The 144,179-nt window shown below is 36.0% G+C and overlaps 2 protein-coding genes and 1 pseudogene across 3 annotated transcripts; 2 read left to right on the top strand and 1 right to left on the bottom strand.

Annotated features, from left to right (window-relative positions):
* The first annotated feature begins 28,130 nt into the window (after positions 1 to 28,130).
* On the top strand, positions 28,131 to 109,980 carry ABCB5 (ATP binding cassette subfamily B member 5). Its single transcript, XM_016159521.2, has 27 exons — positions 28,131 to 28,183; positions 30,183 to 30,240; positions 31,782 to 31,932; positions 34,576 to 34,630; positions 38,584 to 38,775; positions 38,858 to 39,029; positions 43,937 to 44,061; positions 44,158 to 44,335; positions 45,588 to 45,701; positions 46,004 to 46,114; positions 48,228 to 48,353; positions 49,635 to 49,838; positions 55,899 to 56,069; positions 69,381 to 69,542; positions 72,599 to 72,739; positions 74,667 to 74,810; positions 75,731 to 75,835; positions 76,027 to 76,104; positions 80,064 to 80,147; positions 88,431 to 88,634; positions 91,746 to 91,846; positions 92,704 to 92,844; positions 99,267 to 99,423; positions 100,897 to 101,094; positions 103,004 to 103,210; positions 108,466 to 108,612; positions 109,739 to 109,980. The coding sequence occupies exons 1-27, from the start codon at positions 28,131 to 28,133 to the stop codon at positions 109,934 to 109,936; spliced, it is 3,777 nt and encodes a 1,258-aa protein (XP_016015007.1). The 3' UTR covers positions 109,937 to 109,980.
* On the top strand, positions 89,119 to 89,237 carry LOC118611066 (annotated as a pseudogene).
* Positions 109,981 to 132,129: 22,149 nt separating the features above from the next.
* Positions 132,130 to 134,741, bottom strand: SP8 (Sp8 transcription factor). 2 transcript variants are annotated; one of them, XM_016159523.2, is made up of 3 exons: positions 134,634 to 134,741; positions 133,794 to 133,890; positions 132,130 to 133,638 (listed from the first exon to the last, which is right to left on the bottom strand). In XM_016159523.2, exon 3 carries the CDS (start codon positions 133,603 to 133,605, stop codon positions 132,133 to 132,135), a length of 1,473 nt encoding a protein of 490 aa, XP_016015009.2. In that variant the 5' UTR covers positions 133,606 to 133,638; positions 133,794 to 133,890; positions 134,634 to 134,741; the 3' UTR covers positions 132,130 to 132,132. The 2 variants fall into 2 exon arrangements, with proteins under 2 accessions (XP_016015009.2, XP_016015008.2); XM_016159522.2 differs by lacking the exon at positions 133,794 to 133,890.
* Positions 134,742 to 144,179: the final 9,438 nt, after the last annotated feature.

The following is a 144,179-nucleotide window of genomic DNA, read 5'->3' on the forward strand; positions in this document are numbered from 1 at the left end:
CTAGTAATAGAGTCTATAGCTACAAGAGCAGAACAAGTAATAATTATACTTTGTACAAATAAATAATAAAAAATAGACAGTAGTTAAGCCTGTAGATTTTATTCACTTTTTATAGTTACAGACATTATTCTAAGAGGTTTTAAAAAGGTAATTTATTAACCCTCCCCAAAGGATTAATCACAGAATTATCACAGGCTATAAAATATTCTGTGAGTTAGATACCAATATTATCTCTTTTTATAAATGAGAGCAGTAAAACAGAGAAAGTTAATAAACTTATCCCAACTGACAGAGTAGGCAGTGACAAAAGCAGGTTTGGAACCAATCAATCTACTCCTTGAATTTGTTCTATGCACTGCTCCCTTTCTAATAAACATTTACTATTTTTATTGATTAAAAAATTATGAGATTCACAGTCTATTAGAACTTATATCTACAAATTTTGACACAAGCAAATTGAGCTTGTTAGAAATAGCTATAAAAAACTCACAATGCAAAAGCTAAAATTAGTGCAATATCAACAAAACAATTATGAATTAATAATTCTTTGGATTCTACACCAAAAAAGTTAAATAGAGCAAAAATTATTTCTGAAAAATAAAATGAAAATGAAAACACTATGACAAAAGGATGCTACACAAAATAGTTACCAAAGAGTAACACGGATTTACGGACTTTGTTCTTTTATGCCAGGTGGGATGAGCAAAGTAAAGTTTGGTAGAAGATGACAACCACATGTCAATCATTTCAGTCATGTCAGTGGTTTGAAGTTGAAAAATTTATTTTTCATTCATGGTACATGTCTATCACGTTTTGGCAGGGGTTTCTGCACCCACTGTCCTCTCTTGGGACTTGCGCCATCTGGACTGCCACTGGTTGAAGTGACAAGCATCACTGCTCCTATTTCATTAGCCCCAGCAAGTTACGTGGCCATGCCTACCTTAAAGCAGGTGAGGAAATGCATTCCTCTGCATGCTCAGAAATAGCGGGGAACCATTTAGTGAACAGTTTTCAAACAAGATTATCAGCACACGGCTCCCAGATAAATACACTAAATTGGTGCTCAGATTACAAGGAAGATGGAACAGTAGGAAACGTCTAAAAGGACAGGCAACCAACATTTTCTGCCACCCTTGATGCTGAAAATGATCTAAACATGATGACAGCAGCCAACATTCATTGAGAATTCACAAAATGCTGGGCACTGTGCTTTTTATTCATATCTCATTTAATCCCTAAATCCCACAAGGAAAGTGATTTTTGTCTATTTTACAGAGAAAAAAAAAAAAACCCTGAAGGATAGAGAAGTAAAATACCTTTCTGGGCCTTCGAGCTTATAACTGTTGGAGCTAGAACAAGAACCTAAACAACCTGATAAATACCCCCTCTTAGACCTGCTCCCCTATTCTGCTTCCCCCATTGTGCTTCTCTTCTGAATTATACAAGATTCAGAGTTTAGAGAACTTTATCTCTGGATATTGCAGGCTTTGCAACTATATTCATCAGTGGATCTGGAGTGCAAAATAGATTTGACCCTGGTGGTTCAGCTTTAACTGAAACAGACAACTTCCACAAAATTTTCTCATAAAGTCTGTTGCCAAGACTGTTGAGAACAGCATGTGCTTTTCCAGATTACAGTGATAAGAAGGTTGATGTTGCTGAGAGCCACGAGTAAGTCTTAAGGAAACAGCACATCTCCAAGAAAGAACTATTTCCACTGGCCTCCACAAAAGCCTGTACATTAGTTTCTTGTGGAGGAGCTGGCTGAGACTACTGGGAAACCACACTGAAAAGATTCATGCTGTTGGAAGGGCTGTCAACAGGAAATGGTCAACAGACTGTCCCACATCCACTGACTGAACTTGCAGAGGAGTCCTGCTGCAAGAGTCTGAACATCGCCATGCTATCCATTCGCTTGAAGACTAAAAAAACCCTTCTGTTCTAAAGAAAAAGAGGAGACTGCCTAAATTCTATCAAATTGGGTAATTTGGGAATTTACACCAATCATAACTCCAAAAATATAACTCTTACAGTGTCTTGTGTCCACTGAGCTGTAAATCTCTTCAACAAGTGTTTATTGTCATGGGCTGATAGGTGTTGATGCAATGGCCTCTAGCCATTGACGCCACCACGCATGTGTGCCCGCGAACATGCACGCACAAACACTCCATGTCTTCCTTTCTTGCTCTAGGTTCCTTCGAGTCCACTGGATCTTTCTTAACAATTTGCCCTCCCATTGGATCCTTTCTCTCACCTTTGGGATACAAGGGACTCTGTGAGAAAGTCCTCAGAACTATTAGCTCACTCTTCATCATGCCATGGTTGGTCTGTTATTCCAGCCCCACAATAACCAAGGAACTTTTAACCGGCTCCAATCTCCTCTGGCTACGCCTTGGAACCCTGGGATATTATGCAGCAATTCCTTTCTGCCTGGGAAGTGGGAGTAAGGGGATACAGGGCAGGATCTGGGTCTCTCTCATTAACTTTTACATCACCGTACATTCTGATGATATTGGCATAATGTCCCTGCCTATTACCTTCAGGACTTTGGATTCTGATATCCAAAGCCAAGGTTTTGAACTTTAAAGTGCCTTATCTGCCTCAAGCACTTGGCTTTTAGGAATTTAAAAATTCTTAAAATTTGTTTCTGCTATAAGTTTCAAAATCATTCATCAGTCCAACTGATGTGTCCCTTCTAAGCTATATCTTTCCTCATAGTGTATTAAGAAAATTATATTGTTGGGAAAGGTAATAGGCTCCAAGGTGCTCAGTGGAGGAACAGGAAAGTGGAATCAGAAACTGTGACTAATGTATCACAAAATATTATTTGTTGGGTATGCTTCCTGGAATTCTGGGTGTGTCCTCCTATTTTGAGGTTACTGTGATAATTTTAACAGCTACATTCATACAGCATTTACTATGTGCCAGCACCTTGATAACTTTATCCTCTAATCCTCACAAGACACTATGAGGTAGATCTTTTATCTCTCTTCACAGATAAGGAAAGGGAGTCTTTGATATATTTATTAACTTGGCTAAGTCCATACAGGTAGTAGATGGTGGAACCAGGCACTATGTTAGTTCCCAAGTGTACAGAGATTAATGATACAAAGATAAATAATATAAAGATGAATGCACGAAGTGGTATAGAATCCAACAGTCCCCTACCTTTTTGGCACGAGGAATCGGTGCTTGATGAGAATCCGATGATCTGAGGTGGAGCTGAGGCAGCCATGCTAGCGCTGGGGAGCGGCTGCAAAAACAGAAGCAGCTTTACAAACTTGCCCACCACTCACCTCCTGCTATGCGGCCCGGTTCCTAACAAGCCATGGACCCATATCAGTCCACAGCCCGAGAGATGGGGACCTCTGGTATAGACATCAGACACTTAAATGGATCCTGATAGCCCACATGGCTAGGGCTGGTATTAAGGTTTACAGAAATAGGAAGGACAGCTGATTTGAGATTATGGAAGACCTCCGAGAGATTAACACCTGAGTTGATTCAAGAAGGAAAAGCAGAAAAGTGAAACAAGTGAAAGGAATGGAAAGAAAAGAAAGGGTATGTCAGGCCAAGAAATAGAATCAACAAAAGCATAGAGGCAAGCTGAAATAGAATGATTTGCTCCCAGTTTAGGACTGTTTCTGCAATTATCTACTGTTGTGTAACAAGCTCCCTGAAAACATAAGTATCTTATAATAGCAGTTATTTTGCTTATTAACCTGCAGTTTGGACAGAGCTTTGTGAAGGCACCTCATCTTGGCTCTTCTTGGCACCATCTGGGAGAGCTCAAAGGCTGAGGCTAGAATCAACCAAAGGCTCACTTGTGAGTTGATAATGACAGTAGGCTGAGACTTAAGCTGGCTTTGTGGACTAAAAAACCCACTTCTGGTCTGTCCCTGTGGCTTGAATCTCCTCACAAGATGGTTGCTGGGCTACAAAGGTGAGCATCCTAAGAAAGAGTAAACCAGGTGAAAGACATATCACATTTTTTGACCTAGCCTTGGAAGTCATGCAACCTTCATTGTCTTTGTCAAGACAGTCACAAAACACCACCCGACTTCAAAGAAAAAAGACCTCAACCCTTCAGGGGGTATGGCAAGGTTTAAAAAGAGCATGTGGAACTGCAAATAGGGTTGTGATCACTTTTTAAATATGGTGTGACACTGCTAAACATGAAAAAACAATATAAAATGCAGATAGCCATCTCCTATAACAATGCTCTTTCCTATCAGCTCCATGAGATCACTGACTGACTCATTGTTTAAGAGGGAGTTACCGGCATAAGGCCAAGAAAAGAATTTGTCATTCACAAGGCTTCAGCATGACTTACCAGGACACAGGAAAATCCTGTCATCATTGCACAAAATACTTGTGTTAACAAGTATTGTGGCAAACAACGGATTCATGAACTGTCTGCAACAAAGACTTAGCTAAAAATTGTGTCGAAAGGCTTGAATTTGATTCTTTCAACTGAAAGCCCATTTCAAGCTATTTGTCCCAGGCTGCTATAGATGCCCCTATTTCTTTACACAGTAATCTATAAGTCCTGACCAAGAATATCTAATGATTTTGCTGAGTCATTTCAGGAAAGGTCTTACTATTTGTAGAAATACCCTCAGAATGGGTTGAACACTTTTAGTTTCATTTCACTGGGTACAACAATCATAGGCCCCATTCCAGTTAATGTTAACAGACTGTAAGACACTGACGTTTCTATATCCTACAAGGTCCAGAATGCAAGTGGCTCAATAGTGCGTGTCATGCTAATAAAATGTAAAGTTGCTTTTCTCAGGCAACTTGGAATGAAGCTAAAAAGATTAAAACCCTCTTATCTAGAGGAATTTAACTGAATTTTCAGCTTCTTAACCACTTCCCCACTATCCCCACCCTATGGGATCATAAGGAACAGTAGAGAAGCAATGATTTTAGTTTACTGTCTCTCATAGTGATGAAAGTAGAAATAATGGTGAGCAATTGCAGAGAGAGAGACCCTATTACCAAGCAGGAGGGACAGAGGTTAGTCAAATAGACACACAAATATGGGATATAACTGAGAAGGGATAAATGCTATAAAGGAAAGCACCTGATCCTATGAAAGCATATTATAAAGAAACTGACATATACATGGGGAAGACTTCCCTGAGGAAGTGACAGTTGAGCTGAAGGTGAAGAATGAATACAAGTTAACCCTGGAGTCAGGGGCCAGAGGGGCTAAAGGATGGAGAGTTCTATACAGAGAGAACAAAATGAGCAGGAGACCTCACAGGGCAGAGCATAGTGAATTCAAGGAAGTAAAAGGACAGACGGCACAGCACACAGAATACCTGGAAGTGTGGGACCCGGTGAGGCTGGAGGGCCTTCGTCCTCAGAACAATCAGAAACCATTGACAAGTTTTAAGCCTCTAGGTTTTTAATTAAGTACATTAACCAGAAGCAAACCAAGCAAGTGTACAGCAGTCCTTTTTGCGTTAACCCTACATGTTTTCTGCCATAGCTTCGTCCTCGGCCACTACAGCCTCGCCCACTCTGTTCAACAATACGGTTGACCCTCCAACAAGACAGGGGTGCGCGGCGCCAACTGCCCACGCTGGGGAAAATCCGCACAGAGTGTTAAGTCAGCCCCACACATCCACAGGTTCCCAACCATCCACCCGAAACACAGCGCACATTCTCCTTACCGGCAACTCCCCTCCCAGGTGCTTCGCCCTCCACACCGCTGCGCGGAAACCAAACTCCCGCCAGGCTGCGCGCGCCCAGGCAGCGGCGGCGGGAAAACAGGCGCCGGAAATGACGACGCGCCGCAGGAGACCCGGATCTTGAGGTCACAAATCTCTCTAAGAAACGAACCACGCTTTCGATGAGGACGTTATTATGGGCCTCTGTAACCTCGGGGTCGTCGTCTTTTTTGTCTTCTCCACAGTCTTGGTCCTTGGCAGCACCTTTGTGCCTTATCTGCCTGATAACAGGATGCAGGACTGGGCCTCCCAGGAAGCTGAGAGGCTTGTGAGGTACCGAGAGGCCAACGGCCCCCCGAAAACCAGCCACTTCGACGCCGGCAGGATCCTGCCACCAGATGGAAGATGAGGACTGACCGGCCAAAGGTGGCTCAGGAAGGGCCACCTTCGCCACCCACTGCCCGCCGTTCTGCTCTCACCTCAGAGCACTTAATAAAGGGACAGAAAGTCTGAAAGTTTTTATTTATTTCTTTTTTTTTTTTTTTAATGCTGTCAGGACTTTATTAGGCAGAGGATGGGCAAAAGAGAAAATCCCAGAAACAGTCGCTTACCTGAAGTAGGACAACTGGAACAGAAGAGACTACTTGGAAACGTGCTTCCACTGAGGTGAAAGCATATTTTTGTATTTTTACTTTTTAAAGGGGAGCTGAATGGCTGAACCTCTGAGCGCAAATCCAGGTTATTTTTAAATTGGTCATCTAGAGGAAAGCAAGTCTATGGAGGCAAGACCAGACCAGAAGCAGAAACCGACACTCCTGCTCTACACGAAGACAAACAGGTGCCAGTTTTATGTTGGGGAAGAGGTGAATATCTCTGCTATTTCCAGATCAAGATTTGGTAGGAAGGGAATATGACAGGTGACAAATAAAACCAGTTTCTTAAAAAGAGTAGGATAATGCAATTACACAGGGAAGAAAATGCAAATAATGGTTTACGAGGGAGCAAAATAAGTTGTGGTTCATCACAACTTATTAGTATCTGACCCCAGTACCCAGTTAATCTTAACGAAATTTTTGTCACATCATTCTTGCTCAAAAAATTTTTGAGGCAAATTCAGAAGGAAGGGTAAGTTCCAATGCTCCTCTATGTTATATCTGTCTCCTCCATAACCAACCCCCACTCTTCCTTAAAGAAATCTTCCATTTTGTTCGAAGTCTGTATTTACATCCACTTCCATGCTTGTGCTCATGTCATTCCTCCTCAGAATGATGTTGCTCTCATCCTAACTTGGCCATTTCTTATTCCATTATGACATCACCAAAGTCCCACATCAGTGGAAACTTCCACTCCAATTTACAATTATTTCTCTATATCTCCTGTTACCTCTACCCTTCATATTTACAACTATTCACAAATGAATGCATGCTTTCATGATATTCTGAAATTATTCACATAGGTTTGTCTTATTTCTTGCAAGGAAAACACAAGTTCCTTTGTCAGGAGACACGTGTTTTACCGCTTTTATATTCACAGCTCTTAGTTAAGGGTAAACTTCAGGGTAGCCTTCAACAGACTGCACTTGAGTTCACCTGAGACTGGGCAGTTCTATTTCATGAGCAACAGTGTCATCTAGTGGTTCAAAGGTTGCATGCCTTCTGACTTTAACAGTTGGAAAAGTCATTCACAAGGAGAACGTTGCAAATTATTTAATGAATCCAAATTATTCCCATCAATTATGCTTGCTTTTGAGGGTATTTCAAATGTATATTTATGTACTCTGCCTTCCCAATCCCTTCCCCACCCTTCTGTGGTCCAACGGCCCACAAACTGCTGGTAAAGGGTCCCCGCATGTGCTCCTTGCAAACCACAACTTCCCTTTCCCTTAGAAAGATTACCAGACGCTTTCATGGCGATTATGCGATTTTTAATTTCTTGTTTCCTGTTAAGATAGAGGTTTGTATGCATAAATATTTATTTTGGAAATAAAATATGTAATTAAGGAAGAAACTTGAGATGATAAATTTGATAGCCAGAGTAGAAACTCATTTCAAAGCCAAGTGGGAGAAAGGCAGTGTGGTATAGAGGAAAACTGTGGACTTTGGGGTAAGATGCCAGTTCTTCCCATTTAAGTCACGTAGTAGTTGTGACAGAGTAGCATCCCTAGGACTACATTTCCTTATCTCAAACAATGAGGATGACACATACCTTGCCAGACTGCTTTGGAGAGGATTGCATAGAATCATGTACAATAAAATCCTGGCCCAGGGTAGGTAGTCAACAAATGGTAGCTATTATCATTTACATTTCCTGAGAATAATTGTCATGTTTCCAGTTGAAAAAACAAATGCTGGTTTTCAATTTGGGATTTTCATTACTTAACTTTGATCCTGATTAAAATTACCTCATCTGTCCTGGTTTCAAATGCTTAAGCTGCAAAATAATGAGTTTGGGAAAACTATTTTAAATCTCTGAAAATGAAATAGGAATTGTAATCTACCGTAGACATCAAAAATTTTAATAGTAATGAAGAGTTTAGAAGAACTGGAGCAGACATATTATCATTATATAGAGAACTTGAGAAATGACCCCTTTAACTCAAGTTATAAATTGTGAAGATAATTTGGATCTGTGGAGTGAGAAAAAAGCGCTAAGAACACGTAAACAAATATATCACAAGAAAATACTGTGAAGTACTGATTTGTGTGGCCCTCCAGTGGGCAGAATGTGAATCACAATTACTCTTTTAAAATGTATGTGTATATATTGTATTAGAATATATACGTCATCTGAGTCTTCCAAGTTTTATCTGAACACTAAGGTAAAACGAGAGTTCGTTTCATAAGTTGACTTTTTTTACCTGTTATTTGGAACTTGGCAAAGTTTTTCCATGTAATGAATGTTATATATTATGATTTATTTCCCAGTAAGTCCCAGAAATTCATGCCACAGTTAGGCCTCGACTGTATAACCCCACAAACAGGACTAACCCAGATAGCAACAATGGACAGTAATGTTTTTTTGGGAATGTCAAAGAACATCAGAATTTGCAGCTTGGAAGACACTGAGATCTCTATTCTAAATTCCAGTGGAGTATACCAAAAACACCTCCCAGTTTTGGCCCTAGCAATGGAAGCCAGTAATCCCCTTACCCACTTGGGATAGATGTAGTTGTCTTCTTTTCTATTGAGTGTTATTTTTTTTAAAGCAAGGCATGGGCGTACATGGGTTCTAATTCTCACTCTTTCATCTGTTATAAGAGAGGGAGTAGGGACTGGGGGTTAGTCATTCCCAAATCACAGAGGGGTTAGAAAAAGGCCTGTTTTGTGCTCACATTAACAATCTTTGCAGGATGGCTGCAGCTCTGTTCCAATTCTTCATTCTGCGATCCAGGCCGAAGTAACAGCCACTAACAGGGACATATTAGTCTGATGGCAGCAGGGAAAAAAAATAAATTGAACTATGAGATGACAAAATCTAAGCTCAGGATTGCAGTAAAGTTCAAATAAAACTATGAATGTGTGTGTGTGAGTGTGTTATATCCTTTACCAGGAATTCTGTCCAATAGGTCTCACGTGCAACCCTGGTGTCTATATTTTTTAAATGCTCCAGGGAGACTTGAAGTGGCATAATTCTAGTTCCTGAGTCTGGCTGTGCCTTAAGCTAGCAAAACCCCAAAACTCTGTGTTTCATTTACTTATTTACCTTTGGATTTCTGTCACTTTTAACCTAAAGCATTCTAACTGATACTCTCCCCTGAGGCATAGTCAATTGTGGTGGTGGTGGTAGTGGTGGTGGTAGTGTTGTTGTTGTTGTTGTTGTTGTTGTTTAATATGTAAAATTTGAATAATAAGCAAGTACATAACCTTGTTCAGACTACTAGTGCTAAAACAATTCATGCCGTAACACTGCGGCCCCTCATTTTGAGGCCTTTCAGAAAGTCACCTACAGAGTTTCCGTGGCACAGACTTCTAAGAAACATAAAATCTGTAATAGATGTTTTAGGAAGGTAAAAGGAAAACTACCTTTCTCATCAGATGAAGACATTTGGAAAATGGGAAAATGCTGTGCTCAAAAGAGCCTGCCTTCTAAGCATTCCCTGACTTCTCCCTCCTGTCCTTTTTGTCCATATTCTGATCCCTTCTACTCCATAGCTAGGCCCTATACCCAGCTTCACTTTTCTCAGAGATTCTTCAGACAGAATTAGCTCTGTATGGGAAAATATCCCTGGCATGAAGAAACCACTGGAATCTTAGCTAAGCCCCACCTCCATGTCTATAGAGGGTAGATGCAGCAGTTCAGATTTACAAGTTTTCTCAGGTCTCCTCCATCCCTGATATTCAAATGTTAGTTGTTCCAAGGAAGAAAACCAGTTATTACTTCTCTTTGGCCACACACAGAATTTCAGAATAGAAGGACCTGAATGCCAAATGTTGCTGTAGAGTTTTTTTTTCCTTGCTCAAAATTTAAAATGTCATTGTAGAAGTCTATTAACAATTAAAGCTATTGTTTTAAAAAATAATAATAATACCCTTTCACAGCTTGAGATGTGATAAAATGGTAACACATGATCTTAGAATAGAGTTAATATATAAGAAATTACCCCCTCATACATGCTACAAGTACATCTGATGTACGAATTCAAGAATCTGTCCTGTTTTATAGTAACAACACGAGAACTTCCCCTGTATTCATCATATTTTCTGTCTTTTGTATTTTATGATGCTTTGACAACTTGGGACCTTGCTGACCCTGGAGGGACTTCCCCTCCCAGGGTTGGCTAATTCCCAGAGATGGCAGACAATTCATCCTGGAGTACTCCTTCAAAGTCAGTCAATCCAGAGCCCATATCTTCCACCATCTCCTTTATTAGGCTATCACATGCTGAGCAAGCCACTATCCCCTCCACCACCCTAATTATTCCAATGTCAGATATCAGACAACTAGACAGTCCCTACATGCCAAGTCCACTGAAATCATTCAAACTAGCCAATTCTAAGACTGTTTATCCTGCTTTGCTATGCCTTTCCTATAAAAATTACAATAAAAGCTCTTGCACACAGTTTCCCCTGCTTCCTCTGCCTCCTGACCAACCCTGGTGTTTCCGTGTGACCTGTCTAAAGTGACATATTTCATGTTTCTAGGGATCTGTGAGAACATATTTCTTCTTTCATGACAGTCATATCCATGTGTATATTTCTTACCATACCTGGCTAAAACAAGTTCTGGATACATTTTAAAACTTTGGCAATCTTAACTATTTGGTAAAATAGCTTGTAGAGAAATGTATTATTAAACCAATATTTTTGACAATATTCAGAGATTTCCTTGAGATAAATTTTTCTTTTTAAGACTTTAGGAGAGGGGAAAATTCAACTCCATTGAGACTATTTTGTAATGAATCACTTCCATATTTTTTAGAAAAAAGTAATAATCAAAGTCCATAAAGTTGGATTCCATATTTTTTAGAAAAAAGTAATAATCAAAGTCCATAAAGTTGGATTCGTAACCTACAGATGTTTCTATAATCTGTTTTTGATATGAATAAAATACTGTGAGTCATCAAAGGGGAAAGTAATTTTCCCTATTGTGGATTAGAAATGATTTCAGAAACCATTATAAAACTCAAAGGAGAAGGCATTGCTTCTAACAACTTGCCAAATTGTTCATTTAGATCTGGTGGTTTAATCTTGCAATTTATTTGCAGAAGGAGCTATTAACAAGCAAGAGCCCCCACATGTGACTAGCTGGTGTTTCCTTGCCTGGAGGAAATTAATCTTGTGACCATTTATACCTTTTCTTTTAGTTGATGTTTAAATGAGAATGTAATTGATGGCCTGTTGGTGGACAAAATACATTTATGAATGCCTGGCTGGGAGATTTTATACACCAGAGCCACATTAGTGTAACCTTTTATAATTCATATTATGAAATAAAAACATCATTGTCCCTGATAAGTTATTTTTCCTCCATGTAAAAGAGGAACTTTAAAATGCTTCTGTGCGTGAAAACAATCAGGTAGAGCCAGAGTGCCCATTTAAACAATAAATCTCAAATTCTAATTTGAATAAAATCACTTGTAGTGCTTATTAACAATGCATATACATGGGTCATACTTTCCAGAGATTCTGACTCAGTAGTCTAAGGAGAGGCTCAGGAATCTGCATTTTTATTAAGCAACCTACATCCTGACGCAGGTATTCCAAGAATCACAATTTAATAAATGGAAAGAAACCATTGGCCTGCTTTTCCTGTTCCTAAAGACTTACTGGTGAGCCATGTGTACAATCAGCTAGCAGCTTTTGGGTTTTAAAGTATCTCCTAGTAGCAGCTTCTCTAAAAGTTGAGCAGATAATATTCATTTCATATATACATAATATACATTTATTTCTAGATAAAGATATCTAGATGTAGATTTCTTGTTAATCCCCTCATTGCAGGTACAGACATAAATAGGTAAAAAAAATCCAGCTCAGTCACTGATTGACTATTTTAGAACAAGTTAAACACTTTGAATTTCAGTTTCCTCACATTTGCAATGGAATTACAAGGCCATTTAACGGATTTATGGTGAGGATTGAAGGGACAGTTATATATAATGTTTTTAGCTCTATACCTAGCAAAGATAAGAGGTCAGTTAGTAGGTATTATTAAATGATATGGGTGGAGGCAGTGCATTCCATTGATGCCTTCCTTATATTTTTAAAGAAATTGCTGTATAGTTTCCAGCGTTCTTTCACACACATCATTTCATTTTATCACACAATGTGCATGTGAGGTAAAAGGTACAGGATATTTTTCAGTTTACAAACAAGTTTCGAACTCAATATGCCGCCATGAACATTTGCTCACAGACTCAGTGAGGGGAAAAAGTGAGCCCCAAAGCAAGTGAGAGGATAGGAGTTTCTTTTGCCTTTTGAGCCAAGGAATTAGTGTGCCCGGGAATCCTCCTGTAAACTTCAGATCTCCTGGTAACTTTCAAATTCATAGAATGGCAGTGTAGCACAGTGGCTAAAAGTACAGTTTTTGGAGTAGACAGATTTAGCTCTGCCACCTTAATGGGTGTGTCAACTTGACAATGTTATTTAAGTCTTCTAAGCCTCAATTGCTTCTTATAAAGCTGGAGCTAATAAAGCAATAATTAAGTTTATTTACATAATAGTAATAATATCTAATACTTACTGATGCTTCCATGAAATACGTTTCATAGCATATAGCAGAATACTGCTCAGACTAGATTTAGTATATAAGAAACCACCCTTCTTCACAAGCTGTAAGTACTGCTAATATATGGGAGCTATCATTACTATTGCTAACTTAAATAGCGAAGCAATAAAATTTTTTCCTAATGTGAAGAGATAGCTAATGGACAAATGATTAGTCACCATTATAATTGCTTACTTTATTAGGAAACAGAATAAACATGAAGAGACCACATAGCCAGGCCCAGATCACAAAATGACTCCATGGCAGGGTCAAGTTTCTGCCTTGTCCAAGACCTTGTCTTTTCTCCAGAGAGTACTGTAATCTTTTCATTTCATTTAAAAGAAAGACTTCCATGAGGGGAATTCCCTTGTAGGATTCCATGGTTTTATCCCAAATGCTCTTGGGTCTGGAAAATTACTTTGTATTCTATGTTTAATATTCTGAATTTCTGTTAAAGATGGAATTTTTGCTGAACTAAAGACCCACACAGTTCTTACAGGTTCCAATTTGGAATCAATCCTAAATCTTTTGTGGCTTTGAGTTAGTCTTGGCAGAACAGTTTCAGAGTAGGAGGATGTTTAATGTGTTTCTTTAAAGAGTTACTTTAAAGTGTTCGTTTATCCTCAAACCAAAGTAAACTGACCACTCTATTCCCATGGATTTTAGAAGAACGGGAGTTAGATTCAGGGGAAATGTGGTAAGGAAACTACTGAGAATTTGGTTGATAATGTGGGCCATAAAGCAGAAGCAAGACCATGGCGTCGCTGAAAGAAACTTTCTCACAAAAACTTTTTTTAAAGCTTTTTACTATGTTATGTTTCCATGAGAGTAGAAATGTTTTGAAGAATATTTACATATACATATACTTTGTACCAATGTCAAAATTTGAGTGATAAAATTGATATTTTGCTGAATATCAAATCATAAAATAACCTCCAGTATGAAAGAATCACTCTAAAATTTTTACTGAAAGTGGTAATGAAAATTTTAAAGTATAACATGACAATGAAGAACCATAATTGACCAAACACTGTCAGCTGCTAATAGCACCTACAAGTCACTACAGAGCACATTTGTCTTACTAAATAGACATTTATTTGAGATAAGTGAAAGAAAAAATATTTTCTTACAATAGTTTTTTCTCTACTCCATAGTTTTTATACTCTTTATTATGTCTGAAAATTGTGCGATTTTGAACTTTTCATCCTCAGGACTGACATTCTGCTTTTAATCCTTTCTCATAAGTTGTAAAGAATTCTAAATGAGACTTTTTCTAAAAAGAACCTGTGTCTCAAATATATTTTAAAAGTTAAGTATGCCTTATAAATGGTGACATTGTTTAGTATTATGATAGGTGTTAGTATTCAAAAATTCTATGAAGATTAAAATTATACCACTTTATTTCTATTGTACTTTTTCTAATCATGTAGTAATTATTTTTAATAATCTTCCTAAATTCATGTAGTTTCTTCTCTTCTGTTAACACTCAATCAAATTTCTTATTTTGTTAACTATTTAATCTTTATTGGGATATAATTGACATATAACATTGTGTAAGTTTAATGTATGCACATGTTGGTTTGATACCTTTACATATTGCAATTAGTTTACCACTGTGGCCTTAGCTAACACTTTCATCACACGATATAATTATAATTTCATTTTGTGGTATGAACATTTAAATTAGTCTTTTAGCAACTTTGGAATATGGAATACAGTATTGAGTATAATCATTTTAGATCTCCAGAGCTTATTCATCTTCTAACTGCAAGTTTGTACCCTTTGACCAACATCTCTCAAATTCCTCCCTCTTCCCAGTTCCAACCACTCTACTCTCATTTCTATGAAATCAGCTTTTTTTTGATTCCTTATATCGGTGAGATCATACAGTATTTGTCTTTCTCTATCTAACTTCTAACTTATCACACTTAGTATTATGCCCTCAACATGTATCCATGTTCTTACAAATGTCAAGATTTCCTTCTTTTTCGTGGCTGAATAATATTCCATTTTGCACATATACCACATCTTTATCCATTTTTTCACAGATGGATGCTTAGATGTTTCCATATCTTGGCTATTGTGAGTAATGCTGCAATAAACATGGGAGTGCAGATGTCTTTTTGACGTACTATTTTAATTTCCTTTGGATATATACCCAGAAGTGGAATTGTGGGATCATATGGTGATGTGATATGATAATACCTCATAGATATTGTGGGTTTGGTTCCAGACCACTGCAGCAAAGCAAATATTGCAATAAAGTGAGTCACAAAAATTTTTGATTTCCCAATGCATATAAAAGTTATGTTTACACTGTAGTCTGTGAAACAGTGTACATATCTTAATTAAAATTATCTTATTGCTAAAAAATGCTAGCCATCATCTGAGCCTTCAGCAAGTCATAAACTTTTTGCTGATAGAGGGTCTTGCCTCAATGTTGATGTGAATGCAGTATCTTCAAAGCACAATAAAGCTAAATGCAGTAAGATGAAGTCTGCCTGTATTTTGAGGGAGCTTCATACTATTTTCCATAGTGGCTGAGCCAATTTATGTTCCCACCCTTGTTTTGTTCCTGATCTTAGAGGAAAAGCTTTCAAACTTTGACCATTGAGCATGATGTTAGATGTGGACTTAACATATATGGATTTGTTATATTGAGGTACATTCCCTCTATACCCACTTTGTTGAGAGTTGAGTTTTTAACATGAAAGATGTTGAATTTTATTGTGTTTTTTTTCCGCATCTATTGAGCTATCATATCTTTTATCATTCATTCTGTTAATGTGATGTATTTATTGATTTGCATATGTTGAACCATCCTTGCTTCCCAGGAATGGATCCCACTTGATCATGGTGTATGATCCTTTTAGCAAGCTGTTGAATTTGGTTTGCTAATATTTTGTTGAGAATTTTTGCATCTATATTCAAAAGGAACATTGGCCTATAGTTTTCTTATATTATCCTCATCTAGCTTTGTTATCACAGTAATGCCAGCCCAAAAAATGAGTTCGAGAGTATTCCCTCTGCTTTAACTTTTGAAATAGTTTGAGAAGGATTTGGTGTTAATTATTCTTCAAGTGTTTGTTAGAATTTACGGGGAAACCATCTGGTTCTGGGCTTTTTTGGTGAGATGGAAGGAATGGAAGCTTTTTGACTACTGGTTCAATCTTCTTATTTATTACTGGCCTGTTCAGATTTTTTATTTCTTCATGACTTAATCTTGGTAGGTTGTATTTTTTCTCAGAATTTATTCATTTCTTTTAGGTTATCTAGTTTGTTGGTCTGTTTGTAGCAGTCTCTTAGGATCTTTTTATTTCTGTGGTATCAATTATAATAGCTCCTCTTTTATTTCTGATTTTATATTTTTGAAGCTTTTCTTAAGTTAGCTAATGGCTTTTCAATTTTGTTTATATTTTCCAAAGACCAGCTCTTAGTTCGTTTTTTGTTTTTTATCATTCTTGTCTCAACTTTATTTGCATTCTGATCTATGTTGTTTCCTTCCTTCTACTAACTTTGCCCTTGGTTTGTTCTTCTTTTTCTAGTTCCTTGAGGTGTATAGTTAAGTTATTTATTTGATATGTTTCTTTTTCTTAATGTTTTTCTTATTGCTGTATACTTTTCTCTTAGAGCTGTTTTTGCTATATCATAAATTTTAGTGTGTTATGTTTCCATTTTTATTTATTTTAAGATACTTTTTGATTTCTTCTAGATCCATTGGTTGTTTAGGGGTGTGTTGTTTAATTTTCACACATATGTGAATTTTCCAGTTTTCCTCCATTTTTGATTTCTTGTTTCATACCATGTGGTCAAAAAAGACACTTGTCATTTCATCTTCTTAAATTTGATAAGACTTGTTTTGTGACTTAACATGATCTGACCTCAAGAATGTTCCATTTGCACTTAAGAAGAATGTGTATTCTGTTGCATATGTGTGGAATGTTATGTATGTGTGTTATGTCCTTTTCATCTAAAATCCTAGTCTAGTGATTCCTTATCAATTTTCTGTCTGGATGATCTATTCATTGTTGAAAGAAGGGTATTGAATTACCCTACTACTATTGTATTGTAATCTGTTTCTCCCTTTAAGTATTAGTATTTGCTTAATATATTTAGGTGCTCCAACACTGGGTGCAAAAATATTTTTAATTATTATGTTCTCTTGATGAATCAACACCTTTATCATTGTATAATGACCTTTTCTGTCTCTTACTGCAGTTTTTAAGTCTGTTTTCTCTGACATAAATATAATTTCTCCTGTTCTCTTTTGATTTCTATTTGCGTGGAGAATCCCTTTTTTCATCCCTTCACTTTTAAGCCTATGTGTGTTCATAAAGGTGAACTGAATCTCTTGTAGGCAGCATATAATTGGGTCCTTTTTAAAAATCCATTTGGCCACTCTATGCCTTTTGATTGGAGAATTTAATCCATTTACATTTTAGTAATTATTGATAGGTGAAGATTTACTAATGCCATCTGATTAATTGTTTTCTGGCTGTCCTGTAGTTCCTTCGTTCCTTTCTTACTGTCTTCCTTTGTGAATTAATGACTTTCTGTACTGATATGCTTCAACTTCCTTCTATGTATCTTTTGTAATCTACTGTAGACTTTTGTGGTTACCATGAGGCTTACAGAAAACATCTTACAGATATGAGTCTATTTTAAGTTGATAAGAACTTAACTTCAACCACATACAAAAACTCTACTCTTTTACTCCTCTCCTCAGTATTTTATGTTTTAGTAGACATTACTTAGTTTTAATAGACATTAAAACATAAAATTTACCTTTTTGTTATATATTTAACTAATAACTATAGCTATAGTTACTTTTAATACTTTTGTTCTTTAACCTTTAGCCTATAGTTACGTGATTAACCTAAGATCATATTATAGTATTAGAGTATTCCGAATTTGACTTTATATTTACTTTTATCAGTGTATTTTATATTTTCATGTTACTAATTAGCATCTTTTCATTTCAACTTTAAGAACTCTCATCAGTATTTCTTATAACGCAGGTCTAGGAGTGATGAGTTCCCTCAGCTTTTGTTTGGGAAACTCTATCTCTCCTTAATTTCTGAAATACACCTTTACCAGGTTAAGTATTCATGGTTGGCAGGTTTTGTTTTGTTTTGTTTTGGTTTGGTTTTGGTTTTGGTTTTGTTTCTTTGTTTGTTTGTTTGCTTTGAGCATTTTGAATATATCATCGCACTCTCTCTTGGCTTACAATATTTCTGCTGAGAAATCCACTGATAACCTTATGAAGGTTCCTTTGTATGTGGGGACTTTATTTTTGAATTGCTACTTTTAAAATTCTCTCATTGTCTTTGATTTTAGACCATTTTATTATAATGTCTAAGAGCAGATTACTTTGGTTAGAAATTGTTTGGAGAACTATGAGCTTCATGAACTTAGGTTTTCAAATCTCTCCCCACATTTGGGGAGTTCTCAGTCATTATTTCTTTAAATAAGCTTTCTGCCCCATTCTCTCACTTTTCTTTCTAGGACTTCAATTATATACAGATTTTTTTCTCTTACTAGTGTCTCATAGTTCATGTAGGCTTTCTTTAGTCTTTGTCATTACTTTTTCCTTTGTTCTCTTCTGACTGGTAATTTCAAATGACCTGTCTTCTACTTTATAGATTCTTTTTTCTGCTTAATCCTGTGGGCTCTTGATGCTTTCTATTGCATTTTTAATTTTATTTATTTTTCTCTTCAGCTCCAGAATTTTTGTTTGGTTCTTCTTTATAATTTCTGTCTCTATTATACTTCTCATTTTTGTGGATGTATTATTTTCCCGATTTTGCTGAATTGTCTTTCTGTTTTCTAGCAGCTTGCTGAGCTTTCTTAAAACAACAATTTTCAATTCTTTGTTAGGCAAATTACAGCTCTCCATTTTTTAGGGATCAGTTACTCATAAGGTATTGTGTTCCTTTGGTGGTGTCATGTTTCTTTCATTTTTCATGTTTCTTGAAATCTTGCAATGTTGTCTTTACATTGAAGAAGTAGACATCTCCTACAGTCTTAACTCACTGGCTTAGAGAAAGCAATACCTTTTATCAACCCTGTTAGCGAGTTTGAGGCATCCTCAGATCTTTTCTATACATATGTTGCTCCACATTTCTTGCTCCCTCTTGGAGGGAAATTCTTAAGATGACTTTCTCTTGATCTTGTAAAACCAGACCATGTGCTGACAGCTTTTTATTTCCTTCCTTTCCCTACAGCAGTACTCAGTTTTAGGTGCTTTCTCCCAATCACAGAGTCAGATCAGCTTTCTACTATGTGCATGTTCACTAGCTATCTACAAATACTTGCCTCCATTGCCCTCAGAAGTACACACAGGGAGACAACCACAGAGTGGGGGTAATTGAGGCATGAAGAATTTTGAAGGTGTCCACACACCAATTGGGGGGATCTGCAGGCAAGGCATTCCCAAAAGCTCATGAGTGGGCCTTTTGATTTAGTCTACCATGGATTAATAAATCTGCATCCTGTTGATATATTCTATTCCAAACCCTGGCCGGTGTCCTCCCAGTTACACAGCCCTCTAGTCACACAGCATAACTCAGTATTATGGTTGGGGTGAGAAAGAAATAGATACCTTTACCAGTTTCCCATCCAGCTGGAAAAGTGAAACTGTTCTTACCCTCTTCAGTTCATCCAAATTAGAATTTTTTGCTACAAGTATGCTAAAACTTCTTTGCTAGACTCCTGGACTTCCATAAGCACAAGGCATTGTTATCTCTGAGTGATTTCTGAATCATTATATTCTTTGTGGAAGATGGTAGAAAACTATTATGTCACCATTTTGATGTCTGTGTAACTCTGACTGCTTTTTTTTTCCTAGTGATGATACACTCACATTTTGTGATTGTTATGACTCATTTGTCCTGAAGAGACAAAATGAAGCGAGTAGTTAGATAATTCAAAAATGAAAACTAGTCATGATTGAGGTATAGTCACTGCTTAGTGCTATACTGTAAGGAGTAAATGGCTTGCCCAAAATTATATATGTCATATAAGTGGGGAATGCAGAATTTGAGTCTAGGCAGTTTGACTCTAAGAACTATGCTTTCCAATATGATAGCCATTAATCATACATGGCTGCTTATATTTAAATTAATTAAATATACAAAACTAGAAATTTACTTCCCTCACTAGCCACATGGCAAGTGTTCAATAGCTACACATGCTTGGTAGCTACCACAGTACAGAGAATATCTCCATGTCCAGAAAGTTCTATTGGATAGTACTGCTCTGGAAGCAAAACTCTTGGCCTATATATTATATCACTTCACCTGTGCTTTGGTATAACATTGTTAGATTATTAAAGCAAATTTATTCTCAAAGTTTTAATTATTCCTTCTGTGTAGGTGACCATTGCAAGTATATCTCTAGGTTGGCAAGTTTCCCAATTATCAGTGCCACATTACCATCTGTATGCCAGATATGTTCCCTTGGATATTCTAATATCAACTCAAACTTGTATTTTTAAAATGAATGTCACCATTTCTCTAAAACTAATTTTCCCAACTTCCCCATTTTCATTTTTGCTACTCTTTTAAAAATTTTAGTTTCTGAAGTTTATTCATTGAACTTTTATATTTTTATTTCTTCTTTCTTGTCCTCTGTATCTACATCCTGTCAACCTTCCCTTAGAAACATCTCTCGAAAATGACTTTCTTGTTGCTATCTAACCAGACTATAATGTGTATACCCGAATCTTATTTTTCTCCAAGTCCTTCTAGTCTACTCATGACATCAGTTTAATCGTACCAAATACCAATGGCCCTGTCTCCCTCATTCTGAGAAAACTACATAGTTTTGATAAAAAAAAAAAAAAAAAATTGGATCAATACCTCCTATAATCTTATCTACTTTATCTCTTCATTTCTGCATGAACTGTTCGTTCTAACCAGGCTGATCTTATTCCTCTCTATTGTGAGATAATCGCTTTTTCATTACTGAAATTTTGTTCTCCACTTATTGACATCTTAACCATCCTCCAAAGACTAACCTCAGGGCCCTCTTCATATGTGGGGTGAAACAATTTTAGGTCATAATGTTCTTTTCAGATGCTACAGTGGTCACTCTATGTACTATTCATCACCTAACTTCCTGTCTTTCCAGGTCTATTACTCAGGGCTCTTCAGAGAAATAGATACATGTACCCTATTGTATTTATTTATGCTATATTTATATGTCTATAGCGATATAGATATGAGAAAGAGAATATAAGTAGTTAGGTAGAAATTTTAATTGATTTTAGGGAATTTGCTCACATGAGCACAGTGGTTGGCAAGACCAAAATCCTCATGCCAGGCTAGAAGATTAGAAATTCTAACAAAAATGATGTCTTGAGTCTGAAGGCAGTCTGGAGGCAGAATTTTTTTTTCTTTTCATAGGACCTCAGTCTTTTATGACCTTTAACTAATTTAAGAGTTTTGCCTATATTATAAAGAATAATCTGCCTTATTTAAAATCTACTGATTTAAATGTTAATCACATTTAAAAAATACCTTCAGAACAACATATAAACTGGTTTTAATCAAACAACAAGGTGTCATTGCCTAGCCAAATTGATACATAAAATTAGCACATTAAATATATATATATTTTAGAGCTCTTATGTATAATACTCAACTCTGCTAGGCATAGAGAGAGGAAGGAAACAGCATTTGAGGAAATGCACTACTTGTAAATGTTAATATTAGAGGGTATGAAAACAGTTGGCACTTATGAAGAGTATAAACCAGTCATCCATTTCAGAAAGAATAGCTTTATGGGGGAGACAAAAAATTTTTGTGAAGCTCATTCGTACTCAACAATAATCTTCCTACTACTAGTTTGTTACTTTTGGAGCTTCTATAAAATTTATATCTTCATCTAATCAAAAATGCCATGATTTCCATCCAACCTACCTATTCTAGCTATGCATCACATTACTCTTACCAACCATGTTCCAAGATTAAGTGCCACTCAGAAAATTTCTTCCCACATGGTAGTTTGTCATATGACTTACCATATTGGCCCATGAACTCAGAAAAAAAACATTAAGTAATTGCCCTTAAAGTATTTCTAATTTTATATTTATTTTTATCCTCTATAGCATTTGCTATGATAACCTTTTCATAGTTATCAATCAATAAGTATTGGCTGACTGACAGCTTCTATTTAGGACATATAAGATGTTCAGACTTCCTTTCTCACATTATCTACTTATTACTGGATATTACTACCTGATTATCTCACCAGTATCTCACATTTGACATGTTTCAAACCAAACATACCTTTCTTCCAAAACACTGAATGATTTGGAGAAATGAGGGGCTTGCCATCATGGCCAACTTATATCTTCCCATATAATGATGACCTCCTCACTGTCCCGTGATTTTCTTTCATCTTGGGTCTCTTTGTCTCAATGCACTTTTTCTCTCCACCATGTAAATCATACTCTCTCTGCCTTGGATACTCTCCTTGATCTTTATATATCAACCTTTTTGTAATTCAGCTTTCACCTTAAACAGTACCTTCTAGAAGAGGTTTTCCATGACTGGGCAGGATAACTACCACATTATTCTTATCACATTGCCCTGGTTTAGTTCTATGTCTAAAATGTACCACTATCTCATTTTTCTTATTTATGTATAACTTTTGTTAAAACTGTGACTCTCCCTAAAATAGAATATAAGCTCCATGACAGCAGAGATTCTAGGCTATTCAATGCTTAGAACACCACTTGGCAAAATATATACTTAAAGAATGAAAAAATAAAAATCATTTAAGCTTGTTAAAAATGTAGATTTACCAGTACATTATCTTAGCTTCTCATTCAATACATGGGGCATAAGGTCTAGGAATCTAATTTTTTTAACATGCACTTGAGATTCTGATGCCAAGAGGTCTTTTGATCATATTTTAAAACCATGTTTGACAGTGTTAGCATTACACTATATTTTTATGTTCCAGTAAAACTTTATTTAGAGATAATGGAATTTGAATTACATATTTTTTCTTATGTCACAAAATAGTCTTTTCATATTTTCGAACTATTTCAAAATGTGAAAACCTTACTTAGCTCATGGGCCGGATAAAAACAATGGGTCAGACCTAGCTTTGGGCTATTACATTGTATTTTGAACTTTATTTTTATATTATTAAATTTAGCAGAAAGAAAAATAAAACTTCCTCTAGAGAAATAGTGCCTTCTATTTTGCTAAGACTTTATGCTAGTTGCTATAGTGTTGTGTTTCTCAAATTTGAAATACATACAAACCACCTAGAGAATCTTGTTAAAGTGCATATTTTATTCAGTAGTTCTAGGGTCGTATCCAAAAGTCTGCATTTCTAGAGTAGATCTTTAAAAAGCATGATCTAGTACAGCCACTATGGAAAACAGTATGGAATTTCCTCAAAATATTTTTTAAAAGACCTACCATATCATCCAGCAATTCTTTGTATAAGTGGGTATATGAAGAAAATGAAATCACTATCTTGAAAGTGTATCTATACCCCATGTTCATTGTAGCATTATTTGTAAAAGCCAAGACATGGAAACAATATGAGTGTTCATCAATGGATGACTGAATAAAGAAAATGTAGTATACAGCCATGTGCCTCTTAACATAGGGATATGATCTGAGAAATGTGTTGTTAGGTGATTTTGTCATCGTGTGAACATTATATGGAGTGTATTAAATAAACATAGGTGGAATAGCATAGGCTATATGGTGCACACCTTGGTTACACGGTATAACCTATTGCTCCTAGGCTACAAACCTGCAACATGTTACTGTACAAAACAACACAAGATTAAATCAAGCACAAAAGAAAATGATGCAATCAAGATATGTAGTGAACACAAGATGTATAAGGCTGCTGCTGGCATAACACGTCATACTGATTTACAACAAAGATTTGTACAAGTAGAAAGAGTACACTCTAAAATAATGATTAAAAAGTATAGTATAGCAAATACATAAATCACTTACCTAGTCATTTATTATCATCAAATATTATGTACTGTACACAATTGTATGTGCTATGCTTTTATGCAACGGACAGCACAGTTGTTTTGTCTACACCAGCATCAACACAAACATGTAAATGATGCATTACCCTATAAATTATAACAGCTATGACATCACTAGGTGATAGGAATTTTTTAGCTTCATTATAATCTTATGGGACCACCATTGTATATGTGGTCCATCAATGACCAAAATGTCATTATGTGACATGTGTCTGTATATATACAATGGAGTATTTTTCTGCCATAAAAAGAAGGAAATCCTGCCATTCATGATAACATGGATGAACCTAAAAGGCGTTATGCTAAGTGAAATAAGTCAGACAAAAGCAAATATCACATGATCTCATTTATATGTAGAATCTTAAAAAAAATTGCTTTTCTACATATTAGCAATGATCAGAAAGGAAAATTAAGAAAACAATTAATTTATGATATCAAAAATAGTAAAATGTTTGGGAATAAACTTAATCAAGGAGATAAATGATTTGTACATTGAAAACTATAAAACATTACTGTGCAACATGAAAGAGGACACAAATAAGTAAAAAGACATCATATGTCCATAGACTGGAAAATTTAATATTATTTAAGATGACAATATTACTGAAAGTAATCTATAGATTCAACACAATCTTCATCAAAATCCTAGTGACATTTTTTGCATAAATAGGAAAACCCATCCTAAAATTAATATGGAATCTCAAGGGACCTCAAATAGCAAAAACAATCTTAAAAAATAACAAATTTGGAAGGCTCACACTTCCTGGTTTATAAGTATATTATAAACCTACAGTTATCAAAACAGTGTGTTACTAGAATAAAATATACCTATTAGCCAATCAAATAGAACAGAAATCTCAGAAATAAACCCTCACATATATGATGAAATGATATGCAACAAAAATGCAAAGATCATTCACTGGGGAGAAGACAGTCTTTTCAACAAATGATGCTGACAAAACTGGATGTCCACATATGAAAGAATGAAGTCAGACCCTTTCTCTTACATTATATAAAAGCATTAACTCAAAATGTATCAAAGACCTAAATATAAGTGCTAAAGCTGTCAAACTTTTAGAAGAAAAATAGGGGAAAACATTATGACTTTGAATTTAGCATTGATCTCAGCTGTGACACAAAAAGCCCAGGCAACGAAAGAAAAAAATAGATAAATTCAACTTCATTGAAATTCAAAACTTTTGTACATCAAAGAACACTATCAAGAGACTGAAAAAGACAACCCACTGAATGGGAAAAAATATTTGCAAATTCTATATCTAATAAGGGTTTAATATCCAGAATATATAAAGAACTTCTAAAAGTCTACTATTTAAAAAAATGAAAAAAGAGCAACTGACTTGAATAGACATTTCTGCAAAAAAGACATACAAATGGCTGATAAATACACTAAAAGATATTCAGTATCACTAGTCATTAGGGAAATGCAAATTAAGAGGATAAGGAGATACTGCTTCACACCTATTAGAATTAATGTTATCATTAAACCAGAAAATAAGTGTTGGTGAGTATGTGGAGAAATTGGAACCCTTATGAATTGCTGGTGAAAATCTGAAATGGTATAGCCACTGCGAAAAAAAGTATGGCAGTTCCTCGAAAAGTTAAAAATGATCCAAAATTTCCAGTTCAGGGTATATATATGCAAAATATTTTAAAACAAAGACTCATATTCTTGTACTCCAATGTTCATAGCAGCAGTAGTCAAAATTTCCAAAAAGTGGAAACAATACAAATGTCCATCAGCAGATGAATGAAATGTGTTAATATACACAGTGGAATAGTATTAGCCTTAAAAAAAAATAATGAAATTCTGATACATGCTACATCATGAATGAAACTTGAAAACATTATGATAAGTGAAGTAAGCCTGACCCCTAAAAGGACAAATATTGTTGGATTCTACTTACCTAGGTTATCTAGAATAGGCAAATGCGTAGAGACAAAGTAGAATGGTGGTTACCAGGGACTGGGGAGAGGAGGGAATGGGAAGTTACTGTTTAATGGGTACTAAGTTTCCGTTTGGAATGATAAAAAAGTTATGTACTGGCGATGGTTACACAACATTGTGTATACACTTAATGCCACCAAATTGTAACTTAAACATGGCTAAAATGTTAAATTTTTGTTATATATATTTTTCCACAATTCAAAAAAAATTAGTTCTGCATTTTTAACAAGGTGCCAAGTATTGCTGACGCTGCTGATCTTGGGACTATACTGAATACAAGGCTGTAACATAGAGAAAAAAATAAGGCACATGAGTTCTTCAGGAGAGGGGAACATATCTTTTTATTTTTATAAACCAGGAGTTGACTCATTGTATAAACTCAGTACTTTTTTCAATGAATTCATAAAGGAATAAAGAAATATAATCTAATAGGGTAACTAGGGATTGTAATATAAAGCAGAATATGTATGTCAATGAACATAATACAAATGTGAGCAAAGAGCAAAAGGAGGTGATTATTTTCAGAGAGGGAGGTGAGTATTTTCAGAGAGCAACAATGAGGTAATAGAATGAATACCTTGCATATAGTATTACTCAATGGTTATTTGTTGTGCAGATATGTTGTTGATGTATTAAAAAGATTTAGTTATAATTACTAATTCAGCTAACTAAAAATATGGGACTAGACAATAGAAAACTGACTATATAAACACTAAATATCTTTAAAAGGAGTGTTTATTTGGCTCAATGAATTTTCTTTGCTCACCTTGTTTTTTAAGTGCAGTATGACATGAAGAACACAGTGTGCTTTAACTGGAAATTCATCATCATTGTAATCAGATATTACAGCGTGATCAGAAAATAAGCTTGGTAAAGCACAGTTATGAAATTGCAATCAGTTATTTGTTGAGAAGAGAAACCACACATGATTTCGATGTAAATGAACAGATCATGCACTTATCAAGGTGAGCCTCAATTTTTTATTTCTTTTTATGAATTTTATTATATAATTATTAATTTCTATAAAGTCCAAATGATTGATAGAGCCTATTTTATTACTTTTCTTATGTATAATGTCAAAAAACTGGAAATGGTATTAAGTCAGTATAGCAATTGCAAAGATTTCCTATGTGGAGTTATGACCCTTAATTCCTGAGAAAGAGAAAAAGGAAGAATATACCAACGTACTCATTTCATGCCTTATTTCCCAGGCACCAAAAACCTATGCATTAGGATTCATTTCTTCTTGGAGAAGCTTACTATTTCAAAGCATATCATTTTGTTTTGTTGTTTTGTTTTGTTTCAGATGTTCAGGTAGTATTTAATTAATTCATAATTCTACTCAAGTCTAAATCCATATTCTTTATAATTATCTTACTATAAATAGTAGATTATGTGGTCTACCAAATAAGATTGGGTCAAAATATCTCTATATTTGCAGTGAAATGAGAATTTATGTAAATAACTGTGACCCTAAGACAGGCTAAGATTCTGAAGTGTTATCCGAAGGAAAACTGCATTATACTTAATATAATTTTAATGCTGAGCGGGTTTTCAAAATATTCTAATTTTTTGATAACTATTAATTTATATATGGTAGAAGCTATAACTTGCTTATGTTTGGTGAACTAAGAAGCCCTACTCTATCAAACTTCTGGCTAACAGAAACTACTGCCTTAATTTTTTTTACAGAGGAAACTAAGCATGGGATAGTTTAAGGGTTTTATCAATTATAATTAAACCAGTGACAGAGTAGAAATAACATTCAATGTCCTAAAGAACCATGCATTGGCATGGAATCTGGCTTTCCTTCTTTTATTTCATTTCCAGAATTTTCATTAGCTCAAATGTAGGCCTAGCATGAAACAAAGAAGTTATAAATTCAGTGGTAAAATCTGAACAGGTGAGCAACCTACCCAGAAACTTCAATTGCAGTGCAGGGTAAGGAGACAGGATGAAATTCTGAAGTATAATTTTTCAGAACCTATTAGGGATGTAAAGAATGATTTTTGTCAGTTCCAGTCAAGATAGCAGGGTAACTTTTTTTCACTCAGCATAATTATTTTGAGATTACTTTTGTGTAAGCTACCTGTGCCTCTATGCCTCATTTATAGCGTTCTCCAAGTGCATAATACAGTTAAATCAAGCAAAAAAAATAAAGAATAATTTATATTAACTAAGTGATAAAAATTTACATAGTCTTGATATAGTTGTCAATATTTTGTTTCAGAAGAATTAAATTGTAAATAAGATGGCAAATTCTGAAAGAACTGAAGAGATGCAAGCAAATTTTCAGAGAAATGGGTAAGCCTTGCTTAAATTCTACAAAAAGTGTTCTGCAGCTTCAAATATAGCTTATCCTTTTCACAGCTGTAGTAAAAAGTTCATAATTTTTTTCCAAAAATAATAATGCTATTTTCATTTTGCCAGACTCACTTCACCATAATTAGTATTACAACTGGTTTAATAATCATTTTAGGAAGCATAATAGTTACAGGATTTATTGGCTTGTATTTCCAGTATCTCCTCTTCCAATTTTCTTGTAGCTTATCAGTATATAGAGGAAAAATACCTGAATATTTTCATTTCAATTCTCTGTGGATCCTTCATTCCACATGGTACATTTAACAACAACAACAAAAATGGATTCTAATTATTTTTTTTACTGAATGGATGTCTGTGTGTGTATGTATATTATAAAAATTTCCCAAACTTACAATTCATTAATTTAGAGATTAAAAATGGAAGTGGTTTAAAATCTATTTTATTTCCACTTTTACCATAATAATTGTGTTATATTTCAATATATAAACTATGAAATTTAAGCAGACCACTGTAGATCCTTTGGTTCATTAATGCAAGGCTGCAGTAGCCAGAAGGGGAGCTCCCACCATACCGGCCTATGTACTTTTCTTCACTTTCAATTCTGGTGGAGAAGAGACTTTTAAAAGACTACCCGATCCCTCCTTCCCAGTACATAAGTAAATTATTAACCTCAGGTGGAATAAAATTAAGTGACATGTCATTTATCAAAGTTATGGAACAATATGTTAAAAAGCTGGAGAGAAGAGTCAAAATCCTTCTATGATATCTTTTTTAGAAAACTTAATCTGATCCTCTCCAGTCTTCTGTTAATGTTTAAGAATCATGTGTGTATTTCATTATCAGATTTCCCTGAAAGAAATAGACAAAATTTACACTTTTCATTTGGACCTCCTTAAAATGAGAGCTACAAAATAAAATTTTTAGAGGGAGACAAAATTCATATACATTTGTTTAACATGCACTTAATAAAACTCCTTTCACTTAAAGCTCACAATTGCTCTTGGGCAATTGTTACAAAGGGTTAAAAATTCTAATCTATTAGGATGACTACTATTAAAAAAACAGTAAAATGAAACAGAAAATAAGTATTGGTGAGGATGTGGAGAAACTCCTTGTGCATTGTTAGCAGGAATGTAAAATGGTGCAGCTGCTATGGAAAACAATATGATGATTCCTTAAGGTGTTAAAAATAGACTTATCATGTGATCCAGAAATTTCACTCTTGGTTATATACCCCACAAAAAAATGAAATCAGGGATTGAAGAGATATTTGTACACCTATATACATAGCAGTGGTTTTCACAATAGCCAAAAAGCGGAAGCAAACCAAGTGTTTATTGATTGAAGAATGGATGAATGGATTAAAAAAAAAAATGTGGTATATACATACAATTTAATAATACCCTTAAAAAGGAGGAAAATTCTGATGTTTGCTACAGTGTGGATGAACCCTAAAGGTTTTATGCTAAGTGAAATAAGCACATCAGAAAAAGATAAAATAGAATAGGATTCTACACCTAGAATAATCAGATTCATAGAGACAACAAATAGAATGGTAATTGCCAGAGGCTGACAGAGTTCAGTTTTTTAAGATTCATGTTATTCTATGGATGGCTGGTGGAGATGGTAGCACAACAATATGAATGTACTTAATCCCATGGAACAGTACACTTAAAATAGTTAAGATGGTAAATTCTGTGTGAGGTGTATTTTACTACAATAACAAAATAAGTTCTACTCCTGAAGTATATCTTCAGTTTTTACTTTAACTAATGTGGGTAGTCAGTAGCAACTTACTTTCCCTGGGTTATACTAAAAATTTGTATTGTCTATCCTTAAGTTTGTTTTTAAAATTTCATTGTTGGTATGAATTTGCTACCAAGCGTAAAATTTGATACTTCAGTACAATTATAATTATATAAATGTTGCAAATTATATTCACATTGAAACCTTTCTGTTTTAAACATTTATTTTCCAGAGTACTGCAAGAACATCTACCCAAAGTAAGAAACCAAGTTGTTGGACCTATTGAGATAGTAAGTGAAATCTTTTAGAATGAATGTGTACCAGAAAATTTTAAGGAATTGTCAGTAGTGCATAGAATGATTTTTTGTTTGGTAGCTTATGTCTATTGGCAGGGGGAGATAATTTTTTAAAAAATAATTCAGCAGCATGTTATTTCCAACAGGGAAAAATATATAGTCAACCCCATAGTTCTACAGTAAGAGATGAGGGGAAAAAAACAATATGCATACAATGATCCCAGTTTTGGGAGGAAAAAAAAATATCCCTGCATGTGATGCATAAATACTATCAAAGGTTATTTCTGAGTGGTGGGGAATTATGAGTCACTTATAAATTCCATATTTTCCAATGATAACACATTAAAGTAAGTTGCTTTTATTATTTTTAAGATGCTATAAATCCTTTTAAATAAAAACAATTATCTAAATATTTTGTAAAGCCTGTGCACCAGAAAGCACACTTCTTTGGGATTTATGTGCAAGAAATATTTTCAGTAATGTGTTCCCAAAACCTACTCTTAATCTCTAAGTCAGCCTGGCTGTCAACATCACTAGAAATACACATAAAACAGTACTCGTTTTTTCAAAAGTCAAAGTTTTTAAAAAACTAGGAAGTAGCAAGACATGAGAACTTTTATTGAGAAGATAACACATTACTCTGGGGGAAGGTGGAGGAGCAGATACCCTTTTATCTATAGTACTGAGTGTGATCCTATGGCAGAGACTCAATAAATATTAGCTATTGTGTGAATGAATGGAAAAACATTAAATTTTTTCAGTCTCCACTTATAAAGTATCTACTAGTTCCTTTTGCTGTTATTCAAATCTAATTTCATTTCAATACCCTGATATTTTTATCTTGGCTTCTCTCAGTAAAATAAATAATCCACATTTTCAAGTTCATGTTTTAGTTTTAAAGAAGTGCTGTAGGGACCTACTATAGAATAGAAGATAAAGCATTCAGTATTTGACTTTCAGTTATTTTTTTCTTATTCTAACCAGTCTTACAAATTATTAAAGAATATTTTTATTACAGACTCTAATTTATAGAATAGATGTTATCTTGGGTAGAAAAATATCTGAGGAACTTAAAATAAAAATGAAAAATATAATTTATTACATTTGGTGAACTAATTTTTACTAGATATTTATTGTTCACTGCACTTAGTTTTATCATTGCTATGATGTTGATTAGTCTAGGGAATTAAGATACCATCATTGCAGTCTTTTGAAATATCTTAATTTATTCCAGAATCAACCAGATGGAAGGAAGTTTCTGATTCATACTCACATCTCACCTGACTTATGTCACAGATCTACAATTTCTGTTGATTTTGCTACTTTATATTTTTCAACAACTTCTTCAAAATACATTGCTCCTTAGAATTGGAACTTTTTTTTCCTTTATTTAAATTCTTGTCCATGACTTACACATTTATTTAGTCTCTTAATTTATAAAATAACATTGACTTGATGGCAAAAACTGTAGGTTGGTTTTTTGTTTTTCATTTTTTACAGCTATAATGTGACCACGTTTTATTTGCTTTCCTCAGTTCCGCTTTGCTGATGGACTGGACATTACACTCATGATCCTAGGGTTACTGGCATCACTGGTAAATGGAGCCTGTCTTCCTGTAATGTCACTGATTTTAGGAGAAATGAGTGATAATCTCATTAGTGGATGTCTAGTCAAAACCAACACAAGTGAGTACAATATTTACTTTTCTATATTGCTGGAGATTCAAAAGTGTTAAATAAAAAAATAGTAAACTCATAATACAGATTATCGTATCGTTAAACAATATCTATATAATATGTATGAGTTTAGTAATGGTTCTCTATTACTAGGGGCTAAAGAAAAATCTATATTCTCAGCATTTTTCAAAAAAACAAAACCAACAGGTGTGTGTGTGTGTGTGTGTGTGTGTGTGTGTGTGTGTAGATATATAGAGAGAGACAGAGAGATTGTGATTGATCTATTTTAAGGAATTGGCTCATGCAATAATGGAAACTGGCAAGTCCAAAATTGGTAGGGTGGTCCTGCAGGCTGGAGATTCAGGAAAGAACCGATGTAGTTCACATCCAATGGCCATCTGCTCATGGTATATAAAAAGGTTGAGACCTAGTATACCTCAGCTTCTCTCTCTAGGAATTCAAATAATTTTCTGTCAGAAGTGATGATTATATCAGGATTTAATCAAAGATTTGGGCCAATCCAGGCCATTTATCTGTAATTCACCCTTTAAGAAGAATTCAAGAATGTCTAAATCTTTCAGATAGCTATAGGGTTTCATTAATAGTATATAGACATGCATGGCATTGTAGAACATAATGCAGCAAAGAAACTGGAAAGAACATGCAAAAAGTTACAGTACTAGAGACAAATATCCTCAATAAAGATAGAGATATCTAGCAGTCAGGTGTACAAAAGAAGCGTTTTTGTACTTCTCACAGTTATAGATGCCCTTCGTGTTTTGTTACCTTTGTAGTATCCTATATCAGGGTCATGTCCTTCACAGTGACATTGTTTAGATGTAAATTCCAGCAATTCTTCTATGTATTAACAGTAAATATCCACGGTCTTTTTTTATCCAGTGGATATTATAAATATTAATAATTCCATGTTTACATGGAATTAAACATATAAATTACATGTTTCCCTGAATTACACAGTAGAAAGCATCCTTATAGTTGTTTATTATAATGAGGATAAATGTCTCATTAAAACCTGTCTTGAGACCTGAGCCTAGCTTTATCCAATATACCTCCCTCTGTGTCCTATTTGACTTTAAATACTAATTTATACCCTTTTAACCTTTCAATGCTGGCACAAAAAAGTGTCCCAATCTTGTTTAAATTGAACTAAGCCATTGCTTCCACCTCTGTGTCCTTGCATGTGATGATCTCTGTCAACACGGTTACTAATTTTTCGATATTTTAATGATAGAGGCTAAATTAAGGATGTCATTCTGTTTGTTAAATGGAGCTGCCAAGTCACTGAGCAAATATTTATTGATTGCCAACTATGTCTCTCTCCAAATGAATGAGTGAAAGAAAGGAGAGAGAAGGAAGAGAGCATTCTAAGGCAGTATTCCTTCTGTTAGATCTACTCTATAATTGATTGTCTTACCAGATTTAGATAGGCTGAACCAAACATATCTAATTGCTGTTGCTTCAAATTTTAATTTTTGTTTAAGGCTTCTTCTGGTGTGTTTTTTTCTTAGTCTCGTTGTGGAGTAGACCATCAACCTTCTAACAATGATTTTCTGAAAGATAATGGAGGATTATTTGCTCCTACAAATTAAAATATGAATATAGCTGCTATTGATCAAGTGCCCATTTTTGTGCCAACATTGAAGTTTTACATATGCTATCTCTATCAATATAATCTCTGAAATGAGATTATTCCATTTTTATGTGATTCTAGTTACCACTTTTAGAAACAATGTTTATTTTCTTTATTATTTCAGTTCATCTCTTTAAAGCTTTTTAGTAGGTTTTGCTACTTCTACTTTGTCAATTCTGAAATTTGAAATAAACTGCTTTAAAATTTTTCCTGCCATGTTCCATAAATGGAATAAGGAAAAAATTATTTTTTTGCATATAAATAAAGATCATAGACATTATCATATGCGATGCTGTTGTGGTGAAAAGTCATGATGTTTACAATTCATTTTAAATGTTATTATAGAGGTTTTTAGAAAGAAAATTACTATAACTGTTTTGTACTGTTGGTGAAATCACAACCTTGTTATACTAATTAACGTATGATATACTTTTTACCAGAAGATATATAGAAAACTTTACATAGAAAACTTGTAACCCGAGGATTATTTTAAATATTATTTTATTATGTTCTTATCCTTATTATACTCAACATATTTCAGTGAAGTTCCTTTAAGTTTTTCCTATGACTACTGTTTCTAGATCCTTTACATTTGTTCTTACTCCTCTTGGCCTTTCTAAATCATTCCTTGGAGTATCTCAAACTTTAGTCAATACTTATAAGGAAAAAACTGAATTATAAATGCATCATCTCAATAGGAAAGAAGAGTTCTATTATTATTAATTACAGAATTTTTGCCTGAGATCAGAGATGTCCTAAAGAATTCTTTCCAGGTGTGAGCTACATGATTAATATGTTGAATGAGTGTTCCTTGAGACCAGAGATCATTATTTCAAATTTTAAGTTAAAGAATAGACAATAAGGTGAACATAAACCTATGTGTAGGCATTAACTTTATTTTCTTGAGAATGTACTATATTTGGTTTGGAGAGCTATGTATGAAAACCGTATGGCCAATTCTAAATTATTTGTCTTTATAATTTAAAAAACTTTTTTTACAGCAAATTATCGTAACTGTACTCAGTCTCAAGAAAAGCTGAATGAAGATGTGATTCTGTAAGTCCAAATGAAATGTTAATGTTATGTTTATTGAATGCTCCTTTAGTCGATACTTATAAGGAAAAAACTGAAATATTTGATAATATTACATATAAGTGATTAAAGCAAATATGTCCTCTTCTTTTGTCAGGTATATAAGATATACATATTACATAATTTTTTCTTCTATTTAAAAGGTACAGAGAGTGATATGCTTTAAATTGTATTTGATAAAATTCTCATCAATAGAAAAGTAGTTTTGAGATTTGCATTTTTATACCAGTTTTGCCTTCTAGAACTGAAGATACCATATCCTAGGAGCTAAAAGATTTGTTTATTCTTTTTTCTTTTTTTCAAATTATTTTCCTTAAAAATCTTATAGAAAAATGCCATTCAATGGACTTTAAAAAACAAAGATGTGTGCAACGAATTGTAAAATAATAATAAAATAGTAAAGAAGTTTAATTGACTAATTTTGGAGAAAAATTATTCAGACTAGTATAGTTGTATTCAGACTAAAAATTGTAAATTCTGAAATAAATAAAACATGAAGACATTCTGTTTTAGTTATTTTATGTATTAGCCAGCATGCTTTCCTATCACATACACTGACTTAGAGAGATGTTACTTTCCTGAGTACATTCACCGGATTTCACTAGTGTCTCACTAAAACTATGGGATTCTTTGCTATATACCTAAGTGATTTCTAATTTTCCTCCTGTACAATGTGAATGGTGCTCCCTTGAGTTATGCTCTGCTATAGCCTCAACTTTCTTTGAAGGGGAAAAAAACTTTTTAGCAACTTCTACATAAAATATCTTTATATTAGGTCTTTTGAAAATTCCTGACTAGAATCCAGAATATTGCCTTCTACTGAATTCTATTCTAACAATATTAAAGCAGGGTTCTGATGTATAATTATGAAGTATGAGTTTCTCACAAAAAGTTTGGAACTTTTAAATATAGGGGCATCCATTTAAAGAACAAATAATAAAAAGGAGAGTAAGCTGAAAAGATATGTCTGTGTAGAGTTATTAAGAGGCTACTAAAATTATTTTTTTTAATTTCTTATTTATAATGTAGTATTTCTTATACTCTTGTTTCTCAAACCAGTGTTCTGTTTTGGAATTATTTGAGATACATAATGAAAAAAGGTTTCATGGTCAGATTGGTTTGGAATATGCTGTATATGACAGCCTCCTCTTAAACACAGATAGAACAAATAAGCATAGTAAATGTTCCATTTAATTTATATTTTCCAAGCCTATTTGGCTATGGAACCTAATTTTTTTCCCCTAACACCTAGTAACATTCTAATGTTAGGTGAACTAATGTTTCGATGAACACATATCTTGGAATTATTGCTTTATGTAACTTTTTTGATTAGGATAATAATCATCTATAATCATCAGGAACTGAAGAAGTGTATTCTACCTAACTCATTTTCCAAAGACAGTGACTCATAGCTTTATATAAGTTTGATGTTTTAATGTTAGGTCTCTTCCTTTGTTTTATTTATCAGACAGTTATTCTGAAAATAATTGAATTTTTCTTGTTGAATCAGATTATAATGGCTAAATAGTCCCAAGATTGTTGCTGGTGAATATGATATCTCCTCTTTTACTGTCAAGAGTTAATTAATTCTATATGAACTTTAAGCAACTCATTCCCTCCTTTTTGCTACTTCTAACATGTCTACTATAATCTACTTGAAAATGAAGGGCAAACTTGATGACCAAATCTATATTAGATTTAGTTCAACCGAACTTGGTGTAAAATCCATCATAATAGTCACTTAACCATGATAGAAATTTAGTTCTCTCACACATAAAATGTGAAAGTAGGCTGCCTAAGAATGAAATATGACTCAAAAATACATAAGGGACTTGAGATCTTTCTGTCTTTCTGCTAGCCTTATGACCACATCTGCTTTAGCTGGGCATATTGCCACTGCAAACAAAATGGAGGTTCTCTTATTTAGGAAGAAGATAAGGTCAGATATTGGGTGATAGAGTAGATAGATGGCAATTTCTGCTACATCATTTTGTAGCCTAGAATAATTCTAAGATTGTATACAGTGGAACTGGCAAATGTTAATAGGTGATACATTTTAAAAGGATGGGGTGTGCATTGTTGATTGGTCTGAAATATTCTGTGTTGAAGAAAATTAAACTACTGCTTTGCTTTTGGATTTTTTTAATATTTTCTTTTGTATTATCAAGTTCGTTGGCGGGGATGGTGCTAGGTATGCAGTGTTTCTCAAACCCCTTTGAGAACCCTTTTTCCTTTGAAATATTGCTAGAGTGATTCACACCATAAGCTCAGAATTCAGATCAGAGGTACAGGATTTGGATGGTGGACTCTGCCACTTTCTATCTATAGAAATCGTTGGGTGCCTTCTGTAAGCTTCAGTTTCTTCATCTGTGAAAAAGTGGTGTTGATACTTTCTTGTGATTCAGTGACATTCAGATATGTAAATTGCCTGAAATAATATTTAACAAAGTAAATGTTCAATAAATGGCACCTTTCAAGATTAAATCAATCTTAATTTGCATATGGTTTTGCATTAGAAGGCCTAGACTTTGAAGGTAGTTTCCTTTTTGCTGCAAAATAAAGCCTGGATTCTGGGCCTACTAGAATTTCTTCTTCTGGGTCCCAGGTAGTTTAGAAATCTGATTAGTAGATAAATAAGGAGTTAATAAGTATGGTTCTTCCATGTGGAATAAATTGAGTATATTTTAAGAAGTGAATCAGTACTTCTATGAAATTGTTTTTAATTATTTTTCTGATTAAATAGTTAATATTTTAATTGTAGAAAGTGTGAACAGATAAAAATGCACAAAGAAAATTAAATTACTTATTATACTACCAATAAAGGATAATATATATTAATTTTGTTTATATTATTATAGCCTTTCTACATATATATGTATACATATATAATTTTAATGTAATTGGAATTACACTGCTGTTCATGGTGTTTTTAATAGCTTTAGTGAGGCATAATTATCATAAATTCAATGATTTTTTGTAAATTTACAATTACGCAATCATCACCACAATCTATTTTTAGAACTCTTCCATCACGCTACAAAGATCCCTTCTTTGCATGTAATCAATTCCCATTTCTACCCTGAGCCTGGGGCAACTACTTATCTGCTTTCTATCTCTAAAGATTTACGTTTTCTGGACATTGCTTATGTATAAAAACATGTAATATGTAGAGGTTTTACACCTGGCTTCTTTTATTTACCATAATGTTTTTAGGTTTATTGATGCAACACGTATCAGTAGTTTATTCCTTTTTATTGGTTATTAGTAACCCATTGTAGTGATATATAATACTTTGTTTATCTGTTCACCAGTTATTGGACATTTGGATTATTTTTTGTGTTTGTTTTTTGTTTTTTTGTTTTTTGGCAATTTAAAAATAATGCTTCCATGAACATTGATATGTAAGTCTTTGTGTGGATATCTGTTTTTATTTCTCTTAGGTAGGTTACTCAGGAATGGAATTGCTGGGTCATATTCTAAGTTTATGCTTATCTTTCTAAGAAACTTCCAAAGTTTTCCAAAGTGGCTAGCTACATTATTTCACTTTCCCACCAACAATGTATAAGGGTTCCAGTTTTTCTACAACTTTGTCAACAGGTGTTATTGTTATTGCAACATTTTAGCTCTCACACTTAGGTCTGTGATCCATTTTGAGTTTAAGTTTATTTTTGTGCTAATAATGTATGAGAAACCTTACTAGGGAAATCTAGATTTTTACATTCAATGTACTTCACTTTTTCTGATAGAAGTTTATTTTTAGTAATTTTATAGTTTCTAGCACAAATTCTCTCAGTTAAATATTGATAGGTTTTAGTAAGGGGGGATCTGTTTTGTTTTGTTTTGTTTTGTGGGTTTTGGTAACATGAGAAAAAAGTTGCTCATTAGCCTCACTAACATTTCGAATAATATTTTTTCAGGTTGACTCTCTATTATGTTGGAGTAGGAGTTGCTGCCCTGGTTTTTGGCTACATGCAGATTTCTTTTTGGGTTATGACTGCAGCACGACAAACCAAGGAAATTCGAAAACAGTTTTTTCATTCAATTTTGGCACAAGACATCAGCTGGTTTGATGGCTGTGACATCGGTGAACTTAACACTCGCATGACTGAGTAAGAGGATAGGTGTGTAGTATCAGAACTTTGTTTTTATATGACATATAAGTGACTTACCTGCATTTATTTACCGTTTCAGTGACATCAACAAAATCAATGATGGTATTGGAGATAAGATTGCTCTGTTCTTTCAAAACATGTCTACGTTTTCCATTGGCCTGGCGATTGGTTTGGTGAAGGGCTGGAAACTCACCCTGGTGACTCTGTCTACATGTCCTCTTATAATTGCTTCTGCAGCCATGTTTTCTACGGTAGGCAAGATGGCTAATACAGTGTTTACTGGAAGCAAGAATGTGAACTTTGTGTTTCACTGAGCCAAAAAGGCATTTCTTTTCAGTTTCTGTGTCCCAAAATAGAAAGGGACATTATACACACTCCACAAGAACTTTTGATTTTGTTCACCGTTAATCACCTTTCTATCTTCAAGTTATTAAGCTATGGTGAGGTTGGGTTTAGTATCTTACGACATTAAAAATATTCCACTTTGAGCTTTTGGGCAAGATGGCAGAGTAGGTAAATGCTGTGCTCCCCTTCTCCTATGACTACCTCAAAATTACAACTACAGAACAATCATCATTGAGAATCACCTAAAGTCTAGCTAAACTGCAGTCCTATAACTAAGGATATACAGAAGAAGCCATGTCAAGACCAGTAGGAGGGGCAGAGATATGGAAGAGGCTGGTCTCACTTGTGGCAGTAAAACCTGGAGGGATATCTTATCTGCAGAGGTCCCTCCTGAGGAGCAAGGGGTCCCAGCCACACACCAGGCTTCCCATTCCAGGGTTCCACCTAAGCTTGACACTAGTGGTAGTTGGCCTCTGCTCACAGCTGAGCCTTCCAGGCACCTTTAAGCTCAGCACAAGTAGCAGCCATCTGAAGATCACTTTATAGCTCATACCAAGTGGCCTTGGGCAGGGCACAGGCAGCAATTGACTTTGGACTGTACCAGAGCCCATCTAAAGAGGCCCCAGAACAGACACATTCAGTGACCAGCTTCACACCACACCAGAGCACCACTTAACCATCTCCACAAATGACACACCCCAAAAGAGCAGGCTCAGCAGGTACCAGGGCCCCACTAAAGCAACTGCTGCTTTGTAGAGTTAGCCCCTGCACAATAGATCCCCCACTGTAATCACAGCCAGTCCTCACAGCCAATTAGCCTGAGAGTCAATCCTTCCCACTGACATTCAAACACAATCAAGGCTAAACTACAATGGAGGAGTGCACACAAAATCCATACAGGGGACATACCTGGAGCATCCGGTTTAGGTGACCAGGGAGACTGCGCCACTGAGTCCCACAGGACATTTACTACATAAGGCCATTCTACTAAGAAATGGAGATATAGAAGCTCTACCTAATACATAGAAACAAACACAGGGGATAGCAAAAATGAGGAGACAAAGAAATGTCCCAAAAGAGACGATAAAGAACAAAGCTCCAGAAAAAGAACTAAATAAAATAGTGACAATCTACCAGATGCAAAGTTCAAAACACTAGTTATAAAGATACTCAGTGATCTCAGTGAGAACTTCAATAAAGAGATAGGAAACATAAAAAAAGAACTAGTCAGAAATGAAGAATACAATAACTGAAATGAAGAATACATTAGAGGGAATCAACTTTAGATTAGATGAAGCACAGGATCGAATCAGAAATTTGGAAGATAAGATAGCAGATAAGATAGCTTAAGGCACCTCTGGGACAATATCAAGTGTACCAACATTGGCATCATAGGGGTAACAGGAGAAGAGAGAGATCAAGAAATCGAAAACCTGTTTGAAGAAATAATGATTGGAAAACTTCCCTAACCTAGTGAAGGACATAGACATACAACCTCAGGAAGCACAGAGAGTCCCAAACAAGATGAACCCAAAGAGGCCCACACCAAGACTCATAATGGTTAAAATGTCAAAGGTTAAAGACAAAGAGAGAATCTCAAAAGCAGCAAGAGAAAAGCAGTTAGTTACCTAAAAGGACGCTTGCATAAGACTGTCAGATGATTTCTCAACAGAAACTATGCATGCCAGAAGGGATCGGCCTACATATTTAAAGTGATGAAAAGCAACGATCTACAACCAAGATTACTCTATCCAGCAAAGCTATCATTCATAATCAAAGGATGGATAAAGAGCTTCCCAGACAAGAAAACGCTACAGTTCATCAACACCAAACCAGTTACAAGACATGTTAAAGGGACTTTTTAAAGAAGAATAAAAATGAAAAAAAAAAAGATTAAAAATCTGAATAATGAAATGGCAATAATATCTATCAACGGTTACTTTACATGTGAATGAATTAAATGCTCCAGCAAAAGACATAGGGTAGCTGAATGGATAAGAAAACAAGACCCTTGCATATGGCACCTACAAGAGACTCACTTCAGATTGCAAGACACACACAGACTAAAAGTAAAGGGATGGAAAAAAGATATCTCACAAAAATGGAAACAAAATAAAGCTGGGGTAGCAATACATACACCAGACAAAATAGACTTTAAAACAAAGACTATACAAAAAGACAAAGAAAAACCCAGTTATCCCTCTTCTGGGTATTCATCTGAAGCCCAAAACACTAATTTTAAAAGACATATGCATCTATATGTTCATTGCAGCATCATTTATAATAGCTGAGATATGGAAGCAACCTAAATGTCCATCAATAGATGAATAAATAAAGAAGTGGTACATATATACAATGGACTATTACTCAACCACAAAAAAAAGAATGAATTCTTGCTATCTGCAACGATATGGATGGACTTAGAGAGTATTATTCTAAGTGAAATAAGACAGAAATACAAATACCATATGATTTCACTTATATATGGAATCTAAGAAACAAAATAAATGAACAAACGAAATAGAAACAAACATACATACAGAGAATATTTCGATGGTTGCCAGATGACATAGGGGTTGGCAGGATGGGTGAAAATGAAGAAGGGATTAAGATGTACAAATTGGTAGTTACAAAACAGTCATGGGGAAGTAAAGTATAGCATAGAGAGTATAGCCAATAATATTATAATAACTATATATGATGTCAGATGGGTACTGGCTGTATCAAGGTGATCACATTGTAAGTTATATAAATGTCTAATCACTATATAGTACAACTGAAATTAATACAATATTTTATGTTAACTGTTATTAAAAAATACAAATTATTTTTTAAAAAGATTAAAAAGCATTCCTCTTCACTTAGTAGGCTAATGCAACTTCAAATGATTGCATGGGTAAGGTATTATGCATGGATACATTGGATGCTGAAAGTGTCTATGTATTCTAAATTCCCAGATAAATGTATTGCAATTCATTTCACTAAAACAGATGAGAAAATCCTAAAATAGTAAATACTTAAATACTTTTATGTTAGCCATTTAAAGTTTATATGTTTTAATGAGTCTGAATTACAATTAAAATGTTTGCTAATGTCTATTTTTATGTACTATGTAAATGTGTTTCAATTTTTTAAACAAATATGTGCATTTTAAATTATATTTTTACCACTATTATACTGAGAGTATACCACAATAGTAATCTGTTTTCAGCCTGATTTGAAACCAACCTCGTGAAGTCTAAAAATAACTAATATATCCTTAATATCTCTCTCCAAATCAAGTCTTCGGCAATTCTACCAACGCACATTCCATCTCCTTGATTGGAGGCACAGTGTATTCTTGAAGGATGTATGGAGTTTTTAATTTTGCAAAGCTAATTGTTCTTTATGAAAATAAACCATAAAATTCACAGAGTTTGTTTTCTAGCAATATACAAGGTCAACCAAACAAGAATTTTGAGCAAGAAAAATATTTTGTGGTTAAAAAATTCTCTAATAGGCTTGGGTGTTTAGACAACAAATTTATATAGTGTGACTCCTAGTGTTGATCTTATAACGCTTGTCAAAATCTTCATCCCCAGCTTATTTTCAGTGAAGACCTCCTCAATAGGAAGATTACCCATAGTATACTACTAAGATCAGAGCCTGAACTTAACTGCCCTAAAAAGGAACAACATTGGGAATCTAAGTTCTGCTCTTGTATTAAATGACTGTAGAGGAAGCAAGTAAAGGTCACAGTATCCAAATGACTAAAGAAGCCAGGATGTTTTCTGGCTTCCTTCAATTTAACTTACTCCGGCAAACATTTATTAAATACGCACTTCGTATAAGACTTTTTGCTAGGTGCTGCTTCCCTTTCAGTGATGTATTATAGAAATGGTTATCTCAAAATTAATTCAGAAAATGAGTATTACCCAGCTTATGCTACCTTCTGTTGTTAACAACTGTCTGAACATATCTTAAGTAAAATCAGATCCAATTACATGGAATGTATTTTGAAAGTGAATAGATTTGTTATGTTAGTAAGCAATAGTTATAGACACACAGCTCAGAAGACAATTTTCCTCCTGTTCTCTTTCATTGAACTGCTGTGCTAATCACTAAATTAAATCTTTTTACTAATTAAAAGAGTGCTACGTGCATGTGTAGTAGAGAAAAGGCACATTCTGATTTAAAATTTTTGAGAAATCAGGTAAACCTGCCTAATATCACCAAGAGTTATATTCTCCTCTCTCTCTGGAATCTTACCTTTGTGTTTGGAGATATAGCATTTATGAGGCCAGCTGCATTATGTAGTAATTGCTTCAGGGATCACACCCCAGACAAATTCAGGATCATTTCTCTCTTCCTGCCACAGCCCTGTGACCAATATCCACTGGAAGCCTTGCTTTTTACATAATAACAAACAAATCAAGTTAAATCAGACTTTCTAATTTCCAGAGTTCACCCCAAATTAACTGTGTCCTAATCAAGCCTTTCCCAAATTATATCAATATAGATACCCATCTTCTAAGTTTTTAAAGAATGCAGAGAAACAAACTTGAAGCTCTAGGAGTAGAATGCAAAATAGAGATTTAGAGGCTATGATATATTAGGTTAAGCTCTTTCAATGCTGGGAGACTCTAAGATGCCTATTAATATCTCTGCCCATTGGCTTCTCGTTTGCAAACAGACAAGTTTAAATTAAGTGATAGTAAATACTTTTTCGATAACAAAATTATATTGCTCTAGATTCTAACTGAATTAAATTCTCTGTACATTACTACTACCCCAGGTTCACTCTTAGCTTAACTGTGGTCATGGTTTATTATAGATAGTTATCTCATTGACCAGTAAGGAATTAAAAGCCTATTCCAAAGCTGGAGCTGTTGCAGAAGAAGTCCTGTCATCAATACGAACAGTCGTAGCCTTTGGGGCCCAGGAGAAAGAAATCCAAAGGTCTGTTTCTTATGACTATATGCTTGGGTTTTTTGTTGTTGTTTTGTTTTGTTTTGTTTTCCCAGAGTCTATTGCATTATGTTTTGTCTTTTTAAGGTATACACAGAATCTAAAATATGCAAAGGATGTTGGCATAAAAAAAGCTATAGCTTCAAAACTCTCCCTTGGTGCCGTGTACTTCTTTATGAATGGAACCTATGGACTTGCTTTTTGGTATGGAACCTCCTTGATTCTTCATGGAGAACCTGGTTATACCATCGGAACTGTTCTTGCTGTAAGTCTTGTTTGAGAACAAAGGTAACTGGCCTAGATAATCTTTTCTTACTTAGAATTTAGTAAAAATTTCTCCTTGAATGACATTGAATATTCAGAGATGAATGATTTTAATAAATATTTGTTTCTTTCAAATGATTTGTATACACCTTTAAATTATAGTGAGTGGCAAGATATATTTCTCCAAATTAATTTTCCACTGGGAAACAGACTTTTCTTAATCCAGGAGTCAAAAAGGCCAGTCTTTTTTGAGACTTTTTCCTTTCAGTCTTTGTATGATAAAGTAGCACTCTACATTCACCTTGCTAAATGTCTTCCTTCTGGAAATATTCTATAGATTAGACTCTCCTGATCTTCTTCTGTCCTTTCAGCATATAGTAATGTTTAAAAAAGACTATATAAGCTCTATCCAGGATCACAATTTAGAGTTTTTTAAACTCTTAGAGATTATGCATTAAATTTAAATGTATTCAATTATCCTCCCAAGTTTCAACGATAAATAGATCAATTCAGGATTTAGAACCATTTGTCTTGCTAAACTGAATTGATCTGGACTATATACTTCGATTCTTCTTTGGTCCTCCAATTTTATGCAGATTTCTTTTCTCTTAACTGAAGTCATCTTTTGAATTTGAGACTTTCATAGTTAAGACTTTAAGCTATTCATTTATTTCATATAAATGAAATTTGGGAATTGGCACATCCTTGTGACTTTGGACAAATGACTTGCTAAACCTGTTTCCTCAAGTAGGGGAAACAGCACCTAGCTTGTGAGGTTCTTTCCTTATTTGTTTTTTTACAGAGCCATGTCTGTCTTAAAATGGGTGTCCAGTAATATAAGAATTCAGAAAATTTCGGACTGAAATAGTACAATGTCTCTAAGTTAGTGAAATTTAATACATCCTTCCCTTTAAAGCTCTAAGGATAGACCAGGAAGGAGAAAGTAACTCACCTCCTCACTCAGCCAGGTTTATGTACGCCAGCACTCCTCAGTAAGACAGTTTTCCTTCATAGACTTCCGAGAAGGCGATAATGACAGAAGTATGGGACAATCAAAAGCTGTTGTGCAATAAGAAAAGGCCAAGTATACTTGGATTAACTTGTGTTTCCTTTATATTTGGCAGCAGCTTTTATTGTCTCCTACCTAATTTTTCTAATATCTCTATAAGTCTCAACCAAGTATACACTTCATTCTGTCGTCTCTCTCATATAACTGAGAAGGAATAACTATTATTATGTTTTTGTTCCTGCAGGTTTTCTTCAGTGTAATCCACAGTAGTTATTGCATTGGAACAGCAGCCCCTAACTTTGAAACCTTCACTATAGCCCGAGGAGCTGCTTTTAATATTTTCCAGGTTATTGATAAGGTAAGGTTTTCTAATTGCTTTGAAAGATAAGTAACACTACTGCAAGGAAACCAAAAAACGGGCACACTCGTTTCACTAAAACCAAAAGATGGGCAAAATCTACATTGGGCAATTGGCTATGTAAAGAAAGATTGTTAATTCTTCTATAAGGATATTGTTTCATTAAAACCTTCATGTTTAAATCAACGCACTCTCAAGCAAAAAGGGAAACTTGTAAAAGAAAACCATCTTAAAACTGTTTTCAGGATATAGTGTCAGCTTAGTCCCCTGAAGATTTATAATGTTCTCTTTGTTTTTCCAAGAAACCCGCTATAGATAACTTTTCAACAGCAGGATATAAACCGGAATGCATAGAAGGAACTGTGGAATTTAAAAATGTTTCTTTTAGTTATCCATCGAGACCATCAATTAAGGTAGGCTAGTTTAATTATAGCATTATACAATTTTCTGATATTATTTTCTACTGGCCTAAGCTATCCTATGAGATACTTAGGATCATTTTGACCAAGATTTTGCTACTTTGCTCATAGACTTGAGGGGTAGCAAGAGAGAAAGAGGGGAGGAAAGGGGAGGAGGGGAGGGGAGGAAAGGAAGGAGCAGTAACGGACAAATAACTGTGGAACAGCTAGCGCATTTTGCAGCCTCTTTTCTATATCCAACTAACTAAAATGTTTTCTGTTCCCTGGAATTCCTTCCCTCTGGGTTTGGGAGCACACCAAGATGTCTTGGATTGATGGTGCCACCTATTGGTGGTTCCTGGATGTTACCTAACTGAAGGCAAATCATTTTAAACCTAGTTTCTAACTTGAGAGAATTAGGCACATGTGCTTTCGTTTCTCCCTTTCCTAGGGCTTACACTGCACTGGCATTTGTTCCTCAGATACTTCCTCTTTCACTTTTACACACACATGTGCACACACACACACAAACACGCATGCATGCATACGCAAGACAAAGTTTATCCTCTTCCCTCTGTCATTCAACCTTTGACAAGTTCTTGTGAAAATGTATGTCTCTTCTATTGTTTTCTTCCTTTCATTTTATTGTGTATTTATCCAAAAGAGTAGTTAAAGATTGTAAAAAGTAATCACCAATAAATACCTGTTTCATAGAAAAAGGAGCACATAATTTTAAGTGAAATTGATAAAATTGCTAATGTTAATAACTTCTAATGCCTTTTAAAATATCTAAATGCCCCCTGCATAATTTGCATCAAAAAAAGATCCACCTACTCCTACTTTCATATTTTTTCTAAATCTTTGATTGAAATTCTGTTTTCAAAGCTCTTGATTTTTTTTCAAATTTCTTGTTATTTAATTACCATCCTTGCAATAGGATTGTCTTCTACCATTTTTCTTAACATAGAGTATTTCAACTCCATTTTGCAACCACACTTGGGTTGGCTTCCTGGAAACTTAAGCACCAGTTGTGCTATTATTTTGCATAGTAAAGTGCTCTCTGGATTTTAAACAACTATTTTTTAAATAAACTTTTGAAACATAGCCCTTTTTGTTAAGCCGAAGAATGAATAATTTTTAAAAAGAAGTCCACCACCCACTTTAAATAAACAAAGCACAAATTTTTCTCAGGAAAGAACAGAAATCACTCTAGAGTAAAAATGCAGGTGGGAGAGGAGGTATTCCCACTGGGGGTCCCCGATTTCTCACCTCCTTTAGAGACTTTTCCTCTGCTTGGCCCTTTGAAGCTTTTATGCTTAGCTATTTAAAGAGTCCCGTTTCTTTACAAAAGGAGAGATCAAAGTGAGAGAATCCAAGGAAAGATTCCCATACTTGGAGCTGAATACATACAAATGCAAGCAAAGATAGGTGAGAGTTTCTCATCAGGATTGTTATTGTCATTTTGGGAGGGTAATTATTTGTGAGGTTTCTTTCACATTGCGGTTCCCTGGGACACTAAATGCCAGTAGCAACCTCCAGTTTGAAATGCCTCCATGGGATCCACAGCTAGAAGAGGGAGAGTTTCTATTGGTGGAATCCCATTAATAGGAGTTCTTAAGGGGTTTTATTTATTTATTTTTTTTTACTTTTTATTTTGTTTATTCGTTTGTTTGCTTGTTTGTTTTTATGGTGACATTGGAGTTTTGACCATTGTTTTACTTTGGAATATAATTTACAACAATGTTAAATATACCCTAAGAAAGAATTTCCTTAAATAAGTCACAAAGATACAAGGCAAGATTTCATCAGTTGTTGCAAATTAAAAGGTAGTTGTGAAATTCATATAAGTATTTCAACTGAAAATATAAACAGTTTGCTGTGGCTCGTTAATATTCAATGAGTACTCTTAATTTTGATTTCCTCTTTATATAGAGAGACGAGAGATTCTTTTATGATTATTTTTTTAAATTATGTAGGTTATTGTTATACATGTAACAAGATTTAAATTTGTTTTTAGGTACCACAGAAGAATTTATTTTATGTTAATTACATTAAATTTCTGAAAATATGTCAATCATATTCTCACTTATCCTAGTTTTATGGAATTTCTTCACATACATTCCAATAGATTCTGAAAGGTCTGAATCTCAAAATTAAGTCTGGAGAGACAGTAGCCTTGGTTGGCCCCAATGGCAGTGGGAAGAGTACAGCAGTCCAACTTCTGCAGAGGTTATATGATCCTGACGACGGCTTTGTAAGTGCACCTAGCAAAATTATGCACAGTCTACACAATGAGGCTTGGAAATGCCACCTACTACAAAGATCTTACAGTTATGTCAGCTGTTAATTTTTAACAGTGGAGCTGGGAAACTTTATTGTTTTCTTTCCTGTATATTCATCCATTCAACAAATATTTATTGAGCACCTACTATGTACCAGGCACTGTTTTAGGTGCTGGGCATATATTGGTGAACAAAGCATAAAAACCTCTGCCTTCATCAAGTTTACATTCTAATAAGTATAGACAGACAAATGGAATAAGTAAGTTATATAGCAAATTAGAAGGTATTAAACGCTGTGGAGAAAAATAATAGTAATTTGTAGTATCCAGAACTTCCCAAGAATTTCAGTTTCTCAAAACATCCCAGAAGAATGATATCTATAGAGAATACACTCTCTCATTTTTTTTTTTCTGTCATCCATAATGGTGCACTTAACTTTCTCACCCTTGTATAGGGCATAGAGAATGAAACTATGATCATTACAAAAAGCATAATTCTTAATGATTCTCTTCAAACTTTCAATTGTTTTTGTTAAAAGAAAACTTACACTCCTATAGAATGTTTTTACTTAAATCTGATTTCTTATGTCTACATTTAGAGTATCCTAGACTCATATATCCATGCTAATATTGAACAAATAAATTTTTGGATAACCATTCCATATATAAAACAGTTGCATAGAATACCCATGCCCATACAGAATACCAGAGTTGGTGAGACTCTGAGTTATAATTATCAAACATTTGCTTCTTTATTGGAATATGTTGGGGTAATGGGTAATGGCACTATCTGTGGAGAAGCCAGGAACTATTTAATATTATATATAGCAATGAGTAGAAGACACTCTTGCCTTTTGCTGGGGAGTGGGGGTTGAAGAGAAGTACAGAAGAATATTTACTAGAATCAATGCAGAGATCACAGCCTTAACAAAACTAAAGTTTGTTACGTGTGTCTATGTGGTAACATTTGTGGCTTCTAGGGTATATCTATAATACCTGATTTGTGAGTCTTAGAGAAAAGATATTTAGGTGATGTGACAAGATCTTAACCCAATTTTTTTGAGATTTTGTTGGTTCTCATCTACTAGAAAAGTATCAACAATATAAATGCTATAAACATTCTATCAAAGTATAGTCAGTCTTTGATTCCTGAAATACCCTGCTTCTCAGCTTATGTTTTGGACTAGTAGAAAAGACTCTAAACCCAATGCAATGAAAGACATCGTAATGTGATTCATTCCTATGGATTGGCAGATCACAGTGGATGGGAACGACATCAGAACTTTAAATGTGCAGCATTATCGAGAACATATTGGAGTAGTCAGCCAAGAGCCTGTTTTGTTTGGAACTACCATTAATAACAATATTAAATATGGACGAGAAGGTGTGACCAATGAAGAGATTGAGAAAGCAGCAAAGGAAGCAAATGCTTATGATTTTATAATGGAGTTTCCCAATGTAAGTACACTGTGTGGCCTATGTCTTAGCTAAGAGCTAAAGCACTACAGTATTCTAAAATAAAGTAACAAAACAGTAACTTCTACAGAGTAGGGGGTGTGATTAATTTGGGGGTTATTCTTGATGAAACATCCATAAATGAGAAAGCATGGTAACAACCAAAAGAAGAAATGCATCATTGTAAGGTAAGTTTTAAAAATCATACTTAGTTCTAATTGGTTCTCATTGTAAACAGAAAAGAAAAAAAATGATGGATATGTTAAAATATAACAAAGATTATATGAGACAAATCATCTGTCCAAGCTGGGAAATATCTGCAAAAATGTTGATTTGCAAGGCCATCTTGTGGCTAAGAGTGGAAATGTCACACAGGATATTCAGATTGGTTGTGTGGTAAGGCAAAAGGAAAAGTAGGATCGTTTTTAGAAGCTCACAGAGCTAATATTGGACAAGAAGTGTACAATCATACTTGGAAAGGGATATAATAAACTAAAATTCTTGGTAGTAGAACACATCTGATCCTAATGGGTATTTAGAATTAATAGCTGTAAAACCATTTATTTACATGTCTCAAAGATTTGTTCATCAGTATCACCTGAAATTGTTGTGAGAGCACTCTGAAAAATGAAAAAATGAGATTTGAAATTAAAAGATAAAATTTCACTATTCCAAAAGTCAGCACTAACAAAAATGCTTATTTTAATGGATATATTTTAAAACCCCACTTCTTGGGTCATAGTAATTTTGTTGTTTCTTCTATTTTGTTTTTAAAAAAAAAAAAAAAACTTTGGTTATGCTAGTAATTACCTCCTATCCCCATTATTTAGGGTCATAATTAGGACAGAAAAATCATTAAAGGCTTGAGGTCATTCTTTGCATTATGGTTTGGGAAAACACAGACTCTTTCTTTGACGTTTTGACACTTATCATGACTTCCTTTCCTCAAAACACCAATGATACTCAGTTTCCCGCTGGAATTAGGGAGCTTGCTGGTGCCTCTTAAATTATGCATTGTGAGCTACTACTTGCTTTTACTAAAAGTCCAATATTTACGCAAATAGGTTCCTTGCTATAAATAAAATAGTGAAATCCTAAAGGTATGATCCAAAGAACAAATTAAAGATATTGGTTTATCATTACCACACCATTTTTTTATAAGCTGTAAAACAAAATCTATGAGGTCATTAATTTAGAAGGGGAAAAAGTTTCCTAGATCTTTCGCTTTGCTTGGTTTTGTTTTATATACAGGGCATGAAGTTGATTTGAGATGTGGAGTTCAGAGAGGTAGTTTGAATAAGAATTTTGAAAAGATCACTTAGATATCTATTTCTGGCCATCAAGATGTGGATGTGCATTTCTTAAAATTCTCACACATTACATCTTTCAGCCCGGAGACCCTCCAAAAACCTAAGAAGCAATGTCATACTGGGTATGGGACGCAGACCTTCCCTCTCATTGGCTGCCATGATGGGTCCTGAGGTCATCTGCAGCAGAGTGACAGGACAATCTTGCAGTGACACTCTTCTTTGAAGGGAAAGAGGTTTTTTATTATGCTGCATCCTAGTATCCAGGAACAAACAAAACAAAAAAAAAGAACTGTTGGTTGCTTAATGAAGAGAGTCATGAAGTACTGGATTTCAGGGGGAAAAATTGGTTTTCAGGAATGAAACCTAAATCCAGCATTACTTACTTAGTGCTCTGAAATAACAACCCCACTGAGACAATTCCTTGGCCATAAGAAAGTCAACGCAAAAAAAGTAAGCAGCTCAGAGGTGAGCTGTAGCTCCTTTAGAGCAAAAGAGGGCCAACCCCCCATTACCAAACAGCGCTTTAGCCTGGGGCCTTTGCAACATGCAGTGTTCCTGCCCAGTTCTGGCACCTTACCGTTTTGATAAGGACCTTGTTGTCTTTTTACCAGTTTATTACTTGAAATGATAATATAATCTGTCTCCCATTTCAGGACTATGATACATTTTTCTAGTGGTTTTAAAAAATAAATAAGATTTCATTTTTCCTCCCACCCCACCCCCACCCCCAAAAAGAGACTGGCTTATGATAATGGAAACTAAATTCCAGAGATATAAAAATAAACACAACAATAAATAAAAATTCCGAAAGTGGTTAATTTATATGGGTGAAAAATTAGGGAAAGTTATGCTCAAAAATAAATACCATTACTTTTATGGTACTTTTATAATATATATATATATATATATGTATATTTTTTTTAATTAATATATAAGGATTAACTGATACTTAGTATTTTTTTCCTGTTAACAACCATAAAACTGGCTAAAATATATGAGGCACAGGACAATTGTTTATAAGCATTGGACAAAAGGTGGCACAGAATTGTGATACTTGAGAGGAAGGAAGCCCATGAATTTATAGCATTCTGCCTGGGAACAAATTTTTAACTATGTCTCTGTGAACTGGAATCCAGACAGAACATAGCAATCCCACTAAGGTGAAAGGCAGAGAGAAAATTTCAAGTCAGTGTTAGCAAAAGGAAAAGCAATGAGAGAGCTGTGGAGTTGAGCTGGCAGGCAGAAGTCCATGTAGGCATCTCTTGAGAATCTTTGTCTGAGGACTACCCAAGGCCTCCCAGAGATCAGCTGCTACCAAGCTGCGAATAGAACAGAGATACTAGAAGTCAAGCAGGATGATGGGCATGGCCCAGCCAGAGTAGAGAAATCACATTAATACCTTTTAATACCTCAGGCATATAGCTGAGACACCAATAAAAGCTACATCTTAGGAGTAAAGACCACACCTTAGAGTAAGGCTGACTCTAGACCTGCCCTAACAAATCCTGAAACCAAGCCAGGACAAGATCCTCAAAGGAAACAGAACCTGGAGATTGGTTCCTGTCAAGTTACAAGACTTTCTTCAGATTCACCCCAGCGAAGCACAAAACAGATTACACACAATTTCAGGATGATAAGTCAGTATTTGAATTGCTTACTAGAATAAGAATCAACATTTTTTCAGAAGAAAACAAAATTCAGAATCTCTCCAATATATCACATACATAGAATTCAGTATATATTCTACAATAACTAGACATGCAAAGAAATAGGAAACTATGATCTACAGGCAAGAAAACACAATCTAAATGTTTGAGCATTTTGGAAAAGCTTCAAAATGCATGTGGCAAAAATTTGAAAAGAGAAATAAACAAATTCATGATTTTCGTTGAACTCTTCAGTATTCATGAAACAAATAGGCAGAAAATGAGCAAAGATATAGATGACCAGAACAATGTTGTCAACCAAGTAGATCTAACTGATATTTATAGAATACTCTACCCCAAAACAGCAGAATAAATTATTCCCAAGTGCACATAGAGTGTTCACTGAGATAAACAATACTTTGGGCCATTAATGATAAAAATTAAAACCTTTGCAATTTCAAAGGAAGCATATAAAATATGTTCTCAGACCATAATAGAATTAAATCATAGAAATCAGTAACAGAAATATATCTGGAAAATCCACAAATACTGGAAAATAAACCCACTTCTAAATATCCTATGGCTCAAAGAGGAAGTTTAAAGGAAAATTAAAAACTATTTGAATGAAATAAAACTGAAAATTCAGTGTATCAAGAGTTGTGGGATACAGTTAAAGCACTGCCTTAAGAGAAACTTACAGCATTAAATGCTTATTTTAGAAAAAAGACCTAAAACCTGTAAACTAAGATGAGAACCTAGAGTGAAAAGAGCAAATTAAACCCCAAACAAGCAGAAGGAAGGAAATTATAAAGATTAGAGCACAACCAGTAAAATCAAAAATGGAAAACCATTAGAAGCAATCACTGAAACCAAAAGCTAGTTCCTTGAAAAGATCAATAAAATCAGTAAAACTATAACAAGGATGATGAAGAAACAACAAAAAAGAAGAGAAATTGCCAATACCAGGAAAGAGAAAAGGTGCATTACTATCGATCCCAAAGACATTAAAATGAGTACTATTAACAAAGCTATGCCTCTAAATTTGACAACTTAGAAGATATACAGATGACAATAAGCATATGAAAAGATGCTTCACATCATTTGTCATTAGGATAATGCAAATTAAAACAATGAGATACCACTATACTCAATTTAGAATGGCCAATATCCAGAACACTAGCAATACCAACACCACATGCTGGCAAAGATGTGAAGCAGCAGGAACTCTTATTCAGCAAATGGTACAGGATGTGTGTGTGTGTGTGTGTGTGTGTGTGTGTGTGTGTGTGTGTGTGTGTGTGCATGTACGTGCATGCGTGAACCATTCAACTAACGATTCAAGGATATTGCTGGTGGGAATGCAAAATGGTATAGCCATTTTAGAGGTGGTTTGGTGGTTTCTTAACAAAACTAAATATATTCTTGCCATATTATCCAGCTATAGTGCTCCTTAGTGTTAACCCAAAGGAATTAAAAACATATATCTACACAAAAACTTGCACGCAGATGTTCACAGCAGCTTTATTCATAATTGCCAAAGCTTGGAAGCAATCAAGATGTCCTTCAGTAAGTTAACGGATAAACTGTGGTACTTCCAGACAATAGAATATTACTCACCACTAAAAAGAAATAAGCTTTCAAGCTATGAAAAGATGTGGAGAGATCTTAAATGTATATTACTAAGTGAAAGAAGCCATCTTGAAAAGGCTAGGTACTGTATGAACTATATGACATTCTGAAAAAGGCAAAACTATGGAGAGAGTAATGACCAAAGGTTGGGGAAATGGAGAGGGATGAAAAGGTAGAGTACAGAATTTTTTAGGTCAGTGAAAGTACTCTGTATGATACTCTAATGATGGATACAAGTAATAATACAGTTGTCCAAAATCATAGACTGTACAACACCCAGAGTGAATTCTAATGTAAGCTGTGGACTTTGGGCGATTATGATGTGTCAATGTAGATTCACCAGTTGTAATAAATGTACAGCTCTGGTGGGGGATATTGAAAATAAGAACATCTATGCACATGTGGGATAGGGGACATATGAGAAATCCCTTTACCTTCCTCTCAATTTTGTTGTGAGCTTAAAACTGTCTTTTAAAAAGTTCTTTAAAAATTATATACTGTATGATTCCATTCATAATGAAGTTCTAAAACTAATTAAATTAATTTTTAGTGATTAAAATCAAATCAGTGTTATCCTTAAGCAGGGTGTGGGTTTTGACTAGAAACGGTCATGAAGAAACTTTATAGATTGATGGAAATGTTTTATATTTTTGTTGGGGTTGTGATGGTATAGGTATACACATTTGTCAAAACTCATAGAACTGTATCCTTAAAATAGGTGTGTTTTATTGGGCACATAATGTTTATGGGTATATAATGTTTATGGGTGCATAATGATTAAATTATTCCTCAATAAGATTTATATTTAAAAACTCAAATTTGAAGGTCACACTCCAGAAATTAAAGGTTTTGAAAGGATATTTAAATTTATGTCCTTGAAGAAATGAACTTTGGATCAAGGACTTAATCCAATAGAATATTACTAACAATCCTTCATTAGTTCTACCTCCAACCTAAGCTATATAAAAATATCTACTTTGTTAAAGATACATGTGCAAAAAAAATAAATAAATAGTAAAAGAAGACCTAAAAAGTCTCCTAAAATTGAAAAAAGTTTTGAGGGAAGTTTGTTTTTGCAGTAATATTTTCATACTATTTTTTCAGAATATCCAGGAATAATAATAGTTAATATATGTTTGTATTACAGTGTTCTTTTAAAGATATCAGTGTATTCTAAAAATATCTTAAAAACTTTGAAAATTGGTTCAAATTATTATTAATATTCCTAAAAATTCTCAATTAACATATGTTCTCATATTTTTAGCCCTTGCCAAAATTTTTTAGGTCCTCTCTTCACTAGATTCTTTTTTTTTTTACTAGTTGTTTATTTTTACAAAGAACAAATCAAAGGTCAGAATCAGCCAGACTGAGGTAGTTATTAAGCTGGTATTAAAACATAAATGATTATTTGTCATTTTCTTTTCTAATCATTTGATCATGCCACCTCTGTTTCTGTGCTCTTTCCTATTTTTTATTAGAAATGTAATACCTTGGTAGGAGAAAAAGGAGCTCAAATGAGTGGAGGACAGAAACAGAGAATCGCAATTGCTCGAGCTTTAGTTCGAAACCCAAAGATTCTGATCTTAGATGAGGCTACATCTGCCCTAGACATGGAAAGCGAATCAGTTGTTCAAGCTGCACTGGAGAAGGTAAGTGAGCAGACACATTTCTTATTTTCATATTCTTGCTTCAGCATTGTTTTTAAATACAAGAAAGTATACCTCTAGAGTCAATTATTTATTAAGTTTAAAGTTTTGCTTAATATATGAGTGTAGGGTGTTCACTCTTGTCAAAACTTATGTGATGGTTATAGGAAGTGATTTGGAGAAGAGAAGATGATGCTATAATTGGTGCTAAAAGTATGGATGATATCCAAGCAATCATCCCATATATACATCGTTCCAGTGGGTCTGCAATTTCCATCTCCCCATAGTAACCCCACAACATTACAACATTACCACTGTTGTGGCTCTAGCTACATCCGCCTTTGCCTTTTTCATACACACCTGTGGGATTCTCATATCTGAATACTTTTCTACTTTAGAGCAACCCCAGAGTATTCATTTTAACTTAATTTCACTTCAAGTAAGAGAAGCATGTAGTGTGGTTTGACTTGAACTTGAACTGTCCTCCCACAAAGACCCTGGGCCCTCAAACTTCACACTGACCTCCTGCTCACTGCAGGCAGCTGCACATGTTTCATGGCCACAGTGCAGTCATGACCCTTTACCAAACTGCACTGCATCTGGGAGAGTGGTTGGCAGCAGTGGCATAAAACCATCAAATACTGTTTTCAGTGGCCAAACCCTGTTTTTAATCATGGTCTCCAGAGCCTTCAGAAGGCATAATGGCATATTTTACTTTGAGTATGTTTGAAAATGTACTGTTGTTTTTTGAAGAAAATACAGACTTTTCTTTTTAAATACTGGCTTTGTGGGACCAGAAATAGATACTGGCAGTCAGAGTGTCCACCGCTCATTAGTTAGTGTAAATCAGACTGGGTAAGTATTTCACCCTTGTTTCCAAACCATGTGTCACATGTTACACATGATGTTTCTTATTTTTGTGAAATAAACAAGTGACATGAAAAATCTATGTTTTTCATGGACACTTTGCTAATTTGCTTTATTTGGGTGGAGAAGAAACAATGACTCCCTCAAGGGCGTGGCTGATGCTTTAGTCACTTTTTTATACTTAATGTCTAGGGCAAAGCTCTACCTATAGAATGCACTCAAATTGCGTTTTAAAATGCTGATGTTTAGTTACTTAGGGGTTTGAATGTACCAAAAATGATTACACTTAACATAACTATCTCTTAAGTTATATAAGATTTTTTCTAGTTTTATTGAGCTGTAATTGATATATGTGATTTTTAAAAATATATCATAATAGGCTCCAGAGTTGTTTAAAGGTTAAATATTGTTCCCATTTTCTTGTCATGCAATATGTTAATCATTTCAAGTGATAAAAACTTGTTCAGATTTTTAAAATAAATAGTTGCTTGACAACATGATAAACTAATATGTAAAGGTGTTTTTTCTACTGGTAAAGTGAAATCAATATCAAATGAAAAGAGAAGAATGCAAAAAAATGTAAATTATGATTCTAATATATCATAGGTGTACATGTGAACAAAAATGAAAGCAGCATACACAAAAATAATAACAGTTGTGTAGCAGAATTATGGGGAAATTTAAGGGTTTTAAAAAAAATTATTTACTGTTATCGTTTTTCAATTTATAAAGTAATGGATTAAATATTGTAGAAATGTATAGGTGTGAAAGTGCTTTAAGTAGTGTTTACTGGTCTTTTGTGGGGGGAGAGTAAATGGTAACAAATGGAGTGATAAGTAGCACAGTCAACTGGATTAATTACATATGCCTCAGTTTATTGGGAAACAACTCAACCCATGGCGAAGAGGAGAGTTAAAATATAGACAAGGTAATGAAAACCCAGTTCTATGAGTCCTGTACACCCACCACATTGGTTGTGAAATCAAGTCTTCAGAGATCCCTAGCTAAGGAGTTAGGGCATCCAGCAAGTCTCATTTCTGCTCATCTGTCAAATAACTCTTAGACCCTGCTGCACAACACAGTCTAACTCATAATAGTTAGCAGATTTTTACAGCTCAAAATATCATGTAAGCCACTAACCAACTAAAGAGGGAATAATAAAACATATTCCTTCTTGCTGGTGCATTCACCTCTCTCCATGCCCAGCCTTCACATATTACTCACAACTTCTTCTCTCCATTACCCCCTTGTCTTCTTTTTATATGAAGTTCTAGAACCAGTGAAACTAATCTATAGTTATTTTTTAATAATTAAATCAGTAGTTTCCTGGGGCAAGGAGTGGGTTTTGATTAAAAAGGGACATGCAGGCACTATCACTCTTATCCTCACCTGGATTATTGCAGTAGTCAACTCCCTACTTCAGTCCATCCCAGTTCAGTCTGTTCTCAACACAGCAGCGGGGGATGCTATTAAAATGTAAATTTGATCATGTCATGCTTCTGCTTTAGATCTTCCAGTGGCTCCTTATCTCACTCTTCACTCTAAATAAAAACCAATTTCCTTACAGAAAGCTACAAGGATCTCTGGAGTTAGGTGCCAAAGTTTTTCTGGAACCTCACGTCCCACCACTCTCCCCCACATTGGCTGCTCTTTAAACATGCCATAACACTTTTCATCAGCTAGCATACTATGTGTGTATTTTTTTTATTTTGTTGTCTCTCTTCCTCCACTGGAATGTCAACTTTCTGGTGGCAAAGGCTTTGAGTGATTAACTGCAGTGTCCCTAGCACTAGAACAATACCTGGCCCTTAATAGACAGCCAATAAATATTTGTTGAATGGATTTTGGATGAGTGTGATACGGAATAATTCCAAGGCCTGAGGTGCTCTTTTCTGGATTTCTTAATTTAGTCTTGCTAAAAACTACTTTTGCTTCACTAATGTCGTTAAAGAGGAGATTCTAGAGTCAGTGGATAAAGATTTATGCCACAGGCAATGGGGTTGCACTGTGCTGTGGTATGAATGCGGCACACCAACGTAGCAGGCTTCCGGGCTGTCCTGCTAGGAGGAGGCATGGCAATGAACATCTGCAGGTCACTGGGGAAGCAGAGGAAGCCCGCACGAATTTTGGAATAAAGCCTGTGAAAGCTCTTTGAAATGTTAAAGGTGGTATGCAAATCTAGGGAATAATTATTATTAAGGAAGATTCAGCTACACCACATCAATGGGGAACCTTTAAAAAGGCCCTTTGCTAATTATGAGGGAAGTGTTTCTATCACAGTTTTATTCTTTGAAGAGACAGAACTGCTTTTGTTGCAACCCTCATGGGCTTTTCTTTATCAGCACTGCTCTTTACCAGTATGATGCATTCCGTTGCTCTTCCTCTGATGCCCCTTACATTATGTTTACACTACTTGGAAAACTGAGCAGTAAGAAAATTGGTAAATTACAGTAAGGTTACTTTAGTAAGCCCTAAAAAGTGGTTTTCCAAAATTGAAGTTAGGTTAATTATTGCACATACACACTCACACATATTCTGGTGTATCTATGTCAGTTAAATATCTTGCTCTCTGGAACATTTTTTTTCTCTTTTTCTTTTTTGTAGCAACACTATAATAATTGGGAACAGAAAGGGGATTTTTGCAAGGGGATTTCCTTGGCTGGAATTTAGCCAGGAAAACAAAGGTAACATAGAGACTAACTACCTCATTCCTCAAGGATCATGGGACATTTTATAAACCTGCTTAACCAAGCTCACATGTGTAAGGCTTGGTGTTAAATTATAGGCCACTAATTTCTTTTAGGGTAGTGCTTCTTCCCCTTCAATGGGTCGGGGCCCCCTGAGAATCTGACTAAGAAAGGGAAAAATAAACCACTGTATCTCTTCAGGAAAATCTATAAACATACTGTACACAAATTCATAGGCCCCTTGAAACCATTTATAAATTGTTATTGTAGTTATAATAAAGTAATAAATGGATAATAATAGCTAATCTTTACAAGAACCCACCCAATGAGATAAGAACACTTATTCTCTTGCTTTGCCGACTTGCACACTGAAGCATAGGAGGTTGAGTAACAGTCGGGCAACAGTGAAGCCGGAACATGGACCAGACAGTCAGCCCTCTAGCTCGTTCACATAACCATCATGCTATGCCATATTGAGATTATACATCTGCTAGGGACTGAAGCTAAGTCTGAATCTAGATCACTCTTCAAAACGGGCTTCTTATTAAACATAGAATTACTACATGATCCCACAATTTCCTTTCTGAGTATCTACCCCCAAAAATTGAAAGCAGGGACTCAAGCAAATATTTGTACATCGGTGTTCACAGTAGCATCATTCACAATAACCAAAAGGTAGAAACAACCCAAATGTCCACCAACAGGTGAGTGGATAAACAAAATTCTGTATGTATATACAATGGAGTAGTACTCGGTCTTCAAAAGGAAGGAAATTCTGACCCATGCTACAACATGAATGAATCTTGAGGACATTATGCTGACTGAAATAATAAGGCAGATGCAAAAAGACAAATACTGTACGTTCACACTTATCTAAGACACCTAGAATAGTCAAATTCATAGACAGAAAGTAAAACAGAGGTTACCTGGGGCTGAGAGAAAAGGAGAATGAAGAGTTATGGTTTCAAGGGCACAGAGTTTCAATATGGGATGAAGGAAGAGTTCTGAAGATGGTAGTGGTGATGATTGTACAACAATGTGAATGTACTTAATGTCACTTAATTGTGTACTTAGAAATGGTTAAAATTTCTTAAAATTTTATGTGTATTTTACCACACACACCAAAAGAATAGCTATCTAAGCCTGAATATAAAAGAATAGTGATACAGAAAGAATTCACCTCTCAGATCCTTGAGTACCATACCCTTAAAAATGGTTAGAGTAGTAAATTTTATGTTATACATATTTAATGGAATTTTTTTAAAAAAAATATGTGACCTCTTTCCAAAACCATAATGCCCTCTTGGGAAAGAAATTCAGAGCATACCCTAAATTGAGGCTTTCATGTAGGTTTATAATAGACTCATTTTTATCACCCTTAAGCTGCTTATTTTGATCCTATTATATATATATGTATATATATGCATGTACATATGTATATATATACACATATATATAATCCTATTATATATATAGAGAGAGAGAGCGAGAGAGAGAGAGAGATACTATATTTTTCTTTTGCAAGTGAATTTACATCATTTTACTTAGCAGGACATTTCAAAGTCTTAAAAATATAATAAAAAGCCTTAAAATATAGTAAAATATTTTTCTATGATATGGATAAGTATCTTAGTGATTTCTATGAATTTAAATTATTCCTGTTTTTCCTCCCTCACAACTAAGGAAAATTCCTATATAAGATACTGATTTTTTTCTAATTGCTACTAAATAAGACATCTGTAATGTATTATTTATTGGTCGGCATTCTGGTGTAGGTAAAACATTATTCCCTCTTGGAAGAAGAATGAGCTAATACTGTAACATTTTTCTCTTCTTACCCACCACTTTATTTACTTTTTCTTGTAACTTTATTCACAAATATTAGCTTGTTAATAAAGTTAAATAAAGGACAAAAATATTAAATGACTAAATAATTTTATTATTTCCAATTACTAACTTGATAACTTATTTACAAGTGAGAATGAAGAGGCTTCAAGCTATAAAAAGAAACCATCTTACTATAGAGTATTATTCCTCTTTACTAATTAGGGAGTACACATGGCCTCATCTTAGCAAAGAATTAGATATTAAATGTGTTTCCCTTTCTAAAGGCTCTTCAACTAAGCATATATATTCACATGAGTAGATTCCTGCAAAATGAAAGAAAGGGATCAAGGAGCGAAATATCAGACTTCTAAGTGCCTGATATTTTGCTATTTGTCATCCCATTTTACAAAAGAGAGCATTCTTGGACAGGTGGAGAGACCTGACAGTAATTTCACATTGTTCAGCTATGGAACCAGTGTTGGCTCAGAAGAACGCCAAGCCACCTGGCTTTCAACATCTTACTGAGATAGTTAAAATACCAGAAAGCCTGTATTTTCCATGTAACTACCATAGAGACCTTATAGCAGATGGTCAACTAAAATTTTGCAGCTAAAGGAGATGGAAATTCGTAAGAGTAGTAAGAGGTTTTTCAGACTGTATTCTTGGAACATTCGGGGACTAGGGTTTTCAAGGAGCCTCTTGAGGAGTGGAAAAAGGGGAGGTGATGGGGTGGATGAGCAGGCAGGATTCCCCCACTCTCAGTTTAAACAGAACAGCTACCCGTTAATCTGTATGGCTTATTTAAAAATACCAAGTTTCCATGCGCACTTTCATTTGATGAAAAGATTTTTCAGCTTAAAAAGAAAGAGTTTGAAGACCATAGGACTGCATCATCAAGCATATATCATCAATGGGCCCCAGTCTTCCTGAGGCAAACTTCTAACTGGCAGTCAGTGGGAACTTGTGTTCTCATAGGTTTCCCACCCCACACTTGCTGTCGGATACTAAAACTCTGAGTTTACAGGCTTCTCCAGAAAGTATATTATCCGTGTTAATTGACCCAGCAGTCAAATGCAGGCCCTCTCAAATGCTCACAGCTTTGCGTAGTTCTTTCTTTTCCTGTTGCCCACCTTTATTCAAGGCCCATTACCACTACTGATGAGAAGCTAGCTCCTCTCTTTAGGCCCTTATCTCTGCCCTAGCAATTCTGCCTAGCAATGTTTTAAAGCGCCCTCTATTTCAAAGTCCAAGCTAATTACCTGGTGATTTATGGTTGTGCATGGAATTGTGAAGTAATCTGAAAAATGCCAGCAAAGTGTCAAGTGGAGACCTGTCTTCCTGTTGACCTTTCTTTGGTCAAATACCTAATTGTTTGGCTTTTAGTTTTGTATAAACTGTGAAGGAGGAAAGGAGATGCTAGGAAATGATACTTTCTAGAAGAAATAATAGCAACAAGGCAAATTGAAAATCTACCTTACTTACTCTGAGGCATCCAAAAAAGACAGTGGAGTAGATTGCATTACTTCTCTTATCTTTACAGTAATTCTTGCTAAAAGACAAAGCATTAGTTCAAATTTCTTTGATCAGTTTTCTAGGAGACTTTGCTTTCAAAACCTCTTCTACGTTTTAAGTCTGAAACAATTAGTGTTGATTTTGTTTGTTTGTTTGTTTGTTTTCTATGGCTAGTACATCAGTTTTAGGCCACATTCATGATGTAGTAGTGATGCAGTACTCACCTTTTGTGTTTCATGTATCTCTGGGATCACCATGTTTCATTGCCTAATAATGTTGAGTGTTTTGAAAAACATTTTTCCATATATTTTTCCAGTCATTTTTTGGTTTTGAGTGGGAAGATAAATCTTATCCTTCATATTCCATGTTGGTTGAACACAGAATATTTTATTTTATACGCTGCTTTGGTATTAACCTTTTCCAATATTCTTAACTTTTTGTTTTTTATAAAATTTAGAAATGACTCATTTTTTTTTCATTTTGAAATCGTACATAAAAATATTAGTGGTATAGTTTATAAACATTATTTAAATGAAGTATATGTTATAGAAACAAAAATGGCTCTTTGTTATGTATGCTCAGTATTTTAAGATCACTATTAAGGATCGGTAATTCTCACCATTACCTGCATTTCAACAGAAGGGATTTAAATAGGTCTATTTTGTTCACGTGTAAAACTGTTACAAAAGTTTACACTTGCATAAAAGCCTGCCTTCAGTGCTCGTATAAGGTACAGGAAGAAGAAATTTTTAAGGTATTAGAAGCAGTCAATGCAAAGGGCTTTAGTCACATTGACAGGAAGACATCTCACAAAGCTACAGCAGGGTTTGTAGACTCTGAGTATTCAAAGGACCTGTGTTGTGTTTCAGCATTGCCACTACCTTTCTGCTATGTGGACTGGCATCACTTGCTTAACTTATCTGAACCTCATCTTCCCTCAGAGGGTAATAAGCATGCTTTCCCAACGGCTCACAGGACTATGTAACAAAAACCAATAGAGAAATGTTAGTTATGGAACCTTTCAAACTCTCACAATTTTTAAAATATAAGATATTCTCAAAAATAAGAATTGATTTTTTCATCACTAATTAATAATTAACCTGTAATACTGTTTGGCTTATTGATGGATGACAATTTCTATGGCCTTCCTACTTTTTTAAAAAAAATAATAAAACTAACTAGTGATACATCACCTGAAATTAAAATTTATATACATATTCAGTTGTCTTGAGTAAAAAGAGAAAAAACGCAATAAAAACAGTTCAAACTATTATGTCTATAGTTATTTATTACAGCATCAATCATTTTTACAGCCTCTTAAATCTCAAAAATGTGATAAGATCAGCCTGTACAAAAAAATAGAATCCAAGTGTTGAAAAAGACCTTAAAAGTTCTACATCCATATATAAACAATGATAGGTAATTTTTAAAGAACAAATTTCATTTATGTACACTATTCCCCTGTTCAGAAACCTCTGATAACTTCTATTCCCTACAGAAGAAATACTCCTTAGCGTTGCTTTACATGAACTAGACCTAAATTCTATTCCTAGCCCCCAAACTTCCACTTTCCACAGTTTCTGCTGCATGTGAACCTCAGTATTCTCCACAATGCCATGTTCTTTTGGGACCAACTTCCTGGTCTTGGTATAGCCTCTATTATAATTGTCCCCTGTCTCTTTTTCCCACAAGGCAAACTTTTATCTGTTCATTTAAGACCCTACTCAAAACCATCGATTTTGGCAATCTTTTTCTTTTTAACTAATAGAATAGTTATTTCTGCCCTCTCCAGCACTACCTGTGTTTCAGACCTCTATTCTAGAAATATGAGATAATCACGTTAACTAATCACTTCTGTACCCCTGTAATATTTTTATGTTATAATTATTTTTCTACCTCTTTTATTAGCTCTCCCAAGGGCTTAAACCTTAACTTATCTTTCGAATCGCCCTCAGTAAATAGTTGAGGGTTTGCAGCTTGAAAATATTTAATTAATGATGTAAAAGCTATCATTGACTATAAACTTTCCATGTACAAGACATAGCTAAGAACATTCATCTTCACAATAACCCCAAAATATAGGTAGCATAACTTTCCCCACTTAACAAATGAGAAAACTAGACTCAGGGAGGTTAGGTAACTAAGGTAAGATCGCAACCCCAGAAATTGGCAGAAACAAGATTCAAACCTAGGAATTGTGACTCCAGAGAACATAAATGATGAAATTATTGAAAATTAGATTTTCCTTTATAAACATGACATACTCTGTAGTCTATATATGAGATTGTTTACGATTTGTGCTTGGTTAGCATGTAGTACATTAAAGAGCAACATTCATCATTATATATGTCAGAGCAAACTATAATACAAGTTTTTATTGAAACTCATGGATTCCATTGCTCTATTCTTAGTCTTCTTTGTTGTTTATAAAAATTACTTAGCTATTCATGTAATGTAATGATCTGCTTTCAAACTAGAAAAAAAATCAAGGGAAATGTTTGTGCCAGTCATATTATGTGATTATCTCATATTTCTAGAATAGAGGTCTGAAACACAGGTAGTGCTGGAGAGGGCAGAAATAACTATTCTATCTACTCTATGTGACAGGAGATATAGGTTAAACATAATATAAATTTAGGTGCTTTGAATAATAATTTGAGTCTGATGATTAGAATGTTATCGAGGTCATGACAAAAAGGGACCCTGCCTTGGATAGATGTTAAACTATCCTTTTTTAAAAAATTATTATTCACCTGTTTAGAGGACACTCCTAATATCCATGCTTGGTACACCTGCATGGAAACCTTTTCACCTTTACCAGTGGTCAGGGCCAGTCACATAGTCTGTGGAGCCCAGTGGAAAAATGAAAATGTGGGCTTCTTGTTCAAAACTTATTAAAAATTATTAGATAGCAGCAGAGCATTAAGCCAACAGCGAGACCCTTCTAAGCACGGGGCCTTGAGTGATTGCATGGTTCATATACCCATGAAACTGGTCCAGTCAATCAATGTTCTCTTTACTGCCACCACAACTCGGAAGAATTTTAAACTGACTATAATACAGTGACCTAGCCTCGCTTCTGAATTTTAGGCATTAGTCCTCATTCCTAATGTGCATACACACATACACACACATATTGGCTAGGTATATGTATATAATATATTGAATACATATGTATGTATATATTCCTGATATAACTATATATGTATAACATTTACAGATGAGTGTATTTCAGAAACAAGAATTAATTATAATATCCGCCTAATGTAGAAGCCTAGTTTTGATGAGTTATAGTATCTCCATCCACAGTCTTATTTACCTAAGTAATTTTAACAATTAAAGTCCAGGTAGAACACCCAAGTTAAATGATAACCACCTCTCTATTGCCATTTCTAACCTGAGTGATATATGATTCCTCTTTCACTTTCCTGACCCTAGACTATGAATTCAGAAGGTTTTAAGTTATAATTACATGACCATATCTCTCAGTTGTCCTGACAAAGTTCCGGTTTACCCTTTTTGTCCCATTCAAGAGTGTCCTAGCTGGAATGATACTTTCATCAATTTAACATAAGACAAATATATCAGAATATAGTTTTCTCCTTTTTTTATTTAAATAAGGTATTATAAAAATAATAGTAAAAAACCTTTAATCATAAGTGTAACTATTTTCAGTTTTTCATAATAGCATCTATTTGTTGCTTATATGCATGTATATATATGTTACTCATAGGAACAAAATAAAACATACTTTTCCAAAGTATTTTAGCTTTCTTGTTTTAAACAAAAATAAAATACATGTACATTAAATAAAATTGAGAAAACTAAGGCAAAAAAGAATACAACCTATAGATCCAGTGATTAAATAAAGGTACTATTAATATTTTGATATATTTATATATAGGTGCCTTTTTCTATGGATAGATTTTTAACATAGTGATAACAGATGCATACATTTTTTCCTGCCTTTTCCATATAATATTTTGTCATAAATATGTTTCCACATTATTATTTAATCTTAATCACCATCAATTTGAGAAGTTTCCTTCTGTTATAGATTTGGAATAGAAGAGTTTGAAAGACATACTACTCTGCTTCATCAAGAATACCTACTGCAATAGACAGACCTTTTTCAGGGAATAGAGAACAAACACCATGCCAGATTCTAGTACCAGTCCTTCCCGTGACTAAATGAAATTTTGAGCAAGCATCTTAACTTTTGAGCTCTAGTTTCCTTCTCTGCAATAGATAAGAATAAAAATAAGAACAATAAAAGTAAATATCAGTAATATACCAATACCGTAGTATTAATAGTAATAATATTAGCTGTCAATTCTTCAATACCCAGAAAATTTTTAGTGCGCCTGTAGTGTGACAAAAGTATCACTTATGGTGCTAGGCATTTACAAAAACTACATAGTCAACACAATTATGTAGAGGAGTAATAAAACTTAAAGATTTAGATTAATGGATATCAAGGCCTATTTTAAATCCATGGTAGTTAAGACAAAGTAGCATTGGTGCAATAATAGACAAACTGAGTAGAACAATATACAGAATACAAAAATAGACACAAAATAATTGTCACCTGATTTAATGACAAAGACAGCACTGCAGTGCAATGGAGAATGGATGTTCTTTTCAAAAAATGATGCTGGGACAATTGGTTAACCTTGCAGTCATCCACTTATCTGCAGGGAATATTTTCTAAGGCTCCCAATGGATGCCTGAAACTGTGGATAATACCAAACACTATATATACTGTTTTTTCCTATACATACATACCTATGACAAAGTTTAATTTATAAATTAGGCACAATAAGAGATTAACAACAAAAACTAATACTAAAATAGAACAATTATAACAATATACTTTAATAAAAGTTATATGAATACAATCTCTCAAAATGTCTTTTGCATTGTTTTTTCCTGAATTTTCCATTTAATATTTTCAGACCACAGTTGACTGGGGGTGACTGAAACCACAGAAAGCAAATCTTGGATAAGAGGCTAATACTATATGCACTGACTCCTACTTGACCTCACACAAAAATCCATTTTCAATGAATTGTAGACCAAATATATAAAAGGTGAAATGATAAAGATTGTAAGGTAAAAGGTAGAAAAACATCCACACAACATTGGTGTAGGTAAAGATTTCTTAAATAGGACATAAAAGCCATAAATTGTAAGAGAAAAGTTGATTAGTTGGACTCCATTAAAATTTTTAAATTATGTTTATCAAAAGACACCAATAAGAAAGTGAAAAGACTACCAGTTAAAAGGAAAAAATAATTGTAAAATATAGTATATAATAAAGCCCTCATATATAGAATATATAAACAACTCCTGAAAGCTGATAAGAAAAAGACAGTTCCAATAGAAAAATGAATGAAAACCTACAGTTCACTAAGGAGAAAATCCAGATTGTCACTAATCATATGAAATGTTGTTCAGTGTTATCAGTCTTTAGGTAAATGCAAGTAAAAGGCACAATATAATAGTACTTACCCACCAAACAAAGAAAGTACCAAGATCAAGTGTCATTGAGGATATAGAGTAGTAACCAAAATTCTCCTGCACTTTTGGAGATTTATAAATCAGGACAACCACTCTGAAAAGCTGTTTGACAAAAAAGAGCAGAATGCATAAATAAATTGTGGTATATTCACACAGCAGGATACTATTTAGTAGTAAGAATGAATGATCAACAATTATACAATAAAATAGATGAATCTCAAAGACATTATGTTAAACAAAAATGCCCAGACATAGAAGGGTATATGTTACATGATTCCATTTACATAAAATACCAAAAAAAAAAAAAAAAGTGTTGTTAGAAGTCAGATAGTGGTTACCATTGGTGTGAGTGAGCAGTAAAGTGATTGGAAGAGAACCTGAGAGGGTTTCAGGGTGCTGGTAATGATCTGTTTCTTAATCTGAGTACTGTGCATCTGAATGTATTCAGTTTGTAAAAGTGCAATGGTCTGTACACTTTTCCATATGTATATGTTACTTGTAAAAAAGTTAAAAACATATCTGTATCCAACTAGTTAAGTAACATCCCCATTGTAAATATGAAGAAAATGAGAAATAGTAAGTTTAAGTTACTTAGTTATCTTTAATTATTAATAGCCAGACAACTGTGAGGTGGCTCAGATTAAATGGTTTTTAGTTTCCTTTCTAGTTCTAAGACACTATCGTTTTATAAATCTACCAATTTGGAATCTCATTAACTCTCTGACTTTCTTTTTACTTTAATTTCTTTTGGTCTTCCTAACCTGGTAATGTTTCCAAATTTCTACATGAAAGATACAATTCTTTGATATTTAAAAGATGACAAATAATCTTCTGGAATATTGGAGAGTTTCTTATTTCTACTAATTTTATACCTATTTTTTATGCTTATTATTTTTTTTAGGCAAGCAAAGGTCGAACTACAATTGTAGTTGCACACCGACTTTCCACTATTCGAAGTGCAGATCTGATTGTGACCATGAAAGATGGGGTGGTGGTGGAAAAAGGAACACATGCTGAACTAATGGCAAAACAAGGTCTATATTATTCACTTGCAATGTCACAGGTAATGTTTGCATGACCTACCATCATGTTAGCAGGGGTTATTTTTAACTCTTCAGAGATTATACCACACTGAAAACGGAAGTCCTGAATTAGAATGTTAGGTTTCGCAAAGCAACCAAGGTTTATTTGTATTTCTTCGGTGAAGAAATTCAGTGTATCTAATATCCCTCAGGACTGTGCTAAATAATATGATGACAGTTTAAAGAACTAATGGATACATAGCACCTATATTTGCCAATCACCCTACAAACAGGCTGCAAAGCTTGTATGTGACAGATCCAAAACAGTCTGATTCTATATGTTGTGATTTTTGTTGTTGTTGTTGTTGTTAAAACACGAAGAAATATAACACATAATCCCTACCTAAAGAATTCAGAGGCAAAAATGTAGAATTATGCATACAGATATTACAAGTTGAAGGAATAAGCAAGATGGATGGGGAGAGGGGAAACTAGATTGCCCATGGAAGGTTTTATGAAGAGGCCTTGAAGGCCAGCAGTTCGAAATTGGAAAGAGGAAGCGAAGTCTAAGTGGAACAGCAACAGAGAGGTCAGAAAGAAGGAACTTGATTTCCAATTAAACTTAAATGAGACAGTCTTCCATGAGAAAAGATAAGTATTGAAGACTGATTGAAAAGAATTGGTTAATGAAGGTCATATGGTGGAAGTTCTTAGAAGCTAGGCAGAAGCTAGTTGAAACTTACTGTGTAGGAAGCACCTAACACAGTGCCTGAACACAGTGGGCACTCAATAATTATATGCTGAATAAAGGGATGCACAAATAAACCCATTTCATTTACATACCACATCCTCACAGGTGGACCATGTGGGCAGTCAAGAGGAGGCATGATAATGCTGGAAACTTACGGGCAAATTCTTGTTTTTTAGAATCCACATTTATACATACCAGGCGATCTGCCCTACTGGATTTCACATTGTTTTTTCATAATATAAGTGATAGGGACTGGGCTCTAGCTTAACTTCTGGCCAAGCCTTCTTCTCTTGACCTAGAAGGCAACTTTCTTTCTAACCGGTCTTCTGCTGACAACTAATCTCAACACTTTTTGGTTTATTTTACTTCTTCAGGTTTTTTGTTATATTTTTGACGTCAATATTATCATTTCATGAGTTAGGAAATTTAGAAAGTTATGAGCCTCCATCTCTTCATTAAACTTAAAACTTCACATTTAAAACCCTAGCTTTCTCCACAATGCTAACTAACATAAGCATTTTTAAACACATAATATAAAGTAATGACAGAAAAAGAAAAGTTTGAAAATTTAATCTTATATTGATTTAAAAACTGCCTGATTCCAATTTTATTTCATATTAGGCCATATTTTCCTTCAAAAAAATAAAAGTTAGGTATTATTTGCCAGCTGAATATGCATGATTTTCATTCCACAGTAGACTTAATAATTTATGAAGTTACTAAACCAGTATTTTCAAACTAATAAGTATAACAATAAAAAGAAATAACTGGTCAAATTTAGCTTATTTTGAGATTTTTCTCAAGAACTACTACACTAAGATCTTTCTTTGAAGTAACATCTTTATTTTTTTTTAGTATAACTAAACCAAAACTCATTAAGTCATAGGTTAAAGAGTTTTACAATGTAAAGAAAACAAAAATGGAATGTTTGTGATATAAGTGTATAAAAATTTAAAATACCAATTCATTTATTACCTAAAATAATGTTTATTCTGATGTAGCAATACCATTTTTAATATTAATACTCAATGAACAACCATAATCTAGGTACTGAACACTTAATGCTATAATTATTTGTCTTGAACATACATGATTATTTACAGACATATTTCTTTAGCGAGTTTCCATGTGAAAATGAAATAAAAAGAGGCAGAGATATACATATACCAAAAACTTTTTAATTTTGTCTAGCTGTCTTCTCAGGAAAAGGAATTGTCTTTATCCTGTTAAAGTACCTTCTTAGAAAAATTTATTATGAGAAAAGGTCAAAATTTTATTTTAAACTTAACACAAAGTAAATAAATACCTCCTCGGGGGGGAAAAAAAGCCAAATAAAAGATTTCCTTCTTGGTAGAAAGAAATTTATAAGAAAAAAGAAAAAAGAAAGAAAAGTGATAGCATAAAGGAATGTCTGGTTACAAACGTTAGGATAGCATAGGACCGGTTAAAGTTCATTGTACTTTGAAATGACTGATTAACAGTTGTTAAGCTTGTCAAAGAATCAGTGTCCCTGGGAAGCCTTTCATGTGCATATTCTCCTTTGTACCTAAATCCACCTATGTTCTTTTATCTCCACTCCCCACCCTGGTCTGGGCCACAGTCATCCTAACCTGGCTCCTCATCTCTGTCTTGTCCCCTTCCTCCCATCACTTCATGGGGAAGTCACAAATTTACTCATACTACTCAGGTGAGCAGACAATGTATAACTCCTTAATTTCATTAGAACTGGTCTCATTTCTCTGAGTAGCAAGAAAAACAAAAATGAGACTTAAAGCAATCTGGTTTAGCAATTCATTCTATCTTGTTGTTTATGAGCTGGCCTCACCAATTTTGGTTTGTGATCAGTTTGGAATGGGCAGCAGCAACAAGCTGGAAAGTACTATTGTCTTCTGAGAGCTCCTTCAGGCCCAGAACCAGGCTCACATTTAAGTGCCTAATTGCTTGTTATAAATTTATAAGCAAAAAATAAAAAATAAAAAATTTAAAATAAAGCCAGAAAGGTGTCAGAAAGGGAATCTTTGCATCACATCCCCCCATAAAGCTCCTCTTGCTAAGATCTATCTGTCCCTGCTAGTGGAATAATTGTTTTGGGTTAAGGCATTGTTTTCTTCTGTTAATTATACAGATCTTTAGAAAGAAGGCACACTAAGTTACTGATACTCACTAATTTCAGTATAAGTTGCACTTATTAGCTCTCTGGGAAATCTGAAAACTTCGATAAGAACTGCATAAAAATATACCACTTTCAATAATAGAGACAATACAGTTTTAGGGGGATGTTTAATAAAGTTCCTTTGAATTTTTAAGGCGTTAATTTAATGGTAACGTGCATATTCTTCATTTAAGGATATTAAAAAAACTGATGAACAGATGGAATCAATGGCATATTCTACTGAAAAAAATACTAGCTCTGTTCCTTTGTGCTCCATGAATAGCATCAAGTCAGACTTTATTGACAACTCTGAGGAATCTATTCAAAATAAAGAGGTAATGGTTCAACTTTCAACAAGTTTTACCCATGTGTTCTCCAATGAATTCTGATTTAATCCTTATAATATTTAGAATTTATTTATAATATTTAGAATTTACTATAGCACTAAATTTACAAAATGAGTTTTTCCCAAACTTCACCCTACCATCACTGCGACACTATAAGAAAGAGCTCCTCAAATAAGACTGTATTTATGTCAGCTGTCATTGTTGGAGCAAGAAATCTCATGAGAATGTCCTACCCTATGAGGCAGACCATGGGTAAAAACAGTGGCTCAGGAAGTGTGCTACAGATACCACCAGTGATGCTCAAGATCAATTTGGGTCATAAAAAGACCCAAATCCACAACATTACCTGGAGACAGATAAACACCAGAACATATAGGATCCAGTCCTCTAATCCCAGGGCACAACCCGAGAGAGCGCTGAGGAAAATGTTCGCTATGTAGGTTGAGGCCCAAAACAGGTGCTGGATATTTTAAGAGAAGGGAGGATAAATGAGGATACAGAAATGAGATTTGAGCTTGTAAGAGTGGAGGTTGAAGAAAGTAGTACCTAGGAGTATGAGTTGTAAGGAGTGTTGAAGCCAGGTGATCTGGACTTGAGAAAAGCCTGAGGGTAGGAGTGAGAAAGCAAGCATGAGAACCTGTACTCTTTGCTCAAGTGAGTAACACTGTGTTTAGGAGGGGCAGGCATCAGTGACCAGGCTATAACAGAGGCCCATGTTCTTTTGGACAGTCAACTAGCTGAAAAATGAAGCTCTTTATGACAATAATCTTCAGAAAACTTCAGAAGAAAAGATAGTAGATAGTCAAATTATTAAGTAACTCAATATAATGGTGATTTAACCATCCTGAAAATAGATTTTAAAGGCTTTAGAATTTAAAAGTTCTATTGTTCAAGCAATAGAGTTTACATTATATTGCCACACCAAGATTAAAGCTAGAATTATAAACTATTTTATACTCTTTCTTGAAGAATTCTCTGCTTATTAGGTTCGTAAATGTCATTATTTCAAAAGTGAATACCATGAGGAAGTTTTAACATATGAAATGCCTGTAGTTTGCTGTATACTTTCTTATTCAAACTAATTACTCACCACAAAGCTATTCACAAGATTTTTAAAGTTTATCTCCCATATTACTCTACACGCATTCCATTGAAGGGCTGGTAGATACTAAACAGCTACTTGCATTGTGCTTTCTCTGTATAAAATCTGGGATTTTGTGTAACATAATCTCTTCTCTGTAATATAACATCAGCAATAGCTATCATTTAGTGGGTACTTATTGTTTGCAAATACTAAGTGAAGCTTAATTCTAAAATCAGTCCCATAAGATAGGAAATGATATCATCACCCTCGGAAAGATGAGGAAAGTGAAGCTTGGCGAGTGTAAGTAAAATGCTCAGATATTTCAGCAATTCACTTGTAAATGGGAACCCCAAAACAAGCTTTTAGTTAAGGTATTAGAAAAATGTTTCTGTTAATAAGTCATGAAACTAGAAAACTTTCACGCTTAAAATGCTAGTAAAACTCTTACCTTCCGCTTAGTTCCCACTTAAGTTTTGTCCTATCATAGAGTATGATACTCCATCCAGTTTAATAAGAGTAAAGAAAAATATGCCTGCCATTTCTGTGAGTCTTAGCTATCAGAACATGTAGATCGATTTGTATTTTCAATGATAGCAACTGAGTGAAATCCTAAAATGATAAGTTGCACAAATAGTCACTTTTAGTAAGATTCTTATATGTTTTAAGGTCATCATCAGGAATAGGAATATGAGCAGTGAAATCTTTCTACTTTCTAGTCTCCCACCTATTGTATTTGTTATTTTACATTATAGGTCTGTTTAAGATGGCTAACTTCTCTAAGTTCCATTATGTTCTTAAACTGGGGTTTTAACCAAGGTATTTTATTTATAGACAAGTCTTCCTGAAGTTTCTTTGTTAAAAATTTTTAAATTAAACAAATCTGAATGGCCTTTTGTGGTTCTGGGGACATTGGCTTCTGTTTTAAATGGAACTATTCATCCGATATTTTCCATCATCTTTGCAAAAATTATAACTGTAAGTAAAACTTATTTGCTAATATTTTTAACAATTTTAGATTAGTGTAGTCTGAGAGAACAGACCTGTTGTACTCTGATCCAGCAAAGGAAAAATTGAGATTTGTGATGGGTCACCTTTATTCACTGTGAGATCCATGATAGAACGATTAACTGATGTTCTCAGGGAATAAGCTGGCCTCTATTGTGAAGTGTTTGGCTGGGCCTTGTTGACTAGGCAATCAGTAAAGAAATTGCTTTGTTTTCTAATTTTGACTCCAGTGCTGTATCAGCATTCCAAAGCACTGAAGCAATAAAACAGACAAATGCGGCTGCTTTTCTTTCAACTAGTCTGAACAATGGCCATTTTTTATTACCAGTCAGATCAGGGAAAGGAAATAACAAGAGTTTGGGATTGTGCCGAGGGACCTAGGAAAGCTGATGGATCCAAGGATTTCACTAGAGCCATATTAAGTTTTCAGTCTCACAGATTTGCACAACTATGTTTTGTCAACATAGATGCCAATACATGTATATTTAGTAACTTTAGGAACAATTTCTAGGGACATGTATAAAGGTCTCATATTGCAGGTAGTGCTCTAAATAGAGGAATACTAAGAAACATGAGTTATTAAAAGTTATTAGAAATAATAATGCAAACCGATGGTTTCTTTGAAAATATATTGTGAAAATAATAAGAGGACTCATTTGTCTGATCTTATATTTACATAGCTTAATTGAGAGAATTAACAGCAAATTATGTTTTTATCATACTTAATGAATTAGAGGGTAGAACAATGGTGTACTTTCTCCCCAGAAATGTATATATAATCTTATTTTTATGTTAAATTCATTTTAAAAATCCCAATTAATAGGTATTTTAGTTTTTTCTCTTCTATATTTTTCTCCAGTCACCTGATAAAAAAATCTATTTCTTCTCAGATGTTTGAAAATGATGATAAAACCACATTAAAGCATGATGCAGAAATTTATTCCATGATATTTGTCATTTTGGGTGTTATTTGCTTTGTCAGTTATTTCATTCAGGTAAGCTTTCAATGAATTAAACAAATTTGAACATGATTACTTTTTATGTCATCCTCTCTATTTGAGTTAAAAATAGTAACTAAATATATTAACTAAATAAAATATTAAATAAGTAAATATAGTAACTAAGCGTTACAAAGAAATAGGAAAGAGAGTCAAGAATAAATGTAGATTTTCTTTTTGTTTTCCAGGGATTATTTTACGGCAAAGCAGGGGAAATTTTAACCATGAGATTAAGACACTTGGCATTTAAAGCCATGTTGTATCAGGTCAGTGTTTAGTTAATTTTTCTTGTGCTTTTAAATATTCTAGCTTTGAGTTTTTCAAGTCAATTTCTTGACATAATCTTTTCTTCAATCATTTAAAAGCATGCTTTTTGTGTCTCAATTAGCATTTGACGTCGGAATTCTTATAGTATATTTTTCTAATAGAAACAAGTCCAAGTTGTTATGTTTGGAAATACAACTTATAGAAAACAGGAATTAGAGTCTACTCCTTGTTCCTTGCATTTTCTTGACAAATCTTTATTTTAATGTATAATATGGAGTTTTAGAATCAGAATGAAAGATCAAATTAAAGCTAAAAAGAAGGATTAAGAGCTACAATATCGTGGAGAACACATTTTAAAAGGAGTTATGTTCTCTTGTTCTCATCTATATGTGCACAGCTTAAGTTTTTTTCACTTCATACTTCTTAAAGCAGCCAATCTCTCTTTCCTCATTGGAAAAGTCCTGAATTCAGATAACATCAATCTAGTTGGCAGGTCAGCCTGCTACACACAGATGATCAATCACACCTGTGAAATAACTAAAACGAGGTGGATCAAGTAGTAATCTTGAGAAGTGAGTCTTGGGGGCAAATGGCAAGAATGTCTCAGTTTGGCACCTCTAAAATTCTTTCAGGAGGCTGAGGTGTATTGGGTTACCCTGAAAGCCAGTAATCACTTGGTGCTCTTCACCACACTTTCTTTCACCAGAGTTCACTGTCCAGGAACAAATAGCTTCCTGCTGGGGTCATTTCTTTTCAGAAATAGAGTTACTGTCACTCTGGCTGAGTTTTCAAAACCAATTTTTACATTTTGTGACTTTTAGCAGTAGTGTTCTGCCCTATATAGTAGAGGAGTGCTATATAACAGAACTCCTTGGCCTTTGTGCTCACAGGGATCTACATTATACAAAATGCAGCAAAGCAAGTGGGAGGTTTCCCATAGCGACTTGATGCTCTGAAGCAGTTTGTGTCTGACACCCTCTGCTCAAAAAGTTCCAGTCAGAGACAACTGGGGAGACTCTTTAATCCAAAAAACAAAAAGCTACTAGAGGAATCACAAAACAATTTAATGCCTGTACATCTCACTCATGCCAAACTTGGTACTTTAGTTTTCTATTTGTTTATGAACATATGAACACTTTTTGTCTTTCTTGAAATAAGATGAAAAATCTTTCATGAAGATGGGGTTTTAATTAACTAGTACTATATTTCACTTGTTGACAATTTTTGCTCACTTTTGTTTTCACAATTTATGTTTTTCCTTGTTCAAGGAAATTTATTTTTAATTTTTGGGAATTTCTGGAAATGTTTCCTGAATGTCTGAATGTTTTAAATAAAGGAATGTACATTTTAATTTTTCCAAACATTACTTAGAAATTCTTCTCTAGAAGTTCACAGCATGCTTTTGGTGAGCTAGCTTAACCAGTAGATATTATTAATCCAGTATCCTGATTGTTAATGCTGATCATCAATCCTCTGCCTAGCTTTAGCCAGGTGAACACCAGGACAGTAACATTTTTGGATAAAGTAGATTATGCCCATAAGAATGCACCAATATGTAAACCATAAACTCTGGTCCTTCAAAAAACATGCACGTACAAAGATAGAAACTCTATGCTATTCAGCAGATGTTACTAAATTCTCCCATAAATTTAACTTAGCCCATTCAGTGTATCATTTGTTTTCTCTCTTCATCCTTCAGCATTCTTTTAGTTTCTTAATTTTGGGTTGTTTTTTTTTTTTTTCCTTTTCTCTTTCTTTTTTTTTTTTTTAGAGGAAAAGAAAAGAATAGTATATTTGGTTTTTTCTTTGTAAATATCTCCCTAATTTCAGTTTTTATCTGTAGTAAGGGAAGCTTTTAATATTCAGTTTCGCCTAACTCTTATTAACTGGTTTTTGTCCTGAGATAAGACTTTTTAAGGCTTAGAAAGCATGCTGAGACTTGCTGTGCTTTTTATAACCATTTTGAAGCTTCATTTGAGGTAGAGGTATTTATGGAATCAGGAGTGGTCTTTTTGTCAGTATAAAATCTATATTTGATTTGATTACTTGAGATCCTTCCAGCTGAAAAGAATGTTCTAATTACTGCTGACTTTGGTGGTTGTAAATAATTCATTACTCATTGTTTCAAAGCTAAATTTATATTTCTTAATGATAAATAGTGACCTGTAGATCTATTAGGTTTTTGAACAGATTTGAAGTTTATTTTTGACCATTACTCTCTAAATTAGATTGGCTAGGGCTTCTGTGGAGGGCACTTTAAATCATAAGATGATAGCATTAATAGTTATCACTAAGGGATCTCAAAAGGCTACTTCCAAAAAGATTGGAGGTAACAAGTACTGAAGTAGGAGAAATAGGTAGTGAAACTCAAATATAATGCTTCTATTAGATGGGAGGCAGAATAGGATATTTGATTAAAAACTCTGGCATCTTGTTTTCAGGTTTAAATCCTGACCTCAGCACTTGCCAGCTGTGTGGTCTTGGACAAGTTATTTAATCTCTCAGTACCTCAGTTTTCTCCTTTACAAAGTATAGATAATCATAGTTTCTACTTCACAGAGTAGTTGTGATGATTAAATGAAGTACATACCAAGTACTTATCATGGTATTGTTCTTTCTATTAGAATTATTGGCAGGAAAAAAATAGATTGACTAGTAATAAAAACCTAATAGCCTTACTTATAATCATTTTTACCATCTCTTTCTACATTGTAACAGTATATTTACCTAAAAATGCTTGTGCATTTCATGTCATATTAAAATATAGACGTAATTACAAAATGTATAATATAAATTTTTTGAATATACAATCAAAAATAGGTAATGTCTTCCAGTTCAAGAGTATTATTGTTGCTGATGTGAGTTCACAATATAGTTAAGCTCCTGACTGGAGTTATGTTTTCAAAGTGACAATATAGTGCAGATCATGACCTCTATAGGATGCCCTTTGGGTATCTAGAACACTAAACTCTTTGGGACACCTTACAGAATAGCGCTGTCATGCCAGGGTTATACACACCCTAGCTCCTGCCATATTCTTCTATAAGAGCTTTCTTCTAACATGACTTCATGATAAATGTACAGCCCTCTATGTTATGCTTCTGTTTCCTTAGTTAGCAGAAATGTGTAATCTGGACATCAGGGCCCTTGGTTGGGTTGTAGTAAGCCCACAGTTATTTCACTCACTAAAAATAATTGATTTTTCAGAGATAGTCTCCATCTAGTTTTAATCCACAAGAGATATAAGTGGTTTGAGTGAGTGGGAGGAAACATTCAATAGCTAATAAAAGGAAATCAGAATTCCTTGGATTGAGAAGTACTAAGAAGTGCTGTCTCTACTTACTGTTGAAAATGAAATTGGTTATAACATTATGCTTTTATTGCTTATATTTTTGACCTTTCTCCTTCTTAAGATTGCATGCTCCTTTGTTGCAGGGGTTTTATAGCAGCGTTTCTGCCTCCTTAGCTTCTCACTATGGCCAGTGCTTATAAAATCTAGGGGTTATATGAAGTGGCAGATATAATCTAGCCTATGAGGGTCCTAAAGAGAAGGAGATAGGCTTTTTATCATTAATCGGTTTACGTAGAAAGGTTTGGAGATATTTCTAAATTGTGTTGTTCATTGCCTCATTTGTTTAAATCGGGTCTGCTCTCCACAAAGTACTTGTGGAATAAAATTGCAAATTACTTGGTGTTTCAAGATGATCATTCTTGAAATTGATTATTATACAATATTGTAGCATGATAATGAGTCCAAGCTGTTGGACTTAAGTTCTTCAGTTTATATTTAAGTATAGATCTTAGTGAAGTAAGAAACAAAAGTCATGTGATCCATAGTATTTATAAGAATTAAGTCCTGCAAGTGAGGAGACAGATAAATGCCTCCTGACTTATACAACAGCAAAATTGCAAATCAAAGAACTTTTTCATAACCTTATGTAATTCTCTTTTTCTCTAGGATATTTCCTGGTTTGATGATAAGGAAAACAGCACAGGAGCCTTGACAACAATATTAGCCATGGATATAGCACAAATTCAAGGAGTATGTATATTGCTTTTCTTTAAAATGGTATATGTATGTGGAATGCATGCATGCACATACACGCATGTGTCTGTGCATATAGGTGAGCTATACTGAGATGACCCATATCATTAATGAGACCAGGTAAGCCCCAGAGCTAACAGGGAGGTCTCAATGAAAGATGGAAGGAAGCCTTTCGGTTCTGGATATTTTAAATAAAAATAAAGAAGATTTAGTACATGTAATAGGATAAAGAGTGGGACTAAAGAAGATACCAAGAATTAGAGAAAAAAAGCTCAGAATTAAATAGACAGGAAAAAGTTACAATAAAAACCTATTCACACAATTTAGACATTTAACATAAAAGAAAGAAGTTTAGTTTATTATTCCCCTAGAAAAAAAGATCTTATCTTATTTTCATGGATACATCTGGAAATAATTCTGTGCTGATTGTTGTGCAGATCAAGTTAAAGAAATATTTGTAAGCATGACCAGATACATTATGTGTAAATAAAACATTTATGCACCATATTCAAAATTGATGATGAAACGACCAGCATGATGTATGTCCAAGTGATTCTTAAATAAGTATGGGGGGTAGGATAGTATGAAAAAGATAAAATTTATTAATTTTCTTCCAGTTATTTTAATAAAATAAGCCTTAATATCACAAGTGAGATTTCAACTATGAGAAAAGGAGTGCAAAACAAGGTTTCACACTTAAGTGTGATATACTTTTGATCTCTTCGTTAAAATAAGAACTCTAAGAGAGTTATAGACAACTTTTTCCTTATGCATGTGGGAGAAAATGAAAGTCAATGATGCGCCTCTGAATAACAGAAAAATCTTAAAAGTCATTTTTTTCTATTTAGAAAGATTGAAATATCGATTACAGCATTACTATCAGAGCAACAAATTATCAATGAAAATAGACCTTTGAAATTGCATTTTCTTTTAAAGGCTATTTCCACAGGTCATAGACACTATTTTCATTTTTGCAAATTTTACAACACTTCTTTGTTCAATATACACATCCAAGGATAGATTTACAACACCAGAAAGCAGGACAAGTTGGTTACAGTTGTGAATATTCACATAAATCCATCTTGGCTTGGAAAACTAATTTTATGATTTATAAAGAGGACAAGAGGAAAGGGGGCATTATCTTTATCTCTTCCTGAAATTCTTTTTGATAATTTTGAAGTCAAGTTTCTAAATTTCATTAGATAGGAACGCAATTTTACTGGCATAAGTGGGGGAAAAAATGATAGAAATTCACTTAATAATCAATTAAGAAGCATAGCATTAATATTCCATGGCACAATAGAATTATGTTAGTGACAGCATCTGCACTTAAGAATTCCAGGGTTCACAACTTTAGACAGAAATATCAATCCCTATAATTCCATTTTAATCCCCATTCTACAGAATTCACTGTTTACTTCTTTGCCATGTGAATGTTTTTCTCTTACTACCTATCTTTTAAGACTTCAGTGTAATAGGCATTCATATTAACAGCTATATTTTATATATGAACCATCTTCTCTATTAGCAAATATTTACTTTAAAAAACAAATTAGGACTGAAAGACTGTCATTACTCTCCTTACATTCATTAGTTATTTCTAGTAAATACTGTTGTCTCTCATGAAGAGAAATTAATAAAATATTTCTAAGCCAGATTCCTTATGAACATCTAACTAATACAATTTGATCACTTGAAACTCTATTGTATAGTGAGTAAATGTTGGTCTCATAATAACTTCTGGGCAGGTCAAATTATTTTCATTGAATGAGAAGTAGTAGCTGAAAGAAAAATGGTTGGAATACTGGATGGAAGATTTTAAAGTTGCTGAATTTAAGGAGCAAAATCAAAGAAGGATTTCAAGGGTGAGACTGAATCTACTAGCATATAATTCACATAAACCCTTACTTTACCATGTAAAGATAGAGCCATATCTAACTTGAATGGATACTCTTTCTATTGAAAGAAGAATTATTTACCAGTCCTATTTGTCCACTGTTTCTTTTCTCACAAAAGCACTCTACACTAGAGATGAATCAGGAATTAATAATTCAGGGTCATATTTCCTATCATATCAACTTAAGTAAGACATATTTCATCTCAGTTTCTTCATCATCTAATTTCATTTACATTTTATTTTATCAAAGGCATTAGAGTGTATGTTGATAAAGTAGCTCCTTAATAACAATAAATATTATTTTGAAATATTTACTAATGACCAAAAATATAGCTCTTGGCCATCTTTAGAAGTGTGGTACTTTGAGAATCATGAGAAAAACATGTTAGTGAAGCAAAATCATAAGATAACATGATTTCTGGAATAGTTGATTGAATACAACCAATTTTAGTGGTATTTATTCAGCCCACGGTAATGGCTTATTGCCAGTATGTCTGTCAGTAGACTATTTTCTGTGTAATATGTAGTTTTATTAAATGTATAAAGCCATTTTAGATTCTTTGGGAAACCAGATTTCACAAAATTGCAAGATATTATTTCTGTATATTTTTTGGAATCTCTTTTCATCAACCATAAGTCTTACCTTGTTTTTGTCCATAAGAAAGTATGTTATTGATGCCACGGTGTACACTTGATGTACCACTGACAGATGCAATGTTAGTCCTAAGAATTCTTCTATTCAGAACTATAATTATTTTGTCCCAAGAAATCATAAAAATTGCATTTATTAATTACAAAATCCCAGAGAATTGATTAGGTAGAACTACAATATCATTATTGGGCAATGGTGAGTTCATTTCTTGATTTAACTTTCTGACATGGGATATTTATAAAAACAGCTTGATATTACTTGTGATTCAAATGGTATTAGTTGTCATCAAAATGACTTTACCATAGTACAACATTGGCATATAATTGCTGTTTTACCTTACAATTTCAGGTTTAATTCATTTAGAGATGTTATCAAGTCTACAGCAAAAGCTAATATTTAAAGCCGTAGTGGTTAAAGGTGGTTCTTCTTATAAAGAAAAATTTCAGTCTCTACTATAAGTTCAAAATATTGCAGTGATACATTTCCACTGCTAACCCCTCAAACCAATGTGTGATAAGGAAATCAAGATACATCTTACATTTTTTTAAAAAAATAAAAATTTAGTCTATAAGAGCAAATGAACTTCACTATTCGCTATACTGCTCTACCAATGTGTGATAAGTTCAATTATTTTCCGCAAAATACTTGCTCATGAATACTACAATGAATAACAATAGTCTTTAAAGTATTTTATAGTTAGACAAACTGTAAATTTGTCCAACTAAGCCTTTTTTTTCCTCTATAAATATTTTCACCGCAATATCAGTTGTAATGTATCTTAGCAGATTTCAATTCAGGTTGTATTGACTTCGTTTTTTTCTCAACTTCTTTGAAAATATTTTCACCTCTAATTGTTCCATGTAGACTATTCATAGCAGCTAATTTTATAGTCACTTCAAACTCACCATTGACTCCTCAAAAAACCAATAATTGAGCAGTATCAGTCACATATGTCAACCCATCAAGAGCCAGGGAAAACTAATCAAAATAATCTACCTGATTTTTAATTGACTATTGAAATTGCTATCAAGATTTTCAACTTTTTGAGCAATTATTCTCAGCAAAAGGCTAATAGTCTCATATATGTTTCTGTTCTCCAAATACATTTCTTCCACTGCTGCAATCAAATATGATTTAGTTAATTCACTATCAATAAATGACTTTCTTTGCTTAGCTAATAAATGAGCCACTCGGAAACTTACTTTAATTTCAGGCTCGTTTTCACTTTTTAGTTTTATGAAGAACTTCTGATAAGATGATATGTTTTATTTTAAATATTCTAATTTTTCTGTACGTTCCTTTTATGTGAATTAAGAATGATGTTATGAGTGAGTGCTTACTTAATCTTGTAATGCTGACATATTTTGTATATTTTTGTACTACATAGTGTCACGGCATAATAAACACAACACTGTGGCATCTAATTAGAAAACAAAGTAATCCACAATGCTGTGTGCCTTAAAAGCAGGATATTCAGAGTCCTCTTTTCTCTTCCTTTCTTGATTTTAGATGTTGAATATGCAATGGTAATTTTTTAAATTAGGATAAAATGTCAGTATAGCAATACACGTAGCACTCAACATGCTGTCAAATTATAATTGCATCAGATTTGTAGCACCGTGAGCAGCAGCACAAAATGAGAAGAATGGCATATAAAGCTTCTCTAGCCACTACTCAACTCCATCATTAGAGCACTAAGACAGCCACAGACAATGGGTACACAAAAGGGCATGACTATGTTCCAATAAAACTTTATTCTTAGACACTGAAATTTTATTTGCATAATTTGTGGAATTTGATGTAGCCCTTTTGATATCTTCGATATCTCTTAACTTTTAAAATATATGTTATATAATGATAATAATGTTTAATGTCATTGTCTGCTAAGTCTAACATTTGTGTCAGTTCTGGGTCAGTTTCAGTTGATTGATTTTTATGTTTATAATGGGTCTCATTTTGCTGCTTTTTTGCATACCTGGTAATTTTTGACCGGATGTCACACATTATGAATTTAACATTTTTGAGTACTGGATATTTTTGTATTTCTGTAAGTCTTGTTTTGTTCTGGAATGTAGTTAAGTCTCCTAGGAACAGTTTGATCCTTTTAGAAATTGATTTTAAGGTTTATTAGGTAGAACTGGAGGCTACTACTGAAATAAGATCTTTATATATACTCTCCCCAATGCTCCGTGAATCATGAGGCCTTCCAGTTTGGCTGGTGTGACCAGACACTATTCCTAGCCCTCACACAGGCATTGCTCAACTGAATACTGAAGAAGGATGCTCTGTAGATATCCAGATTTGTCTTTCTGTGTAGCTTTCTCTGGCATTCTGTGCTGCAAATTCTGGCTTCTATGGAATCTCTGGATCTAAGCTTCATCTACACAACTTAGGGCATCTGTTGGGCACGGTCTCAGTTTCTCAGTTCACCTTTCCTATTCTGCAGCTTGAATGTTCTTTCAAGGAGCTCTTTCATAGGGCTCACCTTGGTTGCTTCCCATCTCTGCCCTTGGTTGCCTTAGGTTCAGTAGCTTAAAACCATTGATTTGTGTACTTTTTTCTGTTTTTTGTTTGTTTTAGATGAGAGGATAAATCCATTCCATTATTCCATGTTAGCCAGAAGCAAGTATCCTACCATGTAGAATTTTGTTTTTACAATTGCATACTGAGTTTTCTTCCATTTATTTTTTTATGCTAGCCATTTCTCCTTGTATGCTGTAATTTTCTTGTAAGAATTATATTCCCCACATTTAGCATTGTGCCTTAGACATAAATAATTATCTAAAGAATTTTTTAATCATGATTTTCTGCTCTTAATTTCCAAGGAAAAAAAAACTATCTTTGTGCATGTTGCTAAAGAATTTAAGGAAGTTCCATTAAATTTATTCTGACTCTAGCCGTAGATTCTTTCCAGAGGTACACTATTCCTCTAGGTCTTTAAGATCAAGATCTTTTCCCCTTTTCCATTAGTTCTGATAATGTTTTTCAAAGCCAAGTGTCTATTATTTTGTGTTACTTCTTCCTGCAACAGGAAAAATATATTCAGATTTTCTTACCCTGCTACCACCACCAAAAGACAGGGTTTGTGGCTTGTTCTTGGCTGCATTGACTGAATGTTTCAATAAGTTTCTGGTAACTTCAACTAAAATACCATATAGAAAGTAATATAACTTTATTTTCAAGCAGCAGATTATTACCCAAGTAGATAACCCAAGCTTGTTGAGTGAGCAAGAATACACAAGTGCAAGTCACTTTGTAGAAAATTCTCATGTCTCAAACAAAACGCTCGAATACAAGACTGTCTCATCAAAAATTTGGCAAGTTTATGCTGTTCACAGTCCGTACTGGGGGGAGGTGAGGGTCACTGCCACTTTCTTTTTCCCTAGCTCTTCACACATTCCTGAGCCAGAGACCTCAGCCAGGCCCTGGAGATTGACAACTCCTTTCTTTCAGAATTGGTTCCTCCCTGGTCAGGGCTGGCCACCCCCTTTCCCCATTCTCAGCTAAAATTGGTAAATCAAAATGGGCTTCTAGGCCAGCTGGTTTCCTCCCTCTGTTCTCAATAAGTGATGGGTTTGGTTAAACAAACAAACAAACAAAAAAAAACTTGGCAAATCTACACTTGAATGTTTTGAGAAACGAGGTTGATTTGCAAAGTCTTTAAATTAACGTTAAGTGACTCTCAAATGTTCATCTTATGTGGCTTGATTCCGTATCTCTACGTCTTTGTCTAACACAATGCATATTTTTTTTACATAAAAAAAAAAATTTTATCTCTTCATCATCTTTATACTTCTAAGGGAGAGAGTAACTCAGTATTCACTACTGAATTATAGGAATGAGTGATATTCCTATATCTGCCTCATGCGTCCTAGAGTTAGTATACAATACCCTATAAGATTTAAAATAGGTAATCTATCTTAGTTTTCAGTATTTAATAGTTGGTTTGGTGTTCGCTATTATTTGCTTTAACTGTTTTGGAGTTTTCTTTGACAACAGTGAGAAATTGGGAAATAGTGGATCATTGCTAAATGCAGTCTTGAAACTGAAGACACAACATGTTTTTTAGGAATTAGGCGGAGCTCTGGGAAGAGAGATAGCTTTTACTGTTGCTTTTTAATGACAATACTAATTTGGGGGCACTTTAGTGAAAAATAATATAATCTTTTAGAGAAGGAATTTGACAATATCTATCAAGAATGTAATAGTATATACCCTATAACTATAGTCGAGGAATTTAACATTAGAAACTAAAATATAAGCAAAAGATTTTACATGAAGATACTCATTAAATCTTCATTTTTAATAGTGAAAAATAGGAAGCAATCTAAATACTTTTGAAGACTATTTAATGGTCCAGGAGAAAACTTGTAGTATAATGTAAAGTGATAACAGCAGGATAGAAAGCTACGAACACAATAATTCTAACCTGAATTTATGTTTTCATGTCTGGAAGGATGTAAATTTTAGCATTACATAAACTTTTTCCAATGGTCATGTTTTCATAATCAGAACAAAATGCATGTTTTAAAATGTGAATTGCTATCTTGGTTCATTCATTATAGCTATGTTTCTACGTAAATAGGAGTCTCATTTTTTTCATCCCACCACTAAAGGAATTTAATGTTTTATTACTTATCACATATCCCACTGAAAGTTGACTCATAAGACATGTAGTTCTTGTAAAACAGTAATAAAAATATTTCTACTTATTTAAATTTTTTCCGAATTTCTTGTTATATTATGTCATGATGTTTCCAGCTCCTTTTCTATCTTGATATTGCTTCTTTAGATCTTTGCTTAGTGAAAACAAGTTATAAAGTACAGAAAAGGAAATGTAAGATATCATATCCAAAATTCACACTTTAATGAACACCCTCAATCATTCGATTCAGCTCTACTATGGCACAGTGGCCAAGAGTGCTGGCCTTCCATCAGTGTAGGGGGAAGAGGCAGGTCTGGGTTTTAAAGCCCATAGATGGCGGGTGGATATCCATGCGTGGCAGCAGCCTGGTGTGGAAAAGCCAAGCCAGAGCAGAGTGAGGGTGGTATCCATGCAGAGGAGAGGCAGGGGCCGCGATAGTAGATTGCTTATATACAGAGAGATTGATCACATAAATCTATTAAAGAAAATGAGAGCCAGGTTTCTCACTGTTGAAGAGGGGACAACAAATATTGGAGGAGAAGAAGGTGGAAAGAAACTTGTGGTGTTGAATTGGAATCGAAGGTGTTGGTGTGAACTCATGCATTTCAAGAAATATAAATAAATATAGAATTCAATGTGTGCATGCATTGCCTCTCTCCCTTTCTCACTCTTTCCCACCCCATTCTGTCCACTGACACTCTACTAGTGATGAACACAACTAGCACCATATGACTTCTAAATAACATTCTCCACTGAAATGAACCGAGACTTCTTAGAGAAATGACAGATTTCAGGGGTAGGCCTAGAAAATCTGTTTGTGTCAAAAGTAAGGACATATTCAGAAGATGACAGGGACATGTCAGCAGACAACAGTATCAAACATAAGGTAGACAGAGTACAATGACTCTTTAGTACAGGACATTTTTAAAATATAGGTATTATTTAATCTCTAAGTATAAATTGAAGGTTAAAACCTAAGTATAAATCCTGAAAAAGCCTACCTTGTTTTGCAAGAAACTATAATAACAATTCATGTAAATTTTAAATTAATTGACTTTATTTCCCCCAAAATATGTCCAATTATAGGCAACAGGTTCAAGGCTTGGTGTCTTAACACAAAATGTTACTAACATGGGACTGTCAGTTATCATTTCCTTCATCTATGGATGGGAGATGACACTCTTAATTCTGAGTATTGCACCAGTACTTGCTCTGACAGGAATGATTGAAACTGCATCAATGATTGGATTTGCCAACAAGGATAAGCAAGACCTTAAGCGTGCTGGAAAGGTAAAATAAAAACTATTATTATCATAACAACATTCTAAGAGAAAACAATCAGAGCACCCATCTTTACAATATGTTAACTGTTCTTCTTAAGAATCTGTAAGTGGTGTATATATATTGAAATGCATACAGACTATTTAGGATGAGGTGTAGAGATGTTATAGCAATAGCGTGCATGATTTAGGGCTCTGGAGTCAAACTGGCTGAATTAAAATCCAGATTCTATCACTAACAAATATGTGATATGAGCAAATTATGTCATTTCTGGACTTCAGTTTCTTCCTCTGTAAAGTGGGAATAATAATAGTATCCACTTATAGATTTTTATATTACACAAAACTCTTAGCATTGTTATATACAAAACATTTAGAATAGTATCTGGAAGGCACTAACCACTCAGCGTCAGCCATTATTACTGTTACCACATCATGAGGGAATTTGCTAATATCATATTTCCCCATTTTCTGATTGTCAAATAATTTTCTTAGTCTACAGCCATGCCAACCTGAACAAGCCCAATCCCATCTGATCTCAGAAGCTAAACAGGGTCGGGTCTGGCTAGTACTTGGATGAGAGACCACCTAGGAAAACCAGGTGCTGTAGATATAAAAAGTAAAAGATAAGGGATTTTAAGCTGACGAGGTCCTTGCAATCTGTGAGGTCAACCAAGGGTTGCCTTGCCTAAGAAAAAGAAAAAGAAAAAGAAATTCTCGGACAATTCTGAGTATTTTATTTTTCAAAATAAAAAGGAAATATAATAGTTACTGAATACAGAGGAATATACTTTTTTAAAATTGATAGTGCCTAAAACATGGTTTTAGAGAAAAGAACCACTTTTATACTGATCAAAATGAACAATTTAATTACTTGGAAAATGCTTTGACATATTTAAGCTTCTCAGGATCAATTATATTTATAAAAATAATCATTGTATTGAAGGTTTATGGAAACATTAGTATCATAGTATCATAACATCTAAGAATTGAAAGAGATGTCATTTGATTCAGTCACTCATCCAAAGTAGGAATCCCTTGTACAACATCCCTGTCAACCTGTCAAGTGTTCATCCATCTTCTACCCACCCTTTACCTCCAATGGCAGGCAGTGCATTGCTTTCTCAGGCTCCCTACAGTATCTTTCTTTCTTTCTCTCTCTCTCTCTCTCTCTCTCTCTCTCTCTCTCTCTCTCTCTCTCTCTCTCTCTTTCTTTCTTTCTTTCTTTCTTTCTTTCTTTCTTTTTTCTTTCATTCTTTCTTTCTTTCTTCTTTCTTTCTTTGTTATTGTTGTAGTTGTTGTAGCCATCTCCTCTTCTTGGCTTTTATCTTGGTGTTAAGATCCAAAGTCTGTTTCTCATGACAGCCTTTAGGAAGCTGCATCATGTAAACACCTAGTCTTCTCTTGGCCATTCATCCCAAATCTTTAAGCTCTTCTCACAATATAGTTTCAAAGATCTTTATACTGGCAAACACCCTCTGAATATGAAAATGGTTTAATATCACTTATGGTCCTTATCACAGTGACTGCATTACAGTTGACACATTATAAATAGCATGACTATTCATTAAAAGGGATACCAAGCACATGACTCATTGAAATCTGGTTTGCCTGACTGACCCTTCAACCTTTCCACCTTTCTTACACTAAATAAGGGTCCTTGGATCATCTGCTCAGGAGGTACAGACTAAACTTAGCATATATTTGCCTCAGAGTTAGTGAAAGTTGTTTAGCCCTTCTTGTGTACAAATTATCATGATTTCTAAATTAATGGGGCCTTAAATAATTATATTTTACAAATCTTAATTTTTATGTCATAAGCTTTAGTTGTATAGTGCCCTTTGATTTTTCCTTTTTGTATTATTAGAGTAACCTCAGACTATACAATCGATAACTCCAATCAAATAGGCAATCTGTGTCCTTTCTCAATAGCTTTAAATCAGTCAATTTACCAAATACCAAAACTTAAAATATGGACCAATAAAACATAGTGATCCTTCCTTGGTTGCATGTGTAAATTTTGACAAATCATCAGATGTTTATTTTTCACTCTTAAAATGCCCATATTTTTAAAAAGACTATTTTCTAAGGTTCTGTATTGATAGTAGTCCTTTCTCCATTGTAAAAAATGATTACAGACTTTTTTTTTTGCTTATTTCTTTTTCATCTCAAGGTTTTAACATTTTTATCTATTTTCCTTGCATAGTATGAATGTTACGAATTGATGTTTCTTTAAGTTCATTTTGAAATTAATGAGAATTTAGAACTACTCAACATCAAAATTGAGAATAGAATCCAGGTGTTCTGATTGCAATTCAGAAATCTAGTTCTCTCCTGTAACCCAAGTTCTCCTTCAAATAACACTTGGCGTCCACTTGGGTCTTGTTCTGTCCTACAATCCACTCTGCCATTCTAGAAACAGAATATGAAAGCCAGAAGTTTCTCTTTCAAGTTGACATGTGTTCCTATGTGCAACAAATCATTCAAGGCCAAAAGTCTCCTCCATTTTGAACCCTATGTGATTACTCCTTTTTAAAAAACTATATAAATATGGAGAAGCATTAATTATATTTGAATTAAATATCTTTTTAAGTTCACAGATATCAAAATGAGCAACAGCTATAGCTTATCCAGAATTCTATACTCATACCCATGTTACTCTACGGCAATGTCCCTCAGATTTTTGGTTGCTATTTGCATTTCTGTACCAGAATAAAGTTATTATGTATTTGATTTTCTCTGCTGCCTTCTCCTTGAATTATCTCATAGTTCATAGGACAGTTTCTTTGCGTAATTACATATGTACATGATGCTCACTAATGTTTAATTTCTCTGCCTATAGAACCAGTTTACATAAAAATCAGTGAAGAGTTGAAGGGTGCTATATTTAAGTCAGGGGACTAAATCTTTTCAAAAGAATTTTTTTTGAGCCTCTATTATGCCGCAATGTTATTTTCCAATCTTATATTTGGGAAAGAAAAATGGAAGCTAAGAAAACTCATTAGGAAAACTGATTTGATGTACTCAATATGTCCCCTGTGTAAATGACTGAAATTCACAACCAAAAGAAGTTTAACCAATACTAATTTTATTTCTGTATTTTATTGCCCAATTTTATAAGATAGCAACTGAAGCTGTGGAGAACATACGTACTATAGTGTCATTAACAAGAGAAAAAACTTTTGAGCAAAAGTATGAGGAGACGCTTCAGGCTCAGCACAGGTGATTATGGGTTCATATCGATGCTATTAATTACCCCTTGTTTCTGTAAAGGCAGTACTCCTGGATGACTCTGTGGTTTCCCTGCCAATTTATTTGCTCTGAAATCTTTCCTAATAATGATATATCATAGTTTTTCATATGACTTCACCAAGAGAAGACTAGAAGAGGAATCAAGAATATATGTTTAGGTCATCCCACATTGCCATGTAATATTACTAAGTGTACTCATTTTTTTTTTTTATTTTCCTGAAACAAGACTGAGGAAATAACATTTAAGAAAGACAATAAGATTGCTCAGCCTTTTATATTGAATTTCTAAAACAGTCCACATTTTAAAACAAATATATACACAATGAATGTGATCACATCTTACAGTTTTAAACTAGCCCTCTTTATCACATTTACTTAGTGGTACTCTTTGTATTACTTTATCAGAGAGATAGCTTTGTGCTCTTTTACACTCATGCTTGTGGTTGATACTGACCTTTAATTTCCACTATTTATTCTCTTAGTGTAAGATTAGATTAGAAAATATTTCGAAATACTTCTAAACCAAGTCTCTTTAACTCTTTTATTAGTTGTCTTTTTATAGACCTTGTCCATTCATTTGAAAGTACACAGAGATAATTTTGTTACACTCAACTATAGAATGTATAGTTATAGAGAAAATCATTATATTTTCTGTTTTCTCTATAATAATTCTCAGTAGTTAAATAAACCACTTTCTCTTTATTTTTTAGAAAAATATATATCCCCTAAATAACATATTTAGTCTTTTATAATCATTATTCTACATTTATTAAAATGTTCTTGCTATTCGTCATGCTACATTATTTAGTAAATTTTGTGCATTTTAGAAAAACCTTGAAGAAAGCACAGATCATTGGAAGCTGTTATGCATTCAGCCATGCCTTTGTATATTTCGCCTATGCAGTGGGGTTTCGATTTGGAGTCTATTTAATTCAAGCTGGACGAATGACCCCAGAGGGCATGTTCATGTAAGTTGTACAAATACATAAATCTTGTAAATGGGTCCAGTAATTAAATTAACTGGAAAGATGACTAGTTTATAGACATTATCATTTGAATTATATCCATGGGAAAGGCATACTGGGAATTTTTTTTAATTTTTATTTGTTATTAAATATCTGTAAGTATAGTCTAGCTGGTAAAATGCTGATACTAATATAATACTGATACTCCGTGTTAAACTCCTAAGTGTATTGCTCCCTGTTTCAGTTTATTAGAATGTGGGAATATAAGGGTAAAATATACTTTCTTGTCATCCATTCCTTTTGGACGTCGTGAGGCTTCCTGGAACCCCCAAGATGAAGATGACTTTATCAAGTGTGACTGTAAATCAGTGAGATTGATTTCTTTGCTAAGCAAATATTCCAAAAGAAATGCATATAAATGAGTGTTTCCTTTCAGAAAAGTCATATTTGGAGTTGATCATGGCATCCCAATGAGGCTGCCTCTTCCCAAAGCATATTTTAGAGCTTCTATTTTGGAATTCTTATGAACAGTTATGAATTTTGGGCCCCTGCCCTCCGTGGAACTCCTTCTCAATGTCTTTGCACTTGTTCTTTTGTCTGCCTGGAGTAATCATTCCCCAAGTCTGCCAAGCTGCCTTTGTCACCATCCAGGCCTCTGCTCCTAAGTCCATTCCTCAGAAGGACTTCTACCATGGCCAAAGTAGTCTCTTTGCCCTTCCTCATCATTTCTATTCTATTACCATGTTTTATTTTGTGTAGAGTACTTACCACTATATTAAATTATCTTTTTGTTTCTGTATTTATTGGGTAAACAGACCGTAAGCTCAGGGAAGGTGAAGCTTAACCTGTTTTGGTCACTAATGTTTCCCTAGAGTCAAAAACAAAAGCTGGGCACATAGTAGGCACATGATAAATATCCATTGAATCAATCAATCAAAAATAAAGGAAGAAATTTGGACTGCATAATTAGGCAGTCCAGTCATTCTTAGAAATGTGTTTCCAGTGTCAGTTTCTCCACATTAGTCCAGTTTTTCACAAATTCTTCTATTTTTCTTCCCTTCTATATCTACAGACCTGACATCAGGTGCTTTAGGAGAAGGACTGGGTCTGGGTCTAAGTCAGACCCAGCATTTATATAAAAATAGGATGCTTATAATTGGGAGTCTACTTCTACATACTGAGATTTGTTTAGGTTAAAACTAAGCAAACAATTTTCTTAGTTAAAGAATGATACAATCTCAAAATCATGCTGATTACTATCATGTCTGCAAGTGATACCAGGCAGGATGTTTCTTGAAAAGGCCTTTTAAGACTGCCAGCCATTCTGTTTCACATGATAGTCACTATAACAGTAAACCTTGATTAAGTCCTTACTCAGTATTAAGGATTTGTCATGCACTATCTGATTAATCCTCTCACCTATCCTGTGAAATGTTATGATTCCTCTTTTACAGATGGGGAAAATTAGGACTCAAAGAAGTTACTTAACTGGCCCAAAGTCACTTAATCAGCAAGTGGTAGAGCACAGCTTCAAGTTCATGATTCGGTTTGTCAGAGGCTTTGCTTAGTAGACATTTTTTATTAGTATTGTCATTATAATTACTATTGTTACTAATTCTGCCAAGACAAACTTTCATAATCTTTCTATAAAATTATTTTTAAAAAATCTTGCTTAGTTTTTGAAACATTTGAATATCCAGAGCTGTGCTGATTGTTAACATAAATGGAACAATTTGCTTAATGTTATTTTATGACCCTAAAGTATAAGAGAATCAAAAGGCCCCGACACAAAAATTCCTTCTCCAACTGGCCTACCACACTTCTTGAATTTCTTTTCATTAACTCATTTAAAAGGTCATTTCTGAAGACATAGCATTTTAGCTGTCAGAACATATGTAGGATATTAACATAAAAGCAATGATTAATGAAGAGTATTGCATTGGTATTTCTCAGTGTCCTGAAGGAAGTAAGAAACAGGAAGCTAGCTAAGCTAGGGCTACTAGTATCACTTTTTATTTGAGTTTTATTCAACCAGACTACAGACAAAGTAAGGACACCCATACTTTTATAGTATGGACTAAGGAGAGAGTCTCTGGGAAATACGGGTACAGGGCATGCAAAATGTGAATAGATGAGATTTGTCTTCAACACCAAAGTCGTCTTAGAGACCCAGGGTGGCCCCCAACTACCATGAATACGTCACGAGTGTCCTTTTAGGCACACTAAATTATACCTGTTCTAGAAGACTCTGCCTTCCAGAATCTAGGGTGACAAACGGCTTTCTATCTAATCAACTGACTAAATGGAAGAGGTTTACAAAGAAAACTCCCTCCTACTAAAATCCTCCTTAGGTAAAAAGAACTTTGTGTCATTCTCTAAATTGATGGTTTTCTAACTCGCAAGACAAGGAGCTATTTAAAAATGCAGATACCCAGAGCTTACTTCACGAATTTAACTTGCAGATTTATACATATGGTATAGTGCCAGGAATCTACATTTTACCAAACATCCCAGATTATTCCGAGGTGCAGAATCTGAGAATCACACTTTAAGAAATATGAACACAGGAACTGGATCCCAGGCTGCTCTCCATAGTTGCCTAAAACCTTAGGGTTTTCTTTTTCCACTACCAGAAACCTTCTAGAATTACATAAAAATTAGGGAAGACATATTTGTCTTATTCACCCTGTCAAATGTGATGATTTATAGCTATAGGGATGAGTAAGCTGTCTCTCTTTCAGAAATGACAGTGTGCTTTAGAAAAGGAGATGCAAACAGAGACTCATGGACATGAACCATACACTAGTGGTTACCAGAGGGTTGGGGGAAAAGGGGAAGGTAGATGGGAAAAAAGGGGTCAAATATGTGGTGACAGAAAGAAATCTAACTACAATGCAATATAAATATGCATTACTGTTGAATTGTACCCCTGAAACTTACTGGGTTTCGTTAACCAATGTCTTTAATAATAATAATAATAATAATAATAATAATAATAATAATAGTAAAAAGATGTACAAAGGGAGTTTTTTAACAGCAGAATCCCTTGCTGTGCTCATAATATTAGTTTATCAGCATAGCTACTATCGGCCTTAGCTTTTTCCTCTTAAAAAAGAAGGCAACATACACTTATGGTAAAAGCCGTCTCCATCCACCTCTATTATTGTAGAAGTGTCTCTGAAATGAGCTTTTTATAAAAGGTGATAACATTTCACTCTGCTGCCTTTCAGGCAATGATTTAGAAAATCTCTTGTTTGGGTTCTCGGATACGTATGTATGGTAAAACTCTCCCCCTCTGCCTCTGTTAGCTCTGGCAACACTTTTGATTCACTTCACTATAACAGTGCAGACTTTGAGAAATACAGAATAATTTTCTCCTGTCTGATTTTTAGTGACTTTAGGTTAGTTTCTAGCTGACTTGTCTTATGCAATATAGTCCAGAAACCATTAGTGACCAGCAGAGGTTTCTGTAACTCTCCACACCCAGACTTCAGAACTTTCCTCTTTTTCTCTGTTTCTTCCTCCTTTGCTACACATATTAGCAGAAAGCTAAGTAAACGACATGGTTACGAAACATCAAGGCATGACAGCCTTCGGTGCAATAATAATAAAAGTCACAGCTTTGAAAATTACCTGAGCGGCAGAGACAGGCAGCTTATGTGTTGTGGCCTAGTCCTCCAAAATCCAAGCGCAGTTCTTGATGGAAACTCGTATAAGAATTTGAATATTCAATGTGATTACTGGCCAAAGAGCCAGTAATATAAGTAGGTTTTCCATAAATATTCATAGTTGGTTGATAGCTTGAAATAATAAGGGACAGAAAGAAGCAAGCTATACCTCCACCACTATCTTAATCTGGTAGTATCTTTTTTGTGTCATTCCTTGAAAGCATCAGTATAGTGAGGATGCAGTGACAATGGCCCCATGAAACTATGGAAAAGCCCTAAAACTAGAGAAGAGGCCTAGCATCTGCAAATCCTTCACAGATTTGTTCCTACTCAATGTTCTCCTCCCTCAGGCCGTCAACACAAAGATTTTTGCTATAAATTCAGTATAGTCGTATAAATCCAAAAAAAGATAAAGTATAGATAAGAGTTCTTCTTCCATGCACAATTTAAGCTTACAAAGATGATAGAGGTTAAATTTTAGGTTTTTTAATTCCTATTTTACATACTTATGCTTCAAAAGTTGTACAACACGAAAATCATTTCTGAACTGTGGAATGTTGCTTGTAATCATATTTATGGGCATGAAGGGAGTATATAAACAATTATTATAGATTAATACTTAAACAAATGTGTCGTTCGTGACTTTAAAACATTTGTCATTATAGTAAATCATTCCTCTTTATATATCCCAAATAGGTGAAATTCCCAAGACAAACAATGGCATAGGAAGTTCAATTCAAATGCCTTCGGGAGTCTGGACCAGATTTGAAGGATCTGGCATGACTCTATCATGGAGCTACAGCACTTGTTGTTGTGCAATAAATGCTTTTTGAGTAGCAGTGAATTGCAGTGAAGTTCATTCTAGCTAATTAAGCCAGACTGTTAGAACAGATTCTGTAGCCAACTAGCAGACTAGCCTTGGCCAATCTTTATATAGAAGCCACCTGGGGGGAAAAATATAAAGGAAATTAATGTCTCCGTTTCAATCCCCAGATAGTCCCATCATCACAAAGTTAGGTTCTTCAATATAATCCTCATCAACGTCAATCCTGTCCCACCTACCATTTCCTTAACACATACGCAGTAAAGACAGCACGGGGGCTTTTAACTGGTACTCTCCCTCCTCTACTGAAACTCTTCTTCTTGCTCTGCTGTGCATCCATTGGGTCACGTACCTCTCAAAAACAGACACAAGTTCTAAATGGAAGGCCCTTCTCCCTTAAGCGGTAAATTTCCATTTTAAGAGCAACCTAACAAAGATAGTAGCCTCTGTAAATTTATGCGTAATGCTTAATTGCTTTTAATGGTGGAAATTTTAGAACAGGTAGATGTTTTGGCACATCTCAAATCAGAGGAGGGAGGTATTTTCTCAATTGTTCTGGAAAGTCTCTATCTGTGTAGAACTAGAATCCAGGTCCCCTGACTCATAATCCAGCTATCTTCCCATCACCTCACTTGCTGACTCTTGGATTAGATTGAGGCTTAAGTCTAATTCAGTTCGATTTTTTCCTTGTGTTAAAAAACAATAAAACATAAAAACAAAAAACCTTTGATGCGTTACCTAAACTCAATAACCACTTCTGATATTTGTAGCTATGTAGTAAGTATTTTGAATGGCGTTTTGAGCTTTAAACCATTTCTGTGAATCTTACTACTAAAAATGCTTTGACATCACAGAACTAGTGGCTACAAAAATTTTAGCATCCAGCATTCCAGGAAACCAGTTGTTTTTATATTTTAAACTGTGTTTGATCTTTGTAAAGACAAGATTTGGGATCTGAGGTTTGAGTCACTGAAGACATTGCATCAGCATTCACCCCTTGGTAGGTACCGTCCCCGGAGACATTCGTAAAGGGCACGCACACATGTTTACCTTGCTGTGATCCAGCAGAGCAGACAATCCTTTTGCTGACTAATGTTTAAATATTGCCGGTGAAACTTGTCCAGTCTTAGCTGAATTATACCTTTAGCTCTGCTGAGATGCATTCTTTTTCATTTCAGTAAGATGTTTTCATGTCTAAAGTGAAAAAGAAAACGAGAATAATATTTAAACATGGCCATGTGATATACCACATTCCTGTGAATATTCTGTAAGCTTCCAAATATCATTTGCATACATGCCATTTAATAATTAACATAGTTTGAAACTGAGATTGTAATCTATAGCAAGTCTAAAATATCGAAGTTCTTCTTCCAGTCTTGCTAAGGTGTATTTTAGTCAAATTTTATTTTGAAGACATTAGTAAAGTATGGTCTCTATGCTTTGCTCTCTTTAAATCATGTTGCACTTCAATAAGATAACCAATCATCTGGCATCAATTATCTATCCCAACTGTATTACAGCATATGAAAAAAAAATTCGTATCTACTGTATAAATTCAGATCTCGCTACTGGAGACTCATTCTTCCTATTCTCAGTTGAATTATCTCTCAAATCTCCAAGCAATTGAACCTTATATCAAGGTGGCTAAGAAGTTTTAGGTTCACTAGTTAGGGGCTTTTGATCTGTGTCTTTAATTGGGGAAGAAATTCTAAAGATTACCAAAGCTTCAAAGGTTATTTTGGTGTACAGAGCAAAAGATAATCACTGTGTGGTAGAAAATTTCAAAAGAGATATCATTGTTGGGCCTTCAGTATTAGTGGTGTCGTCTAGATCAAAAGATAATATTTCTGTACCTGCCCTTTTTTTTTTTTTCTTTTAGAGCTCCAATGTTTGAAATGGGCCTAACAAGATGTAAATGTTTTATCTTTTGATAGAGTTTTTACTGCAATTGCATATGGAGCTATGGCCATTGGAGAAACACTTGCTTTGGCACCTGAATATTCAAGAGCCAAATCTGGGGCTGCACATCTGTTTGCTTTGTTGGAAAAGAAACCAACTATAGATAGCTGTAGTCAAGAAGGGAAAATACCGGTAAGCACAACTATGTTTTTAAATATCCACTTATTGTTCATTGTCCACATGCATGCTCTCTAAATGGAAACTTAAATGAAGGCATTATTTGATAACTTTGCAAAATAAAGTGCTATAAGGAATTAAAAGCTTGTATAAAATCATTGTAATGGCTGCAAAGGGAGAAAGGGGGTCTTATCTGAATTTAAATTCACCTCTACCACTAAAGTACACATATTTTATATTAAACAATATATGCTTCTAGTTTATTTGCCTGGTGCCATGAGAATGTTCTTGAATAAAGGATTTAAATATTTAATTGTATTTAGACAGCGAACAATTTAGTCTTGGATGAAGATATGCATTAAGGTTTATTTGTTTGTTTCTGTGATAATATATACAAAGTAAATAATGGCCTGTAGCTTCAGACACTACTTTTCATGGGAAATATATCTGCAAACAGAAGAGGAAAAGCAGAAACTATATTTATTAAATTTACACACAAATACACACATATGCATACACATATTTAGCTACAAACTCTAAAAGACTGTTAAACAGTAGAGGCTTTCAAAACAAGCCTCTCTATGGTAGTCTTATACATTAAAAATATATTCAATTTTAAGACTTCTAGACATTTAAAATTTAAAATTAAGAATAGCCGTTAGGTATATACTTAAAAGAAATTTTTCATTTAAAATTATTTTCCTCAAGAAATTTAACAACTTTATATCTATGACAGCTTAAAATAGTACATTATCACTAGAGCTACCTAATTATTAAAAGGAATGCTGGTTGTTAGTGACAATAATTAAAAAATCTGAAAATTCTCAAAATAGAATATTCAGAGATACATCATAGTCAAAATAAGATTTCATACTTGTCTTTTGGAAAGTAAAAGGATATAGGAAACTTTTTTTTAATCCTAGGATTTAGATGTATAACAATAATACCACTCATTTCTTTGTGAACATTACTATACAGGGATCGAGTGTCTCATTGATAAATGTCTTCACAGAACTATATACATAGCATAGACTACAGAAATGCTTCTTACAAAGACTATAAAACTGTAAAACATGGTCCAACTTGTAAAAATAACATTTATACATATAGTGTATTAAGGACACTAGCTGTTCTGAATTAAGCAATGAAAGTCTGTAAAGCACAAACTAAATTTTTTAAAAAGATATTTTTATTTAAAGCAGCTAGTCAAACAGCTAATCCGAAGATTGGACCGTGTGTCTGAGCAGCGAAGCTGAAGGAAACCAGTGCTTTTAAGCAACTTTGTGAAATCCAGTAGTGAAGAGCACAGGAAGTACAGATATAAAAACCTAAACAAAAGTGACAGAAACCTAAGTGCAGTCAGCAGCTCTATAGACAGGAATACGGTGTTTAAAATTAAAATGGTTGTACACAATTTTCAGTAAGTGCTCATCCAATGTCCTATAATGTGCTACAATCTTTCTAAACGCTGCCAACTTTCTTTCACAGGACACATGTGAAGGGAATATAGAGTTTCGAGAAGTCTCTTTCTTCTATCCATGTCGCCCAGATGTACTCATCCTTCGTGGCTTATCCCTAAGTATTGAGAAGGGGAAGACAGTGGCATTTGTTGGGAGCAGCGGCTGTGGGAAAAGCACTTCTGTCCAACTTTTGCAGAGGTTTTATGACCCCATGAAAGGACAAGTAGTAAGACCAAATTTAAATACAACTTATCTGGGGGTTAGTGGTGCTATTCTTAAACATTCTCTTGGGATTAAGTATCCTTATGGGTTTGGTTGGGGCAAACAGTACACTAGTTAAAAGGGAAGACAAAAAAAAAAAAAAAAAAAGAAAAAAATTGTCCCTTAACTAAGAGGACAAGCAGACTACTAACAGAAATAATATACAGGCACACAGTACAATATATATGACTTACTGTCGAATTGTATACGTGAAACTTACTGGATTTTGTATAAAATAAAATAGAAAGAAATAATGGAGGCTAAATACCAAGACCTAAAGGTTCTTCAACCATATGGCAGTAGAAATTTTGATCTAAAAGCCATGGAATTCTTTTCAAATATAGGCCCCATCCAGGCTCTTTCTTTATTCTGTTCTGTTTAAGACAGAGATAACAGCTTCCTCTGCCTCTCCAGTTCAGGCTTTCTGCTGTTCCCACTGGCCATCTTCACCTCCCACTCCCCAATTCTTAAAACTTTATGCATGATTAGGGCTTACCTGAATCAGCTCTATTAAGTCCTACATTCTGATCTCTAAAAAATGCAACCTCTCCCTCCTTTGAACTCCAAGGACTGTTTTTCTCACCTGGCACTTTTCTTATTCTACCTAATATTCACGTTATCAGTTATCTTCTCTACCCTGGCCACCACCACATCACCCACATATGCAAATACAACTTCCTGTTCCACCTCTTCCTCCCCCCGAAAAAAACTAGAAGCCCCTGAAAGTCAAAGGCTGTCATATTAGTCCTCCTTTTCCTGCAATTTACAGTCTTTTCTCCATCAGAAATTTGCATTGACTATTCGCAAAACGGAAGGGTCCAAAATGGCTGGCTTCCTTGTTACAAATAACAGAATCAACAGTGAGTGCCAACATTAGGTAACATTCATCTGTTAGCACATAGCATACGACACCCCCTTTTTTTAACCCTCCAATGGCTTCCTACGGCTGTTAAATAAACCATAGTTTACACCATTAGTCATGGTCCTTCACGATCTGGCACCGCCTCTCTCTCCAGACTCCTCTCCTGGCACCACCCCCACACAACTGTGCTCTGCATCAGTCTCACTGGCTTCTTTATGTTCTTTAAATACCCTTTTAGGCCTTTGTTCTTGCTGTTGCCCTGGATGGAATGAATGTTCTTACCCTAACTTCTTTGATGGCTCCTTCTCATCATCTATATCGCAAGCTAAATACTACTTCCTTAGGTAGGGCTTTTTACATAACTCTATAGAAATAATGATTCCACCCATCCCCTTCCTTCATCCTCACATCCTCTGTCACTCTCTACCCCATTATCCTGTCTTCATGACACTTTCTTTATCTGAGTTTATTGAGTTCTTTGTTAGTGTGTGTGTTGCTTGCCTCTCTCCATGAATGTTGTCTTGTTTACCACTATTTCTATGGTTCCTAAAGACCCCCCTCATGTAGTAGGTTGAGTGTTGCTTTATGTCCACGTAAATAAATATGGCTTTGTGCAAAATGGCATATTTCTGCGTGTAGACTACTATATCAGTCTATGCCTACCCTCTTTCTGGGCTGTAATAAAGTGGGCTCCTGCTACAGTAGAGGTTCATCATTTTCCATCTGACTTCAGTACAGAGTAGCAGGCTTTACTCCAAACTCCAGGCAGGTCTCTAGAGTACATGGCCATTCTTAGAAACATCAGGTAAGTTTAGGAGTTGGCATTTTTGTCAGTTACATGCCATCCACTTCTATACAACATATGATTTATGAGCCTTTCTTAGGTAACATTATACTACTAAATAGCTCAAATGCCTAACCTTCTTGTTATGATTTGTATATGTTTGAGTACCGTGAACTGTAACTTGAAACAGTGATCTTCACATACCATTCTCTATTCTGCTTTTGGCAGCTATTTGATGGTGTGGATGTAAAGGAATTGAACGTACAATGGCTCCGTTCCCAAATCGCAATCGTTTCTCAAGAGCCTGTACTCTTCAACTGTAGCATTGCTGAGAACATTGCCTATGGTGATAACAGCCGTGTTGTGCTGTTAGATGAGATAAAAGAAGTAGCAAATGCGGCAAATATCCATTCTTTTATTGAAAGTCTCCCTGAGGTAAGAAAATATCTGAAATCTTGAACTACAAAGCTGCCAAGTAAGCCTAAGTAATTTACTGGGCCTAAGTGTTTGTTTTTGTGCTCCTCGGATTATACAATTTAGTTATTGCCAGCATGTAATATATAGTTAGATGTAAAAAGCAAAGTTTGAGATTTTTACATGATTATTTTTTCCAAAACCAAATTATATTAATATAATTTGGTTTTGGTTTAAACTGAATTAATTTTCACATTTTGATTCTTCACCTTCTACCCATTTACACTCTATTCATGTCTACACCACCATCCTCCTCCTCTGGACCACTCCAGTAGCCTCTCAATCTGTCTTCGTGCTTCTAGTCTTGCCCCTTTATCATTCTTTTTCCTCACAGCGACTAGAGGAATTCTTTAAAAACATAATTTAGAACATATCCTTCCTGGCTAAAAACTTCCTAATGGCATCCCATTGTACTTAGAATAAAGTACGGGGGTTTGGCAAGGCCTTCTGCCCTGCTTGTCTGTCCACGTCTTTTTCCCCTTGTGCTTACTCTGCTGCCGCTATGCTGGCCGCTTGTCTTTCTCATGAGCATGCCAAGTTCTTCCTCACCTCAGGACAATAACACTTCATGTTTCTTCATCCGGGCTCTCCTTTCTTCTGGCTCTTTGCAGAACTTCCAAGCTCTTTCAAATGTCACCTCTGCAGAGGGTTTTCTGGCCACCTTATTTGAAAGAGTCCCCACCACTCCAACCACCTAATACATAGTCGTCAGGGTGCTTATCACAGTCAAAAATTACTCTGCGTGCTTATTGACATTTTTAACGTCACCTTGCCCCCCTAGACTGTTAGGTCCTTGCCTACCATTTCTGTCACCTCTCTGTATTCACTGTAACAGCTGACACAAAATCTCAGAAAACTTAGACATCTTGGTTAACCATAGAGAAGAATTTAGTATAGCAGGCATTGATACAAATCCAGAAGTGGCACACATGAGTAGGGAATTGTAATTTAAAGAGTTAGTAATTTCTGAAGGTTTAACCTACACACACAGTCACACAAATAAAATAAAAGTATAAATACCTACTTTTAATGAGAAACAAATGTTTATAATTTCTAGCTCACTTTAAAAAGAAATGCCAAAGTTTAATAACTGTTACATCAAACAACAAATTTAGTGCCCTGTTCTCTGGGGCAAGGATAATGGTTAGCACACTCTCTTTTATGTTACTGTACCTTCCCTCAGATGGTGCCTAAATGGTGCCTATAATTAGAAATGGGCTATTAATACAATTTTCCTTACTCTTGAAGGTTCTGCAGTAGTAACTTTAATAGAGAAATTAACATTTTTTTTTTTTTATAAATATTGTAACCCTGCGAGTGTCTTTCAGTGGTTATTCCCTTTTTTAACCAAGGTACTCACTGCATTGTTCATTCATGGTCAGATTATTATCCACATAACCCTGATAGTTTTTTTTCTTTATGTATGGTAAAATGCTATCCACTTTCTATTTGTGTCATTTTTCTGTTATTCTTAAATTGTTTGTCTTTCATTCTTTTTATTGTACTATTTCTTAAATTTACCCAAAACTACATACTGCACAGATTTAGTGTGCTAACTTTTTACAATAAACTTTGAGAACCAAGATTATGTTATTTCCTGAAAGAATAGCTTCCAGTTTAAGATGGTGAGTAGGAAGATCCTGAACTCACCTCCTCCCATGGACACATTGAGTCTACAGCTACATATGGAACGATTCCCTCTTTAACAAACCTAAAGCTGGATGACCTATGCACTGGGCAAATGAGAAGAAAACCACATCACAGTGGGTAGGAGAGACTGGGACACAGTCTTGCTTAAACCCCAGCCCCAGTGCAGTGACCCACAACCTAGAGAAAATTCAAAACTCAGAGCTTCTCTTCAAGGATTAAAGGTTCAAACCCCACATCAGGCACCTCAACTTTTAGTACCTGTATTTGAGAGATGAGCCCCCAAATATATCTAACTTTGAAGACCACCAGGACTCCTTTCTAGAGACCCATAAGATTGTAGCTAGCTATGAGAAAGCTATAAAAGGGCTGTGTGCTCAGACTTACCTGCCATAGGACCAGTTCAGAGGCATCCAGCCCCCATTCCAATTTCCAAAATCTGTCAAACTCCATGCCTTCCCCTCTCAAATACTCACAAATTTTGTATGTTTGGCGCAAATTTGTTTGGTGGCCAAAATACTGTGAGGCTAAATGCAGTCTTTATTAACCCTATTTGGAATGAATAATCAAATATTTCTGCACAAATATTCATGTATTTGCTTACCAATTGCTTCCCCAGACCTTTCTTGGGGTTTTAAATAATATATATATACATCATATGTTAAATATATGTAATATATAACACCTACAAATTATAGTATATTTTCTTATAAAGTAAAAGAAGAAAGAAAAGAAAGAGAAAGAAAGAAAGAAAGAAAGAAAGAAAGAAAGAAAGAAAGAAAGAAAGAAAGAAAGAAAGGAAGGAAGGAAGGAAGGAAGGAAGCTTGCCTGACCGTGCCGTACTGTCCTTCCTTCCTTCCCTCTGCTCTCTCTCCTCCCGCCCTCCCCCTCCCTCCCATCACTCCCTCCCTCCCTCCCATATCCTCCCGCCCTCCCTCAGTCCCTCCCTCCCCATTACCCCTTCCCTTCCCTTCTTTCTTGTCGCTTCTTCCTTGGCTTCTTTCTTCTTGTCCCGCCTGTCCTTCAGTCCTTCCTTCCTTCTTCCGTCCTGCCTTCCTTCCCTTGCTGTCCTTCTGTCCTTCCGCTCCTCCTTCCTTCGACCCTTCCACTTCCTGAAGGACGCACAGGAATTCTTAAACAGATGTAGCCCTGAGAGTTTCAAATAAGGGACTGTGGACCTGTCTGGCAGTTCAAACCAGGAAGGTAAATACCAGGGAGTCAATTTGTAGTGTGCTAAGTAATACATCTGTGGTATATGTCATAGAGATGATCGGCAGGTGTTTGGAAATATCGGCCTGGGGTATGAGAGAGGAGTTGAAGCAACACCATCTGGGTCTTGAGGCTCCTCTGAGAAACAGACCAGATATACATGTTACCTAGTCCCCATAATATCACACAGTGGCAGCTCTCAGACAAGCCATATCATGGCTCCTCAAATAGAACTTCAACCACTGGAACCACCCTGCAACTCTTTCCCAGGGCCCATGGGATTTTCCAGAATGCAGTTGATTTAGTTAGACTCTTTCTGATGTTCCTTTCAGGACCCAACTGGCTTTTTGGCCCAGGTTCATATAAAGAAGCCATGCCCCTTGAGAGGCTCATAAAACAGATGATTTCAGCATACTTACCATCCCAGTGTTTGCAGAAAATTCATTTAAATTTTCAGTTTATTTATGTATTTTTAATTAAATTTATTAGGGTAATGGGTTAACAAAATTATATAGCTTTCAACTGTACAATTCCACAACATTTCATCTGTATATTGCATTGTGCATTTACCACCCCAAATCAAATCTCCTTCCATTATCATATATTTGACCCTTTTTACCTTTATCTATCCCACCTTCCCTCTGATAACCACTAAACTGTTGTCCATGTCCATTGAGTCTATTTGTCTTTTTCGTGTGTTGCTTTCAGTTTTCTGTCCCACATATAAATGAAATCACATGGTTCTCAACTTTCTCTGCCTTACTCATTTGCTTAGCATGATTATCTCAAGATCCATCCATGTTGTCACAAATGGCAGTATTTTATCTCTTATGGCTGAGTAATATTCTATTGTATATATGCACCACATCTTCTTTAGCCAGTCATCTGTTGAAGGACACATTAGTTATTTCCATGTCTTGGCCACTGTGAATAATGCTGCAGTGAACATTGGGGTGCATATATCTTTCTTTCTTAAATGTTTTCAAATGTGGGGGTTAGATACTCAAAAAAGGGATTGCTAGGTCATATAATAATTCTATTCTTAATTTTTTGAGGAACCTCCATACTGTTTTCTATAGTGGCTGTACCAATTTACTTTCCCACCAGAAGTATATGAGGGTTCCTTTTGTCTCCACAACCTCTCCAACACTTATTATTTGTGTTGTTGATAATAGCCATTCTTATAGGTGAGGTGGTATCTCATTGTGATTTTGATTTGCATTACCCTAAATTTTCAGTTTAAACAGGAAAGAATTAAACTGATTCTTCATTAAAAAAGGAAAACCTTCAGTCAAAGTATCTGAAAATGTTTTTAAATTGCTGTTGAGACAATGTATATACCCACATTTACAATCCATTCTACTTAATGAGGCTAAAACATGTGAATTTGATTTTCATCCAATTCATTCTTGAGACTTACATTCCTGTACTAAGACAAAATGAACATCGTATAGTCACATGCTGCATCTTCTCTGTGATGCTGCTACCGATCCATCTTTAGAAGGCTGTACACTTGGACTTGCTTTCCAGTGGAACTGATCCATCCACACATACTTGTCTGGGTACTAATGGCATGTATTTGTTAGACAACTGGCAAGGGCAGCTCAAAAGCAGTGTGAAACTTTGGAGGGAAGCAGAATCAATGGGACAATCTAGAAAGAAAGCAGGAGCCTGCTTGCACTAACTGAACTGACTAATCGTGATGTAGCAGACTGCGAAGGGTACAGGATATGAGACATTTCCTTTATCCTTCTGTGGAGGGAGACACTGGAGAAGGGGTGGTTAGTAAGTAGGAGAGCTGTGGAAACATCGTGAAGTACTAAATGTCACTCTTATTGCCTGAAAAGCTGAATGAACTATCTCAGGATGCCAGCCTAACTTATCTCCAGGAAGACAACACTTGTACCACTGAGAACAGCATCCTGGCATCTGGAGAGAAGTGCCCATAGAGATTTAGCGAGAGCTGGAGTGAAGGAACCTAATGTTTAGATACTTTAAATCATTTTGACCTGAAAATAGAAGATAATGCAATTTAATGGAAAAAGATTTGTGTTTACTTGGAACTTTTTTTTTTACCAATAATTTTTTTCTTATGCTTTAATTCAAACAATTCCTTTGTAGGAGCATAACGGCAAAGGTCTCCTGTGTGTGATCAGATTAGATATGTAAATGAGATGTTAGTGTTTACTGCTGGTTTCGCATTTATGTCAACAAAGCACAAGAATAGATTTCAGCACTTGTTGGGACACAAATTTTCCAGAGTAGCAAAATTTGAAATATTTAGATGGTTCTCGCCCACAGTTGCCATGCTAATTTAAATAACCAAGCCTTGCTTTCTTAATTGCATGTTCCTGTAATAGAAATACAACACACAAGTTGGATTGAAAGGAACACAGCTTTCTGGCGGCCAAAAACAAAGACTAGCTATTGCAAGGGCTCTTCTCCGAAAACCAAAAATTTTATTGCTGGATGAGGCCACTTCAGCTCTTGATAATGAGAGCGAAAAGGTAATATCTTCTTCTTTTATCTCAGAATATAATTTCAAATATGAGAGTGGAGCACCATGGAAGAAATAAAGGTCAGTTTAGAGAATTGTAGTCCTCAAGTCACCAGTTGTAATTAAGGGTTTGGCCTTTTAAAAAGGGTAGAGGCTAATAGGGAGGTGGGAGAGAGTTGGGACACAGGGCATCTCATGTTCTAGAAGGTTTTCTCTCTTGAACTTGTCTCATTATCAAAAAAAGGCCCAATACCTGAAAGGTTTCTCCACTCAAGGAAAAAGCCCGAGAAAAATAACTTTCCTATTTTATTATTATTTCAGTGATGCCAAACAAATTAATAAGGCAACGTACGTGTGTAACAGTGTTCTGCACTGCAGTGCCAGAGCCTGCTAGTTACTCCGCCTTCTACAAACTGTTAGCTTAATTTGAGAGGGAAACAAAGAAGCAAACACACTTGTGACGACAGACCTACACTGCAAACTCCTTCAGATGTTTTAACTTTGCTAGGTCCTTGTCCTCTAGTAGTTTCTTATCCCTAGTAGGCACTTATTTGTTAAATGAACATTGGTTACATAAATTATAACTATTCATATTTATCAAGTGTTCATTATATGCTATTATCCTAGTCCTCACAACAACTTGATGAATTAGGTTATTTTATTATGCTCATTTTATAGATTAGCATACTAAGGCTTAGAAAACCTAAGTAACTTCCCTAAATTCTAATAGCTGGTGTCTGACATAAGAGTTCATGTGGTTAACTCTCACTCAATTGCTGTTTTAGATGATTATCATTTTCAATTTCCAAGAGAAAAGTATATTATGAAAGAAATTCAGACATCTGGGCTGTAATCCTGGGTTCATCAGTTTGTAGTGGTATGACCTTCATCAAGCAACCTAGACCTTTCAATTCTCAGTTTACTCATTAGAAAAATGAAAATACCCCAACCCTATGGGGTTATTGCAAAGATTTAAATGAGACATCCATCACTGGAACATTTTATATACTCAACAAATATTGGTTTTCACCCTGCGCTCTCATTTCTTCAATACATCTTTTTAACCTCACTGTAGCTGAGATGCCGTTTCAGTCATCTAACCTGAGCTAATGATCACAGGTCCTTCTCTCCTCCAGGTGGTTCAGCATGCCCTTAATAAGGCCAGTAAGGGGAGGACGTGCCTAGTGGTTGCTCACAGACTCTCCACTATACAGAACGCGGATTTGATAGTGGTTCTGCACAATGGAAAAATAAAGGAATGGGGAACTCATCAAGAGCTCCTGAGAAATCGAAATGTATATTTTAAATTAGTAAATGCACAGTCAGTGCAGTGATGCTGTTAGCACACATTTTGATCTTTGGGTAATGCAAGGAAAGAGTACTTAGTAATTATTTGGCATGCTTTGATCTCTTTTATTGCATGATCGATATCTAGGTTCATGCTATTCAAGTACAGACATGTTCTGTTTACACACCACCTTCCCTTCAGATTTTTAAAAGAAAACAGACATTTTCTAGAACTTGTGAGATAATGCATCTATTCCTCACTTTATAAAAATATTCTAGCACATTTGCTTGTAAAGCAGTTTTCTGCGAAATGAATCTTATTTCCTCATCAACTTGTGCTGTAAAATTGGAAATATATTCTCAGAGGGAAAAATTATCCAGTTAACTAAGTTGAAAGATTTTAGCAAAGAGAGAATAAGATGTAGTTGGGCCTTACAGGAAGAGTGATTTTAATTTGGAACTACCAGCATTTTGTAACACATATTAGAGTACTTTGAGCTAGACCTTTACTCCAGGCCTCAGGAATTTCTCTCATATCTTTCTCAGTTTCTCTCTCAATGGGCATATGCTGTTTCCCAAAATTATATTATATCCTTTTGTTAGAGAGATAGGATTACAATGTAAAATTTTTGACAAATTAGGTAGTTATCTTCCACTTTACTAGTAAATGAAATTTTTCACATGCTCTTTCCTAAAAATTCCATTATTCTGAGCTTTGGGTTTCACAGGATAAATCACAGTCCTACCAGTATACGAACATTTATTTACCTAAAATAAGAGCTCCTTTGTTACAGGTGAAAAATTAGAAATGCCTTTATTATTATTCAATCAAGGAATTTGTTTAAATTTTTATATGTACCTTATTTTATATATGTATGATTTAAAAGTTCTGTGTAAATAACAATATTGGTAAGCTGAGTTATGTTTTCCATTTATCTAAATATATAATTTGATCTGGTAATTTTATTTCTATTCTTAATTGTATTTTCTTTCATTTACAGTAACATTTACAGCCAGCCTCTAAAGTACATTCTGCCAGTAATCTAAAATCTTGTGAAAAAAATTAAAACCACTGTGTATTATGCCTTCTCTTTTTTTTAAAATGCAAAACAAATTAGGATTGGCAGTTTGAGAACCAGATGTATTATTTAGAAGCATTAGCACTGAAACCTTTGTGGTCATTTTGCTGTACATGGATATGGAACTCTTGGTGATTTCTCTTCCCACAGTAGGTGGGCAGAAGGAAAAGAGCAGTGTGAGATGGATATGCTTAAAGCCTCAGAGCAAGAGAACCTCAGGCTCCATTTCTGTAATTTCTCCTACATTAGCAAATACCTGCAGTACCCATCTCCCCTTGAACCTATCAACAGCAATCCAGTGGTCACACCTACAGATGTCAGTAAAACACTCTCCTTCCTAATTAATAGCCCTAGCTAATTTTATTAGCATTTTATTTCAAAAGATTTTAAAGAATGCTCCACAGGTACCATTCTCTTAAAGTCACCGCCTTCATTGGAATAAGCAAATATTCTAAGAACTAGGGTCCCAAACAGTTTTCAAGGATTTGCAGGGTTATCAGCTGATGAAGGCAGAATGTAAGTAGAGGCCAGCTGCTTTTTAGGGGCTGCCAAAATTTAAAAGTTTAAATTGTTGTACTGTTCTTAAAATAGTTTTAAATATATTATAATTAAAACACTGGTTGTAATGGAATCAAAGCACCTTGTCCCTAAAGTTATTCCAATCAGCTATGGAATTACTTACTTTGATGAATTCAGGGTTTGAAGAAAACTTGTAATAATTTTTTCAAAATGAACAATCATTTATACACACCTTATCAATTTTATGACCTTGTAATCCCTACCTTTTTTTCAAAGCAAGGTATTCCATAACAAAGAAGCTAAATAGGAATTACGATTTTTGCCTTTAAAAAAGGAAAAGAAAAAGGTACTATAGCAAATTTAAATCTAGGTTTTAAATTTTAAACCACTCAGTAAAACTCTTCTAAATTAATTATTAAATAAAAATACTTTTAGGTTTATAGCTCACGAGTTGGTATTTACTTAAACTTTGAAGGGCAGATTATTCAGGCCACCAAGTCCGTCAATTTAAGATATGTTGTTTTCTTAAAGTATCCTGGATATAGTAGATAGTCAATAAACAGTAGGAGATTTGGTTCAAGAGTACAACTATCATAGCAGGTGTGCATTATTGATAAAACGAGACATACACATTTGCTGAAAAAATGACCTGATGAGCTGCAAATTGTTTTTGCTTCAATAATCACATTTAGGTATCCCCTACTCTCTGAAAGTAGTGTTTCTATGAAGTTTTGTAAGTTCAAGCGGCATAAAGCAAAGAAGCTATTACCATTAATTTAGATGGAAAATTTTTTATCATTCCCAGACCCAAAATAACCTACCAAATCTTACCAAATGTGCTTAATTACACTGTTTTACCCTAAGCATAACACTTAGGCTTTTCTAATATCTTAGGACATCTTGCTAAAGGATGTGCAACATACATCTAGATGGAGCATAGATGCTCACAGACACAGTTCAAAGCCTTGGTGTTGAGATGCTGAGACGTAGTCCCAGAGAAGGAGTTTGGCAGGGCCACTGGCGCTGCTCAGGGTGCATGCTACCTCTCTAATCCTTTGCTGCAAAACAAACGCTGAATGCTATTTTCACTTTAAACTTATTTTTCATAGAATCAAAAATCCTCTTTGGATCTCCTTTGGTCAGCGAAAACAGGTGCTAATGTAAGTCTTCCCTAAAAGCAAAGTGGCATAATACAAAATGTCAGAAAGCAGGAATACCTGTATTACCATCTCCTTGTTATGGGTATGATCAGTCATTGTTGACTCATTAGATAATATACTTCTATTTTAGGCTAGCTGAAGTCCATAAAAGCTTTTTCTTTCCATTCACATGGGAATTTTAATGTTAATTAACTTAATTTTAATTTAATTAATTTTAGTTTTATCTTGGTTCAAGTTGGTGTTATTTAATTTTGAAATAGTTTGGTACTTGAGCATACCTTGCCTAATTTCCCACAGGACTTTTATCTATATTATGACACATTCCTAGTCTTGAATACTTCTTGGTCTCAGGAAAACACTGATTTCTGCCAGTCATGATTCATAGCCTATTACTTATCCAGACTGACCTCAGTTCAAACTTTTCGAAGCATCCTTGCCCTCTGCTTCTCTTTTACCTTTGGGTTTGGATATACAGTAGTGACAAGAGACAATAATGAAGTACCAGTTAAAAAAAAAAAAAAAAAAAACGACAACAAAAAAATACAGTGGGAGTGAGGGTACTTGTAAATACCTGGCCTAGAAAGTCCTAAATACAAGGAAAACAGCTGACCGGAGAGGTCAGGATCTATCAGCGTCATCCTCTAAATGTTAGCATGTTAGAGTAGCCCTCTGCCATCACCACATCTTATCCTTTGCAATATTCTTCCTTCCTAGTTGGGAGGGCTGTTCAGTGAGTCTTAAAATAATTGAAACACCAATGAGGGTACCAGTAGAATAGATTTAGTTTAGCAAGGATAAGGTTGGCACAGATGTTAGTGGGGAAAAAAAAACATACCCACACCATGTCACACTGGTTTTATAACTAAACCAGCCAACCAACTTTATATATTACCACCCCTTAAAACAAGCTGTGGTATGTTTTCATGTTAAGTCAACTTAGGTCATATCTAATAACTTGGCTTTTAGCCTACTCAGTGTGTCACTTTCATAGTATACATCGAATGCTGTGCATATGACCTATCGTATGAAAATATTTTCTGTTAGTATTGACCTGTGTATTCATTGTTTTAGTGTGAGCTCTCCTTCCAAGTGGGTTCGTGAAGTGGAATCATAGATTGATTGCAGAGTTCACTCATAAGAACAAGTCAAGGGAGGAAACTGGGAAATATTGAAGTAAAAGAATGAGGATAGAGGGATTGAGAGACACAGTAGCTTTTAAGCCCTTATTTCCCTACCATTAGCAATAATCACCAGAAGTTTAGAGATTCATTTGAAAGCCATAATTTTTTTTTAAATGTATAAATAACCAAACATCTCTGCATAGTATCTAAAGTAACGTAACTGTCCTCTTTTAAGCAAAACCACGCTGATAAAGCATGTATTACTTTTCTATTGCTGCTTTAACAAATTAGCACAGACTTAATGGATTGAAACAACACAAATGTATTACCTTACAGTTCTGGAGGCCAAAAGTCTAAAATAAGTCTCTGTGGGCTCTGGGAAGAAATCTCTTCCTTGTTCTTTCCCAGCTTCTAGAAGCTGCCGTTGTTCCTTGATCTGTATCCCTCTGATCTCTGCTACTTTCCATCACATCTCCATCTCTCTAGGCCATTACCCAGCCTACTACAAAACCTATCCATTGAAACTCTTATTCTATGGAGAAGAAAGACAATTTTCCACAGATTTGCTTTGAGTGAAAGCTCAAAGAGAACCTCGAAAACATCCAGTTCAACATCATCATTTTATGTTGATGAGAAAACAAAATCAACATTTCTTGCCCCCAAGCCCTGTACTTTTTCCATCGTAACATGCTACCTATCCTCATTGCTAGGCCAGAACTTGGTATGCGATTGTCTTTCTCCACTTTTGCAATTGAATGCTGCTTCTGTTACTATTTCCTTTTATCCTGACACTAGATTTATTAAGTAGAAGTTTAACCTAAGTTTTACTTTCTTAAAGTTTTATTCTCTTTCCACTAATAACTTTATGTGTGAAGAAGTAAAAGGGCCTCCTTAATATAGGAGTAAATATAGGAGTTTCACACACTTCTGACCCAATACACTTTTGAATTTTCCTAAAACCATTTTAAACTACTGCTTCTAATGAGAGCTAACTTTTTTTGTGAAAATTTTCACACAGGTCTGGGATAAACACTTTATGTGCATTATTTTTTAGTCCTCACATCAACTCTATAATGGTACATACTATTAATATTATCTTTTTAAAGAGAAGAAAACTTGAAGCTTAAGAAAATTAAGCAACTCGTTGAGGCTTGGACTCTGAGATTCATACCCCTGTCTAAGTTCAGAGCCTACAATCTCAACCATAAAAGCATCAAAGACTTCTGTCCACAGTTTATTCAGGAAGATGGCAGGCTGAATTGAGAGCACAATCATTGCTCACAGGGATATATCAGCTCAACGTGAGGATAAAACCAAACTTTGGCAGCAATTACACAGTCTAATAAAATTAACCAACCACACCCTAAAATACTCTCTATAGCCACACCACTGGAACAAGATTCAATTCAATTCAAGATATGAGATCTGTTTTTCCTTTAGTGTTTATTTACCTGTATAATTGCTTTAGATTTCAATATTTTTTACATTGGCCATATTGCAGAAATATAAGAATTCCAAGCTAAAAATTTTTTAAAGAGGCACACTTCTTAGACAAAAGTATAGTGTCTGTGATTATAATATCTATGGAAATATGCTGAAAAGCATCACCAATGATATCGAATTTGTTGGTCATGTTTTCTTAATGTTTTATACTTAAGTATTAAGGTTTAGTTTAATCCTCCTAAAATGTTTTTCTTTTTAAACTACTTGTTTAAAGAAGATGTTAGTTTATTGAGATTTCAAAATAGCAAAAGTTAGACGATTAGGTGTGAAAAGCTATAAGTGAATGCAGTGTTGCTACATTATTAGACTAAGGGGAAGAATGGTCTAGTAAACTGATATGTATTTTTGTGGATGTAAATGATGAAAAGCTATTCTTTACTATAGAATAGAGGTACTTTGATCATCAACTTTATTACATCGCAGCAATATAATAAATGTCTAAAAATGTTCTGCCCAGTTGAAAGTCAAGAAGAAATTCTAGGAAAAGGGTTGTTAAATTACCAAAATATTCTGGACAAGGCAAGGTGGGGGTAGGGACGAAAGAAAGAAGAAAACACTATTTGAAAATACTCAAACAATAAAGACTGGAATACACTAGCAATCAGCTTAGTACTGGAAGGAAAAAATAATCCACAGTAAAATCCTCAGAAAACTTTTTTTAAAAAGATACGAATTTTTAAGTTTAAATTCCTAGTCACATGGCCCCAGCTCAGGTAAAATTACACCTTAACCTACATTAGTTTCATAAATTCCTTTGGTCTCCAATTCATAGAGCTAAGTCCCCTGAAAAGGGGGTTACTGAGCGACATATTAGTGGAAAAGGATGATATGCAAAGGACACCAAAGGAAAGTAGGAGCAAGAGGAAGTCATTAAAAATTAGAGCAAGGTCAACAGGGCTCCCAAAAATGAAGAATGGAGAAAACCTCCAAAGTGATAAAGAGAAAGTAAATGCCTTTCATCATAAAATAGAATGTTCCTGGCATTAGTAGTAGCAATAATAAGATCAATTATATAAAATAAGCTAGAACTACTAAAAATCATATTGAGCACTCATCTATAAGGCACTGTGATTGAGCCTTATAGATGTTAACTTAACAATAGGATACATTCTATCATTTCTTTTTACCAAATGGGGAAACTGAGGCACAGAAGAATTAAGGAACTTTCCCAAGGTCAAACACCAAAGAAGTGATAGAATGAGGATTCAGCCAGAAAATCTGATTCCACAGCCCACACTCAGCTGACCCATTATCCCTTCAAGATGGAATCAGAAATGGTATGAACTTTTGAGTTGCTCACTTAGAAAACAGCTTGCTGTTGGCCTCCTCCTTATTACACTATAGAAATACAAAGGTATATATTTTATCTTTGGTTAACATTGTGGTGTGAAGCTGGATTCTTTCTGCCCACCCACATTCTGAAAAAAAAAAAAAAATCTCATACAAAACCCAATTCGAACTTGGAAGGGTTAGAAATACAGCTGTTCTGGCAATAGCACATTTTCTCCACAACTCTTCGTCTTCCCTCCCTTCACACACACACACACACTGTAAGGGAAGATTAGACCCTGGTATCTACACAGCTTGTCTCTCACTGTTGAATCATCCCTGCTATCCTTATTTTCGGGGTATTTATCATAACTCTTTTGTTCCATTTGCAACCCACTTGCTGGTGCATCATTCCTCTCCCTGGTTAAGATTAAAAAAAAAAAAATCTCAATAGCTGTATCATGCAAAAACACAGAACACAGATTTACAAATGTAACTTAAAAAAAAAAGTAATAACATTTGAACTGGGTAAAGTGTTAACCAAGGTGGAGTCATCAAAAGTGGTTCCAGTTTACTTAACTATTCAGCTTCTGTTCAGACAAATGACTTTCCAAATATGGTAAAATAAACACTGTCTGAAGGTAATGAAATTGTTTTAAAATTGGGGTGTTTGATTATGGACTATAAAATTCTATATATTTTCTTATTTGCAGAAGGCCTATGACATTAACCTAGACAAAATTAAAACATTTGGAGTGACCACAAATAAATTATATCACAAACCCAGAATCTACAGAACAAGCAACGGAAGTACAAACCTCATACAATTTTGATCATAGAATGTTCTGAAATGTGAGGGACATATTTGTTTCTTATGTAGTTCAACTTGCTCCTTTAATAAGAATTGGAATCGTCACAGAAATGCCACAGTCTGTCAGGCAACAGTTAACCCTTTTTTCTCCATGGTAATTTTTTTTATCAAGGTAGATTATAGAGCTGAAGATTAAAGACACTTTCTTTGATTTACTCAAGTAAAATTCTTGTAAAATGTGTAACATTTTATTAGAACATACAAAGTAAGGACTCAGCGACCTCTAGCTCTAAATCTGGGGGCCATTTGTAGGTATCAGAGAGGTGTTGATTGATGTGAAGCTATTTTTAAGATGAGATCCATAGCCTGCATCAGAGTCAAAGGGACCTGTTAAGAACGAGGACAACAAAAAAGGTTGAGAAGCATTGCTCTAGACAAAATAAAAAATCTGTCTCTAAAACAAGTCACTTTGTGTAGAATTCATGAATGAAAATTATAAACCTGAGCATGGATATATCAATTAATGAAGTCCAATAAGTGTTAACTTATTTCCTCTCTCAGTATAGTTTTAAAAAGATATAGGCTCTTGTCTCCGTGGTTTTTTAGTTGTTGTGTTTTTGTTTTTGTTTTTGTTTTTTTTGGTCTCTTTTCAGTTTTAGTGTGTTCAGAATTTTCTGTTTATGGTTAAAAGAATAAAGAGCTGTTAACTTTTCTAAGTCTATTTACCTCTATCAGTGAGTTCTCTTAGTTATTTATACACAATAGAATATTTAGATTTACTTAATAATCAAGTAACTATTTAGAGGACAAACTAAATTAACCTCTATCCCCTTGAAACAATTTTAGATAAAAATAGATTGGGCTTAATTTCTGATAAATACATATACACTCACAGACCAAGATTTAAGTTATTTTAACACACTTTGAGCATTGTAAAATTATAATATTATAACGCCTATATATTGTTAAATTTTTAAATAGTTAATTTTAGAGTCATAGGGCAGGATGATGGAATGATTTTTATTTTTTTCCTTAAAAAAGGAATGCCAGAAATACTTAACTTCTACAATTATAAGTTCTCAAATTATGGCTGTGATTCATGATCATGCTCAAGGCTTATTTTTAACCCAAAGTATGAACACAAAGTAGGCATTCAGTACTTATTTGATTTTAAAATGTTTGAACAAAAGCAAATATATCATTTAAAATATCACTATAAGCTCTTATCTCTACTACAAGCTGAAGCTGTATTAGAGGTATGATGTATGTCCAATCTATTCACCATTTTCTTCCTTTCCCTCCTTCCAACAACTCAAGAGTTTTAACTGCTTTTTAGTGGTGGTATTCAACTATTTCTTTCAAGTGCTAATGAATGTCACCTAGGTATTACAAAACTTCAACCTTGCTAAAGAGTAAGTCTTTAAATTACATACAATTATTTAAGAAACTTGAAAAACTTAGAATTATTGACTCAGTAGAGCTGACTTTACACTTGGGCACTATTCTCTAATGGGTCATAAAATATCAAAATTTTTAAATAGATCTTTTTGTCCAGTTATAACAGCTGATTCAAATCAGAATTATTATCTATGGTGGCCATAAATGAATAAATTCTTTATAGGTCAATTCTGTGGTTTTGTGCAGCTAGGGGCCAAAGCATCTGGCTAATTCAGTTAATAAAGTAATCTATAAAAATGTCATTTTGGTATTCTGTATCCTGGTATCCTGTAGACTCATTGATTTGAATCTATAGTACCACATGCCAGTGCAAAATAATGTCCAACCTTAACTGGGAAACACAGCTGGTTGTTTTCCCAAAATTCTTTTGTAAAATGTTAGCATAAGTAAGGTTCCATTTCGCCCACTTACCGTAAAATCTATTACTAATAAAAGAAAACCAATTTGCGGGTCCCACTTTAGGGAACCGTATGGTGAGTGCAAAGGCATGAAGGGAGTTTCTGCTTCTAGAGCCAGCGCTCTTTCCCCAGAATGTTCTCCACTGGCCCATATCATTCGCCCCATTTTGCAATCAAGTGTGATGTCATTCAGAAAAGGGCATAACCACGGAAGGACAATTCACAAAAAAGGAAATGAAAATGGCAAATATAAACGTTTGGGGAAAATGTTTAGTAATCTAAAATTTGCAGCTTAAAGCAATAATGAGATTCCTTCTTTCCTTATTAAATAAACAAAGATGAAGAAAGAATTCAGTCCTTATAAGGTTGGCTCTCTTAACTGCTGTTTGCTGAAATATAAACTGCTAAATACTCCAGGACAGTAATCTGGTAATCTCTGTCTGGGGGCTCTAAAATGTTCTTATCCCTCAAGAATTCCTTCTTCTTCTAGTATCCTAAGGAAATAATCAGAAATTAGAACAAAAAGTTATGTATAAGGATGTTTAATCATTTGGAAACAACTAAATCCCCAGTATTAAAGAAGTAGGTAAACATTTGTTATATCCAGACCAGAAGTGTTTTATAAACATTTAAAATTGTGTTTGCAGAGAATTTTTAAAAGGGAAATTTATTTTAATATTATTGGTTGAAAAAAAGGTTATACTTTATTCACATAGAAAAAAAGATTATGAGTAAAAACACAACTGTATCTCAGAAGTAGGGTTAAAATAATTTTTCTCTGTGTCTTCATAATTTCTTGTACTTCCTAGAATATCTTCAGTGAGCATCTAACTGTCACCAAAAAATGAAATTTAGAAATGAGGAAAATCTCAGATTAGGATGGAGGTAATATGATAATTGACAAATATATAATAAAATTGACATATTTGCTCTTATATGTGAATGCCTCCCTTAGAATTCACAGAGGTAATTATATGTTTTTAAAGTACTTATTAATCTAAATGAATATCTAATTGGTTTTATAAAACAAAGTAAAAAAAAAAAAGTACAGTGGTTTGTAGGAATCTGTTCACAGTTTAATTTTCCAGGTAGTACTACCATCAAGCCAGCCTCCAAAATTAGTTTTCCTAAACTTCCCACTTCCCACTTTATTCTGCACCCTCACAGTAACAGCTGTATTGCCTGGTGAAAGCAGAATCTAAGATGTGGCTATCTTTTAAGCCTAGGTCTTTGATGAATTCCCTGTTTATGTATATAAGACTACCTGTATTATTCTTTATGATTTATCTGATTGGCATACATAGCCTGTAAATATTGTTTTTATTTACTCTTTGAGCTGTCTGAAGAAGGCAAGATGGATAAACCTTAGATGCCAGGTTCATTACCTCTCTTCCTTATTAGCCTGTGTTGTGTATAAGATACACAAGACTTTACACATTATTTCTGAGGATAATCACAAGTAATAATTACCAAGAAGTAGGAAATTGTTAGAAAAATTAAATTAATAACATAACTGAACCACAAGGAAGAAAACCACTACATTAAAATAAGGGATTTCTTTTTGAGAAAATGTTATGAATAAATGAATGGCTGTTACCTCTATTTCCTGTAGCAGTCCTTCCACAGGGGAATAACAAACTCTCACTGGAAAGAGTACTTTAACTTCAGATCATTTACTCATAATTTACAGAATACCTAGCCAGTTTGAATTTCATTTGCAGCACTGCTGCTACAACTTATACATGACTTCTAGAAATATAGAAGTCCACATTTCTGCAGTGTAAGAGCAATTAAACCTAAGGGTAGGTGTAAAGTACTTAGACAATAGAACTGGCAGGAGTGAAACTTCAGCATAGGGAGGGTCTCAACTTGCATGCATCTAATTAATAGAAATGAGGGAGGTTTTTTTTCCAATACCTCCCAATATTAGAAAAAAGTGACCAGCAAACATCAGCACAATATAACTTCCTTGAAAGCTAAATAAATGTTGTTTCTTATTTTGGCAGGGTAGTACTAGTAGTATTCTAAATGTGTAAGGATGGCCCAAGAACGAAGCCAAACAAGCTGAAAAATAAAAAGCACAAAAGAGTAATAGGAAAATCAACTTTACATTTCATCCTGCAGATAACAAGTAAATCCTAACTTCACTATGTCCTGCATTTCCCTTTTAAAATAGTCTAGAATGCTACCCCTGGCATTTTAATGAATAGGCAGAAGTTATTTTGTTTTTATATTACCTTTTTTTAAAAGCTTTGTCCTTTTAGATCCATGTATTTTATTTCTTAAAAAAACAAGAAGAAGAGGAAGAAATCAGGACATCTGGTTAAATTTATCATATTTATCGCAAATCATATTTAGTATAAGTATGTCCCAAATATTGCATGGGGTATACTTATACTAAAAATAATTTGTGCTTTATCTAATATTCAAGTTATATGTGTATCCTGTATTTTATATAGCAGCCCTTAGGTAAAGTGAAAATACATTCTAAATAAAGAATACTTTCATTTTTTAATGAAACTCCTTATAATCTTACTTAAGATAAAAACTAATTCAAACGTGTTGCTCCATGGAGTAGGACATACATTTATCTGTGCTTTAAACAAAAAGGTGGGAGGGAGAACTGGTAGATTTAGAGCTTTCTATACTGACAAACTCAGCTTTTTAGCAAAAATGACCCTAAAGCTTAACTTGAAAAATGTGAAGGAAATAAATAGAATCATTGCAGTATTTGTATTTTATAGTTACTACATTAAGGACAATAATAACGAGTAAATAAGTCATTTTAAATTGTACAATAAAAAACAGGCCTAGGCTACAAATAGAATCTTGTTAAGAATACATTTTTGATAATTTGCGATAAAACCATCAACCATTCAAAATTCAATCTGATGCTTCCATACATGAAATAAAAATGAAAACTGAATTAGATGTATTTTATTAGATTTTGATTAACTATGAAAGAAATAAAAACTTTCATTCTAAGAAATTATATTTTAAAGATATATCCCTGAGGAATAGCTTTCTACCTAATTTACTAAATTAGCACGTAATCTCTGCATAGGCAAGCTGACCATAAGAAGCTGATGAAAAAGATGTCAGCATTTTGCTAAGCTACGATCTACCACTGACTGATGTTTGCCTTTAATTCTTTATTATAAAAAATTATATACCAATATTGATTTTTTATGTTTAGCAAATACACCATTGTAATGTAAGATGTTAACAATAGGAAAAACTACTGGAACTCACTGCACTATTTTTACAACTTTTCTATAAATCTAAAATTATTCCAAAATGAAAGTTTACTTTAAAAAATTAAGTTAAAAAAACCATACTGTTGCTTTTAGAGTATAAAATAATAAGAGTAGTTCCGAAACCAGCTCACAGATATAAATACCATTTCTCTATAAAGAGATTACTATTAGACCCTTCTTTTGAACAAAAATTTTCTCTATGAAACAACAGATGAAATTTTAAGAATGGAACACTTCACTGATTCTGATTTTCCTGGGTATACATAGTAAAACTTTCAAGTGAACATATCGCTAAGCAAAATAATTTAATTATTATACCGTATACTAAATAAATTATATCATATACTTTCTACAAAGTATACGCAACTGAAGAATATATAATATTCTTTTGCCAAAATATTTACAAGGTTGTTTTATTGCGCTCTATTAATTACTATTACAACATTCAATTGTGATAATAAACTAAAATATATCACTTTGAGGGCATAAGAAATAAATTATATGTGTACCTTACTAAAACTTAACTACGACAGTTTTAAGCCAAATAGTTATGTATTGGGAGAAAGAGCAAAACTTAATTTGCTTCATAGTACAAAGGCTACTGACTTGTCATCTACGAGAACTTTATTTTTTTAAAGCTTTGAGAGAAATATAATTTAGTATTATAAAAAGAATTATTTTCCTTTAGAGAATTCATATATCTCTATACAAATTCTGTTAAACTTAATATTTTTAAAACATCACTAAATATAACTTAATATTTTTAAAACATCACTAAATCAATGTAAATATCTTATAAATGCATCCCCACCTGCTACTAAGTCCCCCTCCCTTACAAAGGCCATTGTTTGTTAAATTGAAAGGGGAAAGAAACTGCTTATGCAAAAAGAAAGAAAGAAAGAAAGAGAAAAGAAAGAAGGCCAAAATAAAGGATAAGTATATAAAAGAGAAATGAAGCATTAATCAGTGTAGAAGAATGAGCACAAAACTTCCTGAAATGATGGGAAACCTGATGATAGGGTACCTGCATAATTAGGGACATTAAATTGGGTGCAAAATTGGGCAGCACAAATCCTTTATTTTCAGTTGAACTAGACAATCACCTGAGTTCTTGGGGTGGGGGGCGGGAATCTACTTTCTTCTATTCCCGTGCTTAAAATGAAGTGGCTAAAAAACTTAAAGCTGGAAGGATTGGTTCCCTCAAAGACATAAAGATAACCCTGAGTGAATTAGTGAGGTTTTTTTCCAACATTCCCTTAGAGTATAGAGTGAAATGAGCATAATGTTGTAAATCAACTCATTGTTTGGGCCCTTTCAAATTAGTTGCCAAGAGAGGAGTGAAAACTTGATAAGCAGGCTCCAGTTTCTATGTGTTGATTTAGAAATCTTAAAGCTTGTGGGAGCTCAATTTATTTAATGGAAGAAATTTAAAGAGAAGAAAAGTAAACAAGGAAAATGCTATGCAGTGAAACACTGATGTAAATGGAGTATAAAGGGTTTTCTTTAAACAACAAAACAATAAAGAGTTCTATTGTGCTTTTAAATTACAAATTTAGATTTCTTTGATTTAGGTGAAGAGTCTGATTTCCTTTTGAGTTTCAAAATGTCATGATCCATTTAAATATTCAAACTGTTAATGCTGTTTCTTATCCATCTTGGGAGGATGGATTATAAATCAAAATCTTAGAATTAAGTCCATTTTTTTCTAATAGATGACTATTTTGAATGAAGCAGCAAATGTATTTTTCCTTTAACCATGTCCCCTTGCCCCACCCCACCCCCCAAAGTCCTCTGCACTGCAAACCAGGTAGGTTCAGAACACTGGCTGCTGCAGCTCCAGGTCTTGACCCTTTTACTCAGAAATCAAGCAAAAAAAAAAAAAGTACTACACTAAAATAAGTAAGGTGGCAAGACTGAGTCCAGGTATTAGAATGCAAATCCCACGTGGCTCATCAGCTTTTTTCCAGGAGAATGCGGCCCAGCTTTCATCAGTGTGTACTTTTGTCCTGATAGGAATGCATATTTAATCATCAAAGCAAATATTTTTTACCCTCAAACAAGAGTCTTCAGTAGATTTTTAAAGTATTTTTAAAACGCAAATAAAACTTAAATGAAAAAAGTGACGACAAAGTGCTTTTAAGGGATCAGAAAGGTGAGAGCAGGGAGACTAGCTCATCTGCACTGAGATTTGAAAGACACTTGTAGCTTACTTGCGAAGCTATATTTAGCGTTGAGCAACCGGGGAAATTCTGTTCCTGGTGACAACGCAGTGGGAATTCCCACTCCAACAACCCATGAAATGCTCCTGCATAATTATTCACCTTCTGAGGCCTATTAGAACTTATCAGCAGAGAAAGAAATTTAATTTAAACTCACCCCTCTGTGCTAAAGAATGACCGAGACATGAGATCAAAGCGTGAAACTCTGTCCTCCAGTGGTTTGCAACACCTAGGCACAATAGGGTGAGAGAACGCGGCATTCCAGAGCTTCCCGGCCTTCCGGACCCCGGAGAGAGGGGTGGGGGCAGGGCTCGAGTCACTGGCTGGTTTGAGGGAGGAGGGTGGTGACGGCTCCGGGGGCTGGACGTGTCAAGTATATCCTGGAGCTCCTGGCGGCCAGAGTGCTTCTGTGGGTGACTGCCGGGCTTTCACTGCAGACCAGATAGGCCATCCCTCTGCCTTCCCTGCTACTGGGATCCAGGTCAGCGGAGCTCATGGATTTAGCCCCAAAACCCACATGGTTGGAGCCATGCCCGGCGCAGGTGCGCAGCTCTGAGAACTCCCCGGATGTGTGTTGAGGAAGATGTTTATGCTGCAGCCTCATCAGAGGGTGCCTTAAACACAGATAGTGCATGCACGACCATCAATATAAGTGCCAAGTTTAATCCTTGACAAACCTCGAGTGTGCAGAGTGGAACCATGGATACAAACCTATGTTATAAAGCTTCGAAGATCACAGAGCCTAAGTCCTAAAGGCGTCTAATAAGAGTCAGGGGGGCGGGGGAGGAGAGGTTTACCAGGAGTCACTTCCTCATCTTCTTCCCTGGGGGCCCGTGCCTTTTCCAAGATCTTTAAAGAGTGTGGCATTCTTTTCAGACGGGGCCGATCCATCCTCACCTCTCTTCACAAAGTCACCAAAATACAAGGCATGGAGAATGTTGCTAGCGCTCCCATATATCCAGCTTCCCGAAGGGCCGAGAGGCAAGGGGGAGAGAGGAAGAGAGCCCAAGAGAGATGGTCGGGGTTTAGGTACAGTGCGGTAAAGCTGAGTTCTATTCAACAGGTACAGTGGTCATATAGCTATATATCTCTATCTACATTTAATGCTCCCCTAGGAAGTCACCGAGGTGGCTAAACTGTTCTTAGATTCCTGAAATCACAAAGGCAAAGAGTTTTCACAGCCGATCAGACTTAATTTTGCTTTTATTAATATAAAAACGTGGGGAAAGGTGAGCAAGTTCCTTAGAGTCTGGCAAACCCATAATAAAAAGACAAGAATAAAAACTTTTCACCGATGGAGGACGCTGCACGTCGTGGAACGCCTCGTGGGGAAGGGAGGCGGGTGAAAGTGAACACAGCAGTTTAGCCCAGAAAGAGCACAGGAGGTGAAGGAGCACATGCAGTCACTGCCACGGCCAGGAAAGAAACCCAAACAAGTTCGGGGAAAACGACCTTAGCCCATCCACGCCGCTGCCAGATGCAGCACGGGACGTGCCTCCCCGGCAAAAGGTGGGACAGAAGCCCCGAGGTCCAGGCGCTCGGATGGAAAAGGGCAGTGAGAGGATGCTGAGGTTTGAGGAAGGGAAGGGAATCCCCACGCCCGTCCAGCCGGAGCATCCCTGGAAAGCGCAGAAGCCTCACTGCCGAGATTCTCACGGTGGGCTCGCCCGGGGCCAGAGGCTCGGGGGAGCACAGGCCTGGTCAGGCTGGTGTGGCCCGCGCGGGGCGCACTGCAGAGCGGACACGGGGCACAGGGTGGCGCTCGCCGTCCGCGGAGGCAGCCGGGGCGCCTTTTTGTGCGTGTGCTGCTCACTTCCACAGCACTAGAGGGACAATGGTTGGGGGCCAACGCGCTCAGGGAGACCCCCAGAACGCCGCCCCACCCTTCGCTGCACCCCCGGGGTAGATGGTGCGGCTCGCCTGCTCGAAGCCCTTCCCGGAGGGTCTCGGGGGTCTTTCTCAGAGCAGCCAGCATGTCGAGGAGCAGGACGAGAAAAGAAGGGGCAGTGTTTCGAAAGGCTGGGAAATTCTTCCATGCTCAAAACCTGCCCCTGACTTCATTGAAAAAGAAAATGTGGGAAACTTGGAGCAGCCCAGACTTCAACTAAGAGCCCTGCAAGAGAAGCAGAGGGAGCCTCCACCGTTCCCTCCCGCACAGAAAGAAGTGCTTGCCTCGGAAGCAGAGTTGGGGATTGGACTTAAAAAGCCACAGTGGACAGACTTGAAAGAATGACATTCGAACGACAGTGAAAAAGCAGCTGCTTCCAGCGGGCGCCTTAGTCCTGATTTTTTAGTCATCCCAAGCTCTCCGCAGTCCCTAGAGCTCTTGGAGCCCGACTGTCTTTAGGAACCACAGCAAAATGTAGAAGACTGCTTCCTCACCGCCAGGAGACTCCACAGAAAATTAAATTAAATTAAACACGCGCCCAGGGACCAAAGAAAATAGATCCCCCCCCTCTTCACTATAGTAAATTAACACTTGTGCGCACAGGGAGTGCAACGAACCTAAAGAGATGCCCACTGACGCGCATCCCCTTAAACCGCGGCGGCTGGAGCCCAGGAAGGCAAAGAATTGCCGGCTTTCCTTTAATCCGGAAGCAAGGAATAAATAGGGTGCAAGCAAATTCTGAATCTTATTCTTTAAACAACAGCAACAATTGTGTATCGAGCAAAGTCTTCAAAAGATGCCACTCAGAATGACAGTCCTGATGTAAAAAATGTGAACAGTCTACACTTCACTCCTTTTGATTAACACGATTTTCCTTAAATGCAGTGGTAGAATTAATCTATTTGGGCTACTTTTAAAGGAAGAAAAAAAACTTGTAGAAACCATATTTTTAAAAAGAAATGGACTTGATCGTACCCGAAGTTTTCTTAGGGGTGTAGGGAGAAATAATAATGCCTATTTGGGCAGGAGAAGCAAAAAGTCAGCAGGAAAAAAATCCCACAATTTATTCAAAATGCCTGCATCAAATCAATCCCCTTTTGAGGCTATTTGTATGAAAAATTGAACTTTCATTGTAATATTTATCTTTACCATTTCAGGCAACCAGAGAATAATCTGAAATTTATACATTTTTTTTCCTCTCTAAAGTTCTTGCTTTAATTTACCAGCCTAAAAAAAAAAAATCATCTGACCTTTTAGCTAATCCTCTACAATAAAATATTTGTTTTAAAGAAATTTCTCCACATACCTGCTGTAACATTTCATTCAATAATCTCACCAAAAGATTTGAGAAGAGATGAAAATGTTGATGGCAGAATTACTGACCTGCCCATTCAGGAGTCCAGTCTCATCACCTGTTTGTCTTTAATTTTTTAATTTCAGCATTCTTTCCTCCAAGAGAAGCCCAGTTCAAAAGACTGGGGTAAGAAGAGAGTGGAAGCCAAACTCATCCAGGAAGTTTTTCCAAGATCAGTTGATACAAAAGGGAGTAACTCATCACATTTGCTTAAATTAAGTTTCTAGCATTAAATATTTTAGTTGATGGTCCAGTCTCAACAAACCACAGTAACATAAGTCCCTAGGCAAAAGAGATCAACCAAAAAGAGAGACGTTGAGCCAGAAAAGGAGAAAGCAGAATAGGGAAGAAAACCTCAACTTTGGGAAAGACATGAGACAGGTCAACAGGAAGACTGGATTGAGTCGCAGCCCTATTCCAGTCTCTGGAGGATGGACTGATATGTGCTAGCCTGACCTCTGGGTCAACAACTAGTTTAATTCTACCTTGATCTGCAAGACTGGAAGCTTGTTCCTTGGTTCAAAGTGAAATCCAGCCTTTGACTTCATTTGAGTGAGCCTCTAGGTTCTGTTAAGAGGTGCTTTAACCCAGACAAAGCAGGGAGAAATCACAATTTTGCACTTCATCCTCTGTCCTCTGAAGAGGATGTTTGTCCCCGAAAGAAAACCCTCCCCACACTGCAGGACACAAATCTAGAAATACTGCTCAATAGTCATCAAAACAAAATGCTAGAAGAGGGAGGAGCTGAAGGAAGAAAGTGAAAGTTTACAATCTGCGCTACAGAAAAATCTGTCCCCCTTCAACCACCCCAAAGAAATCTTCTAGACAATATCTCTCCTTGTCATCATCCACCCTCTTAAATCAAATGTGATTCTATATGTAATGCGACTGATGTGATAAATGTACCAAGCAGCAATCCTTACCTGCCACTACATTTAATTCCTTCATAACCGTTTTTCCTCCTCCGTACTGCAACTTTCAATAAAAAAGAAACAACACTTAAACTGTGTTCTGCATGTTATTCCTAGGAAGAAAGTGACAAAAAAGACTATTTTACTTTTTAAAACCATTATTTAGAGCTGTATACCAAAAGATCAGAGCTAACTTGCTTCCCTAAAACCACAGGGACTGGAAGTCTCAAATATCTGCATAGACAACAGGATTAAGGCAGTCTGCTGCTTAGGCAAAAACTGCATTATTCTAAAATATCTTATCCCTAATTAGTTTTTCTTCTGAATTTACAATATTTATAGCACACTATATTTTCACTTGTTTCTATGGATAATAATGACTCCATATACATTTCGATGGAAATTTTTCAGTTTAAGATGTACACCAAGACTTAACTTGGGGTGCGGAGAATGCAAACGGAAAGAAAGAAGCTAAACTTATAAGAATCTGAACACACTAACTTTTTATTCAATTTGATTCAAAGTAATAATAATAATCTAATAGTGAAATAGTTTGATATAACAGCAATCAACATTTAAAGTATTTTATGTTTCAAAGTATGGCTCAAGGAACACCCATTGCTTAAATGCACTTAGACATAACAAGACAATATTTTTTTATTGGCATCATTGACACCTATGAACAATAGCCTAGTAAATAGATTAAGGTTTAACCTTCCTTTTCTTTGGTGGCTGTTTAGAGACTTTAAAAGAACAGATAACTCATTTCAACAGGAATCTACTGATATTTACCTCTACATAATCTTTAGCTAAGACATGGAATGCCAAAAACAAGCTTTTGTTAGCTTGACCTCTTCCACCCCCTAACAACAAAAGTTATCCCCAAACGCATGTTTTTATTTTAGATGTATTGATCCTATAGGGTAAGGCCTGTCCTTTTAAATACCAACAGCAATCAATAGCCAACATCCTGACTCTTTCTGGAGAGTGAGAAGGAAGCAGAACAGGAAATTTCTTTGATTTGTTTGGTGACTTAGCACAAATTTCAAGAGGTCAGTAAATCCTGATGCTTTGAGCTAAATCTACTGGTAAATAATTAATTACATTTCTTAGACACTATAATCTTTATCTTGGTAAATAGAGAAAACACAGTTTCGCCAAATAGATCATTCCATTTAAGTAATATCTTAAAGGCAATTATTTAAATATTACCACAAAACAGGGTTATATTTTGTTAAATTAGACATTTAACTGAAGATAAAATGTAAATGTCCATAGATTAAAAAGGAAAAAAAGATACAAATTAACTGGCCTAATCTTTTATCTGAGTTTATTAATACCATTTAAAATATTACAAATAAATCAATTACATTTCATGCATTTAAAATGCAAGTCTAAAATGTTCCAGAGAAAGGCTTTTCATTTCAATGTGAAATATCCAAATTATTTCAACATTACAATGAGCAATTAGTTTGCAGAATCTGCAAACATTTAAATGTAGTGTCAGGAGTGTTTATTAACAGTTAACAATATTACCTTCAGGAAATACACAAAGGCCAAAGTTAGTTGAGTTTCACTTGGACAATTTATTTAATACATGGGTTTTGGCAGACCCAGTTATGAAATATAGGAGAACTCTCACTTTAACTATGCCTGAACTGCCAGCAAATGCAAATAAGTACATGCTCCATTAAATTAAATGTCATCTCACATTTATCAAATATTGTCTTACAGTTTGATACCTATCTAAATTCATATTCGAGCAAAACTAGGCCCCGAAAGTGCGTTTGTGGCTCTGCACCTCCAGAAGTGAGTTCAAAAAACCTGCAGCTCATCAGAACTGCAACAATAACTCTTAATATTTTCTTGTAACAAAAAAAAAAATCAAGTTTACTTCAATATATTTTCAAATATTTACTGGAAGTAATGTACAAGAAAAATACTATACAAAATCGTCTCCTGGACAACTGCACCTCGCACCCATACACTGGTGGAGTTATAGTTAATTGGTAACTAATCTAGAACGATTCTCCAGTTGTACAAACCATTAGGTTCAGATATATCTTACAAAGGTTTTTTTCCCCCTATTTTCCCTCTTTTGGCATTTAAACTACAGCCTCGTCTGAAATAAACGATAGCTTCTTCACTTGTTTATAAGTTTAAATGACACCAAAGAAAGTTTAACCCTAAGAACGAATCTTCAATGAATTGCAAGAATTTACAGAAGGGTACTACTATACAAATTGATGTTTGGACTAGCAAAAGAAAAAAAATTGGGAGATTAAGTGGAGTGTGTGAAAAACGAGGTAGAAAAGGACAAACAAGGAGATAGTGAATCTGGTCTCACCGGAAAGGGGTATTTTTGCATAAGAAAGACACCTACCATCACCCCCACCCCCACCCCATAAGTTAAGTTAATGAGATCAAAATAACTTTGGGATCAATATTAGCACAGTTTGGAGAGAAAGACTTGCTCACTGCTAGAGGGAAAACTATATAGATGGGAAATCAAGTGGAAGGATGACTTTTTTCTTTAGGATTTTAGTTAAAAAAAAAAAATGTTATAAAGACGAAAGAAAGCTGCTGCAGCAATTCGCCAAGCCTGCCCTTAGCTGAAACTTTCATCGGTTCCACATCAGGGAACAAAGAAAAAGAGGCAGAGCTGACGCTGGGAGAGCTAAACTCTGCAAACTCCGGATCTCCGTGCGGCCAGATGGGCACCCCCCACACAGCTCGGACGGCTTGGTGCAGGGTGGGCAGCGTCCCGGCAGGATTCTCCAAAGCCCAAACGGCCAAGACAGCTGTTCTGGAACCAAGTCGGGGGCTGCCCGGCAGGACTGCCCCGCGCGGGCCTCCTGCCTCGCCTCCCCACCGCGCTGCTCAACCTTGCTCAGCCGAGTTGCTGCCGCCCGGGCGGAGGCTCCGGGTCTCCCAGGCACTGGATTCGTCCAGCCCTGCCTCAGGGCGGCCGCCTCTCCCTAAGAGATAGGCCCGTCACACCCTAGAAGGGCGGAGGGAGGACGAGAATTAAAGGCCCGGGGAGGCTCGGTTCGGGCCGTGCGGGGCTCCGACACTGTTACGGGGCGGACAGGGAAAGCCAGGACCCAGGACCGCAATGCGTGTTACTTACATGTCCATATCTCCTTTACAAAGCTAAGTCACAGAGGGAGTTAGAAGAGAGGGGCAGAGACAGGGCGAGCAGGGTGCGGTGGGCAGAGGCCGGAGCGGAGGCCGGGATGGCCAGGGCCCAAGCGGGACGGGGTGGGAAGGGTCCGGGGAGAGGCACGGGGTGCGCGTCACTCCAGGCCGTTGCGGTGCCCGGGCTCGGGGGGCTGCAGCAGCTCCGGGGAGTGGCAGGGCGGGCTGCCCGCGGCGCTGTGCTCGCTGTCGGTGTCGCTGCCCTTCTTGCCGCCGCTGCCCGAGCCCGCCGAGCCGCTGCCGCCGCCGCCACTGTGCGTCTTCACGTGCTTGCTGAGGTGGTCGCTGCGCATGAAGCGCTTGTTGCAGACCGGACAGGCGAAGCGCTTCTCGCCCGTGTGGGTCCGCAGGTGCCGCTGCAGCTCGTCGGAGCGCGTGAAGCGCTTGCCGCAGAAGAGCCAGTTGCACACGAAGGGCCGCTCGCCCGTGTGCCAGCGCAGGTGCGCCTTGAGGTGCGACGTCTTGCCGTACACCTTGCCGCAGCCCGGGATGTGACAGCTGTGCAGGCCCTTGCGCCGAAGGCTCGCCCCGGCCGGGCCCAGCCGCTCCGCCTCCTGGCAGTTGGGGCAGTCGCAGGTGGCGCGGCCCGAGTAGCGGCGCGCGGAGGAGCGCGGGGAGCCCCCCAGCGGCGCCGACGGGCCTGCGCTCAACATGGAGCCCCCGGCGCCGGCCAGCGGCGACGGGGCCGAGTCCGGGTAGGAGCCGGGCAGCACCGGCTTGAAGCCGTCCATGAGGTGCTGCCCGGCGGGGCTGAGCAGGTGCGAGGAGGCGCCGCTGCTGAAGGCTGAGTGGCTCAGGCCCGAGTAATCCGAGTTGTAGCCTCCGAGCGGTGAATGCAGCGAGGTTTGGAGCCCCCCGGCGGCCGGGTGCAGCGAGCCTGGCAGCGCCGCTGCGCCATTCGGGTTCTGCACGTCGATCCAGCCCGCGCCCACATCCCACCAGCTGGAGGCGCCGGCCGAGCCCACGTCGCTGGCGGCGCCCAGGCCCGGGTGCGAAGGCTTGAACCACGACTCGTACGGGTGCGCCATGCCCACGCGCGGGTAGATGCCCTGCAGCCCGTCCACTGAGGTGTGCACCTTGGAGATGAACACGGGCTGGTGGGAGCCGTCCTGGGAGTGCGCCGAGGAGCCGCCGCCGCCGCCGCCGCCGCCCCCGCCGCCGCTGGCCCCCGAGACGCCAGGGGCCTGGAACACCGAGTAGTCGTTCGCGAAGGGCGAGCTGGAGGCCGCGGCCGCGGCAGCCGCGGCGGCGGCGGCGGCGCTGCTGGAGGTCAGGGAGAAGGCGCTGGAGCCCGGCGAGCCGCCGCAGCTGAACGAGTCCGACACCAGGGCTGCCGCCGCCGCCGCCGCTGCCGCCGCCGCAGCGGCCGCCGAAGACGAGCCGCCGTTCCTGGAGGCCCCCGACACGCCGAAGCTTGAGAGACTGGAACCCACTACATTGCAGCTGCCGGAGGAGGAGGACGATGAACGTTTCCAGGGGTGGAAGCCTTTGCCGAAGGAAGAGGAGCTGTCGGAGAGGGAGGAGGGAGACGGGCTGGGGCTGCCGATCTTATTACAGGTAGCAGCTAGCATGGCCAGAGGAGTCGATCCCAACCTCGGTTCTTCCTGCGAGAAGGGAGAGAGGAGAAGGAGTGGGGGAGGGGAGGTGGGCAAAGGGCCGGTGGGGGAGGGAGGAAAGGAATCTGCATCAGGTCTCCGGAAGCCTCCAAAACGCCCCACTGCACCCCATCTCTCGTTGCGGCGCGCCGCCACCAACTCACCTGGCTCCCCCAACAGCCCCGGCGCCCGGCTGCTTCCTACTCTACGGGAGGGGACAAGTTTGGCTGCCGGCGTCTGATTCGGGAGCAAAGCGCCATGCTAAAGAAGAGTTTGACAAATATTCTCACCTAAAACAACACTCTCGTGCGCACAAGGCCCCAGGCACTTCGAAACAAGCAAGCGAAAGTCAAGATTAGGGAGGAAGGAAGTTTCCTTTACGGAGAAGCCAGGGAAAAACCATTGGACTGCGTTTTTAAGAGCGCTTCCCCTGCAACCCAGAGGGAGCTTTGAAAATCCTGTTCCGGTCCCCAGAAACCCATCCTGGGTTGTTTCCCCCAGGCCAAAAGAGGTAAACTCATAACGCTGGCTCACTTGCTCTTCCTGCTTTTCATTTTCTTTTTAAAAATGTCTACGAAAGTAAAAAAAAAAAAAAAAAATGAGACGGGTTCAACGTACCTGCAAGACAAAGCGGGCTGCGGATTTTTTTTAAGGGGAAGAGGAAAAATCTGCCGTTTGCCCAGAAGAAAACCTTGCTTCCTTTACCCCCGAAATCGTCGCAGGTAAAATGGGCAGGGCGCACGTCTCCCGGGCAGGGAGCGGCCGGGCGCTGCGAGGTGGCTTGTCTAAATGCCCTTCGAACCTTTTCCTGCGCTGAAAAAAAGTGACTCTGCCCCCCTCTCCCCCTCTTTCTTTTCTCCAAACTCACTTGTATTTAAATGGGGGGGGGGGAAGCTTTCAATAGAGACTGATAGCCCGTGGCCTGGCCGGGGCGACTTTAACCCCCTCCGATCGTCAATAAAAGGAAACTAATTAAACCAGCAAGAGAAAATCCTGAGACTCACCCCTAGAAGTGAAGTTGCCATCACACAAAAGTGCCCTCTCCTCTCAGAGGATCTTTTTTATATTGATAAATCAGAGGCAGTGTTTTTTTTAGAGGTGTGCAATACAATGATCAGTTCCGCCCATTCCACCACAATTGTAGCTCCCTCTCCGGCTTTGAAGTACCGCGGAGGCGCGGCCAGCCAATCTGCGGCCTCGCCGGGCCGCGCCGCGCGCGCGCCGTGAGGTCATCGGCGCCGCCGCCGGCCGCCGCGGGAGGGTGGGGAGAGGCAGCGGGAGGGGCGCGAGGGACTGCGTGTGTGTTACAAAGCGGGCGTGTGAGTGTGCAACAATGTAACTGCGTGTGTGACCAAGCTGAAGGAGCCGGTGCAGACGGGTGGGGAAGAGAATGTGACGGTGGCCGTGTAATAGCGACAGTGTGGCGAAGGAGTGGGGGAAGGGGACGAACAGTGTGCAGAGAAGGAGGAGGGTTCTGTGAGTGATAATATATCTGTGTGACAAAGAGGGGTAGGGAGACAGATCAGTATTGAGGGGAAAGGTGTGCGTGTACCACAGTGTACCTGAGTGACGAAGCGACGGAGGGAAGTGAGACAGGGCAGTAAAGCGGGGGTTGGTGGTGTGGGGGAGAGGAAGAAGTGTGACTCTGTGTGTGTGTGTGTGTGTGTGTGTGTGTGTGTGCGCGCGCTTGTGGGGAAAAGGAAGGCTGCGTGAATGTGCTTGTGTGTGTGGGCAGCAAAGCTGCTGGTGGAGGATAGAAACAGCGCAGTAAAGTGTTCATACGTAAGAGACTGGCGGTTTGAAGAGTGAATCTGCGAACTTGAGTGAAGCCGAGTAAATAAAGATGCACAAACGCCATCGTTGTCGCCAACTTCCTCTGGTTCCTTGTACCTAAAAATCTTGAGCGATCTTTTAACTTCTTGGGCACTGTCACTGCATTTGTAAAGAAAATCGCGTTATTATAATCTATCTTTTCTCTTCAGACTAGACCTCCGAAGGATAGAAACAGGCGGAGGCTGAGAGGTATTTTTAGGGGTGAGTTAGGGCGTGTGCGCGCCTGCGTCCACGAGTTATTACTTTGATGAAGTGGTTTCCTTTCTTTCTTTCTTTCTTTCTTTTTTTTCCCCCGAGGTGGGATTCGTCTTTGGAAGTGCCAGTGTCACTCTAGGGGAGGGGATGTGTTTGTCCCGTGGCGATGAGTAAATTTCAACACAAAAGGAGAAGATAGAAAAGGGGGTGAAGAAGAATTGGATTCCCTGCCCCCCCCCCGCTTTCAGTGAGAAATTGAGCGTCTTGTGGAATTTAGAAGTTTTCACTGCAACTCCCCTCTGCCTCTTTCATAAAGGAAAAATTAAGATTTTGATTGATATGTGTGGATTTTATTTATCTGAGAATAGAGAAAGGTTTTGACAAATCTTGGACCACATATATGGAGCCGTCTGTGTCTAATAGCATTTGGACCAGTGTATACTCAGTTCAAATTCGGTAGGGTTTAATCACTTGCTTGTCATTTGTGTTATTAGTTGCCTTCAGAAACGTCATTACAATTTCACTGCCACCACAAAGGAACATCTTAAACCACAGAAAGCACCATACCAGTGTAGCAGAGTCCACAGCCCTTGGAGCCTTATTCAATATTCATATTTTTTTAAAAATCATATTTTAAGCAGTTACAAATGCTCTCAGAAATCTAATTTTAAGGCAGAATTGATTAAAATGTTACTGGCTGGGAGAAGTGTTCGGTTTGGTTGGGTAAACATTTTAATTTTATTGTGGTTTTTAAACACTCCTCAGGTGTACTACAGCTTCTGGAGATGTCAAAAAAAATTTTTTTCCTGTGGTTTACTGAACTCCTAAGTCAAGTTGTTTCACTGTATAAGTTTCATTGAATAGAGTTGAGGCTGATATTGTGGTATGTGTGTGAGCTTCTGAATGCTTTTTAACATTGTTGGGCTATTGACTGTACATCATATCTATTGATTAAGGGGGTAAGGTACACTCATACTTTGAAGTTAGTGTGAAGTAAATTAATGAACTGCTTTCTTTCTCTGAAGGCTGACGCTTACTATAAATGTCGTGTTTCTCCCTGCAAGCCACTCTGAATGATTTTAGCGTGTTGAGAAGGCGTGACAGGCCAGCCCAGAAGGAGGAAGGGGTGGGGGAAGGAGGGAACTCCGTTTAACAAATAAAAGAGAATTAACTTCATTGCTTTGGTCTCCTTCTATAATGATATTCATTTTAAGGACCTAATACACGGTTGTTCAAATTTGGGGTTTAATTCTAATCAATACCATCACCCTCAAAGTTGGAGGAAAAAAAACCTTTGAGGGAAGACTCGTATGAATAGTTATTCATCTTTTCATCCTCCTATCTTCTGGAAGTGAGGCTGGGCTATTTTAAAAAATTAAATGCTGATTCTGAGAGTAAATAGAGGCATTAACCACTATTTCCTCAAAAAAAAAAAATGCCAGGAATTAGAAAAACTCAGCATCATGTGATTACTATTGAGCTACTTATTTCTAAGATGTTTTATTTGTATAAATTTACTTTAGAATCATGTATTCTTCCTATGACAATGGATCACAATGTGTATGTGGATTTAATGAATATACTGGATTCCTCAATTTACATAAGATTGGCTTGCAGCATTTGGGAATTTTCACAGGGGGTTGTGTGTGGCTCTTCATTAGATTATATAGATATATAGTCATTCTACTTACTCCCATTTAAAAAGTTAGGTGTTTATTTCATAGTAGTAGTATTAATCAAAGGGCGTTTTTTCTTATATCAACCCCCCTGCCCGCCCAAACAAGTGGTTAGTGTTTGACATAAAACATAAGACAGCAGAATTTAAAAAAGAAAAGAAAACTATATAATTGACTAAAAATTTAAACAGCAATAATCTTGCTTCTAGTTCCAATGAAACTAGTCTTAATGGCACCTATTTCTCCATTTTCAAGAAGTGACTTGGTCATTTTTGAATCCTCCGGGCGGGGGGGGGGGGGGGCGACATCTACAATCTATTGTAGATACTGCCTGTCCGGCAAAGCTTTTCATGGCACATGGAGCTCAGTTTACTTTTTGTGATGTTGATCATCACTCGAGTGTTATACAGCATGACAATATAGAGGTTTGGAAGGGGGAAAATAGGAAGTGCAGGCTTTTTAGCATTAATTAAAAGTTTCCCCCGCCCCATATGAAGTTTAACATGCTGACAGGGAGTGGATAGATAGATATTCTGCTGTTTCTTGCAAACCTGTGGGATCCACTTTCAATAAAGCTAAAATCTATTAGCATTCTGTATGCATCTGCAGCATAAATTTCATTTGAATTTCAAATTTAATAAACCAGGAGGTTTTTAATCATCCCTGGTTTTATTTGTTTGATATTAACATGCTTATTGACCGGGTCTGGTGACCAGTTTGATCATTACAGGACAGCAAAAAGTTAATTAAAACGACCACAGCCCCTTAATCATATCATCTGTCTCATCCATGTCGCTCTCTTTATTACCAGTGATGATGGATAGTCTCCCAGATTAATTTCTCTGTTTCTTCGATTTGGACAACAGCTTTTGGGACCTAATTTACATCCTGGGAACAACTTGCTCAAGTATATCTAACACCTTGCAGCTACAATATACATCAACATCTCCTTAGACGGAGAAGAGGAGAGCTTTTTTGCAGGCCGGGTTGAAGACTAATCAATGCTGCGATTTGGAGCTCTTACGCTGTCACAGCCAAAGGAATAGAAGGTCCTAAAAGCAAATTGGAGGCCTCGATCTCTGCTTTTCCTTTTCAGGGAGTGGGGAGTGAAAAATGCCTCTGCTGTTTGGTTAAATAGATTAAAATGTGTAGAAACGGCGACAAGTAAATAAAGCCATTTGTAACCATTAAGTACAATTAGGGATTTATAGTCAAAAACATCAAAGTTATCCAGGCTTTCAAGTGTCCGGCATCACATCTACACCAAATACGGTTTTGAACATGAGTGTGGTCTTGTATATACACAGCACTGAAAAGGCCAGATTGGGGTGCGGGGAGGGGGGGGGAAGATGCACATGGACCACATAGGCGCGTACTTCTGTTGGGTACGTTTAAACCGGGCTCTTCGCAACTCGGTTTCCCGAGTGTTGGCAGGGACGTTTGAGCTCTGGACGCTGACAGGCGAATGCCCGCTGCGAATGTGAACGCTGTGCGGTCGCGCATCCCTAGCGTGCGCCGCTCGCGAAATGGGGAGACAGCTCCCAATCCCTGGCAGCTGTGCGGGGTCCTCGGGCGCGGGCGTGTTGGCTACTAAATAAAGCGTGAAGATGGGTAGGGAGGGAGCCGAGCGCCGCTGGCCGCTGAGGGGAGGAGCGGGCTGGGCCAGATTGGGGGTGTCTCCTCGATGGGAGCCCTCTGGTCAAAGTTTTGTTCCTACTGAAAAGAAAACCTGGCCAGTCGTGGACCTGAGGGGTGCCCTTTTGCTGTCCACTCCTGCCTTTGGACGGCTTTACTAGGAAGTTGCCTAACATTTCCTGGGAGGGGAGGTAATAAAAGCCCCTCGCTGGTGGCCGATTGTTGAGCCGTAGGTGGGAAGGGATCGGTCGGCCAGAGCCCAGAGAGGGCTGTATTTTCCTGATTGGAAAATGGGAACTTCCACGCTGAACAATAGCTCCTATTAGTGAGGTTATTCGGTTTCAAACTGGCCGGCCACTTTTACAGCCGAGTCCTTACTCTCCTAGTACTGCTTAATTGGATGCATTTGTTGACCACAGCGAAGCAACAGTGACTCTTGATCTACTTGTATAGAATCTCCCGGTGGAGGCAAAGCATTACCTTTGAGACTCTTTTTGAACAAATGGGGCCACTCGAAAAAGCATTTCATATTTTTTCTTAATTGACTATCTTTTTCTTCCATATTACACTGCTTATTTTTTTTTCTCAGCCACTTCAAAACATTCAAAAGGTAGGGATGGTTTAATAAAGAGACTTTCTCATTTAACAGGATAACGTGGGCTTTGATTCACTTTAGCAAGGGCATTCAAATTGCATATATCTAGAGACAAGGGGGACTTTTCTCATGTATCAATCATATAAATATGTAGATAAATCCATAAGTAGGAAAAATACAAAGGTATTTACCAAAAATAGGTATTTCTTCTTTTCTTAAAGGCAGATTATATTAAAGGAAATTACATTTTCTTATTTGTAGCCTAAAGACATAATGTTCATGTCCTCATAGTATGTCGATATGATCAAGGGCTAGTTCTATAGGCAGGCATGTACTCTATGGTATATTTCATATTCATTTTTACCAGTCCACAGATGAAATTGGTACTTAATTCCACAGCACTTTGTATTCCTCCATCACATAAATGAAGGAAACACATGTAGGGGAAAGAGTTTGCTCATTTGGGGTGAATGGGTGTGTGTGTGTGTGTGTGTGTGTGTGTGTGTGTATTGTTGTGCAAGGCAAGAGAGACAGAAAGGCTTAGAAATTCAGATAAGCTCGTCTGATTTTTTTCTAGAATGAATTTGGTTTGGCTGTTTTTTTTTTTCTTTTGGTATTATATATCGCTTTCTCACAGCTAACATGTAGAGTTAAAAACTACTAAATTCTTATCCTCAACAATATTGATTTCTCTTCATTCTGTTCTGTTACTAGAGGAGGTAATGCTCCCAGATTACCCCGTCCTGTCCTCCAGACGGTTGACAATTGCAATCGCAGTTTCAGTAAGATAAATGTTACTTTGGGAATTGTGTTTAATTACAAATAATCTAGGAGCTGCACTGGGTCTCCCGGCTTTAGCCACACATGTGTTCATATCATTGTATAAGATTTTTAAATGTGTTGATAATTTTTGAAAGGGGATGCAGTTCACTTTTCTAAAATCAGGGGACAAACTAAGATGTTCCCACTTTGGGGTTTGTCAAGGGACCTTCAAAGATAACACAGATCAAGATAATCCAAACAACAAAAAGTGTTGGGGCTCAGACTACTTGAGAGTTTAAGAAAAAAAAAATCCACTGGCATTTACCTTCAGGTCAATTTTATTAATATGAAAACCTGAAAATAAACTATTCTTGTTGAGTTTTTAAAATCCCTTATAGAAACCCATTTTCGTAGAGAGCTTTTTTGAGCTCATATTTTTCTATTTTTTCTTCTGACAGATGTCTTGTAGATTTTCTCTGAAATAGCCCAATGGTTATATTTTACAGTTCCTCTTGTAACTCAGCTGCTACCTTTGTGTGTCTGCATCTTTGCTTATATGGCAGCTCAATTAGTGTTGTTTGTGTGTGTGTGCTCGCTTTTTTTTTCTAATAGTCTTATTAACAAGAAAAAAGGTGGCGAACAGGTTATTCTCTTAACCTGACCTGGCTGTAAGAGTAAGATGAGCAGCACTGAACAGATGTCCCCATTTAAGCCGTTCTTTTCCCACATGCCTGCTGGATATTGCAGGCGCGCAGGAAGCTCGCTTCAAACCTGGCCCATTTCAGGCCATAATGGCCACGTTATTTCGGCCCAGTGAACACGAACAAAATCGCGTGCTTTAGAATCATTCGACTCTGAGTCCAGGAAAAGCAGGGGGTGTGGTAACAGTGGGGGTGGCTAGGGAGGGGTACGTTTGTGAGGGGTGGGGTGGGGAGCCGATTTCATCTCGGATCGCGGAAAAAGAACTTGCTCAAAAGAATTTTCCCCCTGCAAATATGGTATAATTTACAGCGCAATTTAATAATCCGAGGGGCAATGCAAAAGCCCTTTGCGTTGTAAACCGCTTCTAATTACCTGCCAGAGCAATTAGCTGACTATCACGAAGAAATTAGATCGCTCAATGTAGCATAAATAATGCGAATAATTTTGTAAGAAGAATGGAAAGCGAGACCTGGTGTTTCTTTATAAGGAAATAACACCTCGTACTGTACGAGCCCTCCATGAACACATATTAATGTCTAGGCATGCATGGCAATGAGTCCGAGCAGGAGCCCTCTGGCTGCGGTTCAGCACTTTTTCCGTTTACGTATGCGGGGTGAAAGTCGGCTTCCAGGCGTTCGATCTCCAGCCTTCCAGCTCACAGTAATTAACACATAGCGACTTCAATGGGAAAACCTGTTTTCCAGATGATTTTTACAATGCAGCTTTATGTCTCATTTGGCAGTTTAAATAGCTGGACTTGTTTTCTGGCTTCATCTCTACTATCATCTGTTGAGCATATTTTGCTTAGAATATTGAATCCCAACCAAAACTTGGGTACAGGCTTTTGCTAAGTTGCTTTTTGTTGTTGTTTTTAAGAAGCGGAGATATCAGAAGCCACTTTGAAGACATTAAAGCAAAGAATTCTTGTGGGGACCTGAAGGATACCTGCTTTCCTGAAAGAGGTCGCCAAGTTTACTGTATCATTTTTGTGTGCTTCGCTTTAAATTTATTTTAAAAAATCTACCTCAATCTCATTATATATGTGGCTCATTTCTTTTGAGTTAAGTGTTTCCCAAAGAGGAATTCAGATGGTGAGTTCACGCATTTCTTAGCAAAGGATTTTAAAAGAGTAAAGCGAAAACCTAATTTTGGAGGAAAGCTAACAGTGCATTTAGGTATCTGATAACACTATCAAGCTCTTTGTAATTTACTGAGTTTACAAATCACAGTGAGAACACAGCTTCGAAAGATGTTTGGAATTCGAATATGTGCCCGCGCATGCAAGCGCGCGCACACACGTCCACAGAGGCTGTCGCCCACTGCTCCACGCTTTCTGGTGCTGCCGAAGTGAAGGGAGTCACGCCCCCTCCTTCTTCCCATCCCCCGCCCCGGGTGAATGAGATGGGTCACACGTTTGGGTCAAGTTGAATCAGCCCGGAGAGTTTCCGTGGTAATCGAACTGGACGTCTGTATTGGTTACAGCAAGAGGTGTCGTGTAAATCCGGGATTTGCTTGGTCCAGCACAGCCGTCGGTGTGATTCCCGCCCCCGAAGCCCTCATAGTTCGGGGATAGCGCTCCCACACCCCACTCATCCCTACACATCAGAAGCTTCGGCTCAGCTCATTTTTGAACATCCTCCACTCTTTTCAGTAAGTTTTGCAAGACTTCATAGTGGTCTTGGCCTGACTGGCTGCACGTTCCTTCTGAGGAGACAGAAAGGGTTTTACTGGTGACTGGAGAGTTCTAGATGAAAACAGAAGAAATCGAGTTATTTCGTCAACCCAGTCTACAAATTGGATTACTGCTGTTTATGGCGTCAAGTCCATGCAGTCCTCCCCCTTTACACAGACAGGCGCTGGCCACCAAAGGCTCTTCCCAGGAGCTCAGGGCTGCTGGGTTAGGGGGCAGGATATAAGCACACACAGTGGGACTCACTTAGCAGATGCCGCCCCTTCTTTAGGTGTTAGAAATAAAATCTCCATATCAGGTCGAGGAAATTCGTGAAGTGATATGCCAATCACTGTGCTCAAGGGCGTCTATCTTACCCTGCGAGAAGTCCGCCTTCCAAGTCTGACAGAAACGTCCATGTAGATGAACAGGGTACACGTTTCTTTTTAAAGATTGACAAGTATCAGCAGAGGTTACTTTTCAAAGGAAATGAAATCTCGTTTCTTGGTTATGGATTCTGGAAAAGTACTAGATGTTGCTCATATACTGTCAACGAAATTTTCCATGATCGCCTCCCCAGAATATTCCAATTTACTGAAGTGTTTCTCAGCTCCATTTCTCCCCAACCCTTAACATCACCCCTCCCCCAACGTTGCTGTGAAGATTCTCCACCCTAAATAAACAACAGCACCCCACTGGCCACCAAAGAAGGCTGCGCAATTTTAATTCAAAACAAGGATCAAGATTGCAGGGCTTCAAAAATGGAAGAGTGAAGATCGAACTTTTTCCTCTTTAAGTGTCGACACTTAACCTGCAATAGCCAATATAGTGCCTCTTTCCCTCTTCTTTGCCTTTATTTAAAGTTTTTTTTTTTTTTGAAACTTTTCTTAAGGTGAACTGATTATTGTCATGTTTGTAATTACTCTAAAGACATTTTCCAATGGGGCTTCAAAAGCAAACACATTGGTCTTTGATCAACGCTGAAAAAAGCAAATACTGGAAGAAGCCAAGCCCACTACTTTGGAGTCTACACTCGTCATTTACAGCCCTTAAAGGAATGCCCATTTACCCTCAAATGGGCAGCTGTTAATGACAGAAAGTTCTCATTTTTCTGTAGATGGTACAAGTAGCTTTCTAGATTATGCCTGTTCTCACATAGGCATGATTCTCCCCCCACCCCATGAAGCTGGAAAAAAGTTGTTGCAAACTCAAATAATTTTACAGTATAGTCCAAACTCAGTTTATTAGGTTAAAATGTTGGAAAGACTACAGAATCCACTTCAAAACCTTTTCCTCTTTGGTTCAAGAAGTCCTCTAACCTTAGAGGCTTCTACAACTTTTATATACTTATCAAATAAAACTCTAAAAAGAGGTGTGTAGTAAACTAATAAGAGCCAAAGTCAAACCTAAAGAAAAGTTATTGTTGCTAAAAAGACACCTGCACTATTGATATTATTAGTTAACTGGTATTAGGTCATTAAAA

This window comes from Rousettus aegyptiacus, unplaced genomic scaffold (genome assembly GCF_014176215.1).
Source record: "Rousettus aegyptiacus isolate mRouAeg1 unplaced genomic scaffold, mRouAeg1.p scaffold_m13_p_13, whole genome shotgun sequence".
In the NCBI taxonomy this organism is placed as follows: domain Eukaryota; kingdom Metazoa; phylum Chordata; class Mammalia; order Chiroptera; family Pteropodidae; genus Rousettus; species Rousettus aegyptiacus.

Excerpts from the sequence above, each read along its gene's own strand:
- ABCB5 (XM_016159521.2), top strand. The coding sequence starts at position 28,131 with ATGGCAAATTCTGAAAGAACTGAAGAGATGCAAGCAAATTTTCAGAGA. Across the intron at positions 44,062-44,157 it reads CAGGAGAAAGAAATCCAAAG|GTATACACAGAATCTAAAAT; the intron begins GTCTGTTTCTTA and ends TGTCTTTTTAAG. Across the intron at positions 101,095-103,003 it reads ACCCCATGAAAGGACAAGTA|CTATTTGATGGTGTGGATGT; the intron begins GTAAGACCAAAT and ends TGCTTTTGGCAG.
- SP8 (XM_016159522.2), bottom strand. The coding sequence starts at position 134,654 with ATGGCAACTTCACTTCTAGGG. Across the intron at positions 133,639-134,633 it reads TGGCAACTTCACTTCTAGGG|GAAGAACCGAGGTTGGGATC; the intron begins GTGAGTCTCAGG and ends CCCTTCTCGCAG.